The sequence below is a fragment of the Oncorhynchus masou genome, chromosome 6 (assembly GCF_036934945.1).
Source record: "Oncorhynchus masou masou isolate Uvic2021 chromosome 6, UVic_Omas_1.1, whole genome shotgun sequence".
Taxonomy (NCBI): domain Eukaryota; kingdom Metazoa; phylum Chordata; class Actinopteri; order Salmoniformes; family Salmonidae; genus Oncorhynchus; species Oncorhynchus masou.
Window position 1 is genome coordinate 45,368,535 of NC_088217.1, and position 129,304 is coordinate 45,497,838.

Here is a 129,304-nt window from a genome sequence, read left to right on the forward strand (position 1 = left end):
CTGAGGCTACCCGGAACATATCCCAGTCCACGTGATCGAAGCAATCTTGAAGCATGGAATCCGATTGGTCAGACCAGTGTTGGATAGACCTAAGCAGGGTTTTTGTTTCTGCCTATAGGAGGGAGCAACAAGATGGAGTCATGGTCAGATTTCCTGAAGGGAGGGCGGGAGAGGATCTTGTATGCATTGTGGAAGTTAGAGTAGCAGTGGTCCAATGTTTTGCCAGAGCGGGTGCAACAATAAATGTGCTGGTAGAATTTGTGTAACCTTGTTCTCAAATTAGCTTTGTTAAAATCCCCAGCTACAATAAATGCGGCCTCAGGATCTATGGTTTCCAGTTTGCATAAAGTCCAGTGAAGTTCTTTGAGGGCCGTCATGGTATCTGCTTGGGGGTGGGGGAATATACACGGCCGTGACTATAACTGAAGAGAATTACAACTACAAGTCCACTCCGAATACCTCTTCTCCGCCGGCGGCGTTTTGGATCAGCCTCTGGAATCAATTCAATTGCCCTGGGGGGTACGAACAAAGGATCCAATTCAGGAAAGTCGTATTCCCGGTCGTAATGCTGGTGAGTTACCACAGCTCTGATATCCAAAACTTCTTTCCGGCTGTATGTAATAACACAAAAAAAATCCTGGGCTAATAATGTAAGAAATAACACCAAAAGAAAATACTACAAAGTTGCTTAGGAGCTAGAAGCAGAGCTGCTATATCTGTCAGCGCCATCTTGCTTTGTGACAACAGTTTGGGGAAGGCCATTTCCTGTTTCAGTTTGACAATGCCCCCATGCACAAAGCAAAGTCCATACAGAAATGGTTTGTTGAGGTTGATGTGGAATAACTTGACAGGCCTGCACAGAGCCCGGACCTCAACCCCATCGAAACACCTTCGGGATGAATTGGAATGCCTACTGCGAGCCAGGCCTAATCACCTAACATCAGTGCCTGACCTCACTAATTCTCTAGTGTCTGAATGGAATCAAGTCCCCGAAGCAATGTTCCAAGATCTATTGGAAATCCGTGCCAGAAGAGTGGGGTTGTTATAGCACCAACTCCATATTAATGCCATGATTTTGGAATGAGATGTTTGACGAACAGGTGTCCACATTCTCATATATGGGCATATATTACTTTTCCGTATAGGTAGCAAAAAACAAATTGGTCTTAATTTAAGTTTAGAGTTTGTCATAACGTTAGCAGTGTGGTTAAGTTTAGGGATAGGTTTAAGTTTCAAATAAAATGTATGAGTAACTTTCATAAAGAATAAAAGTTCATAAAAAAAATGTGTTTTAAGATTAGTTATAGTGAAACATGTCAATTCTGGTCTTAATTTTGACAGTCCGTTGCAAAAGTGATATACACTGAGTGTACGAAACATTAGGAACACCTTCCTAATATTGAGTTGCACCCCCTTTTGCCTTAAAAACAGCCTACATTTGTCGGGGCATGGACTCTTCAAGGTGTCGAAAGCGTTCCACAGGGATGCTGGTCCATGTTGACTCCAATGCTTCTCACAGTTGTGTCAAGTTGGCTGGATGTCCTTTGGGTGGTGGACCATTCTTGATACACACGGGAAACTGTTGAGTGTCTTGCCCATTCACCTTCATACACAATTAATGTCTCAATTGTCTCAAGGCTTAAAAATCCTTCTTTAACCGGTTTCCTTCCTTTCCTCTAAACCAGTGGTTCCCAAACTTTTTATATTCCGTACCCCTTCAAACATTCAACCTCCAGCTGCGTAACCCCTCTCGCACCAGGGTCAGCGCACTCTCAAATGTTTTTTCCCCCACCATTGTAAGCCTGCCACGCACACACTATACAATACATTTATTGAACATAAGAATTAGTGTGAGTTTTTGTCACAACCTGACTCATGGGAAGTGACAAAGAGCTCTTATAGGACCAGGGCACAAATAATAATATAATAATAATCAATAATGTAGCTCTTTATTTAAACATCTTACATATAAAACCTTATTTGTTCTTCAAAAATTGTGAATATCTCACCGCAGGTTAATGAGAAGGGTGTGCTTGAAGGGATGCACATACCTCTGCAATGTTGAGTTGTATTGGAGAGAGTCTCAGTCTTTATTTAGTTTTCATGCTAGTGAGGGCCGAGAATCCATTCTCACATAGGAACATGGTTGCAAAGGGCATCAGTGTCTTAACAGCGTGATTTGCCAAGGCAGGACACTCTGAGCGCAGCCCAATCTAGAAATCTGGCAATGGCTTCTGATTAAATTAAATTTTCACAGAAGTGCTTGTTGCAATTTTGATGAGGCTCTCTTGTTCAGATATCATTAAGTGGACTGGAGGCAGGGCATGAAAGGGATAATGAATCCAGTTGTTCGTGTCATCCATTTCGGAAAGTACTTGTTTAATTGCGCACCCAACTCACTCAGGTGCTTCGCTATATCATATTTGACATTGTCCATAAGCTTGAGTTAATTTGCAGACAAACAATCATACACTACTGGAAAGACCTGTGTGTTGTCCTTGTTAATGCAGACAGAGAAGTGCTTCAACTTCTTGATTATAGCCTCAATTTTGTCCCACACATTGAATATGGTTACGGAGAGTCCCTGTAATCCTATTTAGATCACTCAGGCAAGGAAAAACATCACCCCGGTCGGTCAGTTGTGTGAGAAAATTGTCATCATGCAAGCGGTCAGACAAGTGAAAATTATGGTCAGTAAAGAACACTAAGCTTGGCTCTCAATTAAAAAAAACGTATCAATACTTTGCCCCTTGATAACCAGCACACTTCTTTCTGTATGTTGTAAAAGCGTTACATGGTCTCTGCCCATATCATTGCATAGTGCAGAAAATACACAAGAGTTCAGGGGCCTTGCTTTAACAAAGTAACCATTTTCACTGTAGTGTCCAAAACATCTTTCAAGCTGTCAGGCATTCCCTTCTCGGATGCTGCAGTGTACCCAAGTGGCGTCGGGAGCAACTGCTTGCACGCTACATTACCACTCCACTATGTCTCTCTGTCATGGCTTTTGCACCATCAGTACAGACACCAACATATACAAAATGCTTCAGTCTGGTTTTAGACCCCATCATAGCACTGAGACTGCACTTGTGAAGGTGGTAAATGACCTTTTAATGACATCAGACCGAGGCTCTGTATCTGTCCTCGTGCTCCTAGACCTTAGTGCTGCTTTTGATACCTTCGATCACCACATTCTTTTGGAGAGATTGGAAACCCAAATTTTTCTACACAGACAAGTTCTGGCCTGGTTTAGATCTTATCTGTCGGAAAGATATCAGTTTGTCTCTATGAATGTTTTGTCCTCTGATAAATCAACTGTAAATTTAATTTTGTTTTCACAATATAATTTACCTCTTGGGGATGTTATTTGAAAACATAATGTTAACTTTCACTGCTATGCTGATGACACACAGCTGTACATTTCAACGAAACACGGTGAGGCCCCAAAATTGCCCTCGCAAGAAGCATGTGTTTCAGACATAAGGAAGTGGATGGCTGCAAACTTTCTACTTTTAAACTCGGACAAAACAGAGATGCTTGTTCTCGGTCCCAAGAAAAAAAAAGATCCCCAAGAAAAAAAAAGATCTTCTGTTGAATCTGACAATTAATCTTAATGGTTGTACAGTCGTCTCAAATAAAACTGTGAAGGACCTCGGTGTTACTCTGGACCCTGATCTCTCTTTTGAAGAACATATCAAGACTGTTTCAAGGACAGCTTTTTTCCATCTACGTAACATTGCAGAAATCAGAAATTTTCTGTGCAAAAATGATGCAGAAAAATTAATCCATACTTTTATCACTTCTAGGTTAGACTACTGCAATGCTCTACTTTCCGGCTACCTGGATAAAGCACTAAATAAACTCCAGTTAGTGCTAAATATGGCTGCAAGAATCCTGACTAGAACCAAAAAATGTGATCATATTACTCCAGTGCTAGCCTCCCTACACTGGCTTCCTGTCAAGGCAAGGGCTGATTTCAAGGTTTTACTGCTAACCTACAAAGCATTACATGGGCTTGCTCCGACCTATCTCTCTGATTTGGTCCTGCCGTACATACCTACACATACACTACGGTCACAAGACGCAGGCCTCCTAATTGTCCCTAGAATTTCTAAGCAAATAGCTGGAGGCAGGGGCTTTCTCCTATAGAGCTCCATTTTTATGGAATGGTCTGCCTACCAATGTGAGAGACGCAAACTCGGTCTCAACCTTTAAGTCTTTACTGAAGACTCATCTCTTCAGTGGGTCATATGATTGAGTGTAGTCTGGCCCAGGAGTGTGAAGGTGAACGGAAAGGCTCTGGAGCAACAAACCGCCCTTGCTGTCTCTGCCTGGCCGTTTCCCCTCTTTCCACTGGGATTCTCTGCCTCTAACCCTTTTACAGGGGCTGAGTAACTGGCTGTCTAGGGATCTTTCATACCGTCCCTAGGAGGGGTGCGTCACTTGAGTGGGTTGAGTCACTGATGTGATCTTCCTGTCTGGGTTGGCGCCCCCCCTTGGGTTGTGCCGTGGCGGAGATCTTTGTGGGCTATACTCGGCCTTGTCTCAGGATGGTAAGTTGGTGGTTTAAGATATCCCTCTAGTGGTGTGGGGGCTGTACTTTGGCAAAGTGGGTGGGGTTATATCCTTCCTGTTTGGCCCTGTCCGGGGGTGTCATCGGATGGGGCCACAGTGTCTCCTGACAGATTCTGTCTCAGCCTCCAGTATTTATGCTGCAGTAGTTTATGTGTCGGTTGGCTAGGGTCAGTTTGTTTATCTGGAGTACTTCTCCTGTCCTATCCGGTGTCCTGTGTGAATTTAAGTATGCTCTCTCTAATTCTCTCTTTCAATCTTTCTTTCTCTCTCTCGGAGGACCTGAGCCCTAGGACCATGCCTCAGGACTACCGGGCATGATGACTCCTTGCTGTCCCCAGTCCACCTGGCTGTGGTGCTGCTCCAGTTTCAACTGTTTCTGCCTGTGATTATTATTATTTGACCATGCTGGTCATTTATGAACATTTGAACATCTTGGCCATGTTCTGTTATAATCTCCACCCGGCACAGCCAGAAGAGGACTGGCCACCCCACATAGCCTGGTTCCTCTCTAGGTTTCTTCCTAGGTTTTGGCCTTTCTAGGGAGTTTTTCCTAGCCACCGTGCTTCTACACCTGCATTGCTTGCTGTTTGGGGTTTTAGACTGGGTTTCTGTACAGCACTTTGAGATATCAGCTGATGTACGAAGGGCTATATAAATACCTTTGATTTGATTTGATTTTGATGAGCAGCAGCAACTTTTGGCTCCATACGGACCGCCAGTGGTATTCCCGTGAGAGAGTAATGGTTAATGTGATTGGATGTTGATTATTTGACTAGGTTACCTGTATTTGACATTGGGTCGTTATTTCGCTGAACACTAGATTAATTTTAGTCGGTGAAACGAGGCTACTCAGACGAGAAAAAAATCTCACCCAAATGTATAGCCCCATTGGAAAATATGTTTGAAAATGTGAAGAAAAGTTCATTTACCGAACCCCCGACGGCATTGTGTGTACCCCTGGGGGAACGCGTACCCCAGTTTAGGAATACCTGCTCTACACTGATTGAAGTGGATTTAACAGGTGACATCAATAAGGGATCATAGCTTTCACCTGGATTCACCTGGGCAGTTTATGTATGTCATGGAAAGAGCAGGTGTTCTCAGTGTATTTTGGTCTTTCAGTAGTAAATCTAGCTCTTTTTGCCACTAGCGGTTCAACACTACCATTGAAATTGTGATGGAGAAGCACCTTGAAAAGGTTCCTCTATGTCATCTCAAGAGAGGGGTTCGGTATGAAATACACTACCTTCTAGATGTGCTAAGTGGTAACACCTCAATGCCTTATCACGGAGTTTGTAAACCCAGAGGTGCAACATCACAAGACTTCTGGGAATTTTTGTGAAACAGACCAGACCGGGGTTTGGGTTTGAGAAGTCAACGGGAGAAGTGACAAATGCATCCCTAAATGTTCCTTTTCTCGAAATCTAAAGGCACAACCTAGATTTGAAGCGAATGTCTTAAGTAGTTGAACATGTTATTACGCCAATCTCGTGAAAGTGGATAAACTGACACATTTTCATTTTACTAAAAAACAACTTCACAGTGCATTCGGAAAGTATTCAGACCCGTAGAATTTTTCCACATTTTGTTACGTTACAACCTTATTCTAAAATTGATTAAATAGATTTTTCCCTCATCAATCTACACACAATTTCCCATAATGACTAAACAAAAACAGGTTTGTAGAATTTTTAGTTAATTTATTTTTAAAAATGTAAAAATGAAACCACATTCACTTACGTATTCAGACCCTTTACTCAAGACTTTGTTGAAACATCTTTGACAGCGATAACAGCCTCAAGTCTTCTTGGGTATGACGCTACAAGTTTGGCACACCTGTATTTGGTGAGTTTCTCCCATTCTTCTCTGCAGATCCGTTCAAGCTCTGTCAGGATTGAATGGGGAGCGTCGCTGCACAGTTCTTGGTCACCTCCCTGACCAAGGCCTTCTCCCCCGACTGCTAAGTTTGGCCGGGCGGCCAGCTCTAGGAAGAGTCTTGGCGGTTCCAAACTTCTTCCGTTTAAGAATGATGGAGGCCACTGTGTTCTTGGGGACCTTCAATGCTGCAGACATTTTTTGGTACCCTACTCCAGATCTGTGCCTTGGCACAATCCTGTCTCGGGGCTCTACGGACAATTCCTTCTACCTCATCCCTTGGTTTTTGCTCTGACAATCACTTTCAATTGTGGGACCTTATATGTCCAATCAATTGAATTTACCACAGGTGGACTTCAATCAAGTTGTAGAAACATCTTAAGGATGATCAATGGAAACAGGATACACTTAAGCTCAATTTCAAGTCTCATAGCCAATGTTCTGAATAGTTATGTAAATAAGTATTATTATTTATTTTTTAAATGTGTAAATATTTCTAAAACCCAGTTCTCGCTTTGTCATTATGGGGAATTGTGTGTATTTTGATGAGGGAAAAAGGTATTTAATCCATTTTAGAATCAGGTTGTAACATAACAAAATGTGGAAAAGGTCAAGCGGTCTGAATACTTTCCAAATATACTGTATATCAAAGGAGTGCTTTGATTTGACGGCCTGTACTTGCGCAGTTCAGCTCAAGACAACCATTAGACTTGATGACGTGTTCCTACGCATGAACTTAGCTTGCCGATTTCTATTGGAGAAGCAGTTTTAGCCTATCTTCATACTGTACTGTCTTTGGCCTTACCTGAGATAGAACAATGAGACCGATATTTTAGCGGATTTATAAATGTGAAGCTTCCCGTTAGCGATGATGGTGATGAGAGGAAGCCCAATGGCTGGCAAGTGGGAGAAGATAGAGTGTGATGGATTTTGGCCAACATTCTGCACATTTTCTCATCAATGGAACAATTGATCTCCATACAGTTTTCTGTTTCCAAAACTAAATATTTCTAAGAAACAGAGGGGACTGCGTTTTTATAGACTTTACCATTTGCCAAAGTTTCTAAAAAAATTGTGTGTTTAGAACAGTGAAAGTGTGAATTGAGTTATTGCACATCGCACATCACAGAGTAGGTGTTCCCTAACGGAAATATGCAAATAAATGCTAGAACGCGTCAATAGGATCTCACTTGCTTGTGCTTGGCTCTGCCCACCTTCCTGCTTGTTTTGCCCACTATGATTAATTTGCTCCATTTGGAAAGACATGATCTGGTCTATCTTGGGTTAGTTATAAAAATCTTTGTCCTTACGATCCACCTAATTTTCTAAAGTTGCTATAGGAACAGCCAAACAACAGAAGTGATGGATTATTTCTATACATGCCATGACTTGTTCAACTACAAATATTTGTTTTTTGAGGATACCAGACAGACCTTTTTTCTTTTTTACTATAACACATTTTGATTATGTAATAATTAATTTTAACAAAAAATTCCAAATGCAAGCTTCATAAGAAAATTATGAATTTCAAGCAATTGTTACACCAAAGACCAGTACTATGCAAGTAATTGTTGATTGAAGCCCCATTGCTGGTGAGCTTGCAAAGTTAACAGTTAATATTCTCAATCACCAACATTTTTTTGGGAGCTAGATATTTATTTATGACAATCCTCTCTCCCTGCAATTTGACGAGTGCCCTGCACCTGATGCTATAGGTGTACAGCAAATCTGCAATCTGTTCGCAAGTGCTTTCTGGTCAGAAATCTTTCGATACGCGTGTTTGCCTTTGCGCACCAAATGCTGTTGACTGGTCATTGGTCAACAATCAAGACAATCAACTTTTTGGTTCTGAAGCACAGATGAGATGTTTTTGAGACGAAGGTATACAATACAAATGGTAGGCTATATGTAGCTTAATAAAATATCTAAGAAAAACATTAATTTTCACACATGCGACCCGACAAAAGAACCACTACGCTAGCTACCTGACCTGGGTTGATTGACCGTTTACTGGTCCAATCAGAGGGCCAAGTGTGCGTTTCACTAGCCAATCTGTTGCATGTTTTTTTGCGAGTCCATTCTGCAGCTAGTGTCTGGCTGCGTGGAGAGTAATCATGGAGACTGTTCCACAAAATGAGTGACAATATTACAAAACCTAGCCAGATCATTGAAAGTAATCAGTCTTAAGTAAAAGTCGAGTCCCAAATTTTGAGGCTCCAATTTCAAGTCAAAGTTATTTAATTTTCTATCAAGTTAAGTCTTCATGAATATGCATAGACATCTTTTTTTATTTAACTAGGCAAGTCAGTTAAGAACGAATTCTTACTTACAATGACGACCTATCCCGGCCAAAAATCTCGAGACAACTCCTATATTAAGTGTTTTTTTCCTCAAAGTTACCTGGATAGACAGTTGTTATTCGTGTTTCGTGTACGGATATACTAAGGTATTACGAAACTTCTATTTGATCAATAACCCATTTTTGGTTGACCACTCTCGTTGACCTCCATACAAAAAGTATTTTCTCAGCAAAACAAGGAAAAAACTTCACCTGCTGGAAGGAGACAGATTTTCCTGCGAGTTGGGCTTCTCTCTTCCTATTTGTCCACACCTCTGCCATTCAGTGCTTTCAGAGTGTTCATTGTCATAATGACAACTGCAAATAATACTTAAATGTAGGCTACATGTAGGCCTAATGAAAAATAATATAATAACTGATATTTAAAGGTAGCAATTAAACAACAAATGCTGTTTAGTCTGCGCATCTATTACAACATGTCATTGTCTCCTTGCTCAAGTGGTTTACAAGTGATTTCCATTTTTGTAATGGTTGCCAATTCCTATGGGTATTTTTTTCACTGTGCTCATCTTTATGTCTGTCCTGTGCAACTATTTGCAATGCATCAGTGCAATAATGTGATCATAACCGGCCAAAAGTGATAACACCAATGCACTTTTTCTCCATAACATTACCGGACATGCATTTTCTATGCTTATTTCCTTGAATAGGCTATTAGGCCTACATTTTTAGACAAGAAAATGATTATCCCTCGGCTACAACAATGCAGTGCAATGAGGAATGTATTATTGTTATCAAGTGAGGTCACCATTATTGTTCATTGGCTGTACACTGTAGTGATGTAGGGTCATTTGAACAGGGGTGCAACTTTCTATTTATTTTTTGTCCTCCCCCTTCCCAGTTTTATCATTGTACTGTGATACAAAATGTGGCATCCGGGGGCCGAGGGGTTTGTGCTGATTGTATGGAGATTGTGCAACAGTGTGTAAGAGGGAGGTTACTAGGTGTGAGAAGTGTGCAGAATGGCATGAAACAAAAGAATGTGTAGCATTGGGGAAAGAAGTGGTATGTGTTAATTGTAGGGGTGCTCATGGGGCTGGGGGTCAGAAATGTCCCATAAGAGAGTGAAAGGTTGAGGTTTCCTGGGTTAGAGTAGTGCAGTAGTTGTCATATGCTGAGGCAGTGAAGAAAGTAGAGGAAGATGGGTCAAGGGGGAGGGATCCTGAGAGGAATGGTGTGAGTAGTAGATCTGTACCAGTAGAGATAAACCAGCAAGTGATATATGTTTCAGTAAGATTGGACTGTACTGCAGGGATGGAACGTAAGTCACAAAAAATGAGATTGTGGTGGCAGTTGCAGAGAGGTATTTGGGCATGTGAGACTTTATGTCAGAAGAGTAGCAAGGTGTGTTAAGTGGTGGTGTCCCATCCTTTCAAGTTGTTGGCCTGCGGTAGGACTAAATAGATGTAAATAGTGGAGTAGGGTGATGTTTATTTATTATTATGTATATATATATATTGTGAGTGTAGTGTTAAATGGTAGGGTATTTGTTTATTTATTTTTCAAGCAAAGTATAAGGGAGTTATACTCCAGTCTAGTAGGTGGCGGTAATGCAAAATGTATTGGATGCCAATAGCCGTTAAACCTCATCAAATAATACAATTTAGCGTCGGTGTGTTTTAGGACCATGCAGACCAGTCGGGTAGGCTGTTTGGTGGTTTCAGCTGGCTGAATTACAGTGCACTCGGAATCATGAGCCCCACCGTCTGCACAGTTGAAACATGGACACGTATTTTACATTTCTTACAGTGGTTAGCGGACACACGCGCTTAAAGTGTATCTTACATAAACAGGTTTCACATGCGTAGGTAGTTTCTTTAAAACAGGACAGACATACTTTTATTTTTCTCCATTCACCCTGCGGGTCAGACGCCGGCCACAAACACACCAGGAATTCTCTTCAGGTAGGCTACTCAACCTGAACATCCGTCTTCACCTTTGAGATGACTCCTTTGACGAGTGCTCTACTCCTAGATGCAAAGCACGAAACTTGACTACACTTTTCCCAGCTCATCGGCAGCTTCACAATTTGACAACTCAAAATGGGTCTCCCATATATGCATGCTTACTCAACCAACGCATCCCAACACAAAACAATTATCATTCATACCCGTATCCTCCATTCACGTTTTAGGCAACTTCCTTTTTGATCCAGTTTTCGACAATACTGTTATCCATTCAGGACGTTCATCTAAACCAACTTTGCTCGACGCACTGCTTAATTCGAACTCATCCACTTCCACCATCTCTCCCTCGGAAAATGTTGCTATTGTTGCGTTCAAAACAAACTGGCAACTCGGAAAGATACCGGTCAAATCATTACGTCAGCGACCTTCAGGTCGGAGCTCTAGAAAGAGGCCCGATTCAGTTTAGAACGAACTCATATTTACAATGACTGCCAAAACCGGACGACGCTGAGTCAATTGTGCGCCGCCCAATGGGACTCTCAATCATGGCCGGATGTCATACCGCCTGGATTCGAACCAGGGACTGCAGTTACGCCTCTTGCAATGAAATGCAGTGCATTGAGTTGTATGACCGTTCAAATAGATGTTTCCCAGTCACCTCGTTTTATTTCGAGTTCCAAATGGTTTGTACTTGTGTTTTTAAAGAGGATGAGTCGGTTAGTTGACACAACTACTTGTACATTTTTAGTTATAAAACGAAGAAAATATATTGATGATGGGTGTGCGGCTCCTTCAAGCGTGTGCTTGTTGTGACTGTCATGCTGATATTTCCCACGCCATTGCTGGACAGTTGTCAACATATTTTGGTATTACTTGTCAAGCGGGAGCTAAGGGCACTTTGTCCTCGTTGTTGCCGTTCATGCCCTCCCCATTGAGTGGTAGACTGTATGTCTGTATCAATGTGTAGGCTGCTATCTTGAAATAAAGTAATGTGAGAGGAAAATGGCCACGTAACTACCATCGCCGACACGACCACACGAAGCCCTTCAAATCCGTAGGCACAACAGAGGTAATGGTCGTTTACTATCGACCAATAGTGAAGCCCAATCAGTCAAGCGAAACGGTCTTGAGTGGCAAGAAACATACCCAATTAGCGGATTCACTTTACATACACCCATTCATTTCGACACACCCACTCCCCGGTCGCCATTGGTCTGCAGTTACCCATACTTGAACTAGCGCGAGTCAACCAACACTACATGAAGATGGAGGACTGAACGCGGACCGTGCAAGAACATAACGTCGAGGTTTACAAGTGGGTCGAATTGCACGTTACTTATCCAAACGATACTTGGTTAGCATTATTTGTAAATTACAAGCTATGTTTCAATAATGTTTGTTTGAAAGTATTGGATAGCTAACTAGTTGACAGCTAGCGTCAGCTATCTAGGCGAAGCGCATGGTTGTGGCCTAGCTTGTTCGCGTACGTTACGCGTTTTGTAGTGACGTCAGTTACGGGTGATACAGCACGCTAATTAGTTAAATATGTTCGTAAATGATTTAGCTTTAAACGAGACCTTGTTTGTGTGTGCATTAATAACGCATGTTGTCTTGTGGCACGAGTTAATGTTGAGGTCACTGTGGTGATAGTTAGCTAATCCCAGCAAATGTCTACTAACGGTAACGTTAGGTTAATTTACCGTGTGACTGACTAATTGCGCCATCCAACACGAGTCTCGTCGTTAGCTAGCATGGTAGCATGCCGTTTGCTTTACCCACCGCGACCTAGCTATAGTAGCTCGCAATCTATGGTGTCGGAGTTCTCAGTGCACGCAGACTCCTTGCGACGTATTGGCGTTTCTTCGGTGTGGCAGCCACATTACGACGGTCAGGATTCTGTGCGGCCTGAAGAGCTACCCGGTATCTAGTTAGCACAGTCGGAATGAAATGACGTTAGGTACGTTTAAATAACAATTCCCTACGCTTTAGAATAACATTGTAGCTCACCGAACGTTAGCTAGTTAACAATGTTGCATGACCACCCCTCCCCCATACGACAACTGGGGTGGGTCTGGGAGTGTTTCCCCTCTTTCTCACGTGGCTGTGTGCGGTGACCATAGTCCGGGAACAATCTGTGGTGAACCTCTTTCTCTCACCCCAACATCGTAGTTCTCAAATAGTTTATGTTGAGTCACTGCTTCTTCAAATCCAGACATTTCAAATTCCATCTTGTTTTATTTCTTTATGACGATGTTTCCAAATGGTATGGACGGTAGGATTGATCAAAAGGCCTGAAGTTACCACTCTGCCTTTTGTTTGCGCCCCATCTATTGGTGAGTTGTAATAATGTGGTGGGCCATTTTGCATTGCGTTTGCAAACCATCAATGCGGTGCTTTGGAGAAAAAGATACCGTTTCTATTCAGAGATGAGCAGTGAATATGAAAAAGATCAGACCAATTATTGAATGTTCAGTGAAAGTAAATGTCAATGTTTCCCTGCATGTGTGTTTGTCTGTCATTGAAACATGGATCAGGGTACACATTTAAAACTGAAGAACTGTTGTGTATTGGGCTACTTCGATAGAATCAAAAGCCATCCCCAGAGCTGTACTAATGTAATCAAGTGGATTTTGACTTAACGTTTTTGGTGTGAAGTGTGTTTATTTGGTGTGGAAAGCGTTCAGTAGGATTTTACAATCTAGGTCACTGTCATTGTGCACATTATGGTGCAATGTTTCTTAATGTACCAATTCACAAAATAAAAATGATCTACTTGTATTCCAAACAACCCCAACAAAAACTGCATAAATGGTGTCTCCATTTCTTGCTATATTTGTATATCCCCAATCCCCCCTTTTAATTGGGATATTATCATGCAGCATTGATTTATTTGAATCACTCTTGCTGTAGAAGGATAGTACCCATGTTTTGGTTATGTTTGTAAAAATCTGTGCTCTTACCGCAATTGTAGAATTGCAACATAGTTGGTTCTATTTATTTATTCTCTATTTATTCTCAGTTTTCAAGATTGTAGTGTTGTCAGTGGGATTCAGGCCAGACTGCTCTTCTGAAAGTTGTAAGCTGCTTTGATCTTGGGGAACATGTTCCACTTTGTTGATTTGAATAGGTTAAAAAAAAACAAATGTAGTGACAAGTTACTTTAGATACACTACTAGGAATGTTTTTATTGAGCTGTGGATTGATACTTTAGCTAATTGTTTATCATGCTACAGAGTTATTGCCCAAAATAATGATTGAAATGCTACTGTTAGCTGTTTTCAGTTCAACTGCTCTGATTTTTAAGCAGGCCAGAATTATATTGTTTTTGGGCAACATTTGTCACATACTGCATTCTGTTACTGGGGGGGGGATCATGCATGGTTTGTGACATGTAGGTCTACTTGTTGTGTTTTGTGTGATTTGATAGTGTAAACTACAATGTGGGATTTATGTTAGTTGGGATTGGGACACATTTTTTGTTACTCTGAATGAAGTTAGGTGGGTCTGATAATGATTACCTACCTCCCAAAATCTTTTCTGACAAGTTGACATTGTCTACCTTACATTGAACATAATTTGCAGTTGCAACTATTATTTTGCAACCCATTTATTTAAATATATCTGATTGAAGTGAACTATCATGAGACTAAAGGAAGTCAATCTGATAATGGCAAATTGTCAGTGATGACATACTGTTTCAGCAGCGTCTTGAATTTTTAATCGGTGACCTATGATCTGAAGTCCCAGACATTGAACAAAGTTAGGAGTTGGCTGGGTGCCAATATGTTGTGATGTATTGTGCTTTTCAGGGCTGCATACTGTTGCAATTTCCAAACCCTCAAATACTTAACAGTTTTATTCTGACTTATCTACAGGTTCAAGATCCCACTACCAGGCCTGTGATGATTACTGATCAGAACCTGCTGTGTGCGGAATCTGAAATCATCAGATAAGCCCTCGGTCAGTGTCCCACCACTACAGATCAGCAGGTTGGCTCTTTTTTTTATTCTGTGAAAGGACAAATGCCATGTACTCAATTGACTTTTGTAAACAGTATTTGTAGTGTAGATGTTTCAACAGACTTGTCCCAGTAGTGGTGTTCCATTTTGTTTTTGTAAGAATTTGATGACATTGGAGTATTTTGCCTAATTAGAGAACTTCCTCAGATTTTCTGAGCTTCCAAAATTATTTCCAATAGTAGATATCTTTTGTTAGTGAGTTAAGATGTATCAATGAGCAGCAAAGACCCAAAATATGGCTTTGTAAAACCTGTGCATTTCCAAATATTGTTCTGTGGAGGGGTTTTAGAATATTCATAACTTTGTTACATGAAAATGCTCCTGCTGTGGTTTGGTCATCTGGGGTGGGCAAACTACGGGCCATATCCTGCCCACCAGCCGATTTTGAAATGTGTCTTGCGGGGGATTTTTATTTTTTTTTTAATTTGGAAATTGTAATGGACCCATTTATAAAGAACTGCCCTTCTCTGACCCGCAAATCGATTTTGACGAACAAATCGATTAAAAAAAATAAATCAAAATGACAAAATCTAGATGTGGCCCCGAGCCAAAATGTATTGCCCTCCCTGATATAGACTAACAACTGGAGCGTTATCATAACTACAGCAGCCAGCCTGCTGTAGCTTGTTTGTGGAAAGGAAGAAAATTGGTATGAGAGGACTGCACTCGCTGTCACATACAAATCTGGGATTTTTTTTTTGAAAGGGTTGTCTGTGGATATAAAGAAAGTAGTTGATCATGACAGTGCTGCTCCAACCCCCCTCCCCAAAACAACCACGCACTTCAGTTAAATGGAGTTGAAGAGTAGCTGTCTCACAGTTCGTCTCTTGTGCTCTTCTCTTAACTGTAGATATTCTGTTTGAAAGTAGTGAGTGACTCCATCTATGGAGGAGAATGTGAGTCCTGAGCTCTCTCTAGCTCCTGAGCCAGAGCAGAGCCAGGACCCTATGGATAGCAGCTCTCAAGGTACCTTGGACTAGCTTCTTTTCCCCTTTTCAGTGAGGGGGGGTGTCATGATTGTCTCACTTTAAAAGGCACTGCACTGCTGGATCCTCTGCAAATCATTTGTAGGTTGTTAATTAGGGTATAGGGTCAGGATTGCTAGAATCATGACCAGCACAAGGGATTTCACTATCCCCTTAGACGCTTTGAATACCTAATTAGCTTTCTAGTCTTTTGATTGGCAAAATCTGCTACTTTACCTAAATGTATTGTCCCTTAATGTGTCATTTCCATCAACAGCTATTCTTGAGAACTATAAAGCCGAGAAGGAGGACGGAGAAGATAAAGAAGACCAAGAGCATGGTAACAATGATACGGAGGAAAAGCTAGAGAACGCAGAGCAATCTGCTAAGACCACAAACGAGTTCAAGAAAACCTGGGGATTCCGACGGACCACCATAGCCAAGAGAGAAATGCCTGGAGACACTGCTGCTGAGAGCCAGGATGGCCATGCAGGGCCTGTACGTCGCAGTGGGAGGCAGGCAAAACGCACTGACAAGCTGGAGGAGTTCCTGCTCACCACTAAGAGAGCACGCACAGTAGGGAGGAGGAGTGCACCTGGCAGCATAGAGGCTGGGGATCCTCCCTCCCAGACCCCTACAGATGCAGAGACGGCCTCCGAGGCCAGTTTTGACGGCAACGCAGAGGCCAAGTCTGTGGACGATAAGCCAGACTCTCCGGTGAGGAAGACGAGGAGCAGGAAGAAGACAACTCGGAAGGCTAAAGGCCGTGGCAGAAGCAGAGTTGGCTCTGTCAGTGATGATGGAAGCTCTGACAATGAGAAGTTTAGTGGCGATGCACTGAAAGAGCTTCAGGAGGAGAAGGGTAGCGGGGATACACCCAAAGAGCTCCAGGAGGAAGAGGGTAGCGGAGATACACCCAAAGAGCTCCAGGAAGAGGAGGGTAGCACAGATGTACCCAAAGAGCTCCAGGAAGAGGAGGGTAGTGGAGATGTACCCAAAGAGCTCCAGGAAGAGGAGGGTAGTGGAGATGCACCCAAAGAGCTCCAGGAAGAGGGGGGCAGCGGAGATTCATCCAAAGAGCTCCAGGAGGAGGAGAAGGGTAATGGAGATGCACCCAAAGAGCCACAGCCTGAGGAGAAGGAGCAGCAGGACAAGAAGACAACCAGCCCTGAGGGGGAAGAGCAGGATGACACAGTGCAGCCAGAGCAGGACTCTGTGAAGAAAGAAAAAGAGGAAGAAGAGCAGGAGAAGGAAAAAAAGGGGTGCGTGGAGAAGCCCATAGACGCCAGTGGCGAGCGTGCCTCCAGGTCCAGGAGTCCTGCTAAGGCAGCTAGTAGGGGAACCACCCCCAACAAGAGAGACACCAAGTCCAGAGGAGGGATAAAGACCCGCAATGACCAGGAGGAAGATGAATCGTCATCCTCATCATCCAGTGACTCCGGTGACGATGAAGGATACGACCCTAATGCACTGTACTGCATCTGTCGACAGAAACACAACAAAAGGTATGCATTTGGATGTCTTTCAATTGAAAATCCAATGCCTCTAGTTCAAATGCGCTGTCTGATCCTTCATGGATTACCTCCGTTGCCCACCTACAAGAGGATGAGTAGTTAGTGATTAGTTGGCCGGAGTGATGTGCTTGACTTATATTCTATGCTTTAGCAGCGACTTTGTTCCACATTGTTAACCCACTTTCGGACTAGCTGTTTTTTCATATCTCTCTGTGCTCTGCTAAGTGTTCTGTGTGCACCCAGGTTCATGATCTGCTGCGACCGCTGCGAGGAGTGGTTCCATGGAGACTGCGTGGGCATCACTGAGGCTCGTGGACGTCTGATGGAGAGAAACGGGGAGGACTACGTCTGCCCCAACTGCACCACCAAGAAGAGCCAGACGACCAAGCCCAATGGCAAACCCAAAGCAGCTGCCTCCGGGGCCCTCAAGGCTGAGCAGAGCCCCTCTATGGCGGCTCCCTCAGCTGGGATGGAAGAAAAGGGTGACGACTTGGGGATCAAAGGGAGGATAGAGAAGACCACCAACCCCAGTGGGAAAAAGAAGATCAAGATCTTTCAGGCGGTAAGTTTCTGTTACTTTTCTCACAGCCCCGATGGATGAAATCAACAAATGATCTATTCAGGCTTATAATGTCATGCCAATAATGACTTACTTAAAGATGTCTGAGAGCACCATATTAGGGATGGACATGAGTACTCGATTCAAGGTCTATTTGATTATTAATAATTGAGTACAAGCACTCAATGTATATGCACAGATGTAGAGAATGTCAAGTGTAGTGAGAAATTCCTTTTCAGTTGTGTATCGGAACAACCAGTAATTGAAACAACCAATGGTGTACCGCAAACTGTATTTCCATCAGCTTCTTAAATAATTGAGTATACGAACATACTTTCTTTGAAATGACCATCCCTACTCCATATGACAATTTTGTATATTGTAATCCCTGACACTTTTGCCTGTACAAGAATCCGTCTGTGGCATTGTCTGTGTTGCACTGTGCACCTGTGTGACCTGTTTGAATTTCATCAGGCGGCAGAGGAGTCTAAGCTGCCCAAATGCATCGGGCCAGGCTGTGAGAAGACCGCCCTGAAGGACTCTGTCTACTGCGGCAGCGAGTGCATCCTGAGACATGCCGCCGCAGCTATGGCAGCCAAGTCAATTTCTGAACCCAAGCAGAAAGATCAAGACAAGGCTAAGGGACAGAAAAAAACACCTGGTGCCAGGGCAACGACCAAGGTAAACAAAGGGTTCATAACAACGATGTTTATATTTTCACCTATTGTTCTGGAGAGTTGAGAAACCTTTCACTGATCTTATTGGAACCAGTGCACTGGTTATTAATACCATGAGTGGAGCATAAATTAAGCACTATGTATTCCAGTGTTTTTGTAATAAGTTTTCTAAATCTGCCCCAAAAATGTACACCAATTTCTTATATGAAATTCTATATTTATTTCTGTGAAATTGTGACTCATTACCAATGACTAACAAGGCCAGGCTAGATTTTTTATTTTTTATAAATATCTGAGTAATTATAGTGAAATGACAAAATGTCTGTTTACTTGCTAGATTATTTTTTCCTGAGCCATTATTAACATTCATGGGAAGGTTGGCCATTGATTGCATCAGCAGGAACTACAAAACAGAATTCTGTTATGAGGAACATCTTGCCGAGGGATGGGGTGACGTTGCCCCAGGAGAAATGGTGCCGTCAAAGTTTTCATGCCTTTTGACTTATTCTACATTCTGTTGCAGCCTGAGTTTTTAAAAAAATGTTTAAAAAAAACATCCAACCCATCTACACGCGATACCCCATAATGACAAAGTGAAAACATATTTTTTGAAATTTTGGCTAATTTATTGAAAATTTAAATGGAGCTATCTAAGTATTCACACCCCTTTGCTATCACCATCAAAGTGTAGCTCAGTTTAAAGACCTACACTGGTCCAAAAAGTTGCACCCCTTCCAAAATGGCCCGGGGGCTTTCCCATCCCTACCCGATATGCATTTTACAATTATTATTTTTTGAGATCCAGACCCTAGGACAACTAGACCCATTCGATATAGACCTGGTCGGGTCTGATCCAAGTGAGGGAAGCAACAGAAAAGTCAATTTTTAAGCTACTTTATTAGCCGGAGCTGATTAAGCTTGAGGTAGGAAGTGGTGACACGAGCGGGGGCCTTGCTCTGTGTGTGTAGGCTAGTGTGAGAGTGAGCAAGGGAAACTGAGTGCAGGGAGGAGGGAGAGATGGCAACCACCAAGCCGACTTGAGCTATAGTAGACTAATAGCTGCCATATCTAGGTTATTTCATTAAATATGATTACGTAGTACCTGTCGTGACTGCATCAAACTGTGAGAAACTACTCCATTCAGAATATTTAAGTAGCAGCTTACATGTTGGCTCTTGGTGGTTGTAGCCTATCCTTCAACTTTTAATTCCATCTTCCATTGATTTTTAGGTATCTCATAACTTTTGCCACACAGGGAGGCTCTGACTAGCCTATTTTTATGATTGGCCAACAACAAGCTACACTCTCCACTCTTGTGAAAAGCAAGACCCGCAGCATAAATTATACAACATCGCTCTCTACTGCAGTGGTCACGTTTGGATATGTATGGGTCCCTCCTGACAAGCCAGTTAAAGTTCCACTGACTTGTGACATTTATTTAGAATTCTGGCTCCGGACCCCCTCAGGTATTTGGGTAGAGGTGGATCTGTGACGACCTCTAGCACAGGTGCATCCAATTTCCTTTGATCAACTTGATTGGAGTCCACCCGTGGCCAATTTAAATTCTTTGGACATGATTTAGAAAGAAACACACCTGTCTATATAAGATCCCACAGTTGACAGTGCATGTCAGAGCAGAAGCCATACCATGAAGTCCAAGGAACTCTCCGAAGATCTCCAAGTTGGAATTGATGAGGCATATAGTATATGTGGAAGGGTATAAAACAATTTCTAGATTGTTGAACGTTTCCAAGAATAGTGGTCTCCATCGTTAGGAAATGGGGAAAATCTGGAACTACCCAGACTCTGCCTAGAGTTGGCCGTCCGACCAAACTGTGCAACCAGGCAATAAGGACCTTGGTCAGGGAGGTGACCAAGAACCCAATGAACACTCTGACAGAAATTTAGAGTGCCTTGGCTGAGATGGGATAACCTGGCAGAAGGACAACAGTCTCTGGTGAAGTGCTGTAATCTGGGCTCTATAGGTTAGTGGCCAGACGGAAGCCACTCCTGAGAAATAGGCACATGACTGCATGCCTGGAGTTTGCAGAAAGGCATGAAAAAGACTTGTAATTAAGGCAAACGAGTCTGGTGTGATGAGACACATTTTACTCTGAATGCAAAGGGATATATCTGGAGAGAAGCCGGCACAGCTCATCATCCGTCTAACACAATCTATACTGTGAAGTATGGTGGTGGCAGTTTAGTTACAGTTCATATAAGGAAATCGCTCAATTCATAAACTCAGTAGGCCCAAATCTATGGATTACACATCACCTGGGAATACGCAAATGCATTGGTTGGTGTCACAGTGCATTTGAAAAGTATTCAGACCCCTTGAATTTTTCCACATTTTGTTACTTGAGTCTTATTCTAAAATGGATAAAATATTTTTTTCCCCTCCTCGATTTACACACAATACCCCCACAATGACGAAGCAGGTTTTTAGAAATTTTAGCAAATGTATTACAAATAAACTGATCACATTTACATCGGTATTCAGACCCTTTACTCAGTACTTTGTTGAAGAACCGTTGGCAGCGATTACAGCCTCGTGTCTTTGGTATGACGTTACAAGCTTGGTACACATGTATTTGGGGAGGTTCTCCCATTCTTCTCTGCAGATCCTCTCAAGCTCTGTCAGGTTGGATGGGGAGTGTTGCTGCACAGCTATTTTCAGGTCTCTCCAGAGATGCTCGATCGGGTTCAAGTCTGGGTTCTGGCTGGGCCACTCAAGGACATTCAGAGATGTGTCCCGAAGCCGCTCCTGCTCCGTTAATCTTTGCCTCGGTCCTGACTAGTCTCCCAGTCCCTGCTGCTGAAAAACGGGCCTTTCATCTTGCCACTCAACCATAAAGGCCCTGACCAAGACCCTTCTCCTCCGATTGCTCCGTTTGGCCGGGCGCCCAGCTCTAGGAAGGGTCTTGGCTGTTCCAAATGATAGAGGCCGCGGTGTTCTTAGGGACCTTCGATGCTGCAGAAATCTTTTGGTAACCTTCCTTAGATCTGTGCATCGACACAATCCTGTCTCGGAGCTTTACGGACAGTTCATTCGACCTCATGGCTTGGTGTTTGCTCTGACATGCACTGTCAACTGTGGAACCTTCATTTGGAAAGGCACACACCTGTCTAAATAATGTCCAATCATTTGAATTTACAGCAGGTGGACTCCAATCAAGTTGTAGAAATATCTCAACGATAATCAATGGAAACAGGATGCACCTGAGCTCAATTGTAAGTCTCATAGCAAAGGGCCTGAATACTTATGTAATTAAGGTATTTTATTTAATTTTTTATAAATTTGCAAACATTTCTAAACATGTTTTTGCTTTGTCATTATGGAGTAGTGTGTGTGTGTGTGTATTGAGGAAACATTTAGTTAATCCAGTTTAGAATAAGGCTGTAATGTAACAATGTGGAAAGGTCTAGGAGTCAGAATACTTTCTGTTATGCACTGTGCCTTAAGAAAACGGGCCGTGGATCAGAACCTGTCAGTATCTGGTGTGACCACCATTTTTATCATGCAGCCTGACACATCTCCTTTGCATAGAGTTGATCAGGCTGCTGATTGTGTTCTGTGGAATGTTTTCCCACTCTTCAATGGCTGTGTAAAGTTGCTGGTAATTGGCGGCAACTTGAACACGCTGTCGTACATGTCAATCCAGAGCGTCGCAAGCATGCTCCATGTCTGGTGAGTATGCAGGCCATGGAAGAACTGGGACATTGAGCTTCCAGGAATTGTGTACAGATCCTTGGGGGCCGTGCATTATCATGCTGAAGCGTGAGGTGATGGCAGCAGAGAAATGGCATGACGATGGTCTCAGGATCTCATCACGGTATCTCTGCTTTCAAATTGCCATCGACAAAATGTTTTGTTTGTTGTCTGTAGCTTATGCCTGCCCATAACATAAACCCACTGCCACCATGGGGCACTCTTTACGGATTCTTCCATCATCTCGGTGAAGTTGAAACTGGGATTCGTCCTTGAAGAACACACTACTCCAGCGCACCGGTGAGCATTTGCACTCTGAATTCAGATCAAAACCTTGGTGAGGACGACGAGCACACAGATGCGCTTCCCTGAGATGATTTCTGACAGTTTTTGCAGAAATGCGTTTTGTGCAAAACTATAGCAAGCCGGAGAGCTGATGAAACTAGTCTCTGACCATCCCTCAGGTGAAGAAGCCAGATGTGGAGGTCCTGGGCTGGCATGGTTACACGTGGTCTACTGTTGTGAGGCCGGTTGGATGTACTACCAAAGTCTAAAAACCATAACGTTGGAGGCGGCTTATGGTAGAGAAATTGCATTTAAATTCTCTGCCAACAGCTCTGGTGGACATTCCTGCAGTCAGCATGCCAATTGCACGCTCCCTCAATTTGAGACATCTGTGGCATTGTTGTGTGACAGAACTACACATTTTAGCGGGGCCTTTTTTGTCCCCCAGTACAAGGTGCACCTATGTAACAATCATGTTTATATGCCACACCCGTCAGGTGGATGGAATATCTTGGCAAATGAGAAATGTTCACTAATATGGATGTAAACAAATTTGTCCACAATTTGAGATTTTTTTTTTTTTGCGTATGGGACATTTCTAGGATCTTTTGTTTCAGCTGATTGGACCAAGAGTTTAGATATTTTTGTTCAGTATACATCCTGCATTACACAAATCAAGTTTTGCTATGGAACCTTTCCTGTGCCCTGTTACTGATTTTTGACTGAATGTCTCTTCATGCAGAAGAGTTCCACCACCGGAAGGAAGACGAGCAAGAAGTCCACAGAGGAGGAGTCGTCTGACAGTGAGGATGACAAGAAGGATGGTGATGAAGAGCAGAATGCAGAGCAGCAGCCACCACCACCCACCATGTCGTCCTGGTCCAGCGACCATAATTACAATGCAGTAACGCCAGAAAAGACTACACCCATAGCACCACCAACAGTGTTAAACAAAACGTGTATGTATCTCTTTGAAGGTCTTAATAATCCACTTTTAAACATTTTGTCGTCTCTCACTATAGGGGTTGTCAAGTGAGCCATCTGAATGTATTTGCATCGCTCTATTACGAGTTCTTAAACAAAACCACATTATTTTCCCATTGATAAATGTGGTTGCTGTTATGGCAACGTAATGCCTTCGATCAGTGGTGTCACGTTTATTTCATGGAGGGCCTAGCTTTAGTTCATCAATCAAGTACAAGGGAGGAGCGAAAACCCGTAGACACTTGGGCCTCTTTGGAATGAGATTGACACACACGCCTTAGATTAATGGCCCAGATCTTTGGGGAAAGCACTAATGAGAATGGGTCCCCAAATGTATTTGGAGTTTGAAAGTGTGTTTCATGGTTACTTAGTCAGGTATACAAAGTTACTGAGTGGGTAAGTACAGATTTCTATGAAAGGATACAAATGTGACTATTTTAGGATTTATTTCTAAAGCTGTGTTTTAAAAAAACTAAAAAAAACACAAACACATGGTAACCATGAACAAAGCAATGATTGGGGATTATTTATGATAAATTAATCAAAGGTTACTGTATGCAGTGCAAATGTGTGTTGGCACTTGTGTGAGAATCTCCACGTGCTCCTCCAAACTGCTGTTCATCTAGAGGCAGTCCCTCTCGAGCAGGTAGGTCTGTGTTTTTTAAAGTTTTTAATCCTGGATTTATACAGGGAACTATACAGAAATACAGCTCACACTGTTGATGAATTGAGCTATAAGTATTCGGGGCAACCAAGGAAGTATTCACGATTAGCACTGTGAATGGTGTGCTGTTTCTTTATTGAATGTCATGCATCCAAACTCCCTCTGGGGCACTGGCGATAAAATAAAAGGTGTTAAGACAGATTTTTTTGGAAGCCTTGATTGATTATATGAGGGGTCTCGGATTACTTAGGATGTCCTGGCCAGTTTCTCTGGGACAGCATGTGACACAGATCTACACACCACGAGAGGAAGTGAAAGTCTGAAGCGGACTGACTCGGTCAGCTGGAACAGGAAATCTATTGTTTCTTCTACTGAGACAAGACCTGCTGAAGACACTGCCCAGAAGTCTTCAGCACAGAAGTATTAGATGACCAGAAGAAGAGTGGAACACCAGAGTCGTCATCAACTAAACATAAAGAGCAGGGTGGCAGACCATTATTACTTAAGTTCTACCACACTTCTGTTTTACTGATATGAAATTACTGAGACTTTTAGGGACAATTTGGTATTTTTTGCTATGAACTCAGCTTTGTTTCAAAGCTTTAGCCAGGTTTCTAATTTTGAGGGAAGTAATTAGACAAGTTATGGATAGTTTGGAATGCAAGTATTTTAAATGTGTGTATTTTCATTGGTAGTTTATGACTTCAGGAATCTGCTTAGCCATGTAATTACAGCTGCCTGTTCTTCAGATGTATGGGGAGAGATGCCATATGTTATTAACTCATGACCTGCTTGCATGTCTACACTCAGATCTCCAATATATTATTTTGCGCACATACATTTTGATAAGTTTGCCAAGTGTTTTCGTGAGCAAATCAGTCGCATCGAAATTCCTATTGTGGCCTGTTTGTCTAAAAGGGTCTTGTTTGAAATCTGTATATGAACATATTGATGATTTTAAAAGGATGCAAGTGATAATTGTACAGGTAAGAACAGGTTTAGTAGTTAGGGCTGGAGGTGAATGATGTGTGCCTTTGGCCCAACGAGCAATTGTGTAATTGGACATGGTAGTAGCATTTTCTGCTGATGGCACTCACAGGTATTTCTGTTTTTAATGTACAGACATTTCTCGTACTTCGGTAATGAGAAACACCGACGTGGCAGAAAATATCTCCTTTTTTTACATATTAAGTCATACAAAAGCAATTGGTACTAGTATACTTGTCACGCACAACCAGTGCCCCTGCGGAAAGATGTTGCATTGATCTTGAATTGTTCAGCTTAATATTCCTTTACAAATATTGTCTTTATTGAATGCTCATTAGATGTGTGTACAGCTGAAGGTAGATGGTATTGTTAGAACAACCCTAGCTCTGTGTGCTGGCCTCACGGCAATATGAATTTTCAGTGGTGAAAATATCAGATTTGGTGTGGGATGTATGAAGATATGTAGAAGGAGATGAACGTTCAGACATTCTTTGCCCAAACATGGTAAGTTGGACTATTGGTTGTTTTCTGGCCACTTGATACAGTGGGTCAACTAGTGGGATCTTCAAAGGGAGAGTTGCATCCTAATGGAATCAAATTTTTTAGTTTTGTGTAAACCCCTGTACCCAGTGACTTTCCAGACAAGTGTTTTTTTAGGGCTTAATATCTGATGGGTTGTTGATCGGGGTCTAGTGCTGTAGTTCAGGAATGGATGTAAAATGGTATGCATTCATACTGTTGCTTTTTTTGTGCCAATTTAGTACACAGTCGGGCCTAGGAACGTTTAGTACGTCGGTCCCTTCTGATAACACTGAAGTGGTGTCTCGCCTACATTCTTCATGAAGAGGATCACCACCATTTGAACTAATGTTGAGAAGATTGGAATTGCAGCACCCCAAAAATGGGTCCTTTTTATCCAAATTCATTTTACATCAATTTTAGCCAGAGAATAAAATATTTCCAAATTCTGTTTTATATTTATTTAACCTATTTTATGTGCATGCTTATGGTTGGCTTTCTCCGTGTGTGGAAATATGTATTTTAACCAAGTTTATTTTGTGTTTGTCGAGGTATTTATCATTAGATCCAAAAGGGGGAGGAGGTCCCATCTTCAATATTTTGTTCTTTGGATGCATTCTGGTGTTTTTTTTTTTCTGGCAGTCTGTCAATAAGTGATCTAAGATCACATTACATATGCCATCATTGTAAATAATTATGTGTTCTTAACTGATTTGCTATTTAAATGTTTTACATTTTTCTCCCTGAATTCAATTGATTTGTCATTTTTTTCATGGTGGGTCATAAACTGTTTCTACTTGTGTTTAATGCAAGCTGTTTTACGCTCCACAGCTCCTGTAGAGAAGGAGAGTGAAGAGGACCAGAGTGAGAAGGAATCAACCCCTTCTGAGAAGAAGTCACCTGCTTCTACAGCGCCGCTCAAAGGAGGAAAGAAGTCCCCCGGCCCCAAATTATTAAAGACATACACCAGACGCAATAAACCAGCAACTCCAGGCAGCAGTGCTAAGGCACCAAAGAAACAACCACCTCCCCCTCCTAACAAAACCAAATCCAAGAAACCACCTCCACCACCTGCTGTCCTGACCCCTTCTGCCCCTGGTTCTTTAGATGCCCCACGACATCACGTCACAGGAGCCCTGAGGGTTGGCAAGTCCAGCTTTACCATCCCTAAGAAGCAGGCCCAGCCCCAGCAAAGGGACTCCTCAGGTCGTAGTCCGTCCAGAGTCGCATCCTCAGCCCCTTCTACCCGACACCATGAGCCAGGCGCTTCTGCACCTTCCATGATGTGCCCGACAGCTCCGCCCAACAACCAGATGAGACAGAACATCCGCCGCTCGCTCACAGACATCCTCTACAAGAGGTGAGTATCCCAGAAGTCCTAGACCTAGACTGATCCACGTTTCGAGAGAATGACTTACATTGTCTCTTGAACTTCATGCAAGGTCATTCATCTGATTTATGGTTTTAATGTAGATTTTTTTTTTAAGAGAATACTAAGAAGTTGTTGTAGGCCAATGGAAAATACATTTGGAGTCGGAAGTTTACATACACTTAGGTTGGAGTCATTAATACTAATTTTTCAACCACTCCACAAATTTCTTGTTAACAAACTATAGTTTTGGCAAGTCGGTTCGGACGTCTACTTTGTGCATGACACAAGTCATTTTTCCAGCAATTGTTTACAGACAGATTATTTCACTTATAACTGTCACAATTCCAGTGGGTCTGAAGTTTACATACACTAAGTTGACAGTGCCTTTAAACAGCTTGGAAAATTCCAGAAAATTATGTCATGGCTTTAGAAGCTTCTGATAGGCTAACTGACATAATTTGAGTCATTTGGTGGTGTACCTGTGGATGTATTTCAAGGCCTATCTTCAAACTCAGTGCCTTTTTGCTTGACATGGGAAAGTCAAAAGAAATCAGCCAAGACCTCAGAAAAACAATTGTAGACCTCCACAAGTTTGGTTCATCCTTGGGAGAAATTTCCAAATGCTTGAAGGTGCCACGTTCATCTGTACAAACAATAGTATGCAAGTATAAACACCATGGGACCACGCAACCGTCATACCGCTCAGGAAGGAGACACCTTCTGTCTCCTAGAGATGAACGTACATTGGTGCGAAAGTGCAAATCAATCCCAGAACAACAGCAAAGGGCCCTGTGAAGATGCTGGAGGAAACGGGTACAAAAGTATCTATATCCACAGTAAAACAAGTCCTATATCGACATGACCTGAAAGGCCGCTCAGCAAGGAAGAAGCCACTGCTCCAAAACTGCCATAAAAATGCCAGACTACAATTTGCAACTGCACATGGGGACAAAGATCGTACTTTTTGGAGAAATGTCCTCTGGTCTGATGAAACAAAAACAGAACTGTTTGGTCATAATGACCATCGTTATGTTTGGAGGGAAAAGGGGGAGGCTTGCAAGCCAAAGAACACTATCCCAACCGTGAAGCACGGGGGTGGCAGCATCATGTTGTGGGGGTGCTTTGCTGCAGGAGGGGCTGGTGCACTTCACAAAATAGATGGCATCATGAGGTAGGAAAATTATGTGGATATATTGAAGCAACATCTCAATACATCATTCAGGAAGTTAAAGCTTGGTCGCAAATGGGTCTTCCAAATGGACAATGACCCCAGGCATACTTCCAAAGTTGTGGCAAAATGGCTTAACGACAACAAAGTCAAGGTATTGGGGGTGGCCATCACAAAGCCCTGACCTCAATCCTATTGTAAATTTGTGGGCAGAACTGAAAAGGTGTGTGTGTGTGAGCAAGGAGGCCTACAAACCTGACTCTGTTACACCAGCTCTGTCAGGAGGAATGGGCCAAAATTCACCCAACTTATTGTGGGAAGCTTGTGGAAGGCTACCCAAAACGTTTGACCCAAGTTAAACAATTTTAAAAGCTTTGCTACCAAACATTTATTGAGTGTATGTAAACTTCTGACCCACTGGGAATGTGATGCTGAAATAAATCACTCTCTACTATTATTCTGACATTTCACATTCTTAAAATTAAAGTGGTGATCCTAACTGACCTATGACAGGGAATTTTTACTAGGATTAAATGTCAGGAATTGTGAAACTTAGTTTGAATGTATTTGGCTAAGGTGTATGTAAACTTCTGACTTCAACTGTACATGTTCCCCACATCTTTACAACTACATTGTCTAGAATGTATATCTCTAAAATATGTGTGACCAATGCGATTTGATTTATTGTCCCACCAGGGTGAGTGACAGTGATGATTTGAACATGTCTGAGAACGACGTGGGAAAACTGGCGGTCAGCATTGAGAAGGAGATGTTCAACCTGTGCCTTTGCACAGACAGCAAGTACAAGAACAAGTACAGATCCCTCATGTTTAACCTGAAGGACCCCAAAAACAAGGTGAGTCCACAGGTGTCTGCAGAAGTGACTCGTCAAGCGATAAGTTGTGTAGGCTAAACCAAATATGGTAAATGTTGGAAAGCCATGTACATGTAACTGCCAAAACAACGTAAATACCAACATAAAGTGTCTTAATAGGGCGTTGGGCCACCATGAACCAGAACATCTTCAATGTGCATAGATTCTACAAGCATCTGGAACTCTATTGGTGGGATGCGACACCATTATATGTTCTACAGGAAATTCCTTTGTGTTTTTGTTGTTGTTGGTGGAGAACGCAGTCTCAGGCGCCACTCTAGAGTTTCCTATAAGTGTTCAATTGGGTTGAGATCTGGTAAATGAGATGGCATATGGTTTACATCGTTTTCATGCTCATCAAACCATTGTGATCACTCATGCCCTGTGGATGGGGGCATTGTTATCCTGTGGGGGTGTAACCATGGTAGACAAAATAACTGGGCCTGCTCAACATTTATAGATGACCCTAAGCATGATGGGACATTTAATTGCTTAGGAATAGCTCAGGAACCATATCTGTGGAAGCACCTGCTTTCAATATATCCCTCATTCACTCAATTGTTTCCTTTTATTTTGGCAGTAACCTGTACATTTAAATGAGTATTTCTATATTATAGTATTGCGTTGTTGGTATGTGGGTGAATTGATCGTAAGTCATGAATTCAATTTAAATATTACTGAAATGTTTTATATTCACAAGCCATATGTGCCAGGTGAGTAAACGGTATGTTGTGCTTGTCTCAGGGCTTGTTCTACCGCGTGGTCTGGGGAGAGGTCAGCCCCTTCAGGCTGGTGAGGCTGAGTGCAGATGAGCTACTCTCCAAAGAGATCTCAGAGTGGAGGAAGCCTGACACCACTGAGGTAAGAAGGACTCCTCTGTTGACCTATTAGAGATCATGATAATGAAACCAATAATTCCATAGACTGAGCAGTACTAGGAATGGTATTTATTGTGCAACTTAATATCACTACTAAAGAGACCATATAATTAGCATAATCTTTGCATATTGTATATTGTTAGACACTATATATGTTCAATAAGGCCTACATCCAAGTTGACCTCTGTTGTATCCCATAGGCTCCCAGTGCTAGATCCCAGACAGGGCAGTCCAAATCGGGCCGTAGGCTTGATTCTGGCCCCCTTGATGTGGACATGGAGGACGCTCCTCCAATGTCTGATGGAGACGTATGTAACTCTGGCACCTCTCCATCTCCTCGCATGGCTTTTTCTGCAGTAAGTGGTGGCTTTCTCACCCTTTCTTTCACTTCCGCTTGTCTTTCATCTTCATTTTCCTTGCATAAGACAATTAACTATGTTGTCCTGGGTGTTAACGTGTGGGTAACATATATTGTGGTTTTACAGTTTAATTCTCTTGCCGACCTGTCCCATACCTCTTTAAACTGTCGCTTTGTCCTACTGAAGCTCACTGCCACCCGCCCCGTGCATCACTCAAATCATGTTTCACACCCACTGTGCATCAATGTAGCTATTGTTTTAGATATGATCTAATGATTCATGTGCTCAGAATATTTCTTCCATTCAGGGCCTCATCATATTTGGCTATGGTTTGATGTGCTATTTGAGATTCCATTGTCAGTTTGTAGTGTTGACTGTCTCTCTGTTTTCATTTTACAATGTGTTCAGGAACTAGAGGAAGCTAGCTCCGCTCCCTCTTCTGGCTCTGTTCAGGTGGGGGTGAAAAGTGGCAGTTCCCTACCAGACATCTTCAGCATGATGCGGGACACCACAGCCGAACACAGGGCCCACCTCTTTGACCTCAACTGCAAAATTTGCACAGGTAAAAATAAACGATGCAAGAAACGGTGGCATAACTTTACGCCTACCTGAATTCCCCTCGCATATGTCCCTCATATCTTCATTCTTATTACTCCATGCTTAACTTTGATTAGTGGATTTAAAGGTTTAGGAGGTTTAAGTAACATCTGTCTCCCCTCTTCCAGGCCAGAAGTCTGCAGACGATGAACCAGCCGCCAAGAAGGCCAAACTCTCCAAGAAGCCTGAAATGAGGCAAGAGGTGAGGCGCTTGTCCAGGTCCTCCTCAGGTGAAGGTGCCCCGGTCTCTTATCCCGGCAGTGAGACGCCAGTCCCTGAGCCCCTGCCCTACCAGGAGGACACAAGCATCCATTTTCCTCCTCCACCCCAGACCCCAGCCCCTATCACCGCACCAGCCGTCTCCTCTGTCAGCATCACCCGCAGAGATCCCCGCATGGCAAGACACAGCTCTGGAGTGACGGTCACCCACTCTGCCCCAGACGCATCCATGGTAGCATCCATCTCAACAGATACCTATTCAAGACCCATTCCAACAGAGTCCTATTCAAGACCTTTCCCAGCAGATACTTATTCAAGACCAGCCGTCTCAGTAGAGCCCGCTCCTGTTGCAGTGATGGAGGTGGTGCCCAAGGGGCCTCTGCCCATGCCCCCGGCTCCTCCACCTTCCATCCCCAGGTCCATCGTGCAGAAAGCTGCCTCATCAGAGACTCCTCCAGAGGGCGAGACCGCCATCTTCCTCCATGGCCAGGAGATGATGTGGAAAGGATTAGTCAACATGCACACCGTGGCCAAGTTTGTCACTAAAGCATACCTAGTCTCAGGATCCTTTGAGCACCTGAAAGAGGTTGGTTATTTATTTGTTAGAAAAGATTACATCACTGGTAGTTGTAGGTTTTTTATGTGAGCTTAGAAAAACCACAACGAAGACAACTGCTAAGAGAACTGTTATATTTGATAATAGTGAAAGTCTCACTACATTTTGGCCTTCAGTGCCTTCAGAAAGTATTCACGCCCCTTGACTTTTCAACATTTTGTTGTGTTACAGCCTCAATTTAAAATTTAAAATGCATGGACTCACTCTGTTTGCAATAATAGTGTTTAACTAGGTTTTTGAATGACTACCTCACACATTTAAACTTTATTTAACTAGGCAAATTCTTATTTACAATGATGGCGTAGGAACAGTGGGTTAACTGCCTTGTGACAGATTTTGAAGTAAAACTGCAAGAAATGTGACAGATTCACTTTATTTCCTGAATACAACGCTTTATGGTTGGGGCAAGTCCACATCACTGAGTACCACCCTTCATATTTTCAACCATGGCGGTGGCAGCATCATGTTATGGGTATGCTTGTCATTGTCAAGGACTAGGGAGAACAGAATAGAGCTAAGCACAGGCAAATCCTAGAGGAAAACCTGGTTCAATTTGCTTTCCAACAGACACTAGGTGACAAATTCACCTTTCAGCAGGACAGTAACTTTAAACACAAGGCCAAATATACATGGTTGCTTACCAAGATGTCATTGAATGTTCCTGAGTGGCCTAGTTACAGTTTTGTCTTGAAAATCTATGGCAAGACTTGAAAATGTCTGTCTAGCAATGATCAACAACCAACTTGACAGCTTGATGAATTTTGCAAAGAAGCTCAGACTTATTTTCATTAAATTAGCTACAATTTCTACACGTTTTCACTTTGGCATATGGGATATTGTGTGTAGATGAAAATAAAGATTTAATCCATTTTGAATTCAGGCTGTAATAACAAAATGTGGAATAAGTCTAGGGTTATGAATACTTTCCGAAGGCACTGTACTCGTTTGAATTGTTTGTGAATATATGGTAATATCATCTGAGTTTAACACAAAGATGACATTGTTAATCCTGTACAGGATCTGCCTGACACCATCCACATCGGAGGCCGAATCTCTCCCAGCACTGTGTGGGACTATGTGGGAAAACTGAAGACATCTCTGTCCAAGGTAAAGCTTCCACCACAATCTAATAATGTGCAGTATTTATACACAACCTACTAACTGGTTGAGGACCCTAAAGTTACACCCCTCTCTTTGTTTTTGCCTCATCTCCAGGACCTGTGTCTGATCCGGTTCCATCCAGCCACAGAGGAAGAGGAGGTTGCCTACGTCTCTCTCTTCTCTTATTTCAGCAGTAGGAAGCGTTTTGGAGTGGTCGCCAACAACAACCGCCGGATCAAAGACCTGTACCTCATCCCCCTGAGCTCCAAGGACCCCCTGCCCTCCAAACTGTTACCTTTTGATGGGCCAGGTAAGCATCTGCAGGGAGATGCACAGAAGCCTCTGATAACCCTAACACCCAAACACTGGATTGAATATGATGTGCCAAAGTCTCTATACCTCAAGACAATTAAGTTGGGCATAATGTCAGTCGATAGTTTTTTCCAGAGTGGTCACTATGTTCAGGATTTTATTCATTTACTTAGTTTTCCTCTGTGTGAAAGGAGAGCTTGTTTCATGAAGTTGATTTATGATATACATTGTAGGGAGCGAGCATGTACTTCTGCTGTTGCCTTCCTCCATAAACATCCCTCTGTACTTGTTCTATGCCCCCAGTGTACTCTCTGTGTGTATATCACCTTGTATCACACGTCGGTCTTAAATAAAGGATGTTGTGCATCACAGGTTGGTGCGGCCTTAGACGTCAGTCTCAGCCTGTTGTTTTTAAGGCTCAGCTTTTATTCTGTAGGTACTCGTGTGAAATGTTTGGGTAATGATGGTGTTTCTGAAAATGACATCTGCCACAGTGTGTTACATTTAAATGACTCCTCACTGCAACTTGGTGTACTGTGTTAGTGGATCTGCCTGCATCTCTAGTACCTACACATCATAACTGAATGGGTAGCACCTGACCTACACCTAATCCATCCCATACCACCAACAATGCCTGGAAAGCCATGGTAAGTTATTATGAGAGGTCCAGCTTGGAGAGCCTTGGACAGAGATGGTTCTACTCATGTTGGGGTTTTAAAGAAGATGAAGGACAAGAGAAGAATCTATGGATCTCAAACATTTACTGAATTGAAGAAACAAACACTTAGCCATCCATATAATTAGTTGTCAGCAGAGGTTGGATAAGTAGTCTCATAATTAAAAACGTTGCATATACGTTCAGTGGAATGCACTGTACAACACATATTGTCCGTTTTTATATAGAATAGTAAAGAATATGGAGATGTCAATATTAGTGTACATGTGACTTCATGAGAATGCATGCTAATGACAATCTAGCAAGATGAGAAGCTTTGTGAAAGTGGCGAATGTTGCGTTTTTGTGTACCTGCAAAGTGTGAGGTTAGATCAAAAACAGAAACTTGCAGTCTAATGCAGAGCACCGACAGTCAGTTCTCAAAGTATCATGGGGAGTTTAAGACGGCTCTGCAGTGTGATGACTAAGCACTCTTATAAAGGTTGTCTGTAGCTTACAATTCTTGTTTGTATTCTTTTGACACATTATTTTTAATTTAATGGTTATACTTGAAGCTGATTATACATGTGGCGTTTTGTGCTCCTATTTTTTTTGTTAGAACAATTCAAAATGGAGAGTGAAGACCACAGCTTGTGGCTTTAAATCAACAGACCTTTTTGTGATCCGTTTTGGTTTGTTGTGATCTGTGTTATTCCCGGTCTGTGAAATCCTGTTGTCGTCCATAGCATCTGGCATTTGAAACAAGCTCTCATTTCAGTTTCACTTCAAACAAATTATCTCTGGAAATTTTAGTCATTGAGCAGACACATCTATCGGAGATATACAGTATACAAGTATGTAAGTGGATAAAGGATATGTTCTAGAATGCTTTTTATTCAATTTTCACTAATTGTTTTAACTTTGCCTTGTAGGACTTGAACCAGCGCGCCCTAACCTCCTGCTTGGGTTGGTGATTTGCCAGAAGGACAAGAAGCGTGCTGGAGCCTCTTTGGAGACTGAGGAGAAGCGTTCCAAGATCCAAATCAGAGACCTAGATGATACTGGCCTTCCAAAACCAACCACCACCATCAAAGCTGAAGTCAAAGCTGAGAAAGCCTTGCGGTACACCCAGGATCTTCCCTTTAGCACAACCCCCCCAGGTACACCTCCCCCTCTCAGCTCCTCAGAGACCTCCTCCACGTCCATGGCAGCCTTATCAGTGCTGTCCTTCCTGTCCTCTGTCAAAGCCCCTGCTACAGAGAAAGAGTCACCTGCCTCAAGCTCTGCGGCATCATCTGCTGCCAATGCCACTCCCCTTCAGACCATCCTGAAGACTTTGTTTGGGAACAAGAGGCAAGACTCTGAGGCCTCCATGTCTCCCTCAGAGCATGGTGCTGTTGACATCTCAGCTGTGCCTGCTACTCTGCTAGATCCCATTGTTCAGCAATTTGGACAGATATCTAAGGAGAAGCAGGTGGAGGAAGATGAGGATGACAGACCATACGACCCAGAGGAGGAATATGACCCAGGCATGGGCTATGGAGCACCCCAGAAGTCAGTTAAAGAACCTGAGGTCATCAAGCAGCCAGAGGCTACAGATGTGGATGATGTGGCTTATGACCCAGAGGATGACACCATCTTTGAGGAGGTCAAGACTGAGGTCCCTGGTCAAGCCAAGGCCACCGGGGATCTGACCAAACAGCAGAAAATGGTGGAGGATCTCAACAAACAGATTGAGGAGCAGAAACAGCAGCTGGAGGAGCAGGAGGATTCCATCCACGAAAAAAAGTTGACCACAGGGACATCAGCTGCCTCGTTCTCAGTCACGGACGGTTTGATCTCACCATCCCTACTGGCCAACAGTCGGCTCCTGCAGCTGGGCAAAAAAGTTGAAGAGTTTGTGAAATCTTCTGCTGCTGCTCCTTTGATTAACCAGAGAAGGGACCCAAGGCAGAGTAGGGATCCCAGGAGGCTAACCTCAGACTCAATAGAAAAAGTGGAGATGCCTCCTGCCAAAGACACCACGCCACCACCACAGACTGATGTCCAAGAGCCAGAAACACCACTGCCCCAAGAAGAGGTTATAACAGATTCTCTTCCCTTTCTGGAATCAGACGCAACAGAGGTTTCCATTCCCCTGTTAGGTGAGCATGTAGAACCTGCTACGGAGGTCAATTACATGGAGGAACAAACTGTTGAATCTGAGGAAGTCGACCCAACCAAGAGTGACTTGGACAAATACAGTATTTGGCCAAATGCAGACAGCATTTTAAAAACAGGGGAGATTTCTAGTTTTGAGAAGAACCGTCAAGAGCCTACCTCCTCTGGCTACTTCAACATGTCCACAAACAACAACTCCTTAGCTTCACCTACAATTAATGTACTGTCTCAGAATGTCACCCAGGATAGCTCCACCCTGGTGAACACTCAATCCTCCCACATGTCACATATGGGAACATCAAGCTACATGGACTACGGCGCTCCTCCTGACATTCTCCCAACAACCACCTTCCCACCACAGCTTGTACCACCACCAATGCAGGGTCCACCCCCAATGCTTGGGCCACCACCCATGTCAGTTCCCCCACCCATGCAGAGTATTCCTTCCTTGTCAGGCCCTCTACCTATGCAAAGACCTCCTCCACCCATTCAAGTTCCTCCACCCATGCAAGTGGAGAGCAACCAGTCTCCGTACTCCCAATATGGGCCGCCTCCTGCTGCTTATCCTCCCTATCAGAACCAATGGGGAGGCTCTCAGCAGCAGTATGAGGCCCCCCCTGGTCCTCCACCCCAGACAATGATGCCACCCAGGGGACCCCCTCCATTCCAGCAGATGGGCCCGAGAGCCCCACCTCCCCAGATGTTCAATGCCCCCATGGGCTCCATGCCTCCCCAGCACATGGGGCAGCAAGGCCCCCCTCCAGGCCAGTTCATGGAGAGCCATGGCCTGCCCAGACCTAATTTTGATGGGCAAAACGGTTTAGCTCCACCAAGGATCAGTGGACTCCCTCCTCCATTCAACTTCCCTGGACCCAGAGCACCCCCTCCACCCTTCACAGGGCCTCCCCCAGGCCACTTTGACAACAGAGGACCTCCTCCATCCCACTTCCCTGGGCCCAGAGGTCCACCTTCTCATTTTGGGGATCATGGGTCCCAAGCCCACATGATTGACCCACCAAGAGGCCCTGTAGATCAGTACAACAATGTCAGTGTTGGGTCCTACCAGCAGGGCATGGACCATCACCAGGGTCAGACCCCTCCACACATGTACAAAGACAACCAGGCTCCCCCACAAGGCCCCTCTTACAGAGGACCTCCACACAACCAGTATGAGGGGCGGAGAGGCCCGCCTCCCAGTGGAGATATGGGTGGACAGCGCTTCCAGCCACCTAACCAGTTTCGGGGCTCTATAGCACCCTCCCCACCACCACACAGGGGGTCTTATGATGACCAGGGACCCCCTCAGGACCACCGTGGTGCCCCACCACAGCATTTTGGAGGACCTGACCAGTATCGCCATGACAGTCCAGGGGACTTAAGACCAGTTCGCCACAGTGGGCCTCTGCTCCCGACCCCACCAGAGGGCCCCATACCTCTACCAAACCGCATGGGGGGTCACAGCCCAGAGTCCCACAGGGATGACCACTGGCGACGACGCTCGCCTGATATGAGGAGAAGGAGCAGCTCCACCAGAGAGGGCTCAGAACCTTGCGGTGGAGACAGGCCCAGTCGGTTTGAGGGGGGCCACAGAGACCGGGAGCCAATCCCTGGCTCCTCTCAGTTGTCTGAGGAAAGGCAAAGGGACCTGTCTGAGGACCGCAGGAGGGAGCGGGACAGAGAGGGGCCCCATGGAGCCAGGCCATGGGACAGGGGTCAGGACAAGCCCTGGAGCCGGGAGAGAGAGTGGGACAGAGGCAGGGAGAGAGACAGGGGAGAGAGGGAACGAAGCCGGGAGAGGGAGCGCAGCAGAGGGAGGGAGGGAGAGCGACATGGGGAACCCGAGGGTGACAAACGCAGGGAACCCGAGGGTGACAAACGCAGGGAACCCGAGGGTGACAAACGTAGGGCGCCGGAGGGTGACAAACGCAGGGCGCCGGAGGGTGACAAACGCAGGGCGCCGGAGGGTGACAAACGCAGGGCGCCGGAGGGCGACAGACGCAGGGCGCCAGAGGGCGACAGACGCAGGGCGCCGGAGGGGGACAGACGCAGGGCGCCGGAGGGCGACAGACACAGGGCGCCGGAGGGCGACAGACACAGGGCGCCGGAGGGGGACAGACACAGGGCGCCAGAGGGGGAAAGACACAGGGCGCCGGAGGGGGACAGACACAGGGCGCCGGAGGGGGACAGACACAGGGCGCCAGAAGGGGACAAGAGAAGGGACAGGGAGAGAGACCGAGACAGGGGCAGGGAGAAAGAGCCTGACAGGAGAGACTACGACCGAGACAGACCCAGGATCAGAGACCGGGAGAGAGACCGCGACAGGAGAAGGGACAGGTCCAGGAGCAGAGACCGGGACAGAGGCAAGGAAAGAGAGTCTGACAGAAGAGACAACGACCGAGACAGAGCACGAGACCGAGATAGAGAAAGGGATAAAGACCGGGACCGGCGCGACAGGAGCAAGAGCAAAGAAAAGAGAGAAGACAAAAAAGAAACAAACAAATCTGATGTCCCAAAAGAGAGCGATAAACCTGCAGAGGTTGAAAGTGATAAAAACACATCGTAATGTCTTACTTTTGAGGACAATTCACTATAGTAAATCAATCACCCTGTAACTTTTACTTTCAGCACCATAACTAAATGTAAATAGACATTGGGAATGTGTTTCTACATGACAAATGATTTCATGGTACAATACTCTTGTAGTTCGAAAAAGGTCGGAACATTTTTTGCCACTTCATATTTTATGAATGTTATCACATTTGAAACTAATATTGAGGTAATTTAAGTTCATCTGACTATGATACCATGTCATTTACATACAAGTACCTTTCTCCTGTCAAAGTACCTTTTCTAAGAAACACATGAAAGTAACTGATTAACTCCCTGACCTTTAATGTAAATATGAATGTATTTGTGTATATACCGGTATGTTTTTAATCACATTTTTCTAAGTAGAGAAATTATAAGCCATATCTGGAATGGATAATGTGAGAATTTAGGAAACATTGATTGCTATAGTCTGAAGTCATTGGATAGTATGTGCTATATGTTCAGCAGTTACCGCTGAATGGATGTACCTATAGTATTGCTAATTACAGTTGACATTAATTTTGTTTAAACTTGGCCAATTAAACCTTCTTTATGGCAATCTTTGTCATTAATGGGTTCTGTCTTTCCATTACATCTGAATTAAAAAATATATATAATGTTCAAAGACTGTAAACACCACAGACTCCGTTTATCTATTTGTTTTATTAAAATCAAATGAATACAAATCATTAGGCACCCCTGGTGGTACATGGTTCGGCACTAAAGATATTTTAAGCAGTAGAAAGTATTTTGAAATACCTTCTGAGGCAAGCATAGTCATTCAAAGCTGAACATTTACCCAAAACTCCATATAACAAATTCCACAAACTAAAAATATGCTATTACAAAATAAACCGCTAACATAATTATTGCTGGTTTGAAAACCATAATCAATATGTATAACATTTGTGGTGTTTTGAAAAATGTGGTTAACATCCCACTGATATTATACATGTGATCAGAAATCAGATATAATAAATTGATTAACATTTGTTCATATAAAAGGAAATTATTAGAATACATGGCATACATAATGTTCCTTTATTAGTGCATGACATGGTTGAATACTCTAATCAATCGTCACTTTTACATCAAACGCTGATTATTTCCTTTTGGCATCTCTTTCCTTTGCTGGGCTCAGCAGTACCTCTTCGGTAGGTTTCTTATTCAATTAACTATCACGGGATGTGCTAATATTGCCCTCTGAAACGTCAGTGCATGGTTCGCTCTCTAAATGCTTACTTGCATCTTCCTTATTCTCCCCATCACCATAATTTTCATTTTGCTGTCTGTTTTCCTCTAAATCTCCACTGTCCCTCTCTGGTTGCTCATCTGTACTCTCATGACCATTGGTGTTAGTCATTCCCTCTGAAACGTCATTGATCTGCTCCCTTATTTTTTCTTTCATCATGATCAGCGTTAGTCGTTCCTTCTGAAACGTTGATACGTTTGGGAAGTTCATGCTCTGTTGGCTTATCTGCAGCCCTCTTTCTCCAATTATTAGTATTTCCCTCTGGATGGCCACTGCTAGTTTGATAATCTGATTGCTTCAGAGAATCGATGGTGGGGTGCTGACTAGTGTTGGGGGTAGTTATAGAGCTACCTCTATCAGAAGCTTCATAACTGGATTGCGCTGTATCGATTTGCCGGTAACTGGCAGTGTTGTCGTCAATGTCATCCTGTTTCAGATCAATTGAGTTATCATCTGGGAATGTCTCTCCCCTGAATATACTTTGGATTGTCTTGGGGCACCACACAAACTCATGTTTGGGCTCATAGTGTGCGTAGGCATACGTAACTAAATTCCTGCGCTCTTGCTTATCAATGACAGCGAAGATGAAGTAGTTGAGGGCACTTTCCTTCACATTGTACAGCTTGTCTTTGACAAGAGTCTGCTCTAGGAAGAAGCGGACCAGTGGGGCCTGGTAGTGGGTGAACCCCAGAGTGCCCAGGCACTTCAGGATGCGGGTGATGCGCAGGTTGTTGTGTGTATTTCTGCCATGAACAAAAACACAAGAACAACAAAAATACAAGGTGTACTGTTAACCTCAAAAGCACTGTTATTCTCAGATGTTTAATTTGAAAGCTGAAATCTTAGCTATTATGTATTGCAATCACTATAAAATAATAAGTTAAATGACCAAAGGAAGACATTTCTAACCTTTCCAGGTTGTCAAATCTCTCACGCCAGTTGTTCGCAAGTTTCACTTCCCCTGTTATGTCATTTGACAGCTCTATGCCGTAGAAGTCCAGCATGAGCTTGTAGGATGCAACCAGCCTCTGCTTTGCTGTGCCATCTTCAAGGAAAGCCTGAGGAGGAAGCGGATTGTCATTCAGAACGATTATGAACACATTTCCATTTGTCTCTAAGCCCCCAGTCAATAGATAATGTATGATATATGTAAATGCAGTATGCAGAGAACACTTTCCTTGATCAAAGAAACTACTAGAAGTACCTCAATTTCCTTCTTGGTGAGTTCCTTGGCTTGATAATTCATTCCTGGTTCTTGAAGTGGGAACAACCTAAATAAAATGTTTTGTGTATTAAACAAATATTTTAAACAATTTAACTTAGACATGTAAAGGAAACTGACCATTGGATGTATGAGTGAACTTCTTCGAGTTTTGAATATTTCCTGTGCCATTTATTGTGAAAGTCCTCAATGAAGACACCTAATCAGAGCAAAGTTTACAGTTAAACATGTCCATGTCTTGTCAAATTGAAACTGCGCTGAAAGAAACAGTAAATAGTTTACCATCAGGGGAGGAGGGTATTTGTCCACGGTAGAACTGTAAATTAGGCATTTCATTCTGGGGGGGGGGGAAAGTAATGCAAATTCAGATATGAGGATATTTCAGAGAGCTGTATTAAAACAGTACAATAATCTCAGAGGAATTGGCCAGTAAAATTATGACTCAAATCATCCCGCTTTTCCATGTACTACATAAAGAGATGAGTACTTGCTTACTTGTTGTTGCCCGCCAAAGTACAAATTTGATTCTTGCCCCTGTGGAAACAAGAACAAAGGTCTAAAGACTATGTACAAACTATTGACTGATTGATAGTCAGCAGCAGCAACATACTATGATTGAGGTGGATATATTTTATAGCATAAAGTGTGAAAGATTGTGTGAAGAGAATGACTTACTGGATAATCATGCCTGTACTTCTGCATGTCCCTTGCTGCACTTCTGAATCTGTTAAACTTGTTTGACTGAAAACACATTCACTCCATGAGTTCACAAAATGGCAGATACTGGAAACACCTGTCCAATACTGATACGCCCATGTGTCTGAGCAATATAAAGTAAAACAAACTTGGAGGGTAACTTTTACTAGCTGCAAAGGCCGGCTTGTATTCTACTTGGCTACTGACGGGCCTAGCAGACTTTATGAGTCATATCCATTTTATGTATCTGGAAGTTATTAGATCACATAGATGTAATAAAAACATAGCTAACATAGCTTTCAGAAGAAAGTTCTTTGTTTCTGGACTTAAACCCTTCACTAAAGCTTTGCACGGTGAACAGACGCACCACAAGTCCTCAACTGGCATTAAATAGTACCCGCAAAACCACAGTCTCAATGTCAACAGTGAATCCGGGATGCTGGCCTTCTAGGCAGAGTTGCAAAGACAAAGCCATATCAGACTGGCCAATAAAAAGAAAAGTTTAAGATGGGCAAAAAAACACAGACCCTGGACAGAGGAACTCTGCCTAGAAGGCCAGCATCCTGGAGTCGCTTCTTCACTGTTGACATTGAGACTGGTGACTTGCGGGTACTATTTAATGAAGCTGCCAATTGAGGACTTGTGAGGCGTCTGTTTCTCAAACTAGACACTCTAATGTACTTGTCCTCTTGCTCAGTTGTGCACCAGGGCCTCCCACTCCTATTTCTATTCTGGTTAGAGTCAGTTTGGGCTATTCTGTGAAGGTAGTAGTACACAGCGTTGTAAGGGATCTTCGGTTCTTGGCAATTTCTAGCATGGAATAGCCTTCCTTTCTTAGAACAAGAATAGACTGATGAGTTTCAGAAGAAAGTTCTTTGTTTCTGGACATTTTGAGCCTGTAATCGAACCCACAAATGCTGATGCTCCAGATACTCAACTAGTCTAAAGAAGGCCCATTTTATTGCTTCTTTAATCAGAGCAACAGCTTTCAGCTGTGCTAACATAATTGCAAAAGGGTTTTCTAATGATCACTTAGCCTTACAAAATGATAAACTTGGATTAGCTAACACAACGTGCCATTGGAACACAGATGGTTGGGGATAATGGGCCTCTGTACACCTATGTAGATATTCCATTAAAAATCTATCTGCCGTTTTTAGCTACAATAGTCATTTACAACATTAACAATTTCTACACTGTATTTCTGATCAATTTAATGGACAAAAAAATATATATTTTCTTTCAAAAACAAGGACATTTCTATGTGACCCCCAAAAATGTGCACATTATTCTTGAAAAAAAAATATTCAAGCCCTGTCACGTTTATCATTGCTAGTCAGTCCTTTTTAAGTCTTGCCATTGATTTAGAAGACAATTTAATGCACAACTGTAACTAGGCCACTCAGGAACATTCAATGTCATCTTGGTAAGCATTTCCAGTATATTTGGCCTTGGGGTTTTAGGTTATTGTCCTACTGAAAGATTCATTTGTCTCCCAGTTTCTGTTGGAAAGCAGACTGAACCAGGTTTTCCTCTAGGATTTTGTCTGTGGATAGCTCTATTCCGTTTCTTTTCATCCTAAAACTCCCTAGTCCTAGCCGATGACAAGCATACCCATAACATGATGCAGCCACCACCATGGTTGAAAATATAAAGAGTGGTACTCGGTGATGTGTTGTGTTGGATTTGCCCCAAACACAAAGCTTTGTATTCAGAACTCAAAGTTCATTTCTCTGGCACATTTTTTTTCAGTTGTACTTTAGACCCTTATTGCAAACAGGATGCATATTTTGTAATATTTTTATGTACAAGCTTCCTTCTTTTCACTCTGTCATTTACTTTCATTTTTTGGAGTAACTACAATGTTGTTGATCCATCCTCAGTTTTCTCCTATCACGGCCATTAACTAACTGTTTTAAAGTCACCATTGACCTCAGTGTGAGATCCCTGAGCAGTTTCCTTCCTCTCCGGAAACTGAGTTAGGAAGGACGCCTGTGTCTTTATAGTGGCTGGGTGTATTGATACATCATCCAAAGTGTAATTAATAACTTCACCATGCTCAAAGCAATATTCAGTGTCTGCTTCTTTTTTTGTTTACACATCTACCAATATGTGCCCCTCTTTGAAAGGCACTGGAAAACCTCCCTGGTTGTTGTGATCCAATCTGTGTTTGAAATCCACTGCTCGACTGAGGGACATTACAGATAATTGTATGTGTGGGGTACAGAGATGAACTTGTCATTAAAAAAAATCATATTAAACACTATAATTGTACACATAATGAGTCCATGCAACTTATGTGACTTGTTAAGCAAATGTTGACTCCTGAACTTATTTAGGCTTGGTATATCAAAGGGATTAAATACTTATTGACACAAGAGATTTCATTTTTAATTCATTTATAAAAATGTCTAAAAACATAATTCCACTTTGACATTATGGGGGTATTGTGTGTAGGTCAGTGACACAAAATCTAAATGTAATCTATTTTAACTTCAGGCTGTAACCCAACAAAATGTGGAAAAAGTTAAGGGGTGTGAATACTTTCTGAAGGCACTGTATGAGAGAGCACATGTATGAGACATTGAAGCAAGCATTTTATGTAATACATATCTATCTGAAAATTCTGAAAGATTGAGTTATAGATTGGGGAATTTTGTTTTAAATTGAAATGTTTTTTTGGGGAAATTAAATATGCCATTTGTATTTTATGGTGCCAATAAGAGACGTTTGATGATGAGCTACAGTATTCTGAAACTCGTCTACTGAGACCTCACCAAAAACATTATCAGGGCCTGCATACGTACATGTTTGGTCCTTCTTTCGATTGGATGATCCTCCCATGTCGAGTCGTACATGCAGGAGTATTCATCGGTGTCTTCAATATCAAATGACCTGAGAACCGGAACCTCCACTTTTCCACTGGGAATGGATTCAGGCTCCACTACTACACTTACTTGAGAGTCTTGACTCTCCACTTCATCTCTGGGATGGGAATTCGGACTAGGATAACTTGGCATGATAAATCTCCAGATGCGTTCCAGCCAAGGCCAACAAGTTGGTATGAACGACTTCCAGCGCAGGCCCATGTAGGCGAGAACTGGAACCAGTAATAAAATGCGTTTGTGCCTAAACCGGTCAATCCCGGGAAACATCCTAGACATGTGTCGTCTCAATTTAGTAGACAATTTCAGCGCTGCTCGCAGACCTGTTCCAATTAACATTAGAAGCCCACTAACTCCGGAGCGGCGCACAAGATAATGATGTAGGACTCCGCCGTAGCCTATACAAAATGTTCCAAGGTAACAAATATTCGTTTTATCACTAACTAAATGACGAGAGCCACCACGATATATTGCATTCGGATTCGAATAATATGTTCACATTTTCACTTTCGTTTCTTCCTGTCACTATGTTCTATACTCAACGTAAATCGAAACACTGGCGCAATATCGCGAGACTTTTGGGAACGCTTGCGAAACAGACCAAGCAGACCAGGATTTGAATGAGAAGTCAATGAGAGAATCGAGTTCATTTTCTCGAAATCTAAAGGCATAATCGAGATTTGAGTTCATGGGTCCGTATACTTTTTGTCAAATTAATATTTCCTATCAGATGACAAGATAAAAAACGAATAAAAAATGTAAGTGCTCGTTTATTTCATTTGAATCAGAAATAAAACAACGCATAAACGGTTTTGTTTTTTGTTTTTATTGTCTAAAGGAAATATTAAAAAACGAGAAAATGAATAATTATTTGATTATTTATATGTTGTGTTTTTAAATTAACGGTTCTGGTTCGACCCCTGCACCATAGGTTTTGGTCAATGAATAGTCGTGGTTTCTTGACAACACAGAAAATTATGAATGAGTCTTTCTTCATGTTTTTGATCTGCATATGTAATCGAATAAACAATTAAACGTTATATATATATTTGTTTAATGTATCATTCCAATGATTTGATGATTGACAGTCAACTGTAGTGGGTCATGTGACATGTCCTGAGTCTAATTTTTTTTCTAACTGTTTTCATTGTTCTGCTCTAATGAGGGACTGATTTAGACCTGTGACACCAGGTGTGTGCAATCAATTATCAGGTAGAACAGAAAACCAGCAGGCCCCGGACCTCGTAGGATAAGAGTTAAGTACCCCCTGCTCTATAACATGCCACCGATCACTACAAGATTCAGTGCCTATGAGAATAGACGACATAACCACATGGGCAGTCAGCCTTAAACACATAGGCAGTCATCCTTAAACACATAGGCAGTCAGTCCGATGAAATTTGCCTGTCATGACCGATGGAAAACAGTTTTTAGTGTTGCCTATATCAGGATCTGGCCATTTGTGATGAGCCTATAAGGTACACCAATAACAAGGTATTATATTTTTTTAAAGATCTGTCAATTGACCTATAGCATATGACACGTCTTTTGAAACTCGCTGATGCACAACCATAGGTAAAGACCAAGGGCCTGTTTCCCAAAATCATATTTGGTTCGGTTCATCGTTAGAACCATATGATCCGATGGTTGTTACGATGAACTTCGCCTTAAGATGCTTTTGGAAAATCAAGCCACTAGGCCTCGCTTCCCGGAGCCTTCGTATAGTGTTAAAATCATCGTTAGAACCATTTTACGATGTATCTTTAGTAGTCGAGGTGTTTCCCATAACCTTCGTTACTGACGTGGCTCTGAAACCCTTGTGCATCTACGACTGATCCAGACCACTCATAGAGCAGCCAAAGTGCACCGTTAGGCTTATTTTCTGCCTTACCTCACAAGATATAATTCTAAAACCATTTATAAGAGTTTTGTGTAAATGGGCATGGTCATAAAACTATACATGTTTTATTTGGGCAATATATAGGATCAAATGTAATATTTAAAAAATGTAGTTGTAACATCCCAAGCTGAATCTTATCCGGTACAAATTGGGAACACTGGAGACGCCAAACCATTGCCAGATGTCAGCGGAACAACCAAAATACAGCATATGGCTGCTATTCAGCAGATTATCTGAGACAGATATTTATTTAATTATTAATTTATTTGTCCGAGACACTGCGCAACAGAAACAAAGGCTAAGTCTCAGATGACTGAGAAAACATGTTGCAACAGATTTAGCTAATAGCTCAATTCCATGTGTACACAGGGTGACATCTAGACATGGAATCATTATATACAAAACAGAAACACATCATACAATTAAACAATACAACAACAAAAACAGATACGGACGTTGTGATGCAGTGTGCAAATCACATCAACATTACATGACAAATGGTTGGTTTGGAGATTATGGTGTTATTTTCCTTAATAAAACCGAGTCTGCGAAATATATAGGCCTAGACTGCGTTTAACGTGAAATGTGGTCTATTAAAGGCTCTGCAGTGGCAGAGAAGAGCTGTTGCAAAGAAAGTTTGCGAGGAAGTGAGGTTGTGTTTATACTGGATCTCCCGCCCTAACCTACCGTCAACAAATCATGTCAATGGGGAGCTATATGGAGCCCCCGCATTGATACAACATTTGGGCAGCGCACAGTGATGCGGAACAGAGCTCTATTTGGCCCCTGTGTGCCTCCACAGGCTCCGCGATTGTGTCACAACTTCCATACGACGCATCTGACCACATTTTCAGATCAAGCATAAAATTACTTTTAGTGGTGTTTGATTATGACGCAGGCTGCATCGATTTCAACACCAGGGAACTGGACAGCTCCCCGAAAAGAATCGTGAAAAAGGGAACATTGCCCAAACAACAACGCTCTTAGCTGACACTCTTACAGGTTAACTCAACGTGCTTGGGAAACTATTAAAAAGTTGAATTGTAAATAAAGCATCTTCTACGACCATGAAATACTTAATGCGGTAATCAGCAGTATATCAACAATAACAAAGTGGACTCCTCACCCTTGGTTTGGTAAAAGGTCGAGGGATGGGGCTGGAAAAATGCTACCATTCTCAAATTCATAGACAGAGCTATGGACGCCAGGACCATCCATGATATAAAAATTGTTTTTGTGACTATATACGTTTGTTCATTTTTTTCGTTTTCTAACGTTGGAGTAAAACAAGATTATATATTGGTTTCTGATGGGGTATGACAGTTGAACTAAGCTTATGATGATATATAAATTATATTATTCAAGAATCAATGGGTACATATCTGTAAATTATAAATCCAAAAAATGGTATGTAGCAACTACTGATTGCCCCTTGAAGTTACATCGCAACTGCAAAACTAGGCCCTGATTTATCCGTCGGTCTCTCCTTGACTGTCACCTTCAGTGTTCTCCAGACAATCCTGCGGAAAATAGCCAATTTGGTTTTCAAAGTGTGAGGCAATGACATAGGCTACGCTATGGTTTAAATGGTTATTTGTCCAATTATGTAGGCTATATGCCGTGGTTCGCCATATAAGATGGATAAAAGTAGCCTATGCCTAGAAGTGGAACTTGAAACACACTTTACTCTGCCTCTCTCTGAGCTGCTATTTCACTGACGACCAGCAACTATTTTCTAGAATTCCTACTATTGCCCCTATTCTGGGCGCAGGCCTAGGCCTATATGATCAAGTGCGTCGGATAAATTACTTCCCAACGATTTCACAAGTTATGATATTTTTTCAGTAGCCTATTGTGAGGGAAATGGTTCATAGAAATAGGCCTATACGCTACAAATGAATAGACCTACGATAGCATATATTTTATAATCGAGGACGGGGTTTATGCGGTATTCCATGGCGTCCGTCTTGTATGCCACTATTCCATGGCGTCCGTCTTGTAACCGGTATTGTAGGCCTAGATACTGCATCTGTCTCAAATGATACATAATCTCACTCACGCCAAATTGGAACATCGTCCATTTTAGCGGGGCTAGAAACTGTTGTCTACAAGGCTGTTGTCACCGGTAGTAGTGGAATACTGAGATTCGACGTGAAGATCCGTGTCTGGGTGTTAGCAGGCAATGCGGAGGCTGGAGGGACAACGAAAAGTCAACAGCCTAACATACAAGTCAACAGCCTAAATAACTCACGCTGTATTCGTAGGTAGTTCGAAAAATACCATGTTTCAACAGCAGAGCTAGAGAGCTTTGTATCATGTAGCCTTCCGTCTGGGCTCGGAAGAGCGGTCATGTTTCTCCTCCTCGGACAGTATGTGCTTGTATGTTCAGCAGTTAAGCACTGAGTGGATGCATCTATAGTATTGCTAATTACAGTTGGCAGTCATTTTGTTTAAACTTGGTCAATTAAACCTTCTTTGTGGCAATCTTTCTGTCATTTATGGAATATGTCTTTCCATTACATCTCAAACCAAAAAAATGTAACATTCAGAGACTGTAATAAACACCACATAGACTCCGTTTATCTAAACTTTATTAAAATCACATTTCGAAGTCATATTTATGCAAATCATTAGGCTCCCCTGGTGGTACACATGGTTAGGCACTAAAGATATTTTAAACCGTAGAAAGTATTTTGAAATACCTTTTCAGGCAAGCATTCAAAGCTGAACATTTACCCCCAAATCAAAATAACAAATTCCCCAAACTAAAAATATGCTATTACAAAATAAACCAATAACATAATCGTTGCAGGTTTGAAAAAAGTAATCAATAGTATAATATTTGTATTGTTTTGAAACATGTGGATAACAACCCACTGATATATTATACATGTGAAATCAGAAATCAGATGTAATAAATTGATTAACTTTAAATAGCTTCTACACCCAATCCATAACACTCCTGAACAGCTAATCAAATGGCTACCCAGACCACTGCCACTCTCTGCTTTCCTGGCTGTAGCTACCCCACTCTTATGATCATTGGCATTAGTCTTTCCTTTCAAAACAATACCGCTTGGTTCACGATCTGCTCCTTTACCCGCAGCTCCCTTCTTTTTTCTTTCATCATGATCAGCGTTAGTCATTCCCTCTGAAACGTTGATACGTTCGGGAAGTTCATGCTCTGTTGGCTTATCTTTCTCTGATCATCAGTAATTCTCGTTGAATGATTGTCAGTAATTCTCTCTGAATGATCATCTGTAATTCTCTCTGAATGTCCACTGCTAGGTCGACAATCTGATTGCTTCGGAGAATCAATGGTGGGGTGCTGACTAATGTTGGGGGTCGTTATAGAGCTACCTCTATCAGAAGCTCCATAACTGGATTGAGCAGTATCGTTTTGCCTAATTGGTAGATTCTCATGGGATTAATCAGCATTGGTGTTTTGATTCCTTCCACCAGTAGACTTTGTGCCCTGACTAGTCCCTTTGTTTCTCAGAGTGTACCTCGTCGACAGATCAGGCACGTTATCACGAGGTATGGATACATTTTTATTTATTTCACCTTTATTTAACCAAGTTCTCATTTACAATTGCGACCTGGCCAAGATAAAGGAAAGCAGTTCGACACATACAACAACACAGAGTTACACATGGAGTAAAACAAACATACAGTCAATAATACAGTAGAAAAATAAGTGTGAGCAAATGAGGTGAGATGGAGGTAAAGACAAAAAAAATACAATATCGCAAGTAAAACACTGGAATGGTTGATTTTCAGTGGAAGAATGTGCAAAGTAGAGAGAAATAATGGGGTGCAAAATAAATAAATACAGCAGCAAACTTTATGTTTGGGCTAAATTATAGATGGGCTATGTACAGGTGCAGTAATCTGTGAGCTGGTGCTTAAAGCTAGTGAGGGAGATAAGTGTTTCCAGTTTGTAGTTCATTCCAGTCATTGGCAGCAGAGAACTGGAAGGAGAGGCGGCCAAAGGAAGAATTGATTTTGGGGGTGACCAGAGAGATATACCTGCTGGAGCCTGTGCTACAGGTGGGTGCTGCTATGGTGACCAGCGAGCTGAGATAAGGGGGGACTTTACCTAGCAGGGTCTTGTAGATGACCTGGAGCCAGTGGGTTTGGCGACGAGTATGAAGCGAGGAGCCAGCCAACGAGAGCGTACAGGTCGCAGTGGTGGGTAGTATATGGGGCTTTGGTGACAAAATGGGTGGCACTGTGATAGGCTGCATCCAATTTATTGAGTAGGGTATTGGAGGCTATTTTGTGAATGACATCGCCGAAGTCGAGGATTGGTAGGATGGTCAGTTTTACGAGGGTATGTTTGGCAGCATGAGTGAAGAATGCTTTGTTGCAAAATAGGAAGCCAATTCTAGATTTAACTTTGGATTGGAAATGTTTGATGTGAGTCTGGAAGGAGAGTTTACAGTCTAACCAGACAACTAGGTATTTGAAGTTGTCCACATATTCTAAGTCAGAGCTGTCCAGAGTAGTGATGTTGGACAGGCGGGCAGGTGCAGGCAGCGATCGGTTGAAGAGCATGCATTTAGTTTTACTTGCATTTAAGAGCAATTGGAGGCCACGGAAGGAGAGTTGTATGGCATTGAAGCTCGTCTGGAGGGTTGTTAACACAGTGTCCAAAAAAGGGCCAGAGGTATACAGAATGGTGTCGTCTGCGTAGAGGTGGATCAGAGACTCACCAGCAGCAAGAGCGACATCATTGATGTATACAGAGAAGAGAGTCGGTCCAAGAATTGAACCCTGTTGTACCCCCATAGAGACTGCCAGAGGCCCGGACAACAAACCCTCCGATTTGACACACTGAACTCTATCATAGAAGTAGTTGGTGAACCAGGCGAGGCAACCATTTGAGAAACCAAGGCTGTCGAGTCTGCCGATGAGGATGTGGTGATTGACAGAGTCGAAAGCCTTGGCCAGGTCAATGAATACGGCTGCACAGTATTGTTTCTTATCGATGGCGGTTAAGATATCGTTTAGGACCTTGAGCGTGGCTGAGGTGCACCCATGACCAGCTCTGAAACCAGATTGCATAGCGGAGAAAATATGGTGGGATTCGAAATGGTCTGTAATCTGTTTGTTGACTTGGCTTTCGAAGACCTTAGAAAGGCAGTGTAGGATAGATATAGGTCTGTAGCAGTTTGGGTCAAGAGTGTCCTCCCCCTTTGAAGAGGGGGATGACAGCAGCTGCTTTCCAATCTTTGGGACCAATCTTAGCCACTGTAACAGTACTCTTCCTGTGTTGTGTTCAATCAATTTCTGATAGAAACAGCACAAAATTGCACGTCATGCAATGCACAGCTCACCATCCAACTCTGCCCTCACGCAAGCTGGTTTGGTGCTTGTTCACTACATGTCTCAACCATGCATCGTTTGGCGACCCTAATCACATTACGTCACTAACCTCACCTGCCATTCCACTCCTATCCATTGGCTCATTCTTGTTAACATCGTGAGAGACAGACTGATAACTGGCAGTGTTGTCGTCAATGTCATTCTGTTTCAGATCAATTGGGTTATTATCATCTGGGAATGTCTCTCCCCTGAATATTTAAAACATTTTTTTTTGTACCTTTATTTTACAAGGCAAGTCAGTTAAGAACACATTCTTATTTTCGATGACGGCCTAGGAACAGTGAGTTAACTGCCTGTTCAGGGGCAGAACGACAGATTTGTACCTTGTCAACTCGGGGATTCAAACTTGCAACCTTTCGGTTACTAGTACAACACTCTAACCACTAGGCTACCCTGCCACCCCATATACTCTGGATTGTCTTGGGGCACCACACAAACTCATGTTTGGGCTCATAGTGTGCGTAGGCATACGTAACTAAATTCCTGCGCTCTTGCTTATCAATGACAGCGAAGATGAAGTAGTTGAGGGCACTTTCCTTCACATTGTACAGCTTGTCTTTGACAAGAGTCTGCTCTAGGAAGAATCGGACCAGTGGGGCCTGGTAGTGGGTGAACCCCAGAGTGCCCAGGCACTTCAGGATGCGGGTGATGCGCAGGTTGTTGTGTGTGTTTCTGCCATGAACAAAAACACAAGAACAACAAAAATACAAGGGTACTGTTAACCTCAAAAGCAGATGTTTAATTTGAAAGCTGAAATCTTAGCTATTATGTATTGCAATCACTATAAAATAATAACAGTTAAATGACCAAAGGAAGACATTTCTAACGTTTCCAGGTTGTCAAATCTCTCACGCCAGTTGTTCGCAAGTTTCACTTCCCCTGTTATGTCTTGACAGCTCTATGCCGTAGAAGTCCAGCATGAGCTTGTAGGATGCAACCAGCCTCTGCTTTGCTGTGCCATCTTCAAGGAAAGCCTGAGGAGGAAGCAGATTGTCATTCAGAACAATTATGAACACATTTCCATTTGTCTCTAAGCCCCCAGTCAATAGATAATGTATGATATATGTAAATACAGTATGCAGAGAACACTTTCCTTGATCAAAGAAACTACTAGAAGTACCTCAATTTCCTTCTTGGTGAGTTCCTTGGCTTGATAATTCATTCCTGGTTCTTGAAGTGGGAACAACCTAAATAAAATGTTTTGTGTATTAAACAAATATTTTAAACAATTTAACTTAGACATGTAAAGGAAACTGACCATTGGATGTATGAGTGAACTTCTTCCAGTTTTGAATATTTCCTGTGCCATTTATTGTGAAAGTCCTCAATGAAGACACCTAATCAGAGCAAAGTTTACAGTTAAACATGTCCATGTCTTGTCAAATTGAAACTGCGCTGAAAGAAACAGTAATTAGTTTACCATCAGGGGAGGAGGGTAATTGTCCACGGTAGAACTGTAAATTAGGCATTTCATCAAGGGGGGAAAGTAATGCAAATTCAGAAATGAGGATATTTCAGAGAGCTGTATTAAAACAGTACAATAATCTCAGAGGAATTGGCCAGTAAAATTATGACTCAAATCATCCCGCTTTTCCATGTACTACATAAAGAGATGAGTACTTGTTTACTTGTTGTTGCCCGCCAAAGTACAAATTTGATTCTTGCCCCTGTGGAAACAAGAACAAAGGTCTAAAGACTATGTACAAACTATTGACTGATTGATAGTCAGCAGCAGCAACATACTATGATTGATGTGGATATATTTGATAGCATAAAGTGTGTAAGATTGTGTGAAGAGAATAATGACTTACTGGATAATGATGCCTGTACATTTGCATATCTCTTGCTGCACTTCTGAATCTGTTAAACTTGTTTGACTGAAAACACATTCACTCCATGAGTTCACAAAATGGCAAATATCCGAAAAAGAGGGAAACGTAGCGGTCTTCTGGTCAGACTACGGAGACGGGCACATCGTGCCCCACTTCCTAGCATTCTTCTTGCCAATGTCCAGTCTCTTGACAACAAGGTTGATGAAATCCGAGCAAGGGTAGCATTCCAGAGGGACATCAGAGACTGTAACGTTCTGTGCTTCACGGAAACATGGCTCACTGGAGAGACGCTATCCGAAGCGGTGCAGCCAACCCGTTTCTCCACGCATCGCGCCGACAGCAACAAACACCTTTCTGGTAAGAAGAGGGGTGGGGGTGTATGCCTTATGGCTAACGAGGCATGGTGCGATGAAAGAAACATACAGGAACTCAAATCCTTCTGTTCACTTGATTTAGAATTCCTCACAATCAAATGTAGACCGCATTACCTACCAAGAGAATTCTCTTCGATTATAATCACAGCCGTATATATCCCCCCCCAAGCAGACACATCGATGGCTCTGAACGAACTTTATTTAACTCTTTGCAAACTGGAAACCATTTATCCGGAGGCTGCATTCATCGTTGTTGGGGATTTTAACAAGGCTAATCTGAAAACAAGACTCCCTAAATTTTATCAGTATATCGATTGCGCAACCAGGGGCGGAAAAACCTTGGATCACTGTTACTCTAACTTCCGCGACGCATATAAGGCCCTGCCCCGCCCCCCTTTCGGAAAAGCTGACCACGACTCCCTTTTGCTGATACCTGCCTACAGACAAAAGCTAAAAAAATAAGCTCCCACGCTGAGGTCTGTCCAACGCTGGTCCGACCAAGCTGACTCCACACTCCAAGACTGCTTCCATCACGTGGACTGGGACATGTTTCGTATTGCGTCAAATAACAACATTGACGAATACGCTGATTGATGTGCGAGTTCATTAGAACGTGCGTTGAAGATGTCGTTCCCATAGCAACGATTAAAACATTCCCTAACCAGAAACCTTGGATTGATGGCAGCATTTGTGTGAAACTGAAAGCGCGAACCACTGCTTTCAATCAGGGCAAGGTGTCTGGTAACATGACTGAATACAAACAATGCAGCTATTCCCTCCGTAAGGCTATCAAACAAGCTAAGCGTCAGTACAGAGACAAAGTAGACTCCCAATTCAATGGCTCAGACACAAGAGGCATGTGGCAGGGTCTACAGTCAATCACGGACTACAGGAAGAAATCCAGCCCAGTCACGGACCAGGATGTCTTGCTCCCAGGCAGACTAAATAACTTTTTTGCCCGCTTTGAGGACAATACAGTGCCACTGACACTGCCTGCAACGGAAAAATGCGGTCTCTCCTTCACTGCAGCCGAGGTGAGTAAAACATTTAAACGTGTTAACCCTCGCAAGGCTGCAGGCCCAGACGGCATCCCCAGCCGCGCCCTCAGAGCATGCGCAGACCAGCTGGCTGGTGTGTTTACGGACATATTCAATCAATCCCTATACCAGTCTGCTGTTCCCACATGCTTCAAGAGGGCCACCATTGTTCCTGTTCCCAAGAAAGCTAAGGTAACTGAGCTAAACGACTACCGCCCCGTAGCACTCACTTCCGTCATCATGAAGTGCTTTGAGAGACTAGTCAAGGACCATATCACCTCCACCCTACCTGACACCCTAGACCACATATGTCAGAGTCAAGGCCCGCGGGCCACATCCGGCCCGAGAAGGTTTTTACGGCCCCTGGGATGATCTTGATTTATTATTAGAACCGGCCCGCAGACCGCAGCAAGCCGGCAGCCCGCAGATCTTTTACACGCACCAATACTACATTTCCCACAATGCAACGGTGACGCACCGAGCAGTAGGCTGCTTCATTTCAATATTTATTGGCACAGCAGTCGTCAGCATCACAGTAAAATTAACTTTCAGATACCCATCAAAAATGGCAAAACGGAAGGTGGACACTGAGAACCGGGGGTTTCAAACAAGGTGGGAGTCGGAGTATATGTTCACGGAGGTAGCTGGAAAACCTGTGTGTCTTCTGTGTGGAGAAAGTGTGGCGGTACTGAAAGAGTATAATCTGAGACGACATTATGAAACGAAACACGCGGACAAAAACAAGAATATGGACATGGAAGAGAAGCTCTCTACCAGTGCGTTCCCGAGCGCACAGTTGGCTGATAAAATAGGTATGCTTGCCGCTGACTTTCGACGCCGATTTGCTGACTTTGAAGCACAAAAAAGCAGGTTGGAACTGCTCGGTAACCCATTTGCTGTTGACGTGGAAAGCTCACCACCAAACCTCCAAATGGAGTTGATTGACCTCCAATGCAATGATGCACTGAGGGCAAAATATGCGGCAGTGGGTGCTGCGGAGTTCGCCCGTTTCCTCCCCGACACAATGCCCCAGCTGCGCATCCAGGCTGCTCAAACGTTGTCTATGTTTGGCAGCACATACCTGTGTGAACAACTTTTTTCTTTGATGAACCTGAACAAAACATCACACAGAAGTCGACTTACTGCTGAACACCTCCACTCAATTCTGAGGATTTCCTCAGCTCAGAGCCTTACCCCGAACATTGATGAACTTGTGGAAAAGATGGGACACCACCAAGTATCACCCTCAACCTCAAACAAGTGAACATTACTGTGCAATCACATATTTAGAGTTTTTACTCAGTTCAAGTTTAAAAGTTAAAGTTTAATATTTGTTTTCACTGCATGTTACTTCTCCTTAAACAAAGTGTTGTTTTTGATTAATAGATTTTTGCACTTTATTTTATTGTATTTCAATCCAATTATATTTTAAAAATATTTCAGTTGAGTGGATGATAGAAAATTGCTATTATTGTTTTTTTCTTTGAAGTAAATTTAGCCCACTTTTGCTAAAATAGAAAATATAGGCTACTGATGGTGCCTTGAATACCGGTTTCTTTCATTTAATGTTCATGTTATGGGGATTTTTATATAAAGGAAATTTGTCTTTTGTGTCTGTTGAAAATTAAAGATTACTGACAGAGCCATAAGAAAATATTGCTTTATTTATCTGATCATATTGGAATATATTTGTTAGGTTTTCAGTAGGTTCAATTAGGTTCACTAGACTATATGCGTCATTTAAAAATTTTTCAATGAACATTCGAACAGTCCGGCCCTCGGCTTGTAGCTAAATTTTTTATTTGGCCCTCCGTCCATTTGACTTTGACACCCCTGCCCTAGACCCACTCCAATTTGCTTACCGCTCAAATAGGTCCACAGACGATGCAATCTCAACCACACTGCACACTGCCCTAACCCATCTGGACAAGAGGAATAACTATGTGAGAATGCTGTTCATCGACTACAGCTCGGCATTCAACACCATAGTACCCTCCAAGCTCGTCATCAAGCTCGAGACCCTGGGTCTCGACCCCGCCCTGTGCAACTGGGTACTGGACTTCCTGACGGGCCGCCCCCAGGTGGTGAGGGTAGGTAACAACATCTCCTCCCCGCTGATCCTCAACACTGGAGCCCCACAAGGGTGCGTTCTGAGCCCTCTCCTGTACTCCCTGTTCACCCACGACTGCGTGGCCACGCACGCCTCCAACTCAATCATCAAGTTTGCGGACGACACAACAGTGGTAGGCTTGATTACCAACAACGACGAGACGGCCTACAGGGAGGAGGTGAGGGCCCTCGGAGTGTGGTGTCAGGAAAATAACCTCACACTCAACGTCAACAAAACTAAGGAGATGATTGTGGACTTCAGGAAACAGCAGAGGGAACACCCCCTATCCACATCGATGGAACAGTAGTGGAGAGAGTAGCAAGTTTTAAGTTCCTCGGCATACACATCACAGACAAACTGAATTGGTCCACTCACACAGACAGCATCGTGAAGAAGGCGCAGCAGCGCCTCTTCAACCTCAGGAGGCTGAAGAAATTCGGCTTGTCACCAAAAACACTCACAAACTTCTACAGATGCACAATCGAGAGCATCCTGGCGGGCAGTATCACCGCCTGGTACGGCAACTGCTCCGCCCTCAACCGTAAGGCTCTCCAGAGGGTAGTGAGGTCTGCACAACGCATCATCGGGGGCAAACTACCTGCCCTCCAGGACACCTACACCACCCGATGTTACAGGAAGGCCATAAAGATCATCAAGGACATCAACCACCCGAGCCACTGCCTGTTCACCCCGCTATCATCCAGAAGGCGAGGTCAGTACAGGTGCATCAAAGCTGGGACCGAGAGACTGAAAAACAGCTTCTATCTCAAGGTCATCAGACTGTTAAACAGCCACCACTAACATTGAGTGGCTGCTGCCAACACACTGACACTGACTCAACTCCAGCCACTTTAATAATGGGAATTGATGGGAAATGATGTAAATATATCACTAGCCACTTTAAACAATGCTACCTTATATAATGTTACTTACCCTACATTATTCATCTCATAGGCATACGTATATACTGTACTCTATATCATCGACTGCATCCTTATGTAATACATGTATCACTAGCCACTTTAACTATGCCACTTTGTTTACATACTCACCTCATATGTATATACTGTACTCGATACCATCTACTGTATCTTGCCTATGCTGCTCTGTACCATCACTCATTCATATATCCTTATGTACATATTCTTTATCCCCTTACACTGTGTATAAGACAGTAGATTAGGAATTGTTAGTTAGATTACTTGTTGGTTATTACTGCATTGTTGGAACTAGAAGCACAAGCATTTCGCTACACTCGCATTAACATCTGCTAACCATGTGTATGTGACAAATACAATTTGATTTGATTTGATTTGATGTCACAACTTCCACCGAAGTCGGTTCCTCTCCTTGTTTGGCGGCGTTCGGCGGTCGGCATCACCGGTCTTCTAGCCATTGTTGATCCACTTTTCATTTTCCATTTGTTTTGTCTTGTTTTCCTACACACCTGGTTTTCATTTCCCTCATTAATTTTTGTGTATTTAACTCTCTGTTCCCCCCCATGTCTTGTGTGGAATTGTTTGTTGTAAGTGCTTGTGCACATGTTTACTGGTGCGCGTAGAGTTTTGTACCCATGTTGGTCATTTCTTTATGCCGTTGGTTTTGCTATTAAACTGCTCCGGCTATTACCTAGTTCTGCTCTCCTGTGTCTGACTTCCCTGCCACCAGTTACGCACCCCTTACAAAATACTGGAAACACAATATTGATACGCCCACGTGTCTGAGCTATATAAAGTAAAACAAACTTGGAGGGAAACTTTTACTAGCTGCTTATTAATCATATCCATTTTAGACGGACGTAATAAAAACACAAGAATTATTAAACCCTTGACTAAAGCTTTATATGGTGAGCGATAGCCTTACATTACTCAATACAACTACTCATCAATTTGAGACCCAATGTTGTACAAATGCAATAATGGTTAAATAAATATTTAGAAATGAGGTCCCAAAAACCAGTCTCTCAATGTATCAGTACATAAAGTATAATAACAAAGCATTTACTTGTTGCGACCAACCGGTGTACTGGTGTATCCGCTCCTGAGGAAATACAACAGTGAGCATGTGGTACAAAGGACAATAGTGATTCATAGGCCTGACATTTCTCTGCAGATGTTGGCATATACAGTGCCTTCAAAAAGTATTCATACCCCTTGACTAATTCCACATTTTGTTGTGTTACAGCCTGAATTCAAAATGGATTACATTTTTTTTAAATTCCACCTCTCTACACACAACGACAAAGTGACAACAAAGTAAAAATATGTTTTTAGAAATGTTTGCAAATATTTTGAAAATGAAATACAGACATATCTAAGTATTCAAATCCCTGAGTCAATTCATGTTACAATCACCTTTGGCAGCAATTACAGCTGTGTCTTTCTGGGTAAGTAAGAGCTTTGCACACCTGGATTGAACAATATTTGCACAATATTCTTTAAAAATGATTAAAGCGCTGTCATGTTGATCATTGGTAAACAGACATTTTCAAGTCTTGCCATAGATTTTCAAGATGATTTAAATCAACTGTAACTAGTCCACTCAACAACATTCAATGTCTCAGGAAAATTAAATGTCGTCTTGGTAAGCAACTCCAGTGTATATTTGGCCATGTGTTTTAGGTTATTGTCCTGCTGAAAGATGAATTTGTCTCCCAGTATCTATTAGAAAGCAGACTGAACCGTGTTTTCCTGTAGGATTTTGCCTGTGCTGAGCTCTATTCCGTTTCTCATTCTAAAACCCCCTAGTCCGAGCTGATGTCAAGCATACCCGTAACATGATGCAACCACCACCATGCTTGAAAATATGAAGAGTGATGTGTTGTGTTGGATTTATAAAAAAGCTTTGTATTCAGAACTTAAAGTAAATTTCATCCCTGCTAGCTAGCTGCTAAAGAGTGGCTATAGTGGCTAACGGCCCTGCCATGAAGCTAGCACCAGTTAGCCACGGGCCAGGCGCATCTCCCGGCTAGTAAACAGAATTACTACAGCTAAAATACCTCTTTCGCCATCTGGCACGGACCCTTTGTTGACACGGCACCCCGCTGTACCACCACGACTGGTCCGCCGATGTAACTCTATCCGCTGTACCCTCCACCGGCCTTTGCCGGACGACGGCGCAGATGCTTCTACTAACCCCGGCCTGCTAACTTAAAACGCTATGTCTCCAGCGTAGTAACGACTACCCCGCGGCTTCCCTGTTCCATCTATTGCTGTTCACTGGACCCTATGATCACTTGGCTACATAGCTGATAACTGCTGGACTGTTCATTAATCACTCAATTTTGTTTATTTTTTGTTTATCTGTTGGCCCCAGCCTTGAACTCAGGCCCTGTGTGTAGTTAACCAACCCTCTCTTCCCATATTCATTGCCAATTGGCTTAGCGTCCTCCCGGGTTAGGGAGGGTTTGGCCGGTAGGGATATCCTTGTCTCATCACGCACCAGCGACTCCTGTGGCGGGCCGGGCGCAGTGCACGCTAACCAAGGTTGCCAGGTGCACTGTGTTTCCTCCACACATTGGTGCGGTTGGATGCGCGCTGTGTTAAGAAGCAGTGCGGCTTGGTTGGGTTGTGTTTCGGAGGACACATGACTTTCGACCTTCGTCTCTCCTGAGCCCGTACGGGAGTTGTAGTGGTGAGACAAGATAGTAGCTACTAATGTTATATAAATATAGTAATCATGTAACCAAGCATTACTAGTTAGTCAATACTCTGGCTGAGCCAGTTGTCCCCAGACAACTCTTGCCCAGTGTCCTCAGGCAAGTCTAGAGCCTGTGTGCAATAACATGATTATCCGAAGGACACACAGCTGCCATCACGCAAATATACTCCCCTGTAAACTACAAAGAGCAACCTGCAACAATAACGAGCTTAGAAGTGCCAAGCTATCTCACTGACATTGAACCCTGCATGCACTCCTGCAAAGACAGGAAACACCTGAGCCTAAAGCAGACATTACCACAATATCCACGCTTCCTGGACACACATACATCTCATGAAGCACTGTACACTCACACTCTACCCCCCCCCCCCCTACTGGTCGGGTGCCAAGAGCAAAGGACTTGGCTGTGCACCAATGGGGCCCGCTCTGGCTAGAGCAAGGCCCGTCTCCAACTCTTCAGGACCAGTCAGAAGACCAACACGACGAGACTCCACCTACATTATTCTGTGTATACATTCTGCTGCAACCTCTGTCTAAGCATCCTAATTAGCTGACTCCTTGCAGAGCCATATGCTTAGGTCCGTGCACGCTTAACTGCAGGACAAGATATCTCTGACTTTAAATAAACTGCCTTTTTGATACACCTGATTCCACTCTGTCCAGCGTCGTTGATTTGGTCTCCCTCTCCAGTATGTAAACACTAACACTAACAATTGGATACCACGAAATTGGGGAGAAAAATGGGGTATTTAAAAAAAAATTATGTAGAACTAAGAACAGATATAGCCCTTGGTTCACTCCAGACATGACTGCACTCGACCAGCACAAAATCATACTGTGACAGACTGCAATAGCATCAAATAGTCCCCACAATATGCAACTTTTCAAGGAAGTCAGGAACCAATACACGTAGTCAGTCAGGAAAGCAAAGGCGAGCTTTTTCAAAGAAGAAATCTGCATTTTGTAGCTCTGACTCCCAAAAGTTTTGGGACACTGTAAAGTCCATGGAAAATAAGAGCACCTCCTCCCAGCTGCCCACTGCACCGAGGCTAGGAAGTACTGTCACCACCAATAAATCCACGATAATCAAGAATTTCAATAAGCATTTCTCCTTCACCCAAATCCAGATAGCAGATGTTCTGAAAGAGCTGCAAAACCTGGATTCATACAAATCAGCTGGGCTAGACAATCTGGACCCTCTCTTTCTAAAATTATCCGCCGCCATTGTTGCAACCCCTATTGCCAGTCTGTTCAACCTCTTTTTTGTATCGTCCAAGATCTCTAAATATTGGAAAGCTGCCGCTGTCATCCCCTTCTTGTTATAGACCTATATCCATCCTGCCCTGCCTTTCTAAAGTCTTCGAAAGCCAAGTTAATAAACAGATCACTGACCATTTCGAATCCCACGTACCTTCTCCGCTGTGCAATCCGGTTTTCGAGCTGGTCACGGGCACACCTCAGCCACGCTCAAGGTACTGAATGATATCATAACCGCCATCGATAAAAGACAGTACTGTGCAGCCGTTTTCATCGACCTGGCCAAGGTTTTTGACTCTGTCATTCACCGTATTCTTATCGGCGGACTCAACAGCCTTGGTTTCTCAAATAACTGCCTCGCCTGGTTCACCAACTACTTCTCAGACAGAGTTCAGTGTGTCAAATCGGAGGGCTTGTTGTCCGGACCTCTGGCAATCTCTATGGGGATAGCACAGGTTTCAATTCTCGGGCTGACTCTTTTCTTTGTATATATCAACGATGTCGCTCTTTCTGCGGGTGATTCCCTGATCCACCTCTACACAGACGATACCATTCTGTGTACAACTGGCCCTTCTTAGGACACTGTTAACTAACCTCCAAACGAGCTTCAATGCCATACAACACTCCTTCCGTGGCCTCCAACTGCTCTTAAATGCTAGCAAAACCAAATGTATGCTTTTCAACCGTTCACTGCCCGCACCCGCCCGCCCGACTAGTCTCACTACTCTGGAAGGTTCTGACTTAGGTATTTGTAATGGTCTACATATTCTAAGTGTCTGGCTCGACTGTAAACTCTCCTTCCAGACTCATATTAAACATTGCCAATCCAAAATTAAATTTAGAATTGTCTTCCTGTTTCGCAACAAAGCCTCCTTCACTCACACCGCCAAACACACCCTCGTAAAACTGACTATGCTACCGATCCTCGACTTCGGCGATGTCATTTACAAAATATCTTCCAATACTCTACTCAGCAAACTGGATGCAGTCTATCACAGTGCCATCCATTTTGTCACCAAAGCCCCAGATACCACCCCCCCGCTGCGACCTGTATGCTGTAGTCGGCTGGCCCTCGCTACATATTCATCGCCAGACCCACTGGCTCCAGGTCATCTATAAGCCTATGCTAGGTAAAGCTCCGCCTTATCTCAGCTCACTGGTCACGATAACAACACCCACCCGTAGCACGCGCTCCAGCAGGTATATCTCACTGGTCCGCCCCAAAGCCAACTCTCCTTTGGCTGCCTTTCCTTCCAGTTCTCTGCTGCCAATGACTGGAACAAATTGCATAAATCGCTGAAGCTGGAGACTTATATTTCCCTCACTAACTTTAAACATCAGCTATCTGAGCAGCTAACCGATCGCTGCAGCTGTACATAGACCATCTGGAAATAACCCACCCAATCTACCTACCTCATCCCCATATTGTTTTTATTTACTACTATTTCTACTTGCACTTCACCATCTGCTCATCTTTTACTCCAGTGTTAATTTGCTAATTACTTCGCTACCATGGCCTATTTATTGCCTTACCTCCTCACACCATTTGCACACACTGTATATAGATGTTATTTTTTTCTATTGTGTTATCGACTGTACGCTTGCTTATTCCATGTGTAACTCTGTGTTGTTTGTGTCGCCCTGCTTTGCTTTATCTTGGCCAGGTCGCAGTTGTAAATGAGAACATGTTCTCATCTAGCTTACCTGGTTAAATCAAGGTGAAATATTGAAAAAAAGTTCACCTGGGAGAAGAAGGGGAAGGAAATGACAAAGAGGCAGGAAACTCAGTGGGGATAAATGGGCCAGAAATGGTGGAAGAGGAGGAACAGGAAGCGCAGAGCGGGGGTCTGGAAAATCTAATGCCAATGCGATTTTTCCTCCTATGTTAACACAGTAAAGGGGAAGGTTTGGTACTGCTCAGCTGGAAGGCACCACACTACAGAACGCCAAACAGAATGTCAAGGTAATAGATGGTGTACCTGCAAATCCTGCTAATGTACTCACCTTTCCCCATGTTTCTCATGGGAAAAAATCTGTTATACCAGGTCACGAAGTCCAACGACTTCACAGTGGAGCAGCTGTTGGTTCCAACCCCGTTTCCCGGTTCGGCGGACAGTGCTGAACCTGGCCCATAGCCACATGATGGGAGGACATTTATGGAGAGAAGAAAAACAGGAATGGGTGTTACAATGCTTCTTCTGGCCGGGGGTGTATGCGGATGTGATACGATATTTCCAAGGGTGTCCTGAATGTCAGAGAACCTCACCCCTTCCTGATTTACGAAATCCCTTAATCCCGTTGCAAGTGATAGACAAACCATTCGATAGAATTGCTATGGATTTAATTGGACCATTACCACGGTCTGCAAAATGTTTTCAACATATACTGGTTGTAGTGGATTATGCCACCAGGTATCCCGAGGCTATTCCCCTGCATAGTGCCTTCACCAAGAGCATTGCGAGAAAGCTGCTACAGATGCTCTCCAGGTTAGGTTTACCCTGAGAGATCCTGACAGATCAAGGCAATGGGTGGCTATTTGAAGAATCTCAAATATAAAATATATTTTGATATGTCTAACACCTTTTTTGGTCACTACATGATTCCATATGTGTTATTTCATAGTTTTGATGTCTTCACTATTATTCTACAATGTGGAAAATAGTAAAACAACAAAAAACACTTCAATTAGTAGGTGTTCAAAAAAGTGTATATACATACCAGTCAAAAGTTTGGATACTCCAACTCATGACTGTTTTGCTAGCACAGACTGGAATATGTTCTGGGATTCATCCAATGCCATTAAGGAGTATACCACCTCAGTCACAGGCTTAATCAATAAGTGCTTTGAGACGACGTCCCCACAATGACCGCAGGTACATTTCCCAACCAGAAGCCATGGATTACAGGCAACATCCGCACCGAGCTAAAGGCTAGAGCTGCCACTTTCAAGGAGCGGGACACTAATCCAGATGCCTATAAGAAATCATGCTATGGCCTCAGATGAACCATCAAACAGGCAAAGCGTCAATACAAGACTAAGACTGAATCTTACTACACCGGCTCTGATGCTCGTCAGATGTGGCAGGGCTTGAAAACTATTATGAACTACAAAGGGAAACCCAGCCATGAGTTGCCCAGTGACGCGAGCCTACCAGACGAGCTAAATGCCTTTTATGCTAACTTCGAGACAAGCAACACTGAAGCATGCATGAGAGCACCAGCTATTCCGGGCGACTGTGATCACGCTCTCCGTAGCCAATGTGAGAAAGACCTTTAAGCAGGTCAACATTCACAAGGTTGTGGGGCCAGACTGATTACCAGGATATGTACTCAAAGCATGTGTGGACCAACTGGCAAGTGTCTTCACTGACATTTTCAACCTCTCCCTGGCCGAGTGTGTAATACCTACATGTTTCAAACAGACCATAGTCCTTGTGGTCAAGAAAGCAAAGGTAACCTGCCTAAATGATTACCGCCCCGTAGCACTCACATCAGTAACCATGAAGTGCTTTGAAAGGCTGGTCATGGCTCACATTAACACCATCATGCCAGAAACCCTAGACCCACTACAATACGCATACCGCCACAACAGATCCACAGAAGTTTAGTCCCTTTCTGTACTCCCTGTTCACCCACGACTGCGTGGCCAAGCACGTCATCAAAACCATCATTAAGTTTGTTGACGACACAACAGTGGTAGGCCTCGTCACTGACAACGATGAGACAGCCTATAGGGAGGAAGTCAGAGACCTCTCTCTGTGTGAGCAAGACTAAGGAGCTGATCGTGGACTATAGGAAAAAGAGGGCCGAACAGGCCCCCATTAACATCGATGGGACTGTAGTGGAGTGGGTCAAGAGTTTCAAGTTCCTTGGTGTCCACATCACCAACAAACTATCATGGTCCAAACACACCAAGACAACTGTGAAGAGGGCACGACAACACCTTTTCCCCCTTAGGAGACTGAAAAGTTTGGGCATGGGCCTCCAGATCCTCAAAAGGTCATGACGATGTTGTCTTCTATTGTTATTTCCCCAGTGGCCTGGCTGCGTTGGGCCGGGCTTTGTGATGGTGGTGGTCTCTTGGTGCTGGTCTAGGTGGAGTGGAAGAGGCAGAGGCTGGAGGAGTGGCTATGAGTGTTGGGGTGGTGTCCAGGCTATGCCGGGGGCTGGAGAGGGCTGAGCAGATAGCAGCTGAACTGCTCTGCTCTGCCCTCCCTGAAGACACAGCCCTGGTTAAGATCATCCATGAGTCTGTTCCTTTGATAAGGGCGAATGGAGGAGGCACTCTCCTACTATCAACTATTATAAATTAATTTTATGAGACAGACACTGGCAGGAGGCAGCCTTAGCAATGACAACGGACCCAGGAACAGGTGAGGAACGGATGAGGGGAGAAGACACCCAGAGAGATGTCCACACACAGACCTGATACAGTATTTGTATTTATTATGGATCCCCATTAGCTGCTGCCAAGGTAGCAGCTACTCTTCCTGGGGTCCAGCAAAATGAAGGCAGTTGTAATGTTTTTAAAATTGTATTACATATTCACAACAGATTGGACATCAGACAAAGTTCTATTGACTGTTGACATCTAGTGGAAGGCGTAGGAATTGAAAACTCATCCATATCTCGCTGTAATTTCAATGAGAGCTTGGTTGAAGATCTGTCATTCCCAGAAGAAGAAAAAAAACAGTAAGTGGAATTTCTCCGGTTTTTGCCTGCTATATGAGTTCTGTTATACTCACAGACATAATTCAAACAATTTTAGAAACGTCAGAGTGTTTTATATCCAATATTAATAATAATATGCATATATTAGCAACTGAGACTGAGGAGCTGGCCGTTTACAATGGGTACCTTTTCATCCAAGCTACTCCATACTGCCACTGCAGCCATAAAAAGTTAAACTGTTTAATGAAGGAAACTCCAATTCCCTTTGGAGTTTATCTAAATCATAGGCCCGCCCCATGAGCACAGACATTGATCTGGCGTCATGGGACAGCCCCTTTCTGCTCTTCCGAATATAACACCCACCTTGGGAATTCATCTTCAGACCATGCTTCTCCCAATTACGAGAGGGCTAAGGTTTGAGTAGAGACCAAGCTTACTTCAATTACAAGAGGGCTAAGGTTTGAGCCCATTGCTGAATTCTTAACCATACCATGTGGTTAAACTCTGAGACTATCGAACCGACAGAATAAGGACAAATCTTTGATTCTAATTACTAGTCTGCAGCTAGGAATTCGGTATCTTTGAACGCGAACACCGACAACAGCCAAAACACCTATTCTATAACAACACTGCTGAATGTTACTCTGAACTAACCATTCTAACCATGGCACAGAGAGAGAGAGAGAGAGGGTGGACAAACTCTCCAACAGAAACAAACTTTCCAACAGAGATCACAATGACACACTGAGCGTAAATATATATATTGATTAGCAATTATTCCCGAATGAGTGAGTGTTCATGTGCAAAGGATTAGCATTTCAATTGTTATAATTCTCAACCTTGTAGTGTCTTTTATTTCAATCGACCCCCACTTCCCTTTTGTCTACCATGCCGCGATGCCGGTTTAGCCCACTAGGGCACATCCGCTATAATTTCCTTGTAACTATATCTACTTTTTGTTTGTGCATTTCTGTGATTGTTTAATTAGTTAATAAATAAATTATTTAAGACAATTGATGTATGGATGACTCATAGTGAAGACTGGGTTCGTGCTGAACAATTTACGACGTTTGGAATGAGACTAACGTGAGGTAAAGAATAATTCATTAATTAGAAGACTAATTGATCAGATATTAAAATATCTGAAAGTTATATTAGGAAAATTATAATTTTGTAATCTGAATATTTTCCTTGGTGCCCCGACTTCCTAGGTAATTACAGTTACATGATTAAGTTAGTTTAATCACGTAATAATAATTACATCGAATTTTTGATAAAAATAAGTATTTTATTTAATGATGCCAAAGACACGACAGTAAAGATCCTTGATATGCAAGATCACAGTGTGTCTAGTCCTGAACTCTCCCCGTCTCTCTGTTTCAGAGTCTCTAGTTGAGGGGAGCTGCTCCCAGAGTTTGGACCGGCAGGGCATGACTGTACCTACCGTTGCTATCCAACTTGCTGCATATGATCCCCCGGCACCTGGAGTGTAGCCAACCAGTCCAGAGAAACTCCCCAGTCTGGCCCGGAACACAGAGTTGTTGTTCCAGCGCCCTGCCACCAGATGGGGCAGGCATGTTAAGAACTCAGGATGGGGAGGAGGGAAGAGGGACTCAATGATAACATTGCCAATGGATAAGGTCACCTGACCTAGATTGGGTTGAGAGTAGAGGATGAGCTGAGAGAGGAGAGGAGAAGAGAGGAAAGGAGAGCTGAATGAGCGGTGTCATACATACCCAGCGTATGTCTGAGTGATATTATTTTGGGAGTGGGACAGAGCTTGGAAAGTGTATTTACTCACACTACTCAAAAATGTCTCTGCTTTTTAAAATCTCTGTATTTCTGTACATGTTTTTTTATAGTCATTATCCTTCCCCCTTGACAACATATAGAGGATTGATCCCCTGATGTTACCTGCGGAGGACAGGCAGACTAGAGGACAGGCAGACTAGATTAGATTAGACAGGTCCTCATGCATGTTGACTGGCACCGGTGTTTTTATAACATGAGGAGTCTACTGCAGAACTATGTGTGTGTGGTACCACCCATTGTGGAAAGTTTCTGTACAGCAGATATTGTAGCTAATACCTAGCGAGAGATGGACTTACATGCAGAGCCGTTCCTTGAAAAACTAAGAAAAACTAATAGTCTCAGTTAACCCACACAGGTCTCAGTTAACTCAGTTTTATTACTTGATGTTTAAACCACATTCTAACCTGAAAGGGCAATATGATTCTGTTGATAAATTCAATTTTCAGGGAAAGTTTAAGCCTGGCTTTGAACTGGTCAAAACTTAATCCATTTAAGTTATTAAGACCATGGCGGATATAATGAGCTCAGACCTCTTGCTTAAGAGCAGGAAATAGATGTGTGCGAATACAAAGCTAAATGTACATATGTATTCACCGTGTAAATACAACCAACTAACATTCCCCTTTGGATCAGCCTTCCATGGTTCTTTTCTTCATTCTTATTGGGGTTGACTTTTCAAGCCATTGCATGTGTACTGTGGTGGTTAATTTCCTTACTATCAAATGAGGAGAGACAAACTTATCACACAAATCAGAGTTATACTTAAACTAAATCTTTAATCACTTATTAATAAGTGAACAGGTCAATACAACACACACATATAAAGTGAATCGATTGAGTGCTCTACGATAATGATGGCTGGTCGACCATTCACGCTCAGATGATTCGTTGAGAGCACCGAGACAAAAGTACAAAGGTCTTTTATAGACAAAATACGCCCCTTTCGACCTACATGACGAACAACAGATATATAGAATGGGTCACAAGGTTAAGATTTGTATGAAAGATACCTATAATACATAGCAGACAGTATCTGCTGTGTCAACAGTTTTCATTGTGTAGAGACCAGTGTCTGTCCCTCCGACTCCAAACTGGAACCATCTCTCCCTGGTACGGTATAGAACAGAAACATTAACTCATGCTCTGGAATGCTCTTTTGGTTTTATCACCCAAAAGACATCTTAAATCTCTTGTCAGTGTTATCTCCTAGAGGCCCATCCTCAGTAGAAACACACACAATAGTTAAGAATACTCTATTCTGTTGCATAAAACAACCACTTGAGGCAATAAAAGTATTATAACATAATCTTGCAACTTTCCACGATAGTACAGAGAGAACTTAGTCCAAATGTCTCGTCTCACTTCATCATTACATCTCTCGCTCTCATCATTAGGTCAATTTAAATTGTTTATACTTGTTTATACTTTTCATAACCTATGGCACATAGAAAAGTGGGATGTTATGTTTTTCACTCGACTACTCTTTTTAAAAATTTTTTAAAGGTTTTTGCACCACCCTATTTTTATTATTATTCCATTTAAATGTCCATCATTTTAATGTACGAGAAATAGCTTGACCTGGCAAACTTTGGGGTCTAATATGTTGAGATAAGTGGCCGATGAAAAGTCTGGCATGGATGTATACCCTAACCTGTGATCTGTGGAAGAGGCGATATTTAGTGAGAAATTGTCAGCTGTAACCCATTCAGCTGAGGTTTTCAGCCCTCCATCAAAATATTACAAGTCATATGAGCAAAAAATAACAACTTTTGGGGTCAAAGATGTTGAGAAAAGCGCCACTGCAGAGTCTGACATGAAATAACATGCCTAAACCTAACCTGTGAAAAATATCCTACCCAATTAAGTAGTGGTCTTCATTGAGGTGCACAACTATAGCTGGAGTCTGAAGTTTACATACACCTTAGCCAAATACATTTAAATTCAGTTTTTCACAATTCCTGACATTTAATCCTAGTAAAAAGTCTTAGTCTTAGTCTTAGGCCAGTTAGGAGCACCACTTTATTTTAAGAATGTGAAATGTCAGAATAATAGTAGAGAGAATTATTTATTTCAGCTTTTATTTATTTCATCACATTCCCAGTGGGTCAGAAGTTTACTTACACTCAATTAGTATTTTGTAGTGTAACCGATGTGAAATCGCTAGCTAGTTAGCGGGGTGCGCGCTAATAGAGTTTCAATCGGTGACGTCACTCACTCTCAGACGTTGAAGTAGTTGTTCCCCTTGCTCTGCAAGGGCTGCAGCTTTTGTGGAGCGATGGGTAACGATGTTTTCTGGGAGGCAGTTGTTGATGTGTGCAGAGGGTCCCTGGTTCGAGCCCAGGTAGGGGCGAGGAGAGGGACTGTAGCTATACTCTTACAGTAGCATTGTCTTTAAATTGTTTAACTTGGGTCAAACGTTTCGGGGAGCCTTCCACAACCTTCACACAATAATGAGTTCAGGGCTTTGTGATGGCCGCTCCAATACCTTGACTTTGTTGTCCTTAAGTCATTTTGCCACAACTTTGGAAGTATGCTTGGGGTCATTGTCCATTTGGAAGACCCATTTGCGACCAAGCTTTAACTTCCTGACTGATGTCTTGAGATGTTGCTTCAATATATCAAAATAATTTTACTTCCCATGATGCCATGTATTTTGTGAAGTGCACCAGTCCCTACTGCAGCAAAGCACCCCCACAACACGATGCTGCCACTCCCGTGCTTCGCGGTTGGGATGGTGTTCTTCGGCTTGCAAGCTTCCCCCATTTCCCTCCAAACATAACGTTGGTCATTATTGCCAAACAGTTCTATTTTTGTTTCATCAGACCAGAGGACATTTCTCCCAAAAAGTATGATCTTTGTCCCCATGTGCAGTTGCAAACCGTAGTCTGGCTTTTTATGTCAGTTTTGGGGCAGTGGCTTTTTCCTTGCTGAGCGGCCTTTCAGGTTATGTCGATATAGGACTTGTTTTACTGTGGCTATAGATACTTTTGTACCCGTTTCCTCCAGCATCTTCACAAGGTCCTTTGCTGTTGTTCTGGAATTGATTTGCACTTTCGCACCAAAGTACGTTCATCTCTAGGAGATCGAATGAGTCTCCTTCCTGAACGGTATGACGGTTGCGTGGTCCCATGGTGCTTATGCTTGCATACTATTGTTTGTACAGATGAACGTGTGTCACGTTCTGACCTTAGTTCCTTTGTTATGTCTTCGTTTTAGTATGGTCAGGGCATGAGTTGGGTGGGTTGTCTATGTTCGTTTTTCTATAATTTGGGATTTCTATGTTCGGCCTAGTATGGTTTTCAATCAGAGGCAGCTGTCAATCGTTGTCCCTGATTGAGAATCATACTTAGGTAGCCTGGTTTCACTTTTGAGTTGTGGGTGTTTGTCTTCGGTGTCAGTGTTTGTTACCACACGGGACTGTTTCGTTTATTCACGTTTATTGTTTTGTTCCATTGTTCTGTTGTGTTTGATTAGACATTATGGACACTTACTATGCTGTGCATTGGTCCTCCGATCCTTATCGCTCCTCCTCCTCAGAAGAGGAGGACGAGATCCATTACAGAAACACCCACAACCAAAGGACCAATCAGCGTGGTAATGGGCAGCAGCAGCAGCGAGATCAGGACTCCTGGTCATGGGAGGAGATTCTGGACGGCAAGGGACCATGGGCACAGCCGGGAGAATATTGCCGACCCAAGGCAGAGCTACAGGCAGCGAAAGTCGAGAGGTGGCGTTATGAGGTGGCAGTGCTGCTGGAAGCTCGAGAGGCAGCCCGAAAAAATGTATTGGGGGAGGCATACGGGGAGTGTGGCGAAGTCAGCTAGGAGACCTGCACCAACTTCCCGTGCTTACCGGAGAGCGAGGGGGACCGGGCAGGCACCGTGTTATGTGGTGGAACGCACGGTGTCCCCAGTACGCGTGCTTAGCCTGGTGCGGACATTGCAGCGCCTCGCATCGGCCGGGCTAGAGTGGGCATCGAGCCAGGTGCCATGAAGCCGGCTCAGCGCATCTGGTCTCCAGTGCGTCTCCTCGGGCCGGTGTACATGGCACCAGCCTTACGCATGGTGTCCCCGGTTCGCCAGCACAGCCCAGTGCGGGCTATTCCACCTTGCCGCACTTACCTGGCTACGGGGTGCATTCAACCAGGTAAGGTTGGGCAGGCTCCTTCCTTCTCGCTACTCCTCCTCAGAAGAGGAGGACAAGATCCGTTACAACGTGGTACCTTCAGGCGTTTAGAAATTGCTCCCAAGGATGAACCAGGCATGTGGAGGTTTATAATTGTTTTTCTGAGGTCTTGGCTGATTTCTTTTGATTTTCCCATGTTGTTTGAAGGTATACCTAGAAATACATCCACAGTTATACCTCCAATTGACTCAAAATATGTAAATTAGCCTATCAGAAGCTTCTAAAGCCATGACATAATTTTGGGGAATTTTCCAGGCAGTCAACTTAATGCATGTAAACTTCAGACCCACTGGAATTGTGAGTAGTAAAAAAATCTGTAAACAATTGTTGGAAAAATTACTTGTGTCATGCGCCCAGGCTCTGTCGTAACCGGCCGTGACCGAATCATGGGCTTTGATAAGGAGTTAGTCCCCCTTTTGCTGCTATAACAGCAGCCACTCTTCTGGGAAGGCTTTCCACTAGATGTTGGAACATTGCTGCATGGACTTGCTTCCATTCAGCCACAAGAGCATTAGTGAGGTCTGGCACTGATGTTGGGCGATTAGGCCTGGCTCGCAGTCAGCATTCCAATTAATTCCAAAGATGTTCGATGGGATTGAGGTCAAGGCTCTGTGAAGGCCAGTCAAGTCCTTCCACATCGATCTCGACAAACTATTTCTGTATGGACCTCGATTTGTGCACGCAGGCATTGTCATACTGGAACAGGAAAGGGCCTTCCCCAAACTGTTGCCACAAAGTTGGAAGCTCAGAATCATCTAGAATGTTTGTATGCTGTAGCGTTAAGATTTCCCTTCACTGGAACTAGGGGGCCTAGCCCAAACCATGAAAAACAGCCCCAGACCACTATTCCTCCTCCACCAAACTTTACAGTGGGCACTATGCATTCAGGCCAGTAGCGTATTCCTGGCATCCGCCAAACCCAGATTTGTCCATTGGACTGCCAGATGGTGAAGCGTAATTCATCACTCCAGAGAAAGCGTTTCCAATGCCCCAGAGTTTGGAACTTGGTAGTGTTGCAACCGAGGACAGATGATTTTTACACACTACGCACTTCAGCTGTCTCGTTCTGTGAGCTTGTGTGGCCTACCACTTCGCGGCTGAGCTGTTGGTGCTCCTAGACTTTCCCACTGCAGAATAACTGCAATTACAGTGACCGGGGCAGCTCTAACAGGGCATAAATTTGACAAACTGACTTGGTGCTACATTGAAAGTCACTGAGCTCTTCAGTAAGGCCATTCTACTGTCAATGTTTGTCTATGGAGATTGCATGGCGGTGTGCTAGATTTTATACACCTGTCAGCAACGGGTGTGGCTGAAATAGAGGAATCCGAATAGTTATGAATATATAGTGTATGTTCCTTTTTATTATATTTGTATCATGCATATCAGAGTTAAATTGTCTTCTGCCATGTGAATTAATTAAATGAATTTGTACTGAAAAATAAGGATAAAGCATTCGTCATGTCTAATAGATATGTCTCTGTGTAATTTTAGCCATGAATTTGCCACAAGCCACAGCATCCTGATAAGTTTTGTAGATTGCTTGTCATCCGCACTCCGTATGTGGCTGACAAGGCTCCTTTGCTATCACAATATGACAGGGTAAACAACATTACCAGAATGGCCTTTATCTTCTCCCAATGTATTTACAGCTATCGTACACACAGAAGGAAGGGATGGAAGGAAGAGGCTCAAGAATATACAATCGGCTTGTGAAATTGCCCAGTGTGAAGGCTACTTACTATAAGGCAATGTTGTGCTTTGAATTTGAAGTGGAGATCTAATTGTATTGTGTGAGATTTTGCCACCATTTCAGATTGGTTAAATTGTACTTAACATGCATCTTTCTCTCCACGGCCCTCCTCTCCACAGCCCTCCTCTCCATGCGCATCCTCTCTCCTTGGCTCCTGAACTAGAGAGAAATATGAATAGATACATGCGTAATTGATCAGATACATTATGAAACATATTTACAAAAACATTTGAGGTTTTAATAATTATTAACTCTAATACACACTGAGGAAATAGTCTTAACTTACGATGATGCAGATATTGCCATCTCCTTAAAGCCAAGGCCTTGTGATAGACTAGCATCCTGTGCAGGGGGTGTACTTGTACATCAAGATGCCTCACACTACAGAAACCAGAAATAGGCTCCTGCTCCTATGAGTCGTTCCAGCTCGCACAAGCCAAGGCTTGTGCAAGGCTACTTTACTTTAAAGCCAAGGTAACGTATGACCTGCCCTGTGGGTGCTAAGTGATCATCATCCAACCCAATAGTGTCTAATAAGTAGGCCTAGTCAACTTACCATGACTACTCTTATACCTGTAGCTATGTTGTAGAGTAATTATATAGCTTGCCTACCTGCAACAGGACATTAGACACTATTCAACCATGTGGAGCTGTGGAGTCAAGCTCAACACTTACAAACCCTCCTTTGTATTAGACCTCATACCCCGTGGAGTTCCAGGAACAGGGTTGGTGACCAATGCCCTACATGCCATGCCCAGAAAGCCTGATCCCAACTAACCCTTGTATAGGCAGCCCTACTATACCTAATAGCACTGATAGTCTCTTGTTATTGTGGTGTTGGCCATTAGACCACATGAATGCAGTGTTGATCTGGGTCTGGACTCCGAGCCCAGGGTCTTGGTCCATTGGTATTAATCCCTGAAACACAAATAAACCCATAGCCCCTAGAAACTTGTTGTGTACATCTGGAAGTATTGGATATGTGTAAGCAATTTGCTGGTATCTCCATCTTGTCCTCTAATAGGCCAGGTGGGAGTAAGGAAATGGCCAGGTTGGATTAAGGAAATGTCCTGTTGTGGTGTGTTGTCTTTGTATTTTTATATATATATATATATATATTACAGAAGCTGTTAGTAAGTTCTCAAAACAAGCTTGCTGGAGCTCTGATCTTGACACTGCTTATATCTGCAATATAGTTACAGGCGGGTAGCTAGGTATAGGTGAATGTAATATAAAACCACTTCTAACACTCTTTGCCCAGTTTATTAACACCGCAAATATGCATCACCCATCTAGCTACAGCAGCTAGCTATTTGCAGCTAAACAATCACAGCTGATCGTTTTGTGAATATAACTCCTGTGCATCACATTCAGGTTTACATTGTTATAAAAAAATGAAAACGTGAAATATTTTTTGTTGCTAAGTAGCTACATTATCTAGCTATCTATCTGTCTGTACTCATTGCTGATGATCCATTAACCTCATCCTTCTGTTCTTCTGTTAAGGTCCAAACATTAAGTGGACACTTCTGATGACGTTTCATGACGTTTGACGAGAATACACTTGCAGGGCAAGAGGCAAGGGAGGATATTGTACCCCCTAGCTTGATTGTACATTGTATATAATCTATATATATACTTGTGTTCCCTCATGTACTTTCTGTATTGATTTGCTGTGGTTTTTTTAAATGGCAAGGGAGGAGGGAATCATTTTTTAAATGGGCCACCCTTGACTGGAAATTCGTCACACGATAATTATGTTTTCAGCCACGGGTAGCTTGTGGGTGCTTTATATTCGCTACAGTCAATTATGAGTGCATGTCCACTTATATTAAATATATAATTATTAATATACGCCAATTGTATGATAGCTAGCAAATGAATTAGCTAACTAACGTTAGCCATTTTTTTATTTCTACAAATTCCAAAAGATAACCAAACAAAAACATATTTACGAGACGTGTTTGTGCATTAGTAGCACAACTTCGAACTTATTTGCATTCGTTTTAATTACACTTGTATACATTTATGTTCACTTCAGGGCCTGAAACTTCCCATAATTCATAGAACTTCTCCATTGATGTTGTTTTTATGTTTTCGCGGACTTTTCTTAGCGGATGTGCGGTCGTCGCGAATTGTATTATGGGGAGTTTCAGGCCCTGAAGTGAACATAATTGTACACTCGCAAAGCCGAATGCAAACGAGGGCTGAGGGGATTGCTACGGGGATTCTCTCAATGGTATAAAGCGAGGGTGTGTATTTTAAGTGTTTGGACCGTACTTTTAATCTACTCTACAGGGTTATGAATCCATGATGTCTTCACGGCTAAATCGAAAACTAGATTAAAAAAAAAACACTAAACAAATCCGGACCAATTAAATAGAATCGAAGATTTGTATAACTAACCCAATATAGAGCACTGCTCTTCGTTTCAAATGGAAGCAAATTAATCATAGTGGGCAGAGACCGTCACGCCTATTGGTGCGTTATAGGATATATTTGCATTTTTCCTATAGGGAACGCCTACTCTGAAGTAAATTCGCCCTTGCATTTAAAAAAAAAAGTTTGGCAAATGGTAAAGTCTATAAAAATGTATCCACTCTGTTCGTAACATATTCTAGTTTTAGAAACGAAACTGTATTTTGATCAAGTGTTTTATCGATGAGAAAATAAGGAGAATGTCGGCCAAAATCCATCTCGCTGCATCTTCTCCCACAGCCGGCACTGGGCTTCCTCTCACCACCATATTTGATAGTGAATTGAAACGCCAACCGGATGCTTCACATTTATACATCCGATGAAATTTCTGTCTCATTGTTCTATCTGTGCTAGAGCTACTTAGTTCGGACTTCACATACACATGTCCATATATGGCAAAGCGTTGGCAGCCTGGATTTCTTATCCAGTGATGTCCCTGGAACAGGGACCGCGTTACACCTCCAGAATGTTGCAGACTATTTGTCAGATAAAGGAGAGCTGGAAGGTATGTGGCTATATTGCTCAGTTGTTACCACAGCGCTAATGAAGGCCAGGAGTGGAAAGATTCTGTCGGATTCCAAAACAAACCACAGGGAATCCAGGGCATTGTCATATGCCATGTTGGTGAATATCTTTGTAGGCACACTGATGATTCCAAATCAAAATTCCAGGTCACACAGCAACATATTTGAGGGCATATGCGACCAAAATGGTGGTACATTAGAGCCATGCTGCTACCACTTGTTGAATAGCTCTCAGCCCAAGGACTTTATTCTGATAGGATGGGAACAATGGTATTTTACATTTACATTTACATTTAAGTCATTTAGCAGACGCTCTTATCCAGAGCGACTTACAAATTGGTGAATTCACCTTCTGACATCAGTGGAACAGCCACTTTACAATAGTGCATCTAAATCATTTAAGGGGGGGGGTGAGAAGGATTGCTTTATCCTATCCTAGGTATTCCTTGAAGAGGTGGGGTTTCAGGTGTCTCCGGAAGGTGGTGATTGACTCCGCTGTCCTGGCGTCGTGAGGGAGTTTGTTCCACCATTGGGGGGCCAGAGCAGCGAACAGTTTTGACTGGGCTGAGCGGGAACTGTACTTCCTCAGTGGTAGGGAGGCGAGCGGGCCAGAGGTGGATGAACGCAGTGCCCTTGTTTGGGTGTAGCGCCTGATCAGAGCCTGGAGGTACTGCGGTGCCGTTCCCCTCACAGCTCCGTAGGCAAGCACCATGGTCTTGTAGCGGATGCGAGCTTCAACTGGAAGCCAGTGGAGAGAGCGGAGGAGCGGGGTGACGTGAGAGAACTTGGGAAGGTTGAACACCAGACGGGCTGCGGCGTTCTGGATGAGTTGTAGGGGTTTAATGGCACAGGCAGGGAGCCCAGCCAACAGCGAGTTGCAGTAATCCAGACGGGAGATGACAAGTGCCTGGATTAGGACCTGCGCCGCTTCCTGTGTGAGGCAGGGTCGTACTCTGCGGATGTTGTAGAGCATGAACCTACAGGAACGGGCCACCGCCTTGATGTTAGTTGAGAACGACAGGGTGTTGTCCAGGATCACGCCAAGGTTCTTAGCGCTCTGGGAGGAGGACACAATGGAGCTGTCAACCGTGATGGCGAGATCATGGAACGGGCAGTCCTTCCCCGGGAGGAAGAGCAGCTCCGTCTTGCCGAGGTTCAGCTTGAGGTGGTGATCCGTCATCCACACTGATATGTCTGCCAGACATGCAGAGATGCGATTCGCCACCTGGTCATCAGAAGGGGGAAAGGAGAAGATTAATTGTGTGTCGTCTGCATAGCAATGATAGGAGAGACCATGTGAGGTTATGACAGAGCCAAGTGACTTGGTGTATAGCGAGAATAGGAGAGGGCCTAGAACAGAGCCCTGGGGGACACCAGTGGTGAGAGCGCGTGGCGAGGAGACAGATTCTCGCCACGCCACCTGGTAGGAGCGACCTGTCAGGTAGGACGCAATCCAAGCGTGGGCCGCACCGGAGATGCCCAACTCGGAGAGGGTGGAGAGGAGGATCTGATGGTTCACAGTGTCGAAGGCAGTCGATAGGTCTAGAAGGATGAGAGCAGAGGAGAGAGAGTTAGCTTTAGCAGTGCGGAGCGCCTCCGTGATACAGAGAAGAGCAGTCTCAGTTGAATGACTAGTCTTGAAACCTGACTGATTTGGATCAAGAAGGTCATTCTGAGAGAGATAGCGGGAGAGCTGGCCAAGGACGGCACGTTCAAGAGTTTTGGAGAGAAAAGAAAGAAGGGATACTGGTCTGTAGTTGTTGACATCGGAGGGATCGAGTGTAGGTTTTTTCAGAAGGGGTGCAACTCTCGCTCTCTTGAAGACGGAAGGGACGTAGCCAGCGGTCAGGGATGAGTTGATGAGCGAGGTGAGGTAAGGGAGAAGGTCTCCGGAAATGGTCTGGAGAAGAGAGGAGGGGATAGGGTCAAGCGGGCAGGTTGTTGGGCGGCCGGCCGTCACAAGAAGCGAGATTTCATCTGGAGAGAGAGGGGAGAAAGAGGTCAGAGCACAGGGTAGGGCAGTGTGATCAGAACCAGCGGTGTCGTTTGACTTAGCAAACGAGGATCGGATGTCGTCGACCTTCTTTTCAAAATGGTTGACGAAGTCATCTGCAGAGAGGGAGGAGGGGGGGGGAGGGGGAGGAGGATTCAGGAGGGAGGAGAAGGTGGCAAAGAGCTTCCTAGGGTTAGAGGCAGATGCTTGGAATTTAGAGTGGAAGAAAGTGGCTTTAGCAGCAGAGACAGAGGAGGAAAATGTAGAGAGGAGGGAGTGAAAGGATGCCAGGTCCGCAGGGAGGCGAGTTTTCCTCCATTTCCGCTCGGCTGCCCGGAGCACTATTCTGTGAGCTCGCAATGAGTCGTCGAGCCACGGAGCGGGAGGGGAGGACCGAGCCGGCCTGGAGGATAGGGGACATAGAGAGTCAAAGGATGCAGAAAGGGAAGAGAGGAGGGTTGAGGAGGCAGAATCAGGAGATAGGTTGGAGAAGGTATGAGCAGAGGGAAGAGATGATAGGATGGAAGAGGGAGAGAGTAGCGGGGGGAGAGAGAGCGAAGGTTGGGACGGCGCGATACCATCCGAGTAGGGGCAGTGTGGGAAGTGTTGGATGAGAGCGAGAGGGAAAAGGATACAAGGTAGTGGTCGGAGACTTGGAGGGAGTTGCAATGAGGTTAGTGGAAGAACAGCATCTAGTAAAGATGAGGTCGAGCGTATTGCCTGCCTTGTGAGTAGGGGGAAGGTGAGAGGGTGAGGTCAAAGAGGAGAGGAGTGGAAAGAAGGAGGCAGAGAGGAATGAGTCAAAGGTAGACGTGGGGAGGTTAAAGTCGCCCAGGACTGTGAGAGGTGAGCCGTCCTCAGGAAAGGAGCTTATCAAGGCATCAAGCTCATTGATGAACTCTCCGAGGGAACCTGGAGGGCGATAAATAATAAGGATGTTAAGCTTGAAAGGGCTGGTAACTGTGACAGCATGGAATTCAAAGGAGGCGATAGACAGATGGGTAAGGGGAGAAAGAGAGAATGACCACTTGGGAGAGATGAGGATCCCGGTGCCACCACCCCGCTGACCAGAAGCTCTCGGGGTGTGCGAGAACACGTGGGCGGACGAAGAGAGAGCAGTAGGAGTAGCAGTGTTGTCTGTGGTGATCCATGTTTCCGTCAGTGCCAAGAAGTCGAGGGACTGGAGGGAGGCATAGGCTGAGATGAACTCTGCCTTGTTGGCCGCAGATCGGCAGTTCCAGAGGCTACCGGAGACCTGGAACTCCACGTGGGTCGTGCGCGCTGGGACCACCAGATTAGGGTGGCCGCGGCCACGCGGTGTGGAGCGTTTGTATGGTCTGTGCAGAGAGGAGAGAACAGGGATAGATAGACACATAGTTGACAGGCTACAGAAGAGGCTACGCTAATGCAAAGGAGATTGGAATGACAAGTGGACTACACTTATCGAATGTTCAGAACGTTAAGCTTATGTAGCAAGAATCTTATTGACTAAAATGATTGAAATGATACAGTGCTGCTGGAGTAGGCTAGCTGGCAGTGTCTACGTTGTTGACACTACACTAATCAAGTCGTTCCGTCGAGTGTAATAGTTTCTACAGTGCTGCTATTTGGGGGCTAGCTGGCTAGCTAGCAGTGTTGATTACGTAACGTTACGTTAAAAGAACGACAATAGCTGGCTAGCTAACCTAGAAAATCGCTCTAGACTACACAATTGTCTTAGATACAAAGACGGCTATGTAGCTAGCTAGCTACGATCAAACAAATCAAACCGTTGTACTGTAATGAAGTGAAATGAAAATGTGATACTACCTGTGGAGCGAGGCGGAATGTGGAGCGAGGCGGAATGTATTTTGTCAAGGTCAGACAGTTTTAGAACAACACACTTTATTTATTTACAGAATGTAAACAAACATGAAATACAACCAAGTTCCTTTAGTCTCTTCTCTATACCGTGGCAGGGAGGAATGACTCCATTACAGTGTGCTGTAGGAGAATAGTTTGAAAATCAAATGGGGTTTCCTGCAGATGAGTGAATAAATTGTAGTAGAGTGTTCAAACCTGACGTACAAAGACGTGGTCAGTTCACCGTAGCCGATCATTTTCAACCAAATACATTTATGTTTTTGTATCATCAGGTGGGAGACACGTAGAAAATGCAAGGGTTTTCAAAAACTAGTGTTGTATTCTGTTCCCTCTCAGGGCCTGTGTTTGCCATAAATATGGTTTATTTCTCAGTGACAACAATACAAGATGAAAGAGTATGAACACAGAAATATGAATACAGGACAAATGTCGGTTGCATTATGATGAGCGTTAGTCCTAAGGGAGGAAAGAAAAACATTCTGAAATGGAAAAGCTTCATATAACTATCTCTGTACCATATCTTAATTCAACAGGCAGTCCATCAAACATTATCTCCTCAATAAAACTGTAGGCAACATTTCAGCATAAATAATGAATAAGTTAACATACAAGAAGGCGGTTGAAAATAATTTGTATCAACAATAATCTGAAGCCATGTTCCATTCTGGTCCATTCACATTACATTTGGTCATCTGGGTGATCATTGACCAAACTGTCCAATTCTTTCACACAGTACCAAAACGTATTATGTACACCCAATACAGTTTTATTAATATTACGTATAACAATAGATACACTTTCTGTACATCTGCCTCACACAAATTTGTCCATGAAAAGCTGCTTCTCTATGAGCTTGCAAAGTGTGTGTAATGCAAGGTGACAGTGATTAAGAGAACAGGTGGCGCTCTCTAGTGGTTACTTGTCCCATAGTACTTTGGGCATAAAGTACATCTGAACTTGAGATGGAGAAGGATGATTATAGCATTGGGGAAAGATGAAATTCTGGTCATGATCACTTAAAATAAACAAGTATTTTGATACCTTCAGAGCAGCAGCTTGAAAAGACTAATGCTAACGAAACATGTCCATGTACAGTAGCTAAGAAGGTGTCGGTATTTTATGTTACAGGTTCAAGTGTGATAACTCAATGCCATGGCAAGGGCTCAGTGTTAGGACAGACTGACAGTGACATTGTCCTTGCTTTTCTCCATGTTAGAGTCTTTGTCTGTGGGGGCAGATGCTGTCGTTCCTCTGGGAGAAGTTTGACCACTGTTGGACTGTCCGGAGGCTTTGTTAGGGCCATCTGCCGTGGACCCTGACTCAGGCTCTTGCTGTGAGGCTGTCGCTACAAAAGGAGAACAGAAATATATAACTATGCAGTTGTAAGACAATTAGTACATGTATTCAGATGGAATCAATGTTCTTTAACTAGTATAAATCCAGCTTTGGATATGGCTGGTGTGTGTTACCTGATTGTGTGCAGGACTTCATGTGTTCTGGCCAGTGGGCTTGCTGGCAGGGGTAGTCACAGTAGCTGGTGTTCCAGCAGCAGTAGAATATGGCCTCCTTCCTGCAGTTGGCACACCACTGTTTCTTTTTGGTCTCATCCACCACCTGCTGTTTCTCCACTTCTGTCTGCTTCTTTACCTCCGCCATCAGACGCTCCCTCTCCTGCTCCAGACTCTGCCTCATCTCAGCCATGGTTAACTCTGCACATGTACACACAGCAGACAATAACATAACCTTTTCTATAGAATAATGTGATTAATTCTCCTCAGTCAGTGACATCCATTGTTATAGATGGGTTGGCTGACAACCTCGTTTTAAATATACTTAAGTATCAAAAGTCAATGTAATTGCTAAAATATACTTACAGTTGAAGTCAGAAGTTTACATACACCTTAGCCAAATACATTTAAACTCAGTTTTTCACAATTCTTGATATGTAATCTTGGTAAAAATTCCCTGTCTTAGGTCAGTTAGGATCACCACTTTATTTTAAGAATGTAAAATGTCAGAATAATAACAGAGAGTGATTTATTTCAGCTTTTATTTCTTTCATCACATTACCAGTGGGTCAGAAGTTTACATACACTCAATAAATATTTGGTATCATTGCCTTTAAATTGTTTAACTTGAATCAAATGTTTTCAAATCAAATCAAATTTTATTTGTCACATACACATGGTTAGCAGATGTTAATGCGAGTGTAGCGAAATGCTTGTGCTTCCAGTTCCGACAATGCAGTAATAACCAACAAGTAATCTAACTAACAATTCCAAAACTACTGTCTTATACACAGTGTAAGGGGATAAAGAATATGTACATAAAGATATGAATGAGTGATGGTGCAGAGCAGCATAGGCAAGATACAGTAGATGGTATCGAGTACAGTATATACATATGAGATGAGTATGTAAACAAAGTGGCATAGTTAAAGTGACTAGTGATACATGTATTACATAAGGATGCAGTAGATGATAGAGTACAGTATATACGTATACATATGAGATGAATAATGTAGGGTATGTAAACATTATATTAGGTAGCATTGTTTAAAGTGGCTAGTGATATATTTTACATCCTTTCCCATCAATTCCCATTATTGAAGTGGCTGGAGTTGAGTCAGTGTGTTGGCAGCAGCCACTCAATGTTAGTGGTTGCTGTTTAACAGTCTGATGGCCTTGAGATAGAAGCTGTTTTTCAGTTTCTCTGTCCCAGCTTTGATGCACCTGTACTGACCTCGCCTTCTGGATGATAGTGGGGTGAACAGGCAGTGGCTCGGGTGGGTGTTGTCCTTGATGATCTTTATGGCCTTCCTGTAACATCGGGTGGTGTAGGTGTCCTGGAGGGCAGGTAGTTTGCCCCCGGTGATGCGTTGTGCAGACCTCACTACCCTCTGGAGAGCCTTACGGTTGTGGGCGGAGCAGTTGCCGTACCAGGCGGTGATACAGCCCGCCAGGATGCTCTTGATTGTGCATCTGTAGAAGTTTGTGAGTGTTTTTGGTGACAAGCCAAATTTCTTCAGCCTCCTGAGGTTGAAGAGGCGCTGCTGCGCCTTCTTCACGATGCTGTCTGTGTGAGTGGACCAATTCAGTTTGTCTGTGATGTGTATGCCGAGGAACTTAAAACTTACTACCCTCTCCACTACTGTTCCATCGATGTGGATAGGGGGGTGTTCCCTCTGCTGTTTCCTGAAGTCCACAATCATCTCCTTAGTTTTGTTGACGTTGAGTGTGAGGTTATTGTCCTGGCACCACACTCCGAGGGCCCTCACCTCCTCCCTGTAGGCCGTCTTGTTGTTGTTGGTAATCAAGCCTACCACTGTTGTGTCGTCCGCAAACTTGATGATTGAGTTGGAGGCGTGCGTTGCCGCGCAGTCGTGGGTGAACAGGGAGTACAGGAGAGGGCTCAGAACGCACCCTTGTGGGGCCCCAGTGTTGAGGATCAGCGGGGTGGAGATGTTGTTGCCTACCCTCACCACCTGGGGGCGGCCCGTCAGGAAGTCCAGTACCCAGTTGCACAGGGCGGGGTCGAGACCCAGGCTCTCGAGCTTGATGACGAGCTTGGAGGGTACTATGGTGTTAAATGCCGAGCTGTAGTCGATGAACAGCATTCTCACATAGGTATTCCTCTTGTCCAGATGGGTTAGGGCAGTGTGCAGTGTGGTTGAGATTGTGTCGTCTGTGGACCTATTTGGGCGGTAAGCAAATTGGAGTGGGTCTAGGGTGTCAGGTAGGGTGGAGGTGATATGGTCCTTGACTAGTCTCTCAAAGCACTTCATGATGACGGAAGTAAGTGCTATGGGGCGGTAGTCGTTTAGCTCAGTTACCTTAGCTTTCTTGGGAACATGAACAATGGTGGCCCTCTTGAAGCATGTGGGAACAGCAGACTGGTATAGGTATTGATTGAATATGTCCGTAAACACACCAGCCAGCTGGTCTGCGCATGCTCTGAGGGCGCGGCTGGGGATGCCGTCTGGGCCTGCAGCCTTGCGAGGGTTAACACGTTTAAATGTTTTACTCACCTCGGCTGCAGTGAAGGAGAGACCGCATGTTTCTGTTGCATTCCGTGTCAGTGGCACTGTATTGTCCTCAAAGCGGGCAAAAAAGTTATTTAGTCTGCCTGGGAGCAAGACATCCTGGTCCGTGACTGAGCTGGATTTCATCTTGTAGTCCGTGATTGACTGTAGACCCTGCCACATACCTCTTGTGTCTGAGCCGTTGAATTGAGATTCTACTTTGTCTCTATATTGACGCTTAGCTTGTTTGATAGCCTTACGGAGGGAATAGCTGCACTGTTTGTATTCGGTCATGTTACCAGTCACCTTGCTCTGATTAAAAGCAGTGGTTCGCGCTTTCAGTTTCACGCGAATGCTGCCATCAATCCACGGTTTCTGGTTAGGGAATGTTTTAATCGTTGCTATGGGAACGACATCTTCAACGCACGTTCTAATGAACTCGCACACCGAATCAGCGTATTCGTCAATGTTGTTGCCTGACGCAATACGAAACATGTCCCAGTCCACGTGGTGGAAGCAGTCTTGGAGTGTGGAATCAGCTTGGACGGACCAGCGTTGGACAGACCTCAGTGTGGGAGCTTCTTCTTTTAGTTTCTGTCTGTAGGCAGGGATCAGCAAAATGGAGTCGTGGTCAGCTTTTCCGAAAGGGGGGCGGGGCAGGGCCTTATATGCGTCGCGGAAGTTAGAATAACAGTGATCCAAGGTTTTGCCAGCCCTGGTGGCGCAATCGGTATGCTGATACATTTTAGAGAGACTTGTTTTCAGATTAGCCTTGTTAAAATCCCCAGCAACAATGAATGCAGCCTCAGGATGTAAGGATTCCAGTTTGCAAAGAGTCAAATAAAGTTCGTTCAGAGCCATCGATGTGTCTGCTTGGGGGGGAATATATACGGCTGTGATTATAATCAAAGAGAATTCTCTTGGTAGATAATGCGGTCTACATTTGAGTGTGAGGAATTCTAAATCAGGTGAACAGAAGGATTTGAGTTCCTGTATGTTTCTGTGATCACACCACGTCTCGTTCGCCATAAGGCATACACCCCCGCCCCTCTTCTTACCAGAAAGGTGTTTGTTTCTGTCGGCGCGATGTGTGGAGAAACCCGCTGGCTGCACCGCATCCGAGAGCGTCTCTCCAGTGAGCCATGTTTCCGTGAAGCAAAGAACGTTACAGTCTCTGATGTCCCTCTGGAATGCTACCCTTGCTCGGATTTCATCAACCTTGTTGTCAAGAGACGGGACATTGGCGAGAAGAATGCTAGGAAGTGGGGCACGATGTGCCCGTCTCCGTAGTCTGACCAGAAGACCGCCTCGTTTCCCTCTTTTACAAAGTCATTTTTTTTGGTCGCCGGCTGGGATCCATTCCGTTGTCCTGGTTGAAAGGCAGAACACAGGATCCGCATCGCGAAACTCATATTCTTGGTCGTACTGATGGTGAGTTGACGCTGATCTTATATTCAGTAGTTCTTCTCGACTGTATGTAATGAAACCTAAGATGACCTGGGGTACTAATGTAAGAAATAACACGTAAAAAAAACAAAAAACTGCATAGTTTCCTAGGAACGCGAAGCGAGGCGGCCATCTCTGTCGGCGCCGGAAGTATCCCTGTTTTGTGTAGCCTTCCACAAGCTTTCCACAATAAGTTGGGTGAATGTTGGCCCATTCCTCCCGAAAGAGCTAGTGTAACTGAGTCAGGTTTGTAGGCCTCCTTGCTCGCACAGTCTTTTTTTTAGTTCTGCCCACAGGTTTTCTATATGATTGAGGTCAGGGCTTTGTGATGACCATTCCAATACCTTGAGTTTGTTGTCCTTAAGCCATTTTGCCTCAACTTTGGAAGTATGCTTGGGGTCATTGTCCATTTGGAAGACCCATTTGTGACCAAGCTTTAACTTCCTGATTGATGTCTTGTGATGTTGCTTCAATATATCCACATAATTTTCCTTCCTCGTGATGCCATCTATTTTGTGAAGTGCAGCAAAGCACTCCCACAATATGATGCTGCCACCCCCGTGCTTGACGGTTGGGATGGTGTTCTTCGGCTTGCAAGCCTCCCACTTTTTCCTCCAAACACAACGATGGTCATTATGGCCAAACAGTTCTATTTTTGTTTCATCAGACCAGAGGACATTTCTCAAAAAGTACGATCTTTGTCCCCATGTGCAGTTGCAAACCGTAGTCTGGCTTTTTTATTTTGGAGCAGTGGCTTCTTCCTTGTTGATATAGGACTCGTTTTACTGTGGATATAGATACTTTTGTACCTGTTTCCTCCATTATCTCCACAAGTTGCTTAGCTGTTGTTCTGGGATTGATTTGCACTTTTCGCACCAAAGTATGTTCATCTCTAGGAGACAGAACGCGTCTCCTTCCTCAGCAGTATGACGGCTGCGTGGTCCCATGGTATTTATACTTGTGGACTATTGTTTGTACAGATTAACATGGTACCTTCAGGCGTTTGGAAATTCAACCAGACTTGTGGAGGTCTACAATTTTTATTCTGAGGTCTTGGCTGATTTATTTTGATTTTTCCCATGATGTCAATCAAAGAGACACTGAGTTTGAAGGTAGGCCATAAAATACATCCACAGGTACACCTCCAGTTGACTCAAATTATGTCAATAAGCCTATCAGAAGCTTCCATGACATAATTATCTGGAATTTTCCAAGCTGTTTAAAGGCACAGTCATCTTAGTGTATGTAAAATTCTGACCCACTGGAATTGTGATACAGTGAATTATAAGTGAAATAATCTGTAAAAAATTGTTGGAAAATGTACTTGTCATGCACAAAGTAGATGTCCTAACCGACTTGCCAAAACTATAGTTTGTTAACAATAAATTTGTGGAGTGGTTGAAAAACAGCCTAAGTGTATGTAAACTTCCGAATTCAACTGTAAGTATCAAAAGTAAAAGTATGAATCATTTCAAATTCCTTATATTAAGCAAACCAGTAGGCACAATTTTCTTGTTTTTAAAAAATGTACTGCTAGCCAGGGGCAAACTCCAACACTCAGACATTATTTACAAACAAAGCATTTGTGTTTAGTGAGTCCACCAGATCAGAGGCAGTAGGAATGACCAGGGATGTTCTCTTGATAAGTGTGTGAACTCGACTGTTCTGCTCAGCATTCAAAATGTAACGAGTGCTTTTGGGTGTCAGGGAAAATGTATGGAGTAGAAAGTACATTATTTTCTTTAGGAATGTAGTTCAGTAAAAGTTGTATAAAATATAAATAGTAAAGTATAGAAACCACAAAAAAACTATTTAAGTTAAAATACTTTAAAGGACTACTTAAGTACTTTACACCACTGTGAAAATGATGTATGTGCATCATGATTCTGAATGGTCAGATAGTTAGCAACAAGCAGCTGCCATGTGGGGAACTGTAGGTGGCTCGTTTCAGCTCATTGTATCTTGTTATTGATTCCATGTCTTGTTTTGAGGTGTTTTGGCTGATTTCATGTCAATGCTAATATGGCAAAATGTGCTAGCCAGCTAACCAACAACTATAACAATGCATTTGAGATACAACAAGTGCTTATTGTGCAAATGCATTTATGATTTCAATAAACATTGTTTACGTGTTGTCAATGCTACAATGGCAAAAAAATGCTATCTCGCTACAACAATAGCAATGTATTTGAGAGACAAGTGCTTATTGTGCAACTATATTTATGATTTCAATAAACATTGGAGGTGAATATTGTTTACGTGTTGTCAACAATCTAAGCCAGCCCTGTCTGTTTTGGCCCATAGTTGCGCACCCGTCGGTTTTGTTGCTAAATAACCAACCCGTCTATACTGAGAGTCCTTTGACCCAGAATTGTCTGGGTCATCTGCAGTGGAAGCTTGAGTAATGCAAAGGTCCTTACCTAGATTGTGCTTCATTTCTGACAGCTCCTGTTGATGAAGCCACTGCAGTTTTTCTATTTCAATTCTCAATCGTCTAATCTATGTGGGAGAGACAAGGACATACATTCACTCCCCAGAGTCATACAGCTAACTATTATATGCAGGGTGTTATTCAGTGCCTCTGAGAGCGACCAGCAGATAGATACATACCTCTGCTATTGTGTTCCCTGAAGTGCTTTTGGAATGCTCGGTGTACAGCTCAGTCATCGTTCCTTTGATTGCATCCACTATCTGAGGAAAAAGGAGAAATGAAGCAAAAATGTCCAATGTACCCAAGAGACCGCTGACTAGTAACAACTTCATTAAATAATAACTCATCTTTGATTGGTTGAGAATCTTTATCACACATCCATGCAATCTCCATAGACAAACATTGGCAGTAGAATGGCCTTACTGAAGAACTCAGTGACTGTCAATGTGGCACTGTCATAGGATGCCACCTTTCCAAAAATCAGTTTGTCACATTTATGCCTTGTTAGTGCTGCCCCGGTCAACTGTAAGTGTTGTTATTTTGAAGTGGAACCGTCTAGGAGCACCAACGACTCCGCCTCGAGGTGGTAGGCAGCACAAGCTCACAGAATGGGGCTGCCGAGTGCTGAAGCACGAAGCTTGTCTGTCCTCGTTTGCAACACTCACTACCAAGTTCCAAACTGCCTTTGGAAGCAACGTCAGCACAATAACTGCTCGTTGAGAGCGTCATGAAATGTGTTTCCATGGCCGAGCAGCCGCACACAAGCCTAAGATCACCATGCTCAATGCCAAGCTTCGGCTGGAGTGGTGTTAAGCTCCCCACCATTGAACTCTGGAGCAGTGGAAATGCATTCTCTGGAGTGATAAATCACGCTTCACCATCTGACAGTCCAACGGACGAATCTGAGTTTGGCGGATGCCAGGAAAACACTACCTGGCCCAATGCATAGTCCCTACTGTAAAGTTTGGTGTAGGAGGAATAATGGTCTGGGGCTGTTTTTCACGGTTCGGGTTAGGCCCCTTTGTTCCAGTAAATGGAAATCTTAACGCTGGCAACAGTTTGGGGAAAGCCCTTTCCTGTTTCATTATAACAATGCCCCCATGCACAAATCGAGGTCCATACAGAAATGGTTTGTTGATATCGATGTGGAAGAACTTGACTGGCCTGCACAGAGCCCTGACCTCCATTCACCTTTGGGATGAATTGGAACGCCGACTGCAAGCCAGGCCTAATCTCCCAACATCAGTGCCCGATCTCATGAATACTCTTGTGGCTGAAGTGAAGCAAGTCCCCGCAGCAATGTTCCAACATCTAGTGGAAAACCTTCCCAGAAGAGTGGAGGCTGTTTATAGCAGCAAAGGGGGGACCAACTACATATTAATGGAATTAAATGTTTGACGAGCAGGTGTCCACATACTTTTGGTCATGTAGTGCATGTAAAATTGTCCCCCAAAAGTCTGTATGCTTCAATAAGCTCTGCTCCAAGCCCCAAACTATCGTAACATACTGATAGTGAGTGTAGTGTACATCCTTCAGCTGTTTTACTCTGTGGCCATCAGTCCAAGTCTTGCATACTCACTTTATTAGTGTACTTGGCGATGTCAGCTGCTACGTCTGCTGATGCGGTAGGGATCTGGAAGTCCCCTGCCATGGAGGTGGAGGGGCCACTGCCTACTCCGGGAGCTGCCATCATGGCCACAGAGGCTGGGATACTGGTCACCAGGGTAACAGCCGACGTGGACGTACTGAGTGGGGGGTCTTTCTGCTGGACAGCTACAGTAAACAACAACAATCAAAACTAATCATTGACTTCACAGTCATGGTATTTAGGCCTGCGGTTGCACTCAAATAGTTTTTTAGCTGTCTCCCCCTTTTCTGTAGTGTGCTAATTTAACGATCAACTAATACGGTGGTGTACCTTTGACAGACTGCCTGGTCTGGTACCGCGTGCTTTGGGAAGGTTGCTCTGGCGATAATGATGATGAAGGTGTTGCAGATGCCGGCGTTTGGGGCAATTTTTGTGTCTGTGGCTGGTCAGGTGATGCTGTCTGCAGCTGAGGCGTATCTGGCTGCGGATTCTGCTGCTGCCTCTGCACCTTCTGCATGTGCCACTTCTGGGAGGACGTCTGGAACTTGTTGGTGGGGTTCCACACCACTGCCCGCTGCACCACCGGGACAGTCTCCCTGGGCAGCAGAGGGCGCTGTTTCTTTATTGCTGTGGTGGTGGAGGAGGCTGTGATGGGGGCTGTTGATGTGGCACTGGCCAGGGTGGTCGGGCCAATGGTGGTGGAAGCAGCAGTAGTGAAGGGCACCATGTTTAGAGGGATGGCTAGTGGAGACTGTGATGAATCTTTCATATTGGGGGTTAAGGAAGGGGCTGTGTTGTTTTGAGATGGAGTAAGGGCACTTGACAGGATGGGGGCTTTACCTAGAATGGAAAGAAATGAATTAATAATAGCAACTATTATTTTTGTCAAATAGTGGTAGAGAATAGGAGGACTCTCACCCTCTGTCTTATTGGTTGGTGGATCTTTGGTGGCATGTGCATCTTTCCTTGTCCTCTTCCGGTCTCTGCCCCCCTGGTCCTCCCCCAGGTCAATCACCAGCTCCCTCTCAGAGTCGGAGTCATCCACCAGAGAGGTCTGCCTGGCCTCCTGCTTCACCTGGGGCTTCTCTCTGGGGGCTAGGGATGCAGGGACTTCTTTGGCTTTCTCTGGGGGCTCTTTGTCTGACGCTACACCCTGCTTCTCTTTTGACAAGGATTCAGAGAGGGTAGATGGTACCCCTGCATCTCCCATGGTTGCCGTTGCAGTTGCTGGCCCTGGCCCCTCTGTTTTGCCCTCCTTGTTTTGGATGGGGGTCAGGGGGTCTTTGGACCCCCTCTTGGAAGGGTCCTTCTCGCCCTTGTCATTGGCCTCAGTGTGCTGGCCCCCTTTAGGTTTCTGTTCCTCGTCGCTGGCGTACTCACTGTCACTCGAATCTGATTTATCAGAGTCCTCGGAGTCGCTGTGTTCCACTCCCTTATACACATCCTCAGAGATCTCATCTATACCTGTAAGCAGAGAGGGGAAATTGGGGTAAATGTATAACATCAAAGGTTTCAGCAGTGGTTTGCATGGTTGAATTATCCTGGTATCTTAATACGCGATTATTTTTCTAGCAGTGCGGTTAGGTCACTCACCCAGCTGGGCCTTGCAGCTCTTGATGGTTCTGTCCAGGTTGAGCTGGAAGCGGCTCCTGATCTGTCTTTTGGGTGAGGTGAGGACTGGTGGCACCCCCTGCTGTTGCTGCTGCTGCACAGTCTCACTCAACTCCTTTAGGTCCATCTCGGCTTTGCTTCGGTCTGAAAGGCCAGCACAAGAAACCACAAACAATGTTATGAGCTGGTTGAAATCAGCCACAATCACTAGATCATCAAGTAGGACTGCCTCTACATGTGGTTAAGGTTTCTAGGGTTTATGGATAGTGTTTTGCTGTCATGAAGTCTTTCCCAGGTCAGGTGTGCTAAATAGCTGAACTTTGATGATGATTGAGGTTTTGATGACAGGTGTGTGGCAGCTCACCCAGGTTGAGATTAAGGATGCTCCCTGTGGGTGTTGCTTTCTCCTGCTTGGGAACGAGAGTCAGGGCAGGGCCCTGGGTGTGGAATGGTTTAGGGCTGTCCTTGACACCAGAGACAGGATCAGGTCGAGTGGAAGCCGGTGATGCTGTGGGGAGAGTTAAGATATACAGTATCTATCAATGTCATGATCTTCTTTGGATCTGCATTTAAGAGGTAGGTTTTATTAAAATAACTTACGGTAATTGTGCATTGAAGAAGAACTCAACATGCCCTTCGTTTACAGTGCTTGTTTTAAAACAAAAACCAGAGTCTAGGTTGCTGTTACAGTATATTCCATAGTCCCAGGACTCTCCAGACAGTTAGAGAGGCAGTGTGCAGTACCTACCTGTGCAGTCCATGGACTCCTCCCCAGCACTGTAGTGGCTAGCAGGGGCTCTAGCCTGGCCCTTGTCTGGTGTCTCCTGCTCTCCATCAGAGCCTGTGTGACCAGAGGAGTTCGTGCTCATGGGCGAGCGGGGCATATCTGTCGGGGAGATCCTCCGGCCTGTACTCCCTCCAACCCCGCCCATGCCCCCGCCCCCTCCTGACAGCACGCTCCTGGACAAGGGCATCTTGGGAGATGCAGTCATGTCGAAGTTGAACTTGATCTTTTCATGCTTCTCCGGCCGGACCGAGCCGGATGAGGGATTGGCGGGGTCCAGCAGCATCTGGTACTGGTTGTCAGGGGTATAGGGCGTCCTGAAGGAGGCGTAGGTGAACACTCCAAACTTCTTCCTCATGTTCTCCACGTAGACCTCCATTTCCTGCATGGCGCTGTTGAAGATGCTCTTAGTCTTCTTCACAGAGAAGGGAATCTCCTTGGACATGAGGTAGCAGTTGTTTAAGGGGACCCACGCCCTGGAAGGTGAAGAAACACAACACAACTAAACAGCTGGCTGGAGACAGAGTCTAGAGACAGAGAGTTGAGAAATGCAAATGCACTGATGAGTATAATTAACATAGGTAGGTATCAAAGGGGAATTACCTGTCGTGTTGCCCAAAGAAGCGAGCATCAACCTGCCCGTCTTTGTCCCGCAGTGCTTTGGCAGGCCAGAATGGAAACCCTTTCAGCTTGGCCCACACGAGAGGGTGAGGATCACTCTGAGCAAAGTAAGCAGGAAGACTAGTTATAATACTGAGACCATTATATAGGCAGCATTCAGTATACACAAGGCACTACAATTCCAATGTATGTCTCGTTTAGCACAAGCTTTGATACAAGTAAATAAGAGAGTTTAAGTAACTGAACTCACACATGGCTCACAGAACCAGTTGTCTCTCTTTTGGCAAGCTGACAGATAGCATTCCGGACAGACTTCAATCTCATTCATCTGAAAGAGAAGAATCATTGTAGGTGTAACAATTGTAGGTGTCTTCTGAAGGCCTGAAAGAATTATTGAACGCCTTCCCATACTCACCTCATGTTCACAGATTTTCACTATGACCTTAGCTGTGGCAGTGAGCTTATGATTTCCTGGAATACGAAGGTCACCATTAGAAATAACCACAAACCAGTTATTGAAACCAGTGAAAATCCATTGCAATCTAAACACGGACACTGACCTCCATTATAAATTATGCAGTTGTGTAAAATCCATTTCACATCTGCCAAGAAAGCTTCGGTACAGCCATACATTTTCTTCTTTGTATTCTGGAAAAATAAAATAGAAAAGGTCAGTGATCAACAACTGGTGAGGTTTGGGATTGTAGTTCTAACCCCAAAGAAAGAAGCAGAGAACATTAACCTTCTCTAATGTACAGAGGTCCATGGCGTGAAAAATATACTCTGCGTAGTCCGGATGCTGTTCCAGAGATACTGGCTTCTGGAAGGGTTCCGTCTGGAGAAGATATACAAGAGACGTGCACAGTGAATTAACCTTCATATTCCAAATACAGGCTTCACTTAGGCCAAATCCTAACTTGAGACACAAGCACAGCTACAACTTTCATGTAAATATATCAAATTGGCATCAATTCAAAATTTAGGTCAAGATTTAAAATTGCCTGCCTTGCACGCATCTCAATTTAGGATTAAACTACATGACCTCAAAACACACACACACACACACACACACACACACACACACACACACACACACACACACACACACACACACACACACACACACACACACACACACACCTTATCACCCAGACTCTACCACCCCAGGACAGACGACAGCAACTAAAAACAGACACACAAAACAAAAAGAACACTCCAAACAGGAGGGGGAAAAAACGAACGGAAAATATGATGGGGGTCTTTTTTTAGTGTGTTTGATTGATTACCCAATTAAAAGCCTTTCTCTGCGTGGCGGCTGCATGGGGGGAGTGAGATGACGAGCGTGGTTGGTCCTGAAAAAGAGTAAGAGGGGCAACTGTATCCTCACCACACCACGCTTTACAAACTGCACCCTTGGTTCAATGGTCCCTTTTCTCTTTATGCCATTGTAGAGGAGAAGACTGGCGAAAACAGGCTTGGGGTGGTTTAGTGTTGTTAGAGAGCTTCCTAACCACTTTGTAACCAGAACACCAAAAGATACTTCAGACTCTGAGTATAGGAAATCATTTGGCTGGGTGCAGTTCTCCGTGTATTAGGGCAGGGGCAATGGACATCATCACTGATGGAAAATAAAACCATGAGTAAGCATTAAGCAGTCTTAGAATCAGACCATATCAACAAGCGCAAGACCATTCCATTGTGTTTGTGCGAGAGCTCTGTTCACTCGCATTGGCATTACTAATACATCTATCTCTATTCTTCAATAGTCCAATATATCTCCTGTCAAAACAATTAGTCAATGACAACAGTTAGAAAAGGTAGAAATTAAATAGAGTTGTTCCATGACAATGTGGGGAGGGTGAAAGCAGAAGCACAAGCCATTGCAATACGTACTATATCCAGTTGAACAGACCTGATATTTGTTTATAGTGTTACTGGGACTAATCAGCCAGGTAGAGGAGGGAGGTCAGTGCACTTACACCTGGCTGTTTCATCTTCTGGAGTGCAAACTTTAGCAGGTAAGACAGCTGGTCTAGTGTTAGCATCGTCATTGCTTTACTCTGAGTCTCTATGCACTCAGCAACTGTTATTTTCTGAAAGAAAAGAGGTAGAGCGAAAGATGTTAGCTTCAAAGGTATTTTGCCATCTCAAAGGATATTCCCAGTATCAAGCCTCATTTTACTACCTTGACAACATCATAAACCAACATGATCAGAATTTATTTTAGCTCCAAGATTTTGCTCAACTCTGTAACTTCCAATAAATAGGGATGTCTTTCATCATAGTCAGGACTCAACCCCCAGCCTCAAACCTCCCACGCATTTTAAAGTTGTCTTCCTAGTAGACAACTGGTTTCCAGTCCCACCCACAAGCGAGTACCTCACACTCAGGGCAGAACCAGTCACCCTCGGGCTCTGCGGGCAGTTTGAGGCACTTGGCGTGGTACACCCTTGGGCAGAGCTCACAGCAGAGCACCTGGCCCTCGCGGTGGCACAGCCAGCAGTAAAAGTCATTCCTGCCGTCCTGCGGTACAACATCAACAGGGTCTGTGGTGAGTGCTGGCTGCTTCGCATAGTAAAAGGGACCATGTCTTAGTTCTGACTGAAATGCAGGCAAGAGAAGGAGAAAGTTGGAAGGGTTCAACATTTAATTTAGGCGTGAGATTACATGAGCAGCACAAACATGCAAAACATTTTTTAGAATCAACAGAAGTTACATAGTAACGGTCCAAAGCACAGACTGCTTAGAACCCTATGTTGCAACATAAGGCATTCAAAAGTGTATTAATTGATCATTTCTGTTATCAAACTGGAAGAGAATCACTGTAGATTATATTGCAAATCCCCTATCAAAGGTCAAGACAGTGAAAAGGATCAGTTTGAGAAACTAGCCTTTAGTATCACTTAATGATTGGATCTGAGAAACTGTGTTTTGGTCCACACCCATTACTGTTTTGCATTGAGACAAGCTTTGATCCATGGCTTATAAACCAATGTTGCTATTATAATTGACCATTTATAAAGCTGATTAAAAGTGTTAAACATTAATTGCATCAGTTTTTCTTTGAGCAATATCCGAAAACTCAATCCGAAAACTCAATTTCTTGATTTCAGTAGGCAAAATTAAGCATGCAAACACACATTAACGAAACAATAATCATTTAGATAACAATTGTATTAGGACATATAGGCTTACTGTAACACTATAAGAACATATAAACCCTTGGTCTCAGACACATCAAATAGTCCCATGGCATACCAAAAGACTCAATTGGAACTGAAAGTTAGTTTCTTTTAGTAGGATATATTGCAGTGTAACTGCAGTGTAAACCCAGCAGCCTCACAGTGTGAGCACAGAGGAGAGTGGAGGGGGAGGTCGCACCTGGTCTTTACTGCTGCTGATTGCTCCTGGTTTCTTCTTCTTTTTGACCGGGCTGGAGGAGGTCTCAGCAGGGGAGTGACCGTTGGATGAGTGAGGGGGGCTGGGCACCTTTCGTTTCTGCGCCGCTCGCTCCACTAACCCAGGGACTGAAACTGCAGAGAGGGGTCAAAGGTCAGACATGACAGATGCAATATTTCTAAGAAGAAGGTGCATGTACTAGCCATAGAACAGTAGATGTCCATTGTTTTCCTACAGTACAGAAGATAAAACCAGTTGCCATAGCGATAAGACATGACAGCGATATGAACAGAAGCAGCACATTAGCCTCCATCTTGTACCTTGTATCGTTCAGCTCTGTACCAGACACACACACACATGCATGCACACATACAGTACACTCAACATGGGAGCAATAAAATAAACCCTTTCACCACATACTCCATACAGGCATAGGCAATCATAAGTAATAGTATAGCTCAGCTTTGTGTTTTTTTCTCACCTTTTGATCGTGTAGAGATCTCCATCCCCTCTACTGCATCTGACTCAGTCTTCACCTCCTCCTCAGCCACACTGACGCAGGGAAAAGAGGCACTATTAATGCCCTGTTATGACAACACCTACAGAAAAAGACTCCCAACATAGATCATTTCATCCAATGCGTTCTACAGTTTGACTCATTATGCTTCCACCAGACATAGCTTCATCCACAGTATGTTCAGTGTGCACTTGGTACCAATCATAAAATCACACTGTATAAGAGCATCTGCTGAAGTCTTACAAATCTTATTTGTGTGGATCTAGTATCATTTTCAGGGGAAAGACATAATCCCGTCTGGCTGTAAAGGTCTGCTTTAACACAGACTCACTTGGCAGTGAGACTCACTCTCTCAGTCTCACTACAATGGGGTGTTTCTTAGAGCGAGAGTCCATTTGGCCCAGAAGCAAACTCTGTCTCAACCAATTCTGACTGGACACAGACACACGCTGTTCATTTGGGTGCCAGCTCTGGCCAGAAAAAAGTCCCTCTCTTATTGGGAGAAGGAAAATGTTTAGTAAAGCAATTTCAAAACAGGAAACGCCACGTATTCATTTAACCATTTATTAGAAAAAGATTATAACATGTAATACATTAGTCTTGGCGTTAGGCTCTGATCCTTTGGGGTAGCTCACTACGTGTGTCATGTTAAGATAATAATGATAATTACAGGCATGGCACAAGTTACGCTATACCAATCCCACTGCAAGAAGGAAACAGAACCAAAAAGGTGGAGGATGGGGTGGGTGCTAGAAAATGCAACCACATACTATCAAGAAACCAACAGAAGTACAGGTAGCAGAGAATGAGTGAGTAAAACCGATCAGCTAAATAGACCACCATATTAAAAGTAGGAAGTGTTTGTAGAATATGATGCAACGTCAGTTAATGCATCAGCTAATGCATCGCAGAAGCCAACACTCAGGTTCCCTGTATGAATTAGCGCTGCCCTTAATGTCTAGTAAAGCAGTGTTCCAATGTTAAGAGTTCCCGAGTGACAAACTGACAGAATGTGATTGGACTAGGTCAAATGATTCGTTTAGTTAATTAGGATCCCCATTAGCTACTGCACATTGAGCAGCTACTCTTCCTGGGGTCCACACAAAACATACAAATACATGACCGAGTACAGAACAGTTAGACAAGAACAACATAAGATATTACACAAAACAAAAGTAAGAGTTATATATAGGAAAGACACCAAGACACAACAGTAAAATGTACATACAGTTGAATTGTGAAGTTTACATACACTTAGTCATTAAAACCTTTTTTTTGTTCCACTCCACAAATTTCTTGTTAACAAACTATAGTTTTGGCAAGTCGGTTAAGACGTCTACTTTCCAACAATTGTTCAGACAGATTATTTCACTTATAATTCACTGTGTCACAATTCCAGTGGGTCAGAAGTTTACATACAGTAAGTTGACTGTGCCTTTAAACAGCTTGGAAAATTCCAGAAAATCATGTCATGGCTTTAGAAGCTTCTGATAGGCTAACTGACATAATTTGAGTTATTTGGTGTTGTACCTGTGGATGTATTTCAAGGCCTATCTTCAAACTCAGTGCCTCTTTGCTTGACATCATGGGGAAATCAAAAGAAATCAGCCAAGACCTCAGAATAAAAATTGTTGACCTCCACAAGTCTGGTTCATCCTTGGGAGCAATTTCCAAATGCCTGAAGGTACCAACAATAGTACGCAAGTATAAACACCATGGGACCACACAGCCATCATACCGCTCAGGAAGAAGACGCGTTCTGTCTCCTAGAGATGAACGTACTTTGGTGCGAAAAGTGCAAATCAATCCCAGAACAACAGCAAAGGACTTTGTGACGATGCTGGAGGAAACAGGTTACAAAAGTATCTATATCCTCAGTAAAACGAGTCCTATATCGACATAATCTGAAAGGCCGCTCAGCAAGGAAGAAGCCACTGCTCCAAAACCACCATAAAAAAGCCAGACTACGGTTTGCAACTGCACATGGGGACAAAGATCGTACTTTTTGGAGAAATGTCCTCTGGTCTGATGAAACATAACAACATAATAAAAAACATAATAAAACTGTTTGGCCATAATGACCATCAATATGTTTGAAGGAAAAATGGGGAGGCTTGCAAGCCGAAGAACAACATACCAACCATGAAGCAAGGGGGTGGCAGCATTGTGTTGTGGGGGTGCTTTGCTGCAGGAGGGCTGGTGCACTTCACAAAATAGATGGCATCATGAGGAAGGAAAACTATGTGGATATATTCAAGCAACATCTCAAGACATCAGTCAGGAAGTTAAAGCTTGGTCGCAAATGGGTCTTCCAAATGGACAATGACCCCAAGCATGCTTCCAAAGTTGTGGCAAAATGGCTTAAGGACAACAAAGTCAAGGTACTGGAGTGGCCATCACAAAGCCCAGACCTCAATCAAATAGAAAATTTGTGGGCAGAACTGAAAAAGCATGTGCGAGCAAGTAGTCCTTCAAACCTGACTCACTTTTTCAGCTCTGTTTGGAGGAATGGGCCAAAATTCACCCGACTTATTGTGGGAAGCTTGTGGAAGGCTACCCGAAACGTTTGACCCAAGTTAAACAGTTTAAAGGCAATGCTACCAAATATTTATTGAGTGTGTGTAAACGTCTAACCCACTGTGATGAAAGGTTGCAAAATGATGTGATGAAAGAAATAAAATCTGAAATAAATAATTTCACATTCTTAAAATAACGTGGTGATCCTAACTGACCTAAGATGGGGAATTTGTACTAGGATTAAATGTCAGGAAATGTGAAAAACTGAGTTTAAGTGTAATTGGCTAAGGTGTATGTAAACTTCCGACTTCAACTCTACCTTTTTATATTCTTAAATACAGTACAGTTAAATTAGATTTTATTTTTTAAACGAAGAGAGGTGCTGCGACGCAATATGTTTTTTAAATCTGTTTTTTAAAGCTAAACTTGCTTTTTGCCAGAGTAACCTCTGGTGGCAGAGCATTCCACGATGATAGGGCTCTATAGATAACTGAGTGACACATTCAAATCGGTTTTTGGTTTGGGTTTCGTGAAGAAACCCAGAGTGAAATGTCTGCTTTTATGTACAGTGGGGCAAAAAAGTATTTAGTCAGCCACCAATTGTGCAAGTTCTCCCAAGATGAGAGAGGCCTGTAATTTTCCTCATAGGTACACTTCAACTATGACAGTTTTGAGCCAGCTGCAGCTTTGCTACAGTAGGTATTTCTTTGCTGCACCTGACCATATTACCAGACAGTAATCAATATGGGACAAGATCAATGCCTGAACAACTAGTACAGTTGATCTGTGTGTCCAAAAATACAGAACCTTTTTTATAACAGACATACAGTGCATTCAAAAAGTATTCAGACCCTTGACTTGACATATTGTTACGTTACAGCCTTGTTCTAAAATGAATTAAATTGTTTTTTACTCCATAATGACAAACTAAAAACAGGTTTTTAGACAATTTTGCTAATATATTGGAGGAAAGAATTAAAACATGACATAAGTATTCAGACCCTTTACTCAGTACTTTGTTAAAGCACATTTGGCAGCGATTACAGCCTTGCATCTTCTTGGGTATGACGCTACAAGCTTGGCAAGCTTGTATTTGGGGAGTTTCTCCCATTCTTCTCTGCAGATGCTCTCAATCTCTGTCAGGTTGGATGGGAAGTGTCACTGCAAAGCTATTTTTAGGTCTCTCCACAGATGTTAGATCGGGTTCAAGTCCGGGCTTTGGCTGGGCCACTCAAAGGCATTCAGAAACTTGTCCCAAAGCCACCACTGCATTGTCTTGGCTGCGTGCTTAGGGTCATTGTCCTGTTGGAAGGTGAACCTTCACCCGTCTGAGGTCCTGAGCGCTCCGGAGTAGGTTTTCATCAATAATCTCTCTGTATTTTGCTCTGTTCATCTTTCCCTCGATCCTGACTAGTCATCCAGTCCCTACCACTGAACAACATCCCCACAGCATGATGCTGCCACCACCATGCTTCACCATTGGGATGGTGCCAGGTTTCCAGATGTGAAGCTTGGCATTCAGGCCAAGAGTTCAATCTTGGTTTCATTAGATCAGAGAATCTAGTTTTTATGGTTAGAGTCCTTTAGGTGCCTTTCGGCAAACTCCAAGCGGGCTGTCATGTGCCTTTTACTGAGGAGTGGCTTCTGTCTGGCCACTCTACCATAAAGGCCTGATTTGGTGGAGTGCTGCAGAGATGGTTGTCCTTCTGGAAGGTTCTCCCATCTCCACAGAGGAACTCTGGAGCTCTTTCAGAGTGACCATTGCGTTCTTGGTCACCTCCCTGACCAAGACCCTTCTCCTATGAATAGTCAGTTTGGCCAGGCGGCCAGCTCTAGGAAGTCTTGGTGGTTCCAAACTTCTTCCATTTAAGAATGATAGAGGCCACTTTGTTCTTCGGGACCTTCAATGCTGCAGAAATGTTTTGTTACCCTTCCTCAGATCTGTGCCTTGACACAATCCTGTCTTGGAGCTCTACGGACAATCCCTTTGACCTCATGGCTTGGTTTTTGCTCAGACATGCACTGTCAACTGTAGGACCTTATACAGGGGGGCAAAAAAAGTATTTAGTCAGCCACCAATTGTGCAAGTTCTCCCACTTAAAAATATGAGAGAGGCCTGTAATTTTCATCATAGGTACACTTCAACTATGACAGACAAAATGAGGGAAAAAATCCAGAAAATCACATTGTAGGATTTTTAATGAATTTATTTGCAAATTATGGTGGAAAATAAGTATTTGGTCAATAACAAAAGTTTATCTCAATACTTTGTTATATACCCTTTGTTGGCAATGACAGAGGTCAAACGTTTTCTGTAAGTCTTCACAAGGTTTTCACACACTGTTGCTGGTATTTTGGCCCATTCCTCCATGCAGATCTCCTCTAGAGCAGTGATGTTTTGGGGCTGTTGCTGGGCAACACGGACTTTCAACTCCCTCCAAAGATTTTCTTTGGGGTTGAGACCTGGAGACTGGCTCGGCCACTCCAGGACCTTGAAATGCTTCTTACGAAGCCACTCCTTCATTGCCCGGGCGGTGTGTTTGGGATCATTGTCATGCTGAAAGACCCAGCCACGTTTCATATTCAATGCCCTTGCTGATGGAAGGAGGTTTTCACTCAAAATCTCATGATACATGGCCCCATTCATTCTTTCCTTTACACGGATCAGTCGCCCTGGTCCATTTGCAGAAAAACAGCCCCAAAGCATGATGTTTCCACCCCCATGCTTCACAGTAGGTATGGTGTTCTTTGGAAGGCACTCAGCATTCTTTGTCCTCCAAACACGACGAGATGAGCAGCTTGGTTTGAAGATTGGGAGAATGTCATGGGAAGAAAGTTATATTTTGGTTTCATCTGACCATATGACATTCTCCCAATCTTCTTCTGGATCATCCAAATGCTCTCTAGCAAACTGCAGATGGGCCTGGACATGTACTGGCTTAAGCAGGGGGACACGTCTGGCACTGCAGGATTTGAGTTCCTGGCGGCATAGTGTGTTACTGATGGTAGTATTTGTTACTTTGGTCCCAGCTCTCTGCAGGTCATTCACTAGGTCCCCCCGTGTGGTTCTGGGATTTTTGCTCACCGTTCTTGTGATCATTTTGACCCCACGGGGTGAGATCTTGCGTGGAGCCCCAAATCGAGGGAGATTATCAGTGGTCTTGTATGTCTTCCATTACCTAATAATTGCTCCCACAGTTGGTTTCTTCAAACCAAGCTGCTTACCTATTGCAGATTCAGTCTTCCCAGCCTGGTGCAGGTCTGCAATTTTTTTTCTGGTGTCCTTTGACAGCTCTTTGGTCTTGGCCATAGTGGAGTTTGGAGTGTGACTGTTTGATGTTGTGGACAAGTGTCTTTTATACTGATAGCAAGTTCAAACAGGTGCCATTAATACAGGTAACGAGTGGAGGACAGAGGAGCCTCTTAAAGAAGAAGTTACAGTTCTGTGAGAGCCAGACATCTTGCTTGTTTGTTATTGACCAAATACTTATTTTCCACCATCATTTGCAAATAAATTCATTAAAAATCCTACAATGTGATTTTCTGGATTTTTTTCTCTCATTTTGTCTGTCATAGTTGAAGTGTACCTATGATGAAAATTACAGGCCTCTCATCTTTTTAAGTGGGAGAACTTGCACAATTGGTGGCTGACTAAATCATTTTTTGCCCCACTGTACAATCATGTCCAATCAATTTAATTTACCGCAGGTGAACTCCAATCAAGTTGTAGAAACATCTCAAGGATGACCAATGGAAACAGGATGCACCTGAGCTCAATTTCAAGTCTCACAGGAAATGATCTGAATAGTTATAAAAATAAGGTTTTTGTTTTTTTATTTGTTTTGAACTGTTTTTGCTTTGTCGTTATGGGGTATTGTGTGTATTTAATCAATTTTAGAATAAGGCTGTAATATAACAAAATGTGGAAAAGGGGAAGGGGTCTGAATACTTTCCGAATGCACTGTACTTCTCCCCATCTTCAAAACAACTTCTGGTCAAGAAAAGGTACCAATCATCTGTCATTGTCACATTGGAACAATGTCTCAGGGATTAGACATGCTTTTGTGAAGCCGTGTATTTCATAAAATTGTGTTGAATCCTATTTACATGTGAACTCACACTTATGCATTGATGTCCAACCTGGACTCAGGAGTAGACGCAACATAGTAAATGTAAATCCGGGACACTCAAATTGATATATGATATGCTACATTACATATGGTATGTATTAATTTATGGATGTCCATATTTTTATTTAACCAGGCAAGTCAGTTAAGAACAAATTATTATTTACAATGACAGCCTAGGAACAGTGGGTTTACTGCCTTGTTATGGGGAAGAACGACAGATGTTTACAGTGTCAGCTTGGGGATTTGATCTAGAAACCTTTCGTTAAATGGCCCAACACTCTAACCAGTAGGCTACCTGCTGCCCCAAGACTCATCCATTTTGTATGATATGTTACAAAGTATAATTCCTCCAATATGTTACGAATTGCAATTCGTACAATATGTTATGAATTTGCAAAACATATGATATGTTACGAATTCCAATTAGTTGTGGCTAACATTAGCTAGGTGGCTTGGGTTAGGGGTTAAGGTTAGGGTTAGCTAACATACTAAGTAGTTGCAAAGTAGTTAAAATTGTAATGTTGTCTGATAAGATTCGAACACGCAACCTTTGGGTTGCTAGACATTCACGTTATACACCCACCCACCCTGACCAGCCTTAAAGACACACTATGCAGAAATCACTGCACCATTTCCTGGTTGCTAGTTTGCCTAATTTCAGTTTATGTGACAAAAATAGCAAGTATCGTATACAGAATCAATGTATCATCTAAACCACTGTGAAATATATTTTCCATAACCAATGTTGGAATCTGGTGTACAAAAGACGCAAAAATGAAACTTAAGCACGGGACGCATAGATATGGGGTACATAGAACAGATCTACCACTTCTTAGATTTGCTTTCAATGAGAATAACATATCTATAACTCACCTTTCTATGTGAATTTGGTCAGGTTGCACAAAAAGTTACATATTGCAGCTTAAAGTAACCTTCTGTCTTATGTAACCATACCATATCATACTAATTTGAGTGTCAAGAGGTTTATGTTTATTATGTTACGTCTAGTCTATGAGACCAGGCTGTGAGGCTAAAAGGGGATTTCTCAGATTAACAAATTATACAGACATCTCATCTACTGTAAATGATTGGGCATGGATGGGACTGTATGTAACTAACTGGTTTGTAACCAACAGCTAAATGTGTCCTAGTTTCAACATGACTTGAAAAACAATCATGCATTAAACTCAATAGATCTTCTCCTTCCTGTCACCCATGAATCCTGAGCCCACCACCCTTGGGTCCCATGACTGAGACTTCTGAGAGATATGGGTCAAAGCTGAACTGAGGCAGGTGCAATGGAGAACCATCCGCTCTACAACTGCATGGTGATTACAATGCCCTCTATAATGGAACTATCCACAGTCCCAAAACCCCCTAAAATGCAACATCACACTCATGCACATCATATCCCTCAAGAAAGAAGCGACTCAAACATTCCTGTTTCTTTGTCTTGCACAAACATAGCCCCAGCCCTATGCATGTGCATCATTTAAATGCACACTTCCGTGAATTTAAACAGTACTTTCTTGTGGGAAAGCCACTGTTTTAATCAGTATCAGCTCAACATCAACCTCCTTGTTATTCAGACACCAAATGTGCCGATCCACTTATTTCAGCCATTTTCTTTGACGCCAAGGCACAAGCTACTGTCTCACAGCTCAGATGGGTTCCATTTCAAAAGCTTTTTATTTAGCTCTTGGGGAGAGCAGCATAATTAAAATGCGAGAGTGCAGGATACAAAGATAGCAGCTCCCTGTTAGAGCAGCAAATGTAGTCCCTTTTCCACCACCTCTCTATCCCCCTCTCTGTCTTAGTTCTCTTCTCCATCTCGGGTAGAAAATGACAGCTACATCTGCAGTGACAGAGCATTGGCTTTACTGGCCTCCACCTCTGACATAACCTGTCAGCAAAGACAGAGATTTTCTCCCTCAGCTACATCCCCTCCTCCACAGGCCAGGAGAACAGAGGGAGAGAACAGTGATACACACAATAAACACAATAAATCAATGCCTCCCAATCTTCCAACAACACCCTTCCTGTTGTTAAAGCATTGCAGAAAATACATTATTTTCATGAATATAGTGATATCACCCCTCCCATACCCTCTCTTGACACAAAACCCATGCTTCAATGTAGGAAATTGACAGCATACCTTTTTTTCCTCTTTACGCACAGAATTCTTCAGGCTTTTTTTTTTTTTTTTTCAATTAGTGAGGCCGGTGGGGGATGAGACAAAGCAGAATTTTCCAGAAGGGCCTTGCTCTTCCTGCTGCTCTCTCTGCGATTGTCAATCTTTAACCTCAGCTGTGGGCTTCTGATTGGTTTGTGCGCCACACGGAGGAGTTGCCTGATTGGGCGCCCGGCTTAGTGTGCCACACAGGCTATCATCTCCCCTCTTTCCTCAGACACAGTGCTGCAATGCAGAGAGGATTTCTCCTCACTCTCACAAAACCTCTGCAACCAAGTCCCTCAAAGTCCATATAGCTCTCACTGGCTGTGTGCATTTTCTAAAACATGGGGGATGCAGTTACACAGGCTTAGAGGGAGCGTATCAGATTCCCTCCCTCTTCCTCCACGGCTCTGAGGCAGTGTGTATGGCATCCATTTTGAAGACATTCCCTCCCTGCCTGCTGAGCACACTGCACACACACGGCTCCGGCTGAGGCGAGCTGCTGTAGAAAGCACACACAGCTTACCAGTAGATGGCTCACAGGAATGCAGGAAGGGCCTTACAAAGACAGGGCTGAAAATGTCACAGGCCCCAGGAATCAAAATGGACGGCTGTGGTTTAGACTGAAGAACATGCAGCCAGTGCCAACACCCTTTTCCCTGTCCAATACTTTCCTGCTGGCATTACCTCTGGTCAAATAAATCCTTAAGGGCTTGGACCTTAACAATGTGTCTATACTTTTAACCAACAGTGGTATTGCTATTACTTATTTTTTTCTACCAGTACCAGATCTCTATTTGTAGATAAATAAATACTAATGCTTCCATTAAGATCATAATGGACAAAACAATGATGGTTTAACATGGAGAATAAATCTGAACAAGGTGAAGGTCGTTAGGAAAGGTCAGACTACTCAGGTATGGTGAGTAATTAAAAATGAGTGCCAGCATGACATGGTTTTCTTTTTTCGTGTGAAACCGAAAGTGTCCAGTGGTTTAAAGTCTCTATAACATGGGACAGCAGCATTGGCTGTGTGTGTGAGTAGGCTTTGCTGCATGCGTTTCTGTGTGTTTTGTGTGAGTGATTGTGTATCACCTGGTAGATGGCTAGTGATGGCTGTTAAACAGTTTGATGGCCTGGTAATATAAGCTGTTTTTCAGGCAATTCAATTTGAGGCAGTTGACGTTACATGCCAGACAAGCATTTTGCATGGTTGTTGTCAAAACATCTGCCGACATACAGCATTCATCTATGTGTGCAAATTCTATAAGTTCCACTAGAGATGTAGAGATTCTCATATCCTTTTTGGGATAATTATATACTTTTGTCCAAGGCTCTGTCTGAAGCAGCCTTGCTTCCATTCATCAGGCTTCACATACAAACACCCAGAGTGTCTAGACCCGGGGCACAGAAAGGGGAAGCTCTCTGAAATGGATGCCACTCCAAAGCAAAGAGAAAGCTGCGAACTGAAAAATAACATTAGGCAAATTTTCTCACCAGATACTAAACTGTTGAGGCATATAATCTAACATTCGGAGACATTTTATTTCAGCTAGTTGTTAAGAAAAACAGTACTATATATGTTGGTTTAAACCCAGACGAAACGTGTTCAATGATTCAACATGCTAAAACAAGAATGTGAATACTATCCATTGTTATAAACCGTAGTCTGGAAAAACACCCTGACTGTACAGCCATCATAGTTCATCTTGATTGACTACTTCCTGCTTGGAGGGTGTAAGATTAAAAGTAGTGCCATGCACTAATACCACTCTGAGGCCTAAATCATTCTTGCTGTGCTGTCATTGCTGAGCTGTCTCTTTACCATCTGTTAAATCCACTGGGATCCCCTAATGAATGTCCTCTCGCCCTGCTACGACCCTCTCCCCTCCCCACACCTTCCATTTTGAATGTACAGGCCTGTGACACAGTCATAAACCCTTACAACCCAACAACAACCTAGCCAAACTGATCAATCCTGTGCCTTATTGCAAAAGGGATATATTCCTCTAGCCATGGTATATTCTGTACAAAGGAATGAAGACAGGCTGATCCCCTATGTGACCAGAGACATATACAGTCAGCAGAGGAGAGGCAGCCTGCTGTGCTCTGCTCTCCTGCCAGGCTCCACTCCTGTGTTCTAGGGACTAGCAGGCTCTCTCCCCCCTTCTCTCTCCATGAGACAAACCTGTATTCCTGAGGCACATAACATATACAGTAGCTGGTAGCTTATCAAAGAGGAAGTGAAATAATAAAAAATCAAGCTTACCTCTGTGGATGCATGGCTAACAAACTCAGTGTGTTATATGTCAATGCTTGTTAAAACATGGAGGACAAACAGCCCTCTAAGTCCTCACCCTGCTCAGAGCATAGCCACGGCTCTCCAGGCTGGCCGATGGGCTGCTAGGATAGAAGCTAGGCTGTGAGTGGCCTGCTCTCACTGGCATGATGTAAGGCTGCAGCTGATTGGCTGGGGCATTTCCTGGCTGCTAATCTTTTGTTCCACACAGGCAGGCTGGAGAAAGAAGCGCTGTGGACAGAGGAAGAAACAAGGCCCAAATCACAAGATAAACCATTTCACATCGCAAATCAGCCAAGAAAACCACATGGAGCTGTAATCCATGTCTGACCCGTCTATATTACATGGACATTTGGTTGTATTTCACAAAGTACAGTAACAGCAGCATGAATACAGGACAGGCCCAAGGCCCTCATGTTTCAGGAAAAGCCTTTGTCTCAGAGATTACGCCGCAGTGAAAAACCATCCGCTGTGAAAAAAGTGTTGCACAAATACAAGAGAGCAAACAGCGAGAGACAGTCTGAGGGCTCAATCTGCAAGGTTTCCTCCTCTTGTAAATGAGATGAACTCGTGCAAATGCTTACTGGACATCAACACATTACATAACAATGCAAACACAGTTTAACGGAACATAGATGAGTTACTATGTTACCCTATTTGAAGACAGAAGTTGAGACCAAGTCATGCGGCCTCAAATTCTAATGTGGTCACATAAAAATGTACTTTTATGAACAGCTGTGATGGGTTTTTATCTCATCAAATAAAGAGAATTGCAGGAATATTTTTTTTTATGTGATGCTATGGGTATTTAACAAAGTATGTTTCCTTGGCAAGTCAGTTTTAACAGGGTTTCAAACCTGTAGACTACTTAAAAGCCAATGTACCAATGTTATTATTACTTCACTAACTAATACTAGAATTGGCATTTCTCTGCCTTCCTAAGGGACCTTTTCTTAAGAAAACAGACTAACCTGTGGCCTATAGCAGAACGGAGAGATTAAATATGTGGCTAATAAAAAATATAAAAAAGTCTGGTATTCCTCTCAGAATTCTGCAGATTGACAATGTAGTAGTCCCTGCAGTCAGTGCAGGTTCTGCATTATGAAGCATTTACATGACACTTCAACATTCTATGGCAGCCATGTTAGCTCCCCATTATTATTACATGGAGAATACAATGCTATGTAACTGAATGTCTAGAATTTGAAAAATACAAACAATTCAAAAGTTGGACTAACTCTCTAAATATATGTCTCAATAGAGTCCCTCTATTGCCTATGACAGATTATATTTTTGCCCCTTATCTGTTGCCTAGATACACAAACTAATTTCTCCGGCATATCGCTACACCACGCCCATGGACATTCGTTTCCTCTCCACAATGGTCAAGTTTGTTTTTCATGACCTGGTGCCCCGGGTGAGCGGAGTTAACTCATTTTATGTAATGCCATCCCGGACTCAACCATTAAGTCTGGATCTGAGTCGCTGCAAGGCAGTTAACCTCCTCAACAACTGCGCCATTGAACGTTGATTAAAGCAGCCCCCCACAGCTCTCTGATTCATAGGGGTTGTGTTATATGCGTTGTGCAACTGACTATATATCCCCTTTCCCTTTGGGCTGCGTTCAGTATGTTTGTACGTTCTGGGACATTCAATTGAACGGAAATGGTGTTGTACTGAACGATCAGTTGAAAATCTTAGAGGTTAGGGAACGCTGTCAACATGGCTACTGGCCTTTAAATACGTCACTCATTGCTGCAAGCCACACCCACCAAATGGGAGCAAACGTACCTCAAAGTCTGTTCAAGAATTTACAAGAACGTTTTGAGAACATTTCGCTGAGTACAAACCGTTCCGTACGTAGCAAACATTCAAGTGAACTGCACGCACCTCATGTAAAACGACAGTTTGAAAATTTGTCATTGTCTTTGATACTCTGATTGGTTTGGGATGACTCAATCGTTAATTACTTTATTTTGTCCAATACCCCTCATTTTGACATCACAACGATGGCAGTCTCAAACTGAAGTATGTAGCCAGTGGTGTAAAAATACCTAAGTAGTTTTTGGGGGTATCTGTACTTTACTACATATATTTTTGACATTTTTTTTTACTTCACTACATCCCTAAAGAAAATGTGGTACTTTTTACTCCATACATTTTCCCTGACAGCCAAAATAACTTGTTACATTTTGAGTGCTTAGCAGGACAGAAAATGGTCCAATTCCTACACTTATCAAGAGAACATCCCTGGTCATCTCTACTGCCTCTGATCTGGTGGACTCACTAAATACAAATGGTTGTTTGTAAATGATGTAGGAGTGTTGGAGTGTGACCCTGGCTATACGTAAATATAAATAAAATTGCGCTGTCTGGTTTGCTTAATAAAATGAATTTTAAATTATTGTTACTTTTACTTTTAATACTTACATATTTTAGCAACTAGATTTACTTTTGATACTTAAGTATAATTAAAACAATACTTTTAGACTAGATTTTACTGGGTGACTTTCACGTTTACAAATGTTCTATTAAGGTATCTTTACTTTTACTCAAGTATGAGATCAATAAAAAAGTGGTCAGATGAAGCAGATGCTAAGCTACATGACTGTTTTGCTAGCACAAGACTGGAATATGTTCCGGGATTCTTCATTGGCTTCATCAATAAGTGCATCCCTGACGTCGTCCCCACAGTGACCGCACGTACATACAGAAGCCATGGATTACAGGCAACATCCGCACTGAGCTAAAGGCTAGAGCTGCCCCTTTCAAGGACTCTAACTCGAAGCTTATAAGAAATCCCGCTATGCCCTCCGACGAACCAACAAACAGGCAAAGCGTACAGGACTAAGATCGAATCGTACTACACTGGTTCCGACGCTCGTCAGATGTGGCAGGGCTTGCACACCATTACAGACTACAAAGGGAAGCACAGCTGAGAGCTGCCCAGTGACACGAGCCTACCAGATGAGCTAAACTACTTCTATGCTCGCTTCGAGGCAAATAACACTGAAACATGCATGAGAGCACCAGCTGTTCCGGACGACTGTGTGATCACGCTCTCCGCAGCTGATGTGAGTAAGACCTTTAAACAGGTCAACATTCACAAGGCCAGACGGATTAACAGGACGTGTACTGTGAGCAAGAACTGACCAACTGGCAGGTGTCTTCACTGACATTTTCAACCTCTCCCTGTCCGAGTCTGTAATGGCAACATGTTTTAAGCAGACCACCATAGACCCTGTGCCCAAGAACACTGAGGTTAGCTGTCTAAATGACTACCAACCCGTAGCACTCACATCTGTAGCCATGAAGTGCTTTGAAATGTGGGTCATGGCTCTCATCAACACCATTATCCCAGAAGCCATAGACCCACTCCAATTTTACAGATTATGCAATCTCTATTTAACTCCATACTGCCCTTTCAAACCTGGACAAAAGCAACACCTATGTGAGAACGCTATTCATTGAGTACAGCTCAGCGTTCAATACCATGGTGCCCTCAAAGATCATCAATAAGCTAAGGACCCTGGGACTTAACACCTTGCTCTGCAACTGGATCCTGGACTTTCTGACGGGCCGCCCACAGGTGGTAAGGCTAGGTGACAACACATTCGCCACGCTGATCCTCAACACAGGGGCCCCTCAGGGGTGTGTGCTCAGTCCCCTCCTGTACTCCCTGTTCACTCATGACTGCACGGCCAGGCACGACTCCAACAGCATCATTAAATTGGCAACAGCGGTATGTTGAGAGCTCTTTAAATACTTGTTCCTTTAATTTCTTATTCTCATTCAGTTTTTCTCAACTGCATTGTTGGTTATGGGCTTGCAATTAAGCATTTCACTGTAAGGTCTACACCTGTTGTATTCGGCGCATGTGACTAATAAAATTTGATTTGATTTAGTCATTTTTCCACCACTGTATGTAGCAGAGCATCGGACGAATTCTGTTTGAGTCGTCAAGCAACTTTATCTGTGTACTGAATGACACATTGCTTTTTCTCCATAAGTACACAGGGCATTACTCAGACACCAGTTTGTCAACCCTGAGACATTTTTCTGCCCTTGAATATGTTTACTGTCATTTAGCCACACCTCTGCAATTTTATCCAATTATAAACTCAGCAACAAAAGAAACTGTCTTTCGAAGATCATTCGTAAAAATCCAAATATCTTCCCATATCTTCATTGTAATGGGTTTAAACACTGTTTCCCATGCTTGTTCAATGAACCATAAACAATTAATGAACATGCACCTGTGGAAAGGTCATTAAGACACTAACAGCTTACAGACGGTAGGCAATTAAGGTCACAGTTATGAAAACTTAGGACACTAAAGAGGTCTTTCTACTGACTCTGAAAAACACCAAAAGAAAGATGCCCAGGGTCCCTGCTCATCTGCGTGAACGTGCCTTAGGCATGCTGCAAGGAGGCATGAGGACTGCAGATGTGGCCAGATGTTGCAATGTCCATACAGTGAGACGCCTAAGACAGCGCTACAGGGGGACAGGATGGACAGCTGATCGTCCTCGCAGTGACAGACCACATGTAACAACACCTGCACAGGATTGGTACATCCGAACATCACACCTGCGGGACAGGTCCAGGATGGCAACGACAACTGCCCGAGTTACACCAGGAACGCACAATCCCTCCATCAGTGTTCAGACTGTCCGCAATAGGCTGAGAGAGGCTGCACTGAGGGCTTGTAAGCCTGTTGTAAGGCAGGTCCTCACCAGACATCACCGGCAACAGCGTTGCCTATGGGCAGAAACCTACCGTCGCTGGACCAGACAGGACTGGCAAAAAGTGCTCTTCACTGACGAGTCGCGGTTTTGTCTCACTAGAGGTGATGGTCGGATTCGCGGATCGATTTGGAAGTGGAGGGTCCGTCATGGTCTGGGCGGTGTCCGTCATCGACGGAACTTGTTGTCATTGCAGGCAATCTCAACGCTATGCATTACAGGGAAGACATCCTCCTCCCTCATGTGGTACACTTCCTGCAGGCTCATCCTGACATGACCCTCCAGCATGACAATCCCATTGAGCACGACTGGGACCTGTTGGATCGGAGGGTGAGGGCTAGGGCCATTCCCCCAGAAATGTCCGGGAACTTGCAGGTTCCTTGGTGGAAGAGTGGGGTAACATCTCACAGCAAGAACTGGCAAATCTGGTGCAGGCCATGAGGAGGAGATGCACTGCAGTACTTAATGCCACTGGTGCCCCCCCTTTTGTTCAGATACACATTATTCCGTTTCTGTTAGTCACATCTGTGGAACTTGTTTCAGTTTATGTCTCAGTTGTTGAATCTTGTTATGTTCATACAAATATTTACACATGTTAAGTTTGCTGATAATAAACGCAGTTGACAGTGAGAGGACGTTTCTTTTTTGCTGAGTTTAGTATCCAATAATATAGCTAGTGTTGTATATGTCATCTTCTGTCCTGAAGTTGAGGTGAAGTGAGATCTTTTGAGGACATGTGTTACGAGGTAAGTGTATAAGTCCCTTTTGCCTGAATAGACTGTGCCATAGATGGGTTAGTTGACAACATCACGAAAACTATGAGCATGCTTCAATGGGGCAGAGGTCTGTGAGTTGTTGTGATTCTGGATGACCAGATAGCTACCAACAATGACAAGAAACTGCCTTGTGTGGAATCGTAAGTGCCTCGTTTTAACTAGTTTCAACTTGTTCTTGATACCATATCTTGTTGTGAGGTGTTTTTACTGATTTCTAATTATTGCTAATATATCTAAAATTCATTAGCAAGCAAACCAACAACTGTAACAATGTACTTGAAAGACAACAGGTGCTCGTTGTGCAAATGTATTTGTTTTCAATAAACATTGCAGATAAATATAGTTTACATGTTGTCAACAATCTAAGCCAACCCCATCTGTTTTGCCCCATAATGTAATTGCAAAAGTGTCGGTTTTGTTGCTAAACAACCAACCCTTCAATATAGAGCTCGCCAGCTTGTAGTCACAGATAGTAGAACATCTTTGTTGTAGTCCTAAAACCCGGAAATGTGTTACCTCCGACTCGTTCAGCCATCCCAATAGAGAAAATGAATGGGGAAAGAGTAGGGTTTGGGATAAACACAGAAAATACGGTCTGAGGTGAACACACCTTTCTGAATTATGAAGCCTGTGGTGCTTTGTGTTTTTTGTTTATTACATAAATGCTTCAAAATTCACAAATTGACATTAGCTGATGAAGATTCTCATAAAACAAAACGTATGATCTATGCCTGTATTTACCACATACCTTATTTCTGGCGTTTATCCCCCTCAAAAATAACTCCATTAATTTCCCCTTAGGCTTTGTCTAACGAACCATGCCGGAGTTGGTACCTACAAAAATACTCCATTACTATTTCTAGTTTGTACAGTTTTGCCTAACCTGAAGGTGAATAGCGACCTCTTGTGGAGCCGTATGCTAAAGCACTGCATGTCACCCCTCGCTGACCTCTTTGCAAGTTGTGTAAGTCTTTTTTCTTTGCTGTTTTCATTTAGTTTTATATTTCTTTAAAAAGACAATGGCTATGCACAATTTTGTCACAGTAGACTAACTGTCAGGTGGATCCAGTTGCGAAATAAATTGCTGAAATCTTACTAGGCGATGAGAATTCTTTAATTTGCTGAAAAGCTAGCTATTAAGTATCACTGACTATATGAGAAAATTCTCACCAAACATCTAGCTACTCAGTTGTGTAGTTAGTGAGTTGGCAGACTAGTAGTCTAACAGGGATGTAAACAAATTTTTGGCCAAATTTTTAGAGAAATAGGCTTTTTGTGAGTCTGGAACATTTTTTAGGGATATTTAATTTCAGCTCATGAAACATGGGACCAACGCTTTACATGTTGCATTTATATTTTTGCTCAGTGTAATATGCTAAATTGATTCCAGATATGCTTCTCTTGGCTGAGGTTCATATAAGAATCTTGATATGCTCTTTGATATGCTGAAAATAAGGACGATTTCTGATGCATTTCTGAGTTTTCGGCACATGCTTAATAATTGGACAAATATGAAATCCATATTTTTCTTTCATGCACAAATCATTTTGGGATTTCCTCTGGATATCATACATGGTATGGCCAGCTATTGACTCATTAGATATCCTGAGATAGGCCTATGTGGACATCTTACTTTTTCTATTTGATGACAAATACGTGTTTTTTTTTTCATCCATAACAAACAGGGGTATTGAGGGTGTGCAACTTTTATTTTCTGTAAAATATATTTTTGGGGGGGCAAAAACATTGGCCTATATTTGCATCATTACAGAAAACATGTGTTGTGATTTGCTATGCTGTATTTGTTTTTATAGAAATAGCAGAGATGTGCTTTGGAAACAGCAACTTTTAAATATAATGATGTTTGCCTTTCCGTGCCTTGTATTTTATTACTGAATGTGGTGCACTTGTATGCTCAGATATGTCATCTTCATGTGAAGAAGCATGATCGGTTTAGGCGTCTGAACAGGTAAAATAATTTGGGTGCTGGACATTGATTATGAGTCAAATTTAGCCCATTTTCAAACAGACATACGAGATAGTATCTCAAAGTGTTTAGATATGCTGGCATGGAATCCCCTATCACAGATAGCAGAGAGCCCATTCTGGAAATGTGATGTCCTTGTAGAGTATATTGTTTAAAACAATACATATGTCTAAAAATGAACTAATTCAAAAAGAGTACTTTTGAGATATGACTATTAATAGAGCACACTTAGGAGTATAATGACTCAAAGGTGTTGTCAGTATCATTTACGATAATTGGGTCTTACAGGTGGCATGAATGGGTCTAAAAAAGGGCCAATGGCCACTTTCATCATGATTTTGTTTTTAAATGGTTTGTGTTGCAAATGTAAAAAGCATATCAAACATCCCTCCTCCCAATGAAGTTTCTGTGTGAGAAATGTCAGAACAATTTGAGATCCCAAAATGTTTTTCAGGCTATGCTGGTATGTAATCCCCCGATAGTATCTCAAAATGTTGACGTAAGTATATATACACTGAGTGTACAAAACAGTAAGTACACCTGCTCTTTCCATGACATAGACTGCCCAAGTGAATCCAGGTGAAAGCTATGATCCCTTATTGATGTCACTTGTTAAATCTACTTCAATCAGTGTCGAGGAGGGAACATCCTGATCAAGCTCTGAGGCTGAAATTGAATCTGATCAGCCTGTCAGGAGTAAAGCTCACCCACTCTGTAAATGTAAAAAGGGATCTATAAAACATGCTGTCCATTTACGTGAGTTTCTCGTGATCTCAACAAAGCACCGTTTGGTATGTTGTGATCATGAGAAAAATATATTGTAATCTCGACAAAACAACTTTGTTATGTTGTGATCATGAGAAAAATATATTGTAATCTCGACAAAACAACTTTGGTATGTTGTGATCATGAGATAAATAATGAATGATCTCGACATAACGAGGGAATACTTTTTTATTCATATGTCCTCTCTGGACTTCCGTACCTTTTGAGCACCTTTTTACCTCTTGAAAAGATTACTTTCTGAGCACTTCTACAATGGGTAAATACGTATGGAATGTTTTGTTCCAATCAAAAGGGGTTTTGTCAAAAAGTGATTGAATTCAAAAGGATTTACCCCAATTGAAACTTTCAAGGACATGCCTACATGTAACTATGCCTACAATATCCTGTTGAACATGAGGAAATGTCTCAAAGAAATGTGTCATTCAAAATTCTGTATTAAACCGTCATCCAACCTGCAAGTGTAGCCTGAGGTATTTCAGTGAGACTGAAGACTTCTCTTTACTCCCAGAGGTAAACACCTAGGACCCTAGGCTTTAGCACAGTGGACTAACAAAGGGCTCGTTCCTCTGTTCAGACGTTGTTTACGCCCGCCAGATCTCACAACACCTGGATAGGTATTTTGCGTATCAGTTTACCACATATGTTATAGCAATCTGGTTACCGACTGCAGAGTCGGTGATGTGGTACACAACCATTGCATGCAACCTCTGAGCAGGGGAACGTGACTAAATCGTTGTGGCATGTACAGTTGAAGTCTGATGTTTACATATCCCTTAGCCAAATACACTGCTCAAAGAAATAAAGAGAACACTAAAATAACACATCCTAGATCTGAATGAATGAAATATTTTTATTAAATACTTTTTTCTTTACATAGTTGAATGTGTTGACAACAAAATCACACAAAAATTATCAATGGAAATCAAATTTATCAACCCATGGATGTCTGGATTTGGAGTCACACTCAAAATTAAAGTGGAAAACCACACTACAGGCTGATCCAACCTTGATGTAATGTCCTTAAAACAAGTCAAAATGAGGCTCAGTAGTGTGTGTGTGGCCTCCACGTGCCTGTATGACCTCCCAACAACGCCTGGGCATGCTCCTGATGAGGTGGCGGATGGTCTCCTGAGGGATCTCCTCCCAGACCTGGACTAAAGCATCCGCCAACTCCTGGACAGTCTGTGGTGCAACAGTCTGTTGGTGGATGGAGCGAGACATGATGTCCCAGATGTGCTCAATTGGATTCAGGTCTGGGGAACAGGCGGGCCAGTCCATAGCATCAATGCCTTCCTCTTGCAGGAACTGCTGACACACTCCAGCCACATGAGGTCTAGCATTGTCTTGCATTAGGAGGAACCCAGGGCCAACCGCACCAGCATATGGTCTCACAAGGGGTCTGAGGATCTCATCTCGGTACCTAATGGCAGTCAGGCCACCTCTGGCGAGCACATGGTGGGCTGTGCGGCCCCCCAAAGAAATGCCACCCCACACCATGACTGACCCACCGCCAAACCAGTCATGATGGAGGATGTTGCAGGCAGCAGAATGTTCTCCACGGAGTCTCCAGACTCTGTCACGTCTGTCACGTGCTCAGTGTGAACCTGCTTTCATCTGTGAAGAGCACAGGGCACCAGTGGCGAATTTGCCAATCTTGGTGTTCTCTGGCAAATGCCAAACGTCCTGCACGGTGTTGGGCTGTAAGCACAACCCCCACCTGTGGACGTTGGGCCCCCATACCACCCTCATGGAGTCTGTTTCTGACCGTTTGAGCAGACACATGCACATTTGTGGCCTGATGGAGGTCATTTTGCAGGGCTCTGGCAGTGCTCCTCCTGCTCCTCCTTGCACAAAGGCGGAGGTAGCGGTCCTGCTGCTGGGTTGTTGCCCTCCTATGGCCTCCTCCACGTCTCCTGATGCAACATGATTCTGCCAACCCCGTGCTTCACGGTTGGGATGGTTTTCTTCAGCTTACAAGCCTTCCCCTTTTTCCTCCAAACATAACGATGGTCATTATTGTAACGTTCGTTGGAAGCATTATCGGACCAAGGCGCAGCGGATGTTTAGTACCACATAATTTATTAGAATGTGAAACTTAGCAAAACAATAAACTAAAAACAAACCGTGACTACAGAGGTGCTACGTGCACTAACTCAAAACAATATCCCATAAAACACAGGTGGAAAAATATGATCCCCAACTAGAGACAACAATAGTCAGCTGCCTCTAATTGGGAATCATACCAAACACAAAAAAAGAAAACTAAACTAGAACCCCACATAGAATATAATAACTAGAAAACCCCCCAGTCACGCCCTGACCTACTATACCATAGAAAAACAAAGGCTCTCTATGGTTAGGGCGTGACAGTACCCCCCCCTCCCCCCCTCCAAAGGCCGCAAAACCTGAAACAAATGGGGAGGGTAGGGGGGGGGGGATTAGTGTCGGTGGCGGCTCTGGTGCAGGCCGAAGAACCCGCTCATCCCGTGGATCCAGCCATGGACCCGGGCTGAACACTGTGCCTGGACTGGACCTTGGTATCAAGGAAGGCTCCTGCCATGGATCGGAACTGGACACCAGATCTGGACTGGACATCAGGAGCAGGCACAGGACGTACCTGACTGGGAAGGTGCACTTGAGGGAGAGAGCGATGAGCGATGAGCAGGCACAGGACGTACCGGACTGGGAAGGTGCACTTGAGGGAGAGAGCGATGAGCGATGAGCAGGCACAGGACGTACCGGACTGGGAAGGTGCACTTGAGGGAGAGAGCGATGAGCGATGAGCAGGCACAGGACGTACCGGACTGGGAAGGCGCACTTGAGGGAGAGTGCGAGGAGCAGGCACAGGACGTACCGGACTGGGGACACGCACTTCAGGGAGAGTGTGGAGAGCAGGCACAGGACGTACCTGACTGGTGACACGCACTTCAGGGCGAGTGCAGGGTGCAGGCACAGGACATACCTGACTGGGGACACACACTTCAGGAAGAGTGCGAGGAGGAGACACGTGACGTACCAGACTGGAGAGGTGCACTTTGTTGCACCAGACTGCTAACCGGATCTTCTGGTCGGATGTTGAGCAGAACACACTTGCACAACATCCCTCTCATCTCACTCTCTCCCAACTTCACCATTGCCTCCCTGACAGTCTCTGGCTCTTCCCTCTGCTCAGCCGCCAGCTCCATGTGCCCCCTCCCCCAAAAAAACTTGGGGTTGTCCTTGGGCTTTCTGTAGCCGCGAGTTATATCAATATAGGACTAATTTTACTGGATATAGATACTTTTGTACCTGTTTCCTCCAGCATCTTCACAAGGTCCTTAGCTGTTGTTCTGGGATTGATTTGCACTTTTCGCACCAAAGTACGTTCATCTCTGGGAGACAGAACGCGTCCCATTCCTGAGCGGTATGACGGCTGCGTGATCCCATGGTGTTTATACTTGCGTACTATTGTTTGTACATATGACTGTGGTACCTTCAGGCATTTGGAAATTGCTCCCAAGGATGAACCAGACTTGTGGTCTACAATTATTTTTCTGAAGTCTTGGCTGATTTTTTTTTTCCCATGATGTCAAGCAAAGAGGCACTGAGTTTGAAGGTAGGCCTTGAAATACATCCAGAGGTACACCTCCAATTGACTCAAATTATGTCAATTAGCCTATCAGAAGCTTCTAAAGTCATGACATAATTTTCTGGAATTGTCCAAGCTGTTTAAAGGCACAGTCAACTTAGTGTATGTAAACTTCTGACCCACTGGAATTGTGACACAGTGAATTATAAGTGAAATAATATGTCTGTAAACAATTGTTGGAAAATTTACTTGTGTCATGTACAAAGTAGATGTCCTAACCGACTTGCCAAAACTACAGTTTGTTAACAAGAAATTTGTGGAGTCGTTGAAAAACAAGTTTTAATGACTCCAACCTAAGTGTATGTAAACCTCCAACTTCAACTGTATGTGACCCAGACCAGGTTCAAACACTGTCAGACACACATATCTATGATGCACTGCTTACTCTTTGAGGAAAAGTCGAAAACGTCACATTAAACTACAAAGATGTAGCCCTGCCTTGAGAGATTCTCATTTGGGAAAAATGATGTCCTCTCCTTGACCCGGATAAGTGGCCGAGTGGTTGAGGAAAGTATCAATTCATTAGTAGACGGATGGATAAGTATACTTCCCTCCAAAATTCACCTACTTATGCAAAGGATACACAAGAGGTTCCTACCAGCAGCTAGCGCAGAAGTGTTTTAAAATCTGCCACACCCCCTTTGAATCAGCTGTTGGTTTCTCAAAGGAGAAAAGCATATGCACACATTTCAATACGGTATTTTTGGTTTTATCTATAACATGTCTTACACAACTAGTTACATTTGATATAATCACTTTACACATTTATTTTGGTATTCCACCCCTGTAAACATAATTTGCTTGATAATGTGGGCGTGGGGAAGGAGAGTCTCATTTCATACAAGCACATTTGTTTCTATGTTTACTATCCTCGCCTTTGCTCCTCGATTACATTTGAGGAGAGGAGGCAGGCAAAACCCATTGAGATGCTCCTCTTGACTTCTCTCCAAAGGGTAACCGTCTCCCTCTCTGGTGGTCTGTGGCTCAGTGTCTGTTAGAAAGCACTCCACTAGATGTCACCCTCCAGCTTGACTTGTAGCAGATATCTTGACAATTTTGCTATGAACAGCTGCCACAGGCTCCTTGCTGCATTAATAAATCACAACATTCACATAATGCCTGGGAAAAGCTTTCATGTGTAAAGGAGAGAAAAAAGCTTTGAATGCTCTGAGGGAAAAGGAGGAACATTATTAGTTAAGGTACGTATGTCATTGCTTCTTGAAGAGCACTGGTTGATGAGTGCATTTTTTTTCAGTCACACTGTATTTAGCCTACCGTATGAATCTTTAATCCACATCTCACCTATCCAAACCTATTGGATCTCATCCCATAACTGCAGAGGAAGCAGTCATCATTTTGAGATAAAATGGCCAGGTGACAAGAAGTGGATGTGTAGTTAAACAATAAGGCCCAAGGGGGTGTGGTATATAGCCAATATACCACGGCTAAGGTCTGTTCTTAGGCTTGACGCAGAGGTGCCTTATTGCTGTTATAAACGGGTTACCAATGTAATTAGAGCAATAAAAATACATATTTTGTCATACCCGGCTGTCAGCCAATAAAATTTGATTTGATTTATAAGCAGCTTTCAATGACCTGTCAAGAAAGAAAGCTACTACCAAGTTTCACCCTTTTCCCCTGTGCTAGAAGAACTCATCATTGAATGGCCATGATCTACAGTATCTCTATATACAAGCCATGCCTTTAGATACATAGTGATCACCTTAGCTCTGTATAAAATATTATACACTGCCTAATCCAATGCACAATAGAAGCATCCCTCTCAATTGTTGTGGGCTGCGCAGGATTTGTGGGAGCCATCTTCCCATCTGAAATGAGATATATCTGAAATATGGAGTTCATGGACAAAGGTTTCGAGGAAGGAAAATTTGACATGGATGCTTTTTGAACTTTTTCCCAGTGATATTTCAATTATAGAGTTGTATTATTTTCTTGACATAGGGAAATGTTGACTTTATATACACTAAATTAGTCTCCTTGTTGATTTAATATATTTCAGACTTGAAAGTATATTAATTTGTTCTGTAGTTTTATTTCATGCAATGATGGCACCTGAAAGCAGACATAATGTATCCACATGGAACTAAAAGGTGTGTAAAAGAAGGAGCAAAAAAAATCTATAAAAAAACCCAGACAGTAAAACGTCAGGTGAATGTTCTGTTTTTATATAATACGATATACTTGATTGTCCAATTACATGGAAATGAATTTGGTGACATCAGCATACAAATACACAAAACAAAGTATCACGTGCTGTACGGAAAACTGGAAAATTTGTACACAATTTACTTTCCACATATTCAAAGTGTCTGTGGCCTACTGTCCGACCAAGTAGTGGGCCTGCATCTGTCCTATGTTCCACTGTTCAGCAGCCTGCTGGCTGATGGAATGAAACTTGCCCTGCTCCTATTCTTACTAAACAGTGGGACCCTTAATCTCCTTCCGGAGGGCAGCACCTCAAAACATTTGGGCAGGATTGTGTGTGGGGTCCTCTATGATGTGTTTGGCCGTGTCCCTTGCCCGTTTTATCATAGAGGCCCTTAAGCCCCCTGCAATGCAGCCTGCAGAGCTTGGACCCCAGGTTCACAGTCTGCCTGAGGATACCCTTATCAGCAACTGAGAGCCTACTGTACCAGGCAAGGAAACAGAAAGTCAGCACACTCTCTATATGGCAGGTGTAATAATTGGATCCGGGTGTTGGTATTAATCTGGTAGGAATGTTGTGCTGTTGAACTTGACATATTCTCCCCAAACTGCAGGAAGTCCAAGACCCAAAAGGTAATACTGGGGTCCACCTGTAAGTGGGAGAGTGTGTCACAGAGAAGGTGAGGCTGCATGCAGGTAAAAGCCAAGGAGAAGTCCAGGAAAAGGATGCACACCAATGGAGGCTCGTGCGAGGACCAGTAGAAAGACTGACTCATTGTAATGGCTGGATAGGAATGAATGGAATAGTATCGGACGTATGGAAACCACATGTTTGACTCTGTTCCACCAATTCCATTCCAGCCATTACAATGAGCCTGCCCTCCTGTAGCTCCTCCCACCAGCCTCCACTGATGCACACATAAGAGTGAGGCCTCTCCATGTGTGTCAATGCACTGTGCATCTCCGTCAGGACTGCATCCTCCACGGATCTGTTCTTTACGTATTCAAACTGCATTGGGTCAAGGGCTCCATCCACATGAGACTTGAGATGTGTGGGTATCAAGCGCTCAAGGCACTTCACAATGACTGAAGTTAACGCCACAGGACAATAGTCATTCAGCTCCGCTGGATTGTTCTCCTTTGGAAATAGTCGGATCTCAGACGTCTTCCAGAGTGAGGGAACCATGTGTTCTGATAAGAAGCTGTTAAAGAGCACGGGGAAGATGTCTGCCAGCTCATCTGAGCATTCCTTCGGTAGCTGTCCCTTGATGTTGTCTGGTCGGGGTGCTTTGATGGATTTTTCTCTCTTGAAGACCCATCTCACCACCTCTTCTCGATGGTTGACGCCTCCCCTCCATCCAGAGCCTGGAACTCCAGTTGTTCCCTCACGCTTCTGTTACAGTGGAGAAGTTGTGATTATCAAAATGACAGTAAAAAAGTTTTGAGATCATTGACAAACTGTCCCTAGTCATTTATGTTTTTTCCTTTAGTTTTTGGCTTGCCCTGTGAGGGTTGCCAGACCCTGCCAGGGCTGCCTGAGATTCCCATGATTTACACTTTTTTTTGTAGTTGTCCTTAGCCTGATCTATTTGTTCTTTTACTGTCCTCTGCAGGGTTTTCACTTCCTCTTGGTTGCCAGCAGAAAAGGCTGTCTGTTTCATCTTAAGTGTCTGTTTAAACTCTGCAGTAATCCAAGACTTGTGGATAGCATTTAACCATCTTTGTGGAGACTAATATGCCCTCACAGAAATGTATATTTGCAGTCACTGCTGATACTGACTCCTCAAGGGTATGGTCCACTATAAAAATGTCCCGGTTTATACAGGCAAAACAGCCTTGCAGGCATTCTACAGCTTCCTATGACCATATAAGCACTGCCCTTTCCTTAATATTTTTCTGTTTCAGTTTCAATGTTGGCAGTAATTTAATTGCATAGTGGTCCGACGTGTTCACTGGGGGCTTCTGCAGTGACTTATATGCCCTTTAATATTACCAGCACAAATCTAATTTACTATCTCCCCCTATGCTACAAGTAACATACTGTTCATAGTTTGGTAGGACAGTGAGCGAGAGTTAAAATAAACGGGTATGGTTTTGGGTGCATATTGATGCATTGGTAGATGGTTTGAGCAGCAGTTGTAGTATCTGCTGTGGGTGGTAAATAAACAGCTGTGATAAACACTTGTCCAAATTCCCTTGGGAGATAAAGGGCGCAGTGAAATGCATAATAGTTCAACATATTTTGTGCAGATAGTGCTCTTGATGGTAATGGAAGAAAACCAGCATTTGTTTACATAAAAACACACCCCTCCTCCTGTTGCTTTACCGGTGATTGACGGGTCACGATCTGTGCGAATGGGACCACAAAATCCATTCAATTTCAGCGCGTCATTAGAAATGTCATCAGATAACCAAGTCTCTGTAAAAACAGAGAATGCAAGAGTCTCTATATTCACTCAGAAAGCGGGAATTGGCGCTGAGTTCATAATTTTAGTTTCTTATTTATCTCACGTTGGCAAAAAGGATGTTGGGGAGTGGCAGATTGTTCTTATGTTTTTTGAAGTTTCCTTTGCAATCATCTTCTTGTCTCCTTTCCTTAGTCCTCCTTTTAGTCTCTTCCATTGAACATTCCATGTTGTATTGATCTCCTGCGGCAATGCGCTTGTGCCATAGTTTTCTCTGCTGGTCTATGATGATTTGATATCAACAAGTTCGTGTCTGGTGTACCTGATACTCCATCGACGTATTCCACCTGCATCTCCAAACTTAAGGGGACCTCCACAAGCAGATTCAGGCATGTGATCAAAACAAAAGCCAATTGTAAATCCATTTTATGTAGGCTACTCCCCATGAAATACATTCAAGAATCATTAACATGGGAATTATGAAATATTTGTCTGTGAGTTCAACTGAGCAGGCCTCTAAAGCAAACCATCAAACACCTATCATTCTCAAATGTATATTAGAATACCTCTATCAGCTGGAAAAAAATAAGTGTATCATACGTGTGTGTGTGTGTGTGTGTGTGTGTGTGTGTGTGTGTGTGTGTGTGTGTGTGTGTGTGTGTGTGTGTGTGTGTGTGTGTGTGTGTGTGTGTGTGTGTGTGTGTGTGTGTGTGTGTGTGTGCGTGCGTGCGTGTGTCTTTCTCTCTCCCCTCTCCCTGTAAGTAAACTCAATCTTTTCCTTGAAAATAACAAATTAATTCAATATTGAACATTCTCTGCCCTTTTCATTTGTGCTTTATCTATCAATTTCACATTTCTTTGTAAAATCAAATTCATAAATTGTGCCCATGTACTGCAATGGACTCTATCTCTGTTTGTCTTCATCATGATCCTAAAGCCTTGAATCTGAGTGCAATTGAAACAAAGTGGGGGAGGGGGAAGGGGTGATGAGCTGAGAGGCATCCGATTGGTTGTTTGCAAGGTAAAGCAATCTGCAAATGCATTAATTATTAGGGGGCTATCTCCTGTCCTTTCAAACTGTTATCTCCTGTCTTTTCATACTAGAGAGGCAGAGTGGGAAGGGGGTTGGGATGTAGCGTCTCACACTCACTGACAGAGGGGGAGGTCAGTTTGCGGTGTGTTATGGGGGAGGGGGCACAAACAGAGGGCCATGGGCCCCTTTTTAGGTCTCTGTGGAATGTAATTGAGGCTCACTCTTTAAAACACAAGCAAACAACCAGGAAAACAGATAATTCATGATCGCTGTGTTGGCTTTCTGGCTGTGGTGATATCTGTTATAAACACATCATCTCAGTTGAATGCTGTTTATCAAATGCAAGTGAACTCTTGTAGCATAATATTATGGGAAAGAGTCCATATCAAACTTTCTCTGTCAAGACTAAATGTCTGTCTAGTGTCACAAATAATACTTCCTTTTGTGTTTTGAGTTCATGCGGATCAATAACCTAAAAATAAATTGCTATGTTTGACTTTAAAATCTGTATTCAATTGGCTGGACTGCATACATCTCTTTGAGCTTGATACTTGGGACTCAGCTGAGGCAATGAACTTCACAGATTTTTTTCAACAACACCCCTTTGAAGGTGACATCAAAGAGGCCTTGCATGTAAGTAAAACTTTTAAGAGACACACTGTGTATTAGGTGGGTTATTTTTTTCCATTATATATTATTTCTGCCAACGTTTCCCCTTTCATTTGTAGACTGATTAAGGTCAAATATGCCCAGACAGGAAACAGCAAGCAAGGAGCTAATTACCAGGTGTTACGCCAAAGACAGTACAGTATGAAGATAGGCTAAAACTGCTTCTCCAATAGAAATCCCCGATCAAACTTATAATGTTCCCTCTAAACTGAGCATGTATGCAGGCATGCAGCTCCCCGGGAATGCTGTGCGCTAGTAAGCAAGAGATAGAACTTTACTCAACGTTCTAGAGTTTTCCCCGTTAACACTATCAACGTTTCCCTTTAATGTGGGAATAGTGATCGAATCAACGCAATTTTGTTGTAGGCAGGAAGCATCTGAGTAGGATTATATTGCATTGACAGGCAAGACTCATGCCAATACTCTACAGTCTACACAGACCGGTGTGCCATAACCAATCAGAGCTGCAGTAGGCCTATATGCATTCACTTTGAACTGGACTGTTTTTACAGCATGAGCGGTCGTGAGTACATTATTTTAAGATCAAAGCGAGAGCTACATGTAGCGACATTTGTACATTTTGTTCATATCTTTCGCTAGTTAGTGAGTTATTAGCCCAGTTATAGATAATTTGTAGACAGCAATATGGGAGTGATTCCTTCCCACAAGAGCACAAAATGTGTGCATTTTTAGACATTTTTGAAAAGTGAGTCAGGCAAAGAGTTATTTTTATTTTTTTGTCTTAAAGGGTCGGTGTATTTTGAGACAGGCTTGAATAAATTGTGTAGCCAATAGGCAGAGGGTAGCGTAGTTTGTCTGATTCTCTGTAATAATGGTATGGGAAAATGATGCATTTTATTTTGCAAAGTTGTTTCTTTGCATCACACAACAACATTTTCAGTCACCTCCTTGTCTGAAGGACAAGTGGATGAACAGGTTAATGTCAAGCCCTGCATGTTTGTTTCAAAAGTCTCATGGAATGTTGGCGTACATTGAACACCACACATTGGCTGCTACTGCAGGCTGAATGATAGAACAGCTATTTCCATGTTAAAATGTTATGGGATGTATTTTCTCCATTGTGTTTGATGGTAGGCCACTCTGGTAGGCCTACATTAGGATCAAATAGCCACAGTAGCCTACTTGACCAATTAAAGCGGGTACAGCCTCAGTGTCGACAGGAAACACACTGGAAGTTGAACAGAATTTTCATAACATTCAAGTTTGTGCTCAGCAGACCTCAAATTTGTTCAGTGATGAACATTTTTTCAGGGAACATTGCTTTTAGGCGATGTCATGGTGACGTTGGCTAGCTAAGCTCATGCATAGAAACAAGTCATCGGGTTTAACAGTTGTCTCGGGCTGAACTTCGCATGTGCAGGCCATCAAATCGAAGGCAATCCTTCGAAATAGTTATTTTTGACAAATGAAAATGTGTCAGTTTGTCACTTTCATAAGGTTGGAGTAATAACATTTTCCACTACTTAAGTCATTTGAATATATAAAATTAACCACTAACTAAAAATGTTTCGCTTGATCGGTTTGGTCTGTTTCGCAAGCATTCCCGGAAGTCTTGCGATGATGCACCTCTGGGTGGTTAGACTGTTTCTCATTGGCGCTATCCTCCAACCATTCCCTCTTTCTACCCCTTCTCCTTCCCCCCTTCCCTCCCTCCATCTTCAGCCCTGACTCCCTCCGAACAGTTGAAATTCTACACTGGTGTGCTGAGAGATCACCATAGAGACAAATTCGTCACTATCTTCTGTGGCTCTTCTCCAGAGGGCAGTTGGGCCTCCCGAGTCACTTCATCCTCATATAGGGCGATTTGACTTCATAGTGTTTGCTACATAATTGCAAATTGTACCCTGACCACCACTGCTCTCCAATCCCAATGTGGCATATGGATATTGGCCGGTTTGTGTGTCAGTAGATAACATCCATGTTTTATATCCCCCCTCATAATTGAAATAGTCATACTTGGAAACCCGCAATTGTTACAACGGACCATGTTGAAAAATTAACCAACAATCATACAATCAAAGAAAATATGTAGACCTATAGGAAATTTGGGGAGTTAATTCTAGCCTTGTTACAATTGCAGACCGAAACATTAGACCTGTCAGTATAAATTTTTGAGACCTCATAGAATGATGTGTCTATAAAAGAAAATAGTTTGACTT

The 129,304-nt window shown here is 43.3% G+C and overlaps 4 protein-coding genes across 15 annotated transcripts; 1 reads left to right on the top strand and 3 right to left on the bottom strand.

Annotated features, from left to right (window-relative positions):
- The first annotated feature begins 10,467 nt into the window (after positions 1–10,467).
- LOC135542118 (death-inducer obliterator 1-like) lies at positions 10,468–39,136 on the top strand. 8 transcript variants are annotated; one of them, XM_064968783.1, is made up of 17 exons: positions 11,913–12,031; positions 12,993–13,049; positions 14,592–14,705; positions 15,586–15,701; positions 15,978–17,205; positions 17,458–17,776; positions 18,248–18,454; positions 23,190–23,406; positions 26,433–26,961; positions 28,838–28,997; positions 29,760–29,876; positions 30,094–30,249; positions 30,661–30,814; positions 30,978–31,654; positions 32,702–32,791; positions 32,900–33,095; positions 34,684–39,136. In XM_064968783.1, exons 4-17 carry the CDS (start codon positions 15,620–15,622, stop codon positions 38,472–38,474), a joined length of 7,923 nt encoding a protein of 2,640 aa, XP_064824855.1. In that variant the 5' UTR covers positions 11,913–12,031; positions 12,993–13,049; positions 14,592–14,705; positions 15,586–15,619; the 3' UTR covers positions 38,475–39,136. The 8 variants fall into 8 exon arrangements, with proteins under 8 accessions (XP_064824854.1, XP_064824855.1, XP_064824853.1 ...); XM_064968782.1 differs by lacking the exons at positions 11,913–12,031; positions 12,993–13,049 and adding an exon at positions 10,468–10,713; XM_064968781.1 differs by lacking the exon at positions 12,993–13,049 and having other exon boundaries at positions 11,913–12,070.
- An 8-nt stretch (positions 39,137–39,144) lies between these two features.
- LOC135542119 (opioid growth factor receptor-like) lies at positions 39,145–45,106 on the bottom strand. The gene is made up of 8 exons (XM_064968789.1): positions 44,478–45,106; positions 41,650–41,715; positions 41,470–41,508; positions 41,257–41,311; positions 41,095–41,173; positions 40,957–41,023; positions 40,662–40,810; positions 39,145–40,495 (listed from the first exon to the last, which is right to left on the bottom strand). Exons 1-8 carry the CDS (start codon positions 44,892–44,894, stop codon positions 39,877–39,879), a joined length of 1,491 nt encoding a protein of 496 aa, XP_064824861.1. The 5' UTR covers positions 44,895–45,106; the 3' UTR covers positions 39,145–39,876.
- Positions 45,107–52,140: 7,034 nt separating this feature from the next.
- On the bottom strand, positions 52,141–54,460 carry LOC135541127 (opioid growth factor receptor-like). Its single transcript, XM_064967243.1, is given in 7 exon segments — positions 52,141–52,515; positions 52,671–52,733; positions 52,735–52,817; positions 52,964–53,030; positions 53,102–53,180; positions 53,264–53,510; positions 53,655–54,460. Coding segments are annotated over 6 exon segments (630 nt in total). The 5' UTR covers positions 53,313–53,510; positions 53,655–54,460; the 3' UTR covers positions 52,141–52,226.
- A 27,264-nt stretch (positions 54,461–81,724) lies between these two features.
- On the bottom strand, positions 81,725–115,283 carry LOC135542120 (MYND-type zinc finger-containing chromatin reader ZMYND8-like). Of its 5 annotated transcripts, XM_064968791.1 has the most exons (22): positions 115,199–115,283; positions 108,900–109,160; positions 97,775–97,845; positions 97,276–97,427; positions 96,274–96,495; positions 95,874–95,987; positions 95,181–95,246; positions 94,637–94,729; positions 94,455–94,542; positions 94,310–94,365; positions 94,145–94,222; positions 93,877–93,992; positions 93,238–93,749; positions 92,854–92,997; positions 92,472–92,633; positions 91,797–92,342; positions 91,209–91,718; positions 90,870–91,063; positions 89,470–89,550; positions 89,280–89,358; positions 82,862–83,101; positions 81,725–82,737 (listed from the first exon to the last, which is right to left on the bottom strand). In XM_064968791.1, the coding sequence occupies exons 2-22, from the start codon at positions 108,911–108,913 to the stop codon at positions 82,562–82,564; spliced, it is 3,714 nt and encodes a 1,237-aa protein (XP_064824863.1). In that variant the 5' UTR covers positions 108,914–109,160; positions 115,199–115,283; the 3' UTR covers positions 81,725–82,561. The 5 variants fall into 5 exon arrangements, with proteins under 5 accessions (XP_064824863.1, XP_064824865.1, XP_064824862.1 ...); XM_064968793.1 differs by lacking the exon at positions 115,199–115,283 and having other exon boundaries at positions 108,988–109,355; XM_064968790.1 differs by lacking the exon at positions 115,199–115,283 and having other exon boundaries at positions 108,900–109,355.
- Between the last annotated feature and the right edge of the window lie 14,021 nt (positions 115,284–129,304).

Bases quoted from the DNA above. Each gene is read 5' to 3' on its own strand.
- LOC135542119 (XM_064968789.1), bottom strand. From the start codon at position 44,894: ATGTTAATTGGAACAGGTCTGCGAGCAGCGCTGAAATTGTCTACTAAA. The intron at 41,716-44,477 runs GTACGTATGCAG...ATGTGTTTTCAG, and splicing joins TCGAAAGAAGGACCAAACAT to TCAAACAAGTTTAACAGATT. The intron at 41,024-41,094 runs GTCAGTTTCCTT...CATTTTATTTAG, and splicing joins GTTCACTCATACATCCAATG to GTTGTTCCCACTTCAAGAAC.
- LOC135542118 (XM_064968782.1), top strand. From the start codon at position 15,620: ATGGAGGAGAATGTGAGTCCTGAGCTCTCTCTAGCTCCTGAGCCAGAG. The intron at 28,998-29,759 runs GTGAGTCCACAG...TGCTTGTCTCAG, and splicing joins TGAAGGACCCCAAAAACAAG to GGCTTGTTCTACCGCGTGGT. The intron at 31,655-32,701 runs GTTGGTTATTTA...AATCCTGTACAG, and splicing joins CCTTTGAGCACCTGAAAGAG to GATCTGCCTGACACCATCCA.
- LOC135542120 (XM_064968791.1), bottom strand. The intron at 97,428-97,774 runs GTGAGAAAAAAA...CCCTCTCTGCAG, and splicing joins GATCTCTACACGATCAAAAG to TTTCAGTCCCTGGGTTAGTG. The intron at 91,719-91,796 runs GTGAGAGTCCTC...TTTCCATTCTAG, and splicing joins ACCAACCAATAAGACAGAGG to GTAAAGCCCCCATCCTGTCA.